The 138,183-nt window shown below is 40.4% G+C and overlaps 1 protein-coding gene across 1 annotated transcript; it reads right to left on the reverse strand.

Annotated features, from left to right (window-relative positions):
- Window positions 1-31,551: 31,551 nt before the first annotated feature.
- On the reverse strand, window positions 31,552-111,600 carry LOC130183018 (reticulon-4 receptor-like 1). Its single transcript, XM_056398323.1, has 3 exons — window positions 110,947-111,600; window positions 34,732-35,186; window positions 31,552-33,775 (listed from the first exon to the last, which is right to left on the reverse strand). Exons 1-3 carry the CDS (start codon window positions 110,957-110,959, stop codon window positions 32,876-32,878), a joined length of 1,368 nt encoding a protein of 455 aa, XP_056254298.1. The 5' UTR covers window positions 110,960-111,600; the 3' UTR covers window positions 31,552-32,875.
- Between the last annotated feature and the right edge of the window lie 26,583 nt (window positions 111,601-138,183).

Consider the following 138,183-nt stretch of genomic DNA (forward strand, 5'->3'; position numbering starts at 1 on the left):
ATAATTAGTAAGTAAACTACCAACTCTTATGAACTGGGCTACAGTTTCCCCTCAGTCAGAGACATGCTACTGGAAAGTTTCAGTCCCTAAGCCAACACGAAGAATCTAAAAATAACAAATATCTTATTTCATACTATTATCTAAAATCAGAATTTGATGGTTCCAATATTTAAGTATTAAAACCACGCTTTTCAAACACAAGTGAGATTTCAGCCCCATTTTTTTAATAGACTCTGCCCCTTGTCTGAGTCCTAGTGCCATGACTCCCTGTTATCTTATACAGTATTATGTACAGTGTATCTGAGGTCTCTGAAGCTGAACAACAGATGAATGTAAAAACAGCCTTCTACTGTCAAAGTCTGCACATACATCATTCTGCACAGAGAAGGTCAAACATTCAAGTGACAATAAGCGAAACATTTTTTTTTTAAGTGGTGGTGAGTTTGTACTGTTCTCCCAAATGCAAACCGGACGGCTCCTCGAAGCTTATTGAAAAGGGACATGAAAGTGGATGGCAGTGCTTTATGAGACTGTCCTCCCATGAAGAGAAACAGCATCAACACTGAGTATGTTTACAGTACGTTCAAATGACACAGCCTTCTAGGGCCTTCGGTATTTGTGAAGCTTTTTCATCAGTGGGCAACGAAGGAAACATCACATACTGTGACATTATAGAAAACTCACAGAGGGAGGAGGGGGTCAACAAAACGTTGGTCTTCAACACAGCTGTTCATTCCCTGTTTCTAACGGACAGTCGCCCTGTCTCTCAGTAATTACATCCAACATCTACAACTAAACTGCAACAGCAAATATGTTCTGTAAACATACAAACATATCAGTAAAATGTTCAGACATCCATCTCAACCAACATGCTTTTATTGCGTAAACCTAACCACACACCGTAGCTTCATTCATTTCAAATCATGCTCTCCCTCAACAGACTCCAGGCAGAGGTTACATTTCATACAAAAATGTATTTGCTGCTGCAGTTTAGTTGTGTATTAACCTCATTTCTAGGGGGCAGGATTGAACCTCGATGCCGCTCATTCCCTAACAGAGACCCAGTGTTTTATTGTTGTAATCATGATGATGAAAATCCCCCAACCTAAACGAAGACATCATTTTATCCCAAACCACAATGTTTCTCACACCTAACCAAATTGTTTTTGTGACTAAAACAAGCCAAACCTCAACCAAAGCTGAGATGGGGTCAGATCTGAAAACACTTGTGTCGTTCTAGAGAGCTTGGACCAACCACATATTTTGTTATTTGTTGTATTTTGTCATTGTACAACATGGCAAAATTATTTATTTTAGTGTCTTCATCTTATTAGTGCGTACAGTATTCTGCAGTATGTTTATAGAACTGAATCGGGACACAGGGCGCATAACTACTTCCTCTTCTTCCTCTTAATGATTTACCAGAATGTCTCTCAGCTCCTCTCAGTTATAGTAGTGAACTTGTTGCACTTATAATGTCAGTAAAGAGAGGAATGGCAATAACAAGCGAGCACAAGACACAAATTTAAGAGAAAAATGTGTGAATAGCAGGCATTACTCAAAACACTGTATTATATTTTCGTCTATTTTGCCGGCTGTCGACCGACAAATTGGTGTCTCTGGGCTCTGTTCTAAAGAATCAGTGGTGCAGAGTGCTGCACTCGCGCTGTGGTAGCAGACTTTTGGATATTTCATAGCTGTGGGGGCAAGTGGCACAATTGGAGTGCAGTTGGAAACGGGGTGTGATTAAGAGAAATATATTATGAGGATGTGGTAGGGGCCCGCACCAGTCATCATCAATCAAATTAGCCCTTTTTCTTTCTCTTCTAAAGGTTGTCTTCATGCAGCTCAGTCTGTGATACAGAGACCATGGGAGGGGATCTGGGAGAAGTTATGTGTTTTTTCTGAAATACTTTCTCTAAACTCTATGAATATGCAAATATGTTCTATTTTCAAAAGTTTGACTGCTACATGCAAGATGAGTCCAATCCACTCTCGGTGTACGTGAGCTGGAGGCTTCAAGTTTCCATGGGAGATGTTGGGCTGACGTGTTAGACAGTGGTCTCCACCTTCATCACAACACCAAATGAGGGAGTATATTGTGGAACAACGGTGCTCATCCCTCCGGTAGAGTTCAGAGACTTGTAGATTTATTCTAAGGAGAATTAAAGGTGGTTTGATGGTTGTATTCTGGTTTCTCCTTTAATTTTCCCTGTAATTTGTCATCCATTTGTATGTGCATGTAACATTACTTGGTACAATCACAGACTGGCACAGCAGAACAAACCTGCATGCAGTGCTTCAGTATACCTTTGGTGTGTGGTGGGTGGGAGGCATAAGCACAAATACCTGTAATGCATGGCATTCAAATTGCACTGCCTCTTATGATTGCTCCTGCCACAGCTATTCATCCACCTCCCCTCACTCAAGCTACAGTCAGGTTCACAGTAATTTGATAAAATATCAGTGGGTGGGAAAACAACCTGTGTATGGCCAAACTAAATGTCACTTTACTGCCTTGAAGTACACGCTGACTTTTCTTTGGATGTTTCCCTCAAATTCTAACAGATATTTACAGAATCGTGATTCTACATAGACAACGCCTGTGTTTTTGTTCGGAGGAGGTGATTTTATTGTTAATGGCATTAATTAAACTGTAAAAGAACAGCAGCTAAGCTAAATGACCATATTGTGTGTGTATGTATGTATGTACAGTAACACACTGTAGATGTTTTGCAAATTGCATAAAAAGAGGACAAAGCTTTACATTTTTCCAATGGAAATCAACTCTATACATCAAACAGATTCATAAGTATGAGGTTATAGCTGTGGTTTAGCTTTATTGAACAAAAGTACATAAACATTTTGACAACATCAATCATTTTGAAGAAACAGTGTCAGTATTACTCTAATCCATAGCGCACACTGCCAACAGTTTTCATAAAGACTATTTCTTCACAAGAAAGTATTTCTTTTGAAAACAGACTATTCAGACTGGTTGTATTTTTTTTCAAAGCTGTGAGGACCCCAAGTTATAATAATAACAACCTTTATTTAATCAGGTAAATCCTGAGACTGTGACTGAGATCAGATTTTCAAGGAAACCTCAGTTATTGTAGAAGAAGACTAAGTATACAGCCACGCTGGAGGATCTGTGAGGCCGTACTTTGGTGCTTTGAGCTAAACGATAATATCAGCATGCTCACAATGACAATGTGAAAATTCTCAAAACCTGGGCGAATAAACCTCAATTCTCTTGTTGTTGACTAGTGTAAATATAGGATTGTGGTTTTTTTTTGTTTGTGTTTTTTGAAATGCTTTGGGTGAACCATCAATGACTGACTGTCATTCCTCACCTGTCCACCAGGCTCCCTCAGTGTGTTCCCACCTCTGCACACCTGTCGCCTTGTCCCTCATCAGCTCTTGTGACCTGCTGTCTGCCTCAGCTCATTTCAACATTAGTGTCTCTGTATATATACAGCTGACATTTGCCTGCTGGCTTTTGTCAAACAGGCTATGCTTCCTTGTCTTTTCTTTTCTTTCTTTTTTTTCTTTTATTCTTTTTTATTTATTTATTTATTGTTTTTTTTTTTGTGGCCACCCATCAGTTTTCTGCATGTTTCAGTCTATTCTGCTAGATCTTGCTGAAGTCCTGGTTTTCTGGATTTGGGTCCTGCTAGCAAAAGACAGTCCATAAAATCCTAAGTTGTATTAAAACACCACTTCTCTCAAAGCGGTGGGAGCGTGACGACTGCAAGATGTTGATATGAAGGAATATTTCAAAATGTAATTTATATTTTTTTTGTGAGCACCATATTTTTCAGTCAGTCCATGTGATCTCCATGTGCACCTGTAGCGTCTCCAGCATGAGCCAGTAGATAACTGTCTTAAGCCTCTATCTTCATAACCTCTAATCTGATCACAGAGGGAGATGACTGTGATAACTCCCCCTTGTTTGTTTTTGCTTATCTGCAGGATTAGATACACCTACTTGGATGGCTCTACTTGTTCTACTTTTCCATTACCAGGTGGAGAGAGGGAGAGAGGTGTGGACTTGGCACAGATGGCAGTGATTTAGCTAATTATACATTCATGAGCAAAGTGGATTGTTTCTACCCTCACGTTGTCTTACTTAGGCCTCAGTTGATGGCAAAACTCACTTACATGCTGCCTCTACAAAACAAAATGAAATATGTAGTCTGTCTTTCTCAATAACTTTACATTAACAATGGATCAAATTACTATAGAATTTGAAATTTACTATGTAAAAAGAATCTCAACTAGTGACCATCAGCCATCTCTGCAGCTTTACAGAGCGCTTTAATGTCTTTCAGCTTGTTTTGATTTTATGGCCCACAACCCTAATGTTCAGTTTTTACTCTCATCGCTCTTCTCAGCGTCATCTCCAGATGCAGCAGGCAGCTGTTTTCAGCAAAAAACTTCAAGAATTCACTATAAACTAACATCCCATCACCAAACAGACATTATTATTCTTTCATAGTTATTAGCTGGTGAGCTAGTGAAGCATTTAGCAGCAAAAGATTCAGATATTTCCCCTCAAAGAGGCCAAAACTGAGGTAAATATATATTGTAGTATAAATAAATAGTATATATTGGACTTACATCTGCTGGGTGGCTAAAAATGCGACCCCCAAATGAATGCTTATATTGTCTGGGATCAGCTGGATGTGTAAATAGGCAACTTCTTGCTAAAAAAGTTTGCCATATCAACTTTATAAGGTGGCAGCCTGTTGCGTTGCTGCAAGTGGCCATGAAGTCAGTGAACAACAACAACTTTAATGCTGTGTTCAAGACAAGTCACAGCTCAAAGAATTACAACCTCCTACTTGAGAAAGATAGAACAACATCAATGTGACAGTGTCCACAGAAACTGGTTAAATGAATAAAACTCTCAAAATGAAAACTATTTGCTTAGGCTATATTAGTAAATAACATTTGAAATGACTTTTGTGTGTAATATTCTGACTATAAATTGCTGTAAAATATTATGTGTGACAGCCTGTCTCCTTATCCATCGTTTATCCTCCTCCATTTCATCTGTGTATACAATTAAGCTCCACTGGCAAATATGCATATGCTGCCTGCCATGAGTAGACTCAGAGTTTCTCTCAGTCAGCCACGGATGCTTGTTTCAGGTTGGAAATTACCATCCTCTGAAGTGAATTGAATGCAGCATAAATTAGGAACAAAGGAACATATAAAACAGAAAACACATAGTCGGTAAAATGAAGAACAGAGTAGACAACATACAAGTACAGCTACAACTACAGCTAGTGTAAAACTGTGTGTTTAAAATAGTCCACAGATAAATAGTAGTTGTTGATTGGAGTCAGTAAGCTCCCGCCCCATGCTAACTTAATGAGTTTGATGGATGTAGGTGTAAAGCTCGACATGGCCTGCTTGAACCTGAATAATATGAGTGACTTGTATCTGCGGGCTGAAGATAGATGTCCGTATTGGTTGTGTAGTGTAGCGTGTGTGTGTGTGTGTGTGTGTGTGTGTGTGTGTGTGTGTGGTATCTGAAGCTATTTGTAGTCCTTTCATCTTCGTCCATCTGCTGAATGCTGCTTAATGATTCTTGCTCTAGTCCGATGATTTTGTTGAGAGGATTAAGGATGATTCCCTAATGATCAAAAAAATAAAGTTGGAACAAGAGAAGACATGACACTGCGAGCAGCCGTCAGTCATGAGGTAAATAGGTTGAGTGGTAAAGTTCATTTTTGACCCTCATCAGCGAGGGAGTGTGTGACTGTGATGCAGTTGGAAAACTGACGTATGATAGTTGCCAATAATTCTGATGAACAAGATCAGATGAATCAGAAAGAAAATTGTCTAAAAAGAATAACATCAAATACCAGGAAACTGTCTATCATCACATTCATGTGGGTGTAGACACATAATCACTAAGCAGTGCAGTTGTTTTCTCATAAAGGGTACTTCAGGAGCGGAGGGCTAAACATAAAAGGGGGGAAATGGTGATTGTGTACGCAACATATGGATCATTCTCATTGTGCTAGCATGTGTTCTGTAATGATTTGTGTAGGAATTTCATTATCCTGCTATAGAATCACAGTCAGCAGATGTGGTGATGTTGCTGTCTGCCGCAGTGCTCGCTCCTCTCCATGACTCCAGCTGAGAGCTAAGTGGAGACATGGCTAATTACCCAGTTTACACCACAAACGTGATTACGCCCCTATGAGAAGTTACACAATGAGTGCGCTGTACACACTGAACGTGAGGAAGTGGAGCGGAGGGTGCGAAGGCTCTTTTTTTCTTTGTGTGTGCGGATTCATAACAGGTACATCAGTGAAGCGTTATTGGGAGGATCTTCTTGAAGCTTACATTAATTAAACATTCAAACATCCTTTTCAGGATTAATAGGGAAAATTTGAGAAGGCCAACATAATTGAACATGTGTGTTGAGCTTTCAATACCTAATATCTTGCTTGGAATAAAACAATGCGGTGTGAAGCTCATAAATCTGTCTCCCACAGGGACGTGGCTAATCACAGATGCACCACATGTCTGAAGCTCAGTCATTTAACCAGATTATCAGTGCAGGAGGCAGCAAGCAACAATGCTGCAGACCTCATTCCTAGACACACAACCTCGGGTGGTGGCGATGATTGTTACAAATTTTAAAACCTTGTATTAAATTAGATTTTAAAGAAAAAAAGAAAAAAAAGGGGGGAAGCTTATATTAAATGGGGGATTGGAGAGTAAAGGCTGTCAGAGTAAAGTTAATGTGTAAAAAATGATCTTTTCCTCCTTCTGTTATAGAATCAACCTGCTCAAAGACACTGTTTTTTTGTGAATGTTATCCACACTCACATGAAACATGTGAGCAGATACAAAATCCATCCACTAATCAGTCACACTCTTAACATGCTTCTTCTTTACAGTCACAGCTTTGAGCCTCTTTTTCGCACAAATACACAGGAAAACACGGAAATACGAAGTGGAATGACAATAATAGCCCTAATCAAAAACCTATCACCATTTCACAAAAGGTGTAAAGGGTGCTGACATGCAGCAGCACCTTTTTTTTTTTTTTCTTTTTTTTTTTTTTTAAATCATCAGGGAGCAGAGAGGCAGGAGAGAAGAGGAGAAAAATATTAAATGTCCCTGTAGGGAAATTTTCCTTGGACTCCATGTTGCTGTGTTTTTACAAAAACAAGTACAAAGCTCATGCAACAGAAATAACCAACATGTTGTTAAGAAACATATTTCACTACCCAGCACAGCAGAGAGGGAAAGAAAGAGACAGATGGGATGTGTCCTGTCACGGTACAAATGTCTTCTTCTTTCTGCATTTCCTGCTTCCTGTCTTTGTCCTCTATAAAAATTGATGTTGCCCCTCCATCCTGACTGTCCCAGTATTGTCAGAAAATGAAAGAAAGCCGCTTAGTTGGAGGACACACTGTGTATCCTTTTAGGAAGTGGCAAGTAAAGGCTGAATTACACTGGACGTGTTTCACCACCTTCGGCGCTGTTGACCAGTGTTTTTATGAACTGTTCCCCCACTTTGTTTGTATCATACACAAGGACACACATGCATGCTGCAGTGTGGCCAACGTTATGGGGGCGTGTTCTGCAGACTACACAAAGCGTATTTCGAGCTGGTGGCCTTAATGCAGTGTAGAGGGTATCAGTGCATCGGTAAAGGAGGCGAGGGAGTCTCAAAGTCATCAAAATGCATGAGGCATAAGATCAGGCAGTAAGGATACATGCATGCACGCGGTCTACATTTATTTACAATGAACTCCACAGAGCACCTTTTACTTTTTACTCCAAAAATCCCATATTTAGAGGCCTGTTTCTCTTCTGTATGTCTTAGTGGCAAGTTTTAAAAGTCCTGATCACACAGAAGGACTTCAGAGCTTAAAAACAGGCATGTTTTGGCTGATGCTCGATTGACTGACATCTCATGCTATCACACTCTGCCCTGGTGGTTGCTGTCTTTTTTCTTATTTTATTTTATTTTCTACCTCCGTGTCGACCAGGTTGTCTGTCCGTCTCAGGAAATCTCTTCGAATTTGGTGCAAACATTCACATGGACACAAGGATGAACTGATTAGATTTTGGTTATCGAAGGTAAAAGGTCAAGGTCAGACATGTTTTTGGCCATAACTCACCAATTCCTGAGTTAATTATGACACAATTTAACACAAATGTCTAATATTATGAAGTGATGACATTTTATATCCAAAAGGTCAATGGTCAACTTCACTGTGACATCATGATGTTCTGCAAAAACACTTCTGGACATTATTCACCTCTATGTCTCTTGTCTAAGCAACAATAGGCAACATTGGGGTTATTTGCTTTCACACTAAGTATTAACACAATATCTGATGACACATTTTAGGGATGTGGCTTTAAAACAATTGTCTAGTATTTTCTCGGCTTAATCCTAAATTCCATGAAATGACTGCAGTCTATAAAACAGATTACACCTACATAATCCTCATTTAGTGCATGTTTGGTGATAGCATGTTGACTAAATGTCATAGAACAATAAAATAATTCTCACTATTATATGTCTGTGACATTACTTAGTCCTTTTTAAAAAAAAAAATTAAAAAATTTTATGGCATTTTTGCCTTTATTTGATAGTTGACAGTCTTGAGATAGGAAACAAGGACAGAGAGAGAGTGAGGGCTATGACATACAACAAAGGTCCCTCGCCCAGGAATCAAAGTGTGGGCAGTTGTGTGGTATACACTTTAACCATTAGGCTCTGTCTTAGAACTACACCTGTGCCTTGGTTTTTATCAGTCTTTTACAATATGCTGTCAGTAATGATGATCTTTTGGGTTTGGGCTTCTTAGAACTAAATGAACCCCCCACACATGACTCCAGCAATCATAAATGGACATAAACAGATGAGAAAGGGTAAACTGAAATGCATTATTTGCTGAAAACACAGTTGGTTTGAGAACAATTTTATTTGTGCTCAGTGTTTATCTAAACATGCTGTGTGACTGTGCTATCTGCTTTAAAAAAAAAAATTTACACAGCATCAAAAATGGAGCCTCAGGCAGTCGTGGTGGTAATGTTATACTCACATGTTCTGTACATCCTCTGATTATGCATCCATGGCCTAGCTCGCTCAGTAGGTGTTCAGTATAAACATGTTGTCCTCATTCATTCACATGCAACGGTGTCAGCGCTGCAGCCTCGCTGTTAACTCCCCCCACCTCGACGTGAGCATCCCAGTTTCTCAGATATTTCACTGCTTTCTGACGAACTTCATTTAGAACACAAGCACCCACATTCATCAAATGTCAAAACGTGACAAAATAAAAACCTGCAAGCAAATTTAAATTTGTTGTTCCACAAATTGAGATATCAAAATTCATACTCAAAAAGCAAGTGCAGGTTTCAGCGTGCTTTAATAGAGGCATTTACCCTTTAACAGTACCACCCCTCTTAATCTCCTGCAAGTGAGCATCTTTTTTTTTCTTTTAAAACGTAGCTCTCTTTGTAATAACATAACCGAGATCCTCTCCGGTCGTTTTGTCTTCAGTCTAATTAGAGTCGCTCTCTCCTCAGTTCTTTGCCTTCCCATTTATCCTGCACCTTCTGCTAATGAGTTGGGCTTAATCAGGCATTCCATTTCACTTAGAAACTAATGAAATGTTGAGATCATTCACGAGGAGTTTTCATTAAAAAGAAAAAAAAGATTTCTTTCTCTGTCTGTCAAAAATTAAGCTGATCTCTTTTGCGCCCGTTCAAGAGTCACAGTAGATTACTTTAACACAAAGAGCCCCCTTCTCGCAGCGTGTTTCTGGAGTGCGGACATAATTGGAGGGAAAGTTATCATACTGTGGAAGGCAAACTGAAAGAGGTGTTTCACAGAGGAATAATAACATATTTCATTACAGATAGTCTTGTAGTGAGGGTGTTCAGGGGAATAGTGACGTATTGTGTTGATATTGTTCCTTCTTCCAATCCCTTACACCACAGATCTGAAATACTGTACATGCTGTATGTTGTGTGCTGCATTCAGGAGCAGGCTCACACAGTGAGAAGTAATGATTGCTCTGTATTGCTGTTAAATGATTATTTCTAATTTATGGTTGTTATTTTTCCAAATGCACTGACTCAGAAGGCAACATGTTGTGAGTGGGCTGATTCAATCAGTGACACACCTCCTTCTGCTAAGTGTGCATTTGTAAGAGAGAGAGAGAGAGAGAGAGAGAGCAGAGTAAGTTTTACACTACTGCAATGAAACTGCTTCACGATTCCATCATTCTGTATTTAAACATGAGACATCTGTCAACTGTTAAGTTTTACTGATGTGTAAAAGTTAAAGCCCCAGTCTGTAACTGCCTGCACAGGACTGGAATAATAATTTAAATCTAAAATGAACCGATTCATGATCTTAAAGCTTTAACTTATCAGTATCAATATATTCTGTCTGCCAGTGGTTACGAAATCTCCCAGGAACTAAGGAAGTGTGTGAACTGTGAAAGGTCAACCTAGCGAGAGAGAGAGAGAGAGAGAGCGCTGTTGTTGCATGAAACAAAGAAGGTGAAGATAGAGACTGATGACACCAAAGTTAAACGAGAGTTTTCGATGGAGAGCTCCGGGAATTGAGAAGGTTCAAAACTGACACTCAGTTGGCCTTATTCCTACTGGATCAATAAGCCAGAAAACATGCCTAGTCATTAATACAACCATGTGTTTTTACTCTGCCTTTATCTTAGCACCGAGATCAGGGTTTCTACTTCAAATTGGGATTCTCATGGTTGTTTCTTGCTTTGGACAGGAGCCTGATAGCGGTGGCCATGTTGGTAACAAATTTAAAATTATGACAATTTCACTTCCTCAGTGCACATGCCTCTTTCTTCTCTGTTATTTCCAAGGTGTTGTTGATTGGTGTGTGTCTTGTATTGATGGTTGCTGGGACTGTTTCCACTTTAATACCAGCCATCAGCTGAATCTGAATTCTCTGCGGAGTTGGAAGTTGTAAAAAGCATATGGATATTTTTGGATAGTCTATTGCTGATTCTCTTCACATCAAGTGATTATGAGGAGCGGACTGAGTTCCAGGTGATATTTAGAGCAGTAAAGCTGTTCAGTGTCTGGGTTACAATTGATCTTAGGGTGGAGTAGGCTGTTGCATTAACTAGGAGGTCTATGATAAACGGTGGTCAGGTGCAGTTTCACAGTCTGAAACAAAGTGAAAGCAGTAAATTTGCCAGCCTGTATTCAGTATTTGTTGCATGACATTACAACCCTTTTTTGTCTCTATAAATATGAAAATATGGACTGAAATTGAACAAATCTTTAGTCTAAAGTATTCGGACAAAAGCTTAGATTCTTTTTCTCGAAGTTTTGATAAATATAATTTCAAAACATGAACACTACCACTCAGCTGTTGTGGCCACATTCATATTCATTTCTTCACATTGATCAAAGCCATTTTTCATAAATTTTTTAAGTAAGTGTCAAATTTTAAATCTAGTTGAAGTTCTAACTGAGATCAATGTGCTGATGCTTATGAAATAATGTGAAACTTCTTTTCATACTAACTATACGCCTTATCTTTCTGTTTTCTGTAAAAAAACAAAAAACAACTTAAATGTAAAAGATATTTTATACCATCGTACTGATAATCATAGGAGTAGAGAAAGTAGCACCTATGAACTAGTCTTCCTCTTTTGCCAGTACCATAGTTTCTTCAGCCTCACAGTGCTCATAGAGATTTTTAAAAATTCAAACTACTTGTGCTCACTCGTATCCTTTGGGACGATGTTTGATGCATTTTTTCAGCTATATTTTTGCCCAGGTCTGGTAGGGGGTCAACAGTGGTTAAAGGGCCGCTGGTTGACGGCCGGCTGACAAGAGAAGAACGTGTGTTTTGTTGTCGATCACATGGCTGGTTCAAGAGAGAGTCCTCACAGGTTTTTATACATTTCACATGGGCGCGAGCTGTGCAACTTTACATTCAAACCAGGAGACTCTGTGGCATTTTTAACTTTGTATTATGTTTCAGATGTCAAAGAGGAACCTTGGTCTTGAGAGGGGGGTGTGATGTCCCTCTCGTTGTCTAGAGGGCTGCCCTTGTCAAGCCCGGCAGCAGACAACTGGCTGACAGTAGCGGGTTGTCAGTTCATCCAGTTCACCTGCTGCCACACTCTTCCTTCAGCCGACATCCTCTTTGCATCATCCTCTTTTCTTCGTGCACTTTTTAACACCTCCACAGCACATAACTCACACATCCATGTTTTCATTGCTGGTGTTGCTGGTCTCTGACTCTGTTGTTTATTCTGTGAAAACTTTACTCTGTGTAAATGAAATTTATTTCAGTAAAAAAAATGTGGACTGCCTGCTTGTTTGTGACCCTTTATTATCCAAGAAAGAAAATTCACTTGGTCAAGGATGTTGAAAAATGCACAAAGACAACACAAAACAGCTAAAAATAAAAGCTTTATTTTATTATTCCCCATTACCATTTCATTGAGACAAAATATAAAGGACATGCAAGGTGATTTAAAGAGACATAAAGATATGATTTAAAAAGAATAAAATAAAAGATCAAAATAATCTGCATCTGAATAAAACAGATTGAACTGGAAAATAGAAATTCGACTGCAGTTACAGTGCATGCATGAATAGTCCCATATTTATGTTAATAAAATGTAGTGACAAATGGAAAGTTTTTTAAGTCTTGATTTAAAAGGACTGTGAGTTGGAGCACTCAAGTTTTCTGGGAGTTTGTTCCAAATATGTGGGTCATAGACACTGAACACTGCTTCTCCATATTTAGTTTTGCCTCTAGGGACAGAAAACAAACCTGACGTCCTGAGAGGACTGAGAAGTCTGTGTTTACTACGTAGCAGCAGATCAAAAATGAATTTTAAAGTCAGTGCTTTGATTTTTGAGAATTGGTTTTGGTGACAACTCCAGCTGTGGCTGTCTGGATCCGCTGTCTTATTAACCTTTGTCTGTAATAGTCGTCAAGTCTTCAAAAGATAAAAGCATGGACAGGTTTTTGAAAATACTGCTGAGACATACAGACAAATTAAAGGCAAAACCTGAATAAATGACTCGAACGCAGATGTTTCCACACAGGTGGATGGTACCAATAAGCAACTAACATCAAATTATGCTCTGTAATCTGTCAGCTGATTCAGATTTTGTATCAAGATGGAAGGAACAAAAGATCTAAGTGACACTGAAAGACTGCTCAGCTGGATAGTGTTTCAGTTGGAACAGTGACTAAAGGGACATCTGCATTTATGTCTATGGAAAAGACGTCATTAAATCGTGCACATTTGATGTCCGTGATGCTCGTGCATGAGAGGAACTCTTCCTCAGGTGACTGACAATGTCAATGCAAGACGTGATCAGACTGAGCAGGAACAGTCCATTGACAGCTACAAAGAGAGGGATGTTGTAGCAGGGTTGCAGTACATGAACCCATCATTACAAAGATGAATGCACATTTGAGAGTTCAATTGTGCAAAAATCATACAGGCACTGGTCTACAGAGATGTGGAAAGAGGTTATATGGTCAGATGAGTCATCCATTACCGTGTTCTTCACAAGCTCGATTGCATATGTGGCGTACGCCGGGAGAACGGTACAGGCCTGAATGCTTGACCCCTACAGAGAGGGGATCCGGTGGCTCTGTTATGCTGTGGGGGGCCAGTTTCCTGACTTGGTTTGAGTCCACTTGTCCCTTTAGAGGGAAGGGTCACCGCAAAACAACACAAAGAGTTATCACCTTTATCCTGTGATGAAGCATTTCCATCCTGATGGGAGTGGTCTTTCTTAATGTGCACTCCAGCAGAGCCACAGTTCAGTTGCTTTTTGTCGAGTGTTGGTATTTTAGTATTTTTTTTTATATACAGTATTTCAACACACACAACGTACACACCTGTGTTTCCTTTTTATGAGAAATCCTTGATTTCTTTGGGACTAACAATAGTAATTTAAGGTAAAACAGTCGTAGAAGACTCATCAGGTTTTCCACTTTATAGCAAAAAGAGCAACATTTAGTAGATTCTTTGTGTGTTTGTGTGTGTGTGTGTGTGTGTGTGTGTGTGTGTGTGTGTGTGTGTGTGTGTGTGTGTGTGTTCATGAGATAGAAGGGTTATGTAGCCCTCTAGGCAAAACTAGGACAGACATACAATGTAGGTTAGAATTTATGAGGTAGCAGGACTATCCGTCTGGGACAATTCACCAGAGACAATGTGTGTACGTATATGTGTGTATAACCTAAAGAGTAATACCTGAGAGGCATGTTTGTATGTATATGTGTGTGTGTGTGTGTGTGTGTGTGTGTGTGTGTGTGTGTGTGTGTGTGTGTGTGTGTGTGTGGCTGTGTGCTACCCAGAAGTCCAAAGGGAAAACATGAGCTAAAGTTCCCCGGCCTGTGGAGTAAGTTAGCTGTCATCAGTAAATAGCTGCCTGTGTGGTGCTGGGCCACTGGGCAGGCAGAAATAATGAGGACTGTGGAGGGAGCCAGATGGAGCCTCACTTCACGCAGCATGCTTCATCTGGACTTTCTAATGGACAGTGTTTTGTTTTGTGAAAGAAAAACTGAGGGCTTTGGGTCAGTTTTCTGACAGTTGTCTCTTATGCCAAAAATAGAGGGAATCTTTATTACTGTCGAAAATGCTGATCTGGAAAATTACTGGAGGCCTGATAGATAGAAGATCATAGAAAACATGCATATGGTTCAGCAGTCACCATATGGGAACAGTCTGGACACTTATCAGATCAGCATTATTTGAATCTCAGCAGATGAAATGATTCTACAGTGGGCAATTAGATAATAATAATATTATAAAATCATTTAAAAAAAAGGCTAAATGGGCTGTAGATCATAATACATGTCAGTCCTCTGAACTGAAAGACATTATTTTAGAAAATTATTTTAATCCTACTGAATGTCGATGCATAACCGATCATGACTTGACAGGATTTTTTGACAGAACGTGGTGCCAAGAGAGTATCTTCACACGCATGTGAGCATTTGTGGATGTTTTTGTGTTTTGTGGAGCATTGACGTGTGTTTGCAGAATGGTTTAGTGGAGTGTACAAGCATGGCCAGCTGTATTTGTCTGCTGTAAGCCCCCCCCCCCCCAAAAAAATCTGGTATCACCAGCAGAGCACACTGTCTGAGTCACCCAAGTGTGTGTTTGCCTGTGTGTGTGTGCGTGCGTGTGTGTGTGTGTGTGTGTGTGTGTGTGACTTAAGCCTGAACTCACTGTGAATTGTAGGAAACTGTGTGAAAAGAAAATGTGCTGTGTTTCTGTGAGCTCTCTTTTAAAATTTGAAACAGCCACGCAGCAGTCACATAGCATGAAGTGATTGGAGAGAAGTTGGATGTGGTTATTGGATGCTGTAATATGTTGCCTGCAGTGAGGCCAGATATTTCATCAGGCTGAAGGGCTTAAACAACAATGACTGTTACTGAGAACAACTATTTTTACACAGAAAAGAAACATTTTTCAGACAATCCTCGGAAGAGAAAGGAGAGAAGTTATTTTAAAAGTCATTTATTTTGGCATAATGGTGTAAAATTCAGACCCGTTTTCTCCTCAGACGGTCTTCATGCAGCAATAACAAAAACAGACTGATTACACCGAGTACTCTATATAGACAAGTTAAGATTATTCCATCAAATACTGTCAAACAAAACACAAACCTAAAAATGTTTTGTGTGTGACTCCTGAAATCCAAGTACACACTTACAGCAAGTGCACACACATACAGCTCAGCAGCATACTCAACATCTGTTCAAACGCTCCTGCAGAGGTAATGAATCGAGGCAGTTTTCAAGCTATGCAAGAAAGTTAGAGCAAAAGAAGAGATCACAAATCATAGACGATGGCTTCATCCTGTTGTTGCCTGTTGAGTCTTCAGTCTGAGTTCACGATGAGTTATGGATTTTGTCCACAGAAACAGACAAAATGGAAGAAGCCACATTTGTGTCCCTGTACTTGTGTTAAAGTATGCTTAAACCTGCATTAACCGAGGGAGAAATCTTGTGTCTTTAGCTGCTTCATGCTCCATTAAGTTCACCAGCTATAGTCACTAACTGTGTCTGGTCCAGGGAGCAGATAGTGTACGGCGGGTTTTTAATGCTTTTTTAGCTGAAAACAGCCGCCTGCTGCAGACAAAAGCGACGCTGGTGAGAGCTGCAGGCTGGAAAACCAAAACAAAGAGTTGAAAAAAAGAAAAAAGCTGAAATTTTCTGAAGAACTGTGAAGATTCCCTGTGGGTTTGTCACTTCGAGTGACACCTTTCACATACACGTTGTCTTTTGATCCACAATATTAAAACATAGAGTATAGCACCTTTTAAAGACAAAGACAATAATAACCGCTGCTCCACCACTACAATAATTAATATGGGCCCATGTTTTTGACTTAGACTTGTCAAATATATGCACAACTATGAGCCCTCTGTTCTGCAAAGTATACACATATAATTAATAATCGGTTTTACTAATACTGACACGTAAGTTTAAACTATGGGGAGAAGTGTTGGTAACTCACCTCACTCACTATGCAACTTTCAGAATTCTGAAGTTTTTCACTAAAGTTCGTTTCCTGTTCTTTCTCTGCCTGGAAAGCTGCCTCGGATTAGGTAGAAATCTGTTTTTGCCAAAACTTGAACTTGTGTGTTGTATTTCATCAAGATAACCATAACTTTAACCACAGTTTTTAGCCATCGTTGCTTCCCATGGAAGGATGAAAGATGTGAAAAGGAGAAGATTAGAGCTGAGCACACAAATGCATCATTGCTGCAGAAATCTTTCATGATTATGCATTATATAGCTCTATGTTGTCAGACGACGCTAAGTCTTATTTGTTTTGGTCTACCACTGTGACACATACAATATATAACAACTATTGAGGGCACCACTGGAGCAACTTTGTCACAGCAGAACGGAGAGAAAGTCTCAAAGAGCGACAGAGAAGGGAGGAGGTGATTGACAAGGACGAAGGAAGTGATGGATCTCAGAAAGCTGCTGCAGAAGAAAAGATGGGAGGAATCCGCACAGAGGGATGAAGGAGGAGTGACAGGGTGACATGGATGGGTGTTGTGCCCTCCTCCGTCTCCATTGGTCTTACAGTGATGAAAGTGTCAGCAGCGAAGACAGTTATCTAAAGAGGCACAGGAGGAGGGAGGAAACGGTGGGAGAAGAACAACAACAAGAAGAGGAAGAAATGAGGAGAGGAAAGGAATGGGGAGTCAGGGAGGGAGGAGGCTGAAAGAGAAAAACTAAGGATGAGGTAAGAGTATGAGGATGGGAGGAAAGAGAGGAACAGCAGGAGTTATAAACACTTAGAATGTGAATCATAGGCATCTGGCAGGACGGTGGGGGGGTGGGGGGGGTGCTGAGATGTGAGACATAAGGAGAGGTGACAGAGTAAGAGAGTGGGTGAGTGAGACAAAACTAGACAGAATGATGGAGAAAATGAGAAGCAGAGAGGGTTTGATGAAGGCAAAGAAAAGCAGCAAGTAAGGCAGGGATAATGAGCAGAGAAGAAGAAGCAAATCGAGTGTAATACGTGTAAATCAGCATGTTTATCCTTACTATCCTTACCTCCTCCTTAGCGCCTTTCTTATTTATTTGGTTAGAGCTTGTAAGGGTGATGGGCTTTCCCTGCTTGCATGTGTCTGAGTGTATGTGTGTGTGTGTGTGTGTGTGTGTGTGTGTGTGTGTGTGCTTATGTGTGAGAGCAGGAGGGAGGGAGGAGGAGATTGAAAACTGACAAATCTTGTCAACTCTCTGTCCTCCCACATAATCTGCTGACAGCTTTTCTGTCCAGTAAAAAGAGAAAAAAAAAAAAAAAAAAAGATTTCAATTCCATCGCTTTTCTTCAGATATTCATGGGCTCTCGGACGGGGAGCTCAGAAAAGCTTTAGCGAGAAACAGTGAGTGACAATGAGTGTTGAAACATTTTTTTTTTCAGGGAGCTTTTTTTTTTTTCAGTAAAGTATAAGCAATTCATAGCTTTCTTGTGTATATCATGAACCAACAACATATGGGTAGTTTCTTTCCATTTCTAGAGAATTCATTCTTTAGAATTCAGTCAGTCTTTTGCAAACAATAAAGAAAGTTGAATCGTGTTATGACAGCAGCCGTGCATGAGGCACATTCAGACTCATATGAACACTACTGTCTGTATTTTAGGAGCAAGAACACAGGGAGCTTAAACTACAAGGGGCCTCCTGCAGCTTCTGCCTCTGCCTGTTTGAACTCAGGTTGAATTCAAGTTCAGCTTCGTTATAAGAACTTGAATGACTTGACAAAAAAAGTCAGATTTTCCATGAATTAATACCCTAGAGTTATTTTTTTTTCTGAACCAACACGACATGTTTTCACGCAAAAAAATCACTCAGTCGAAAACTGATCTAATCTGTGACAATGGTTAACTTTACCCAGTGGTTAGAAACCACTCCCGACAACCGCTGAACCGCTTGTATGAAGTGACGGATAATATTACTTGTTCGAAAGTCACAGAGCTCAATTAAAAGACGCAAAATGATCACAAACAAACAGAGAACGACCACAGGGAGATAAAACACGACCTTAAAGAGACTTTCAATCTTGGAGTCCTGTACAAGAGGAGTCGGGGGCCTTTTACGTGTCCATGCCACCTGTCCACCAAATGCCCTTGGACTTTCTCCCCAGTCCTGATCACCTGTTCCCCATTCCCTATGAGTTTCCCACAGCTTATACTGGCCCAGTTTCACTCCCTCCTTGGCAGATTGTCAGTGTTGCTTCATGCCTTTGTCTGCCAGCTTCTTTACCCTGCATGTGATCCTGTTAGCTGCTTCTGATTATTCCACATGATCTGACAATTTCATCTATATTCTTGTGCCATCTGGTAACTGAAGCTGTATATGTTTGCACTTATTATATATTCAAACTCAAAACTTTTTTATTGCAGTACTATTTCAACTTGTCACTTTATATTTTGGGGAAAATTTGGGGTCTCCACTAGAATTTAAAATCAAATTCTCTGGGTTTATACTGATGGACCCACTGGCAGGTCGGAGATGTTTAATGGGTTAAAGATGCTTCTCCTTGATCTGGAACGGAGCACAGAAGGACCTGAAATCATCCAAGCTGATTACTCAAGTCAGTCTTTTAAGGAATAACTTCACCTAAAACTCTCAGTCCAAGCTTGTACTTGGAGCGGATACATTATTCTCTGTGCTCTCTGGTGTGTTGTAACACTGTTTTATTCTGCCCCCCTTGGCCAGATCTCTCTCACGATTTTCATTTCAGTGGAACTTTTAAAGGGATAGAAAAAGAATAATAAAACAAATGCAGACGTTGCGTAATCAGGAAACATTGTGTTTCTCCTGCAAAGACACACATGCATACAGCATATGTGTATTGTAGCCAGCGCTGATTGGTTTTAATGACGTCTCTGATGAGTTTTGTTATGCTCGCTTACATCCACCAGCTCCGAAACTACTTTCTGCTGGTCTACAAATAAGCTGCCCACCAACAAAAATCTTATCTGTAATGATGATAAATACCGTGGCAACCATCCCTGCACAGGATTTGTCAATAAATACCATGGCAACATGTTGTCTGTAATATTCCTACCTTGAGGATTTCCATGAATGCCACATCAGCCCCAGTCTCTAAGGACCAACTGCAAGTCGTAACCTGCCCCCTGCCACACACACACACACACACACACACACACACACACACACACACACACACACACACACACACACACACACACACACACACACACACACACACACACACACACACAGGCTTTAAAGTGTCTGGGACACACAAGGCTTAGACAGGCTCATAAAAACAGATTAAACCATGATGGATCAGGGAATCTGCAAAAGAAGTCAGATAAACAGGGTGAGGTTATGAAGAGGAGAAGATAAGGACAAGAATGACAAGAAGCTCCTTTGTTTTTCCTTTATTTCCCAGAGTCCTGCTCCCACCCTGCTCTCTCCCTTCTTCCCTCCTCCTGACTGTTTTTCCTGCCACCAGAACACACACACACACACAAAGCTCAAGCCAGCCAGGTGCAAGACAGGTACACGTAGGCCATTGTTCTCTCCCTCTCCCTTTATGTGGTTTTAATTTTCCAAATGCTCAGGATTTAATTAATAAGGGAACAGACTGAAAGCATTCCTGAGAATATCAACTACTACTCCAGAGGACTGCTCCATTTTCTCCCTCTGAACAACGCAATGCCCAGCCACTCCTCATCCTACAACATTGCACACATTTTACACCAGTTATATTGCTATGCACAATGTTGAAAATCGTAAAATACGATGCTTCCAATTCTTCAAATATAATTCACGATATTCTAAAATAATATGTCCGTCTTTCTTTGTGGAGTGAATTTGTTCAAAATGACTACATGCTCAGATATCTGCAGGCACACAGGTATTAGAAATGTCACTCATGTAATGATCTCAGCCTGCTCCGACACTCTTTACAGTAGATTATGTAAAACCATGTCAATCTGTAGTTAGTCATAGAGTACAAACTACAAAGTGTGTGACATGATGAAATTCCTGTACACCAAAAGCTGGTAGAGGATGGCAGAGACACTGCAGAAAATAATGACGTAACGTATTCTTAAAAAACATTATTTTGGCCCAGAATTTACTCTCAATCAGCACATGTGATTTGTGTAAGGCACAATAAGTTATTAATCAATTAGAAAGATGCTGTGTGAGTGACCAAAATGGTGCAACACAGAGTTGAAACCTGCACTACTGTCTTAGAGGATTACAGCTGAACATGATCCAGCGTCTGTGGCCAGACGAAAGACTTTCTTGTCTTTAAGGACAGCCTCAGCATTGTGTGCTCTGAGGCATGATTGACCCTGTTACTGCACTTTGAGATACTCACAACTCTCAACTGTTAGCAGCTGTGCTGAAGCTGCTACACGCGAATATAAACTTATAGTCATTCTGTTTACTCCGCTCTCCTGCAGTCCTTTTTCCCCATATTATCAATGAATTTATGTCACTATGTACCGTATGAGACGGTATGAGACTAGTAACATCTGCCAAGTTCATGACAGAGTTGATCACGGTGGTGTGGTACAGTACTGAACCTTGCACTGTGAGGACTAAAACTGAACATCACCCTGTGTCTGCTGACAGCAGATTCATAATCATTCATAACCTTCAGAGGAGTGGACTCAGAGCTTTGTATTGTTGCTGGCCATATGGTGCATTTGCCTTCTGCAACCAAACGATCATTACCCCTCTGTCTGCTGTTCACAATGTGCTGAAGATGTTGTAAATACAATCAAGTCTTCTCTCTAGTTCAGGTAGGACTGAAGTGTTTGAGGGAAAAAAATCTGATCACAATTTACCTGACCAGCCCTGCATTTAATTGCAATTATTTTCTATGAACTAAAGACCTGGTGATCTACAAGGTAAAACATACTACTAGAACTATACTACTGGTATTGTAGCATATTATTACTAATAGTTTATTCAGTGTAGGGTGTCACTTAGTTGGATAAAAGTCAGCCTCTGACTAACTTTAGCTAGTGTTCTGTTGGAGAAAAAACACTGTAGATATAATTTCTTTATATTTATATTCTTTTTACTCTATCGGTGGTAACTTGGGTAAGATTTTGCTTAGAAAATATGCAAAAAATATAATGTGAAATATGTCAATTTATTTACAAAATGTATTTACAAGTTTATTTCACATTTTTGCCTTTGCTTTTTGGCATATTCCTAATAATATAATTGATTAATCAATCATCAAACATGAGAATGTTTAACTAATGGCTTAACTTAAAGTCAGAGGCTGGAACAACTGTAGTGGGGATTTTACAGCCAGGTCAGCCACAAATTTCTTTTATAACTAACGTTACTGCCTCCGGTAGACTAGAAAGAAAATGTAAATATTTATATTTCATACATTCATTCGTATAAGATAAAAAAAATACTATGTGTTTAAGATTTTAATTCCCATAATACAGACTCCACCTAGATCGTTTATTGAGTTTGCGACTCACCACTCTGTCCCTGTTTTTGAATCTCAAAACTATGTTCACCCATTTATCAAAGTGATAAAGAGTGGTGTGTCTCTTTCATGGAACAATCTTTGACCGAATATATCCGCCATGTTTTTTTCTCATAGTTTTCTTGGGACATTAATTAGCTACAGCTGGTTTTATTTGACAGTGAGAGTTATCGTTTTAGCCCGTGAAGTCGACGTCCGTCAATCAAAGCTTTCACCTCTTACAGTTCCTCAAGATATTAATAGTGTAAGTGAGTGTACAATTGCTTTTCCTCCGATATAAACACAATTAACCATTTATATCGTTTACAGCAACAACTGCTGTGTGCTGTTACGAGTCACACTGTAGCCCACTTGGTGGACTCTGACTTAGCAGTAAGGTGGTGTATATGAACCACCTGTGCTCTGCCCTGTCCTGCTGTGTTGTTGCCGCCATCTGCAAACTCTGCTCCAAACACTAGCTGCTAGCTATGGATGGATTATGAGGAGATGGGGCCCATGGGCACAGACAGGTAAAAGCCTCTACACCAGCCACCATTTAGACACAAGACCCCCCCCCCAGACTGAAAGAGACACAAAAATGTGTCCCATCTAGTTGTGCTGTGTATCTTTGTGCTCGTTTTGCCTTTCTTTAGGATGGTTTTTCATCCCTTTGTTGTTCTGTGGTCTTTCACTGAACTCTGTGACTTCCAAACAAGAAATTTTAACAGTCCCCTCACACAGAGGCTCAGGCCCAGGAGCCCCCTGACCTCTCTGGGCCTGTGCCCGCTGTAGGCCCTTTCAGTAATCCATCCATGGATCCTATTGCTCATGTAACATTTTTATAAAGAGGATCACCTGCCAACAGCCTCATCGTGTTGTTGCAGGATGTTTTTGTGGACGGAAAAATCCTGTGTGGGACCACTCCCTGCTGCTGTGACTCACCTTGTTGGACATTGGTCATATCCGCTATCAGCATCAAGATGAAGGCTCAGTTTCCTGTCCTGTCTCCAGCTTGAATGCTTGCACGCCGCTGAGATACCGGGGGTCGCTTCTTCACTTCACAATGGTAGGTGTCCTCTGTTTGTGCTAATATGCATATCATGAGTGGATGTCAGGGGATCTGTTCAGTCTGTGTTTGTGAGCTTGGAAATATGGCTGCCAATACTGCTGGCTGTTTTGTTTTTTGTCCCATGATGTTTGTGTCATACATGTTGACGTTACATCTCGACAATTTTAGCTAATTAAAGATATAATGGGGCAGCTGTGTGATCCACTAATGGACAGGATGGCAGTTTGATCCTGGCCTTCACATGTGAAAGTGTCTCTGAGCAAGACAATGAATCTTAATTGCTCCCATTGCTTAGGTTAGTGCTTTGAATGGTGGCTTTCCTCCATGGGTGAGTTTGTTTGTGTGGATGAGAGGCAAATTGCAAGATGTTTTGGATGAAAGCTCGCTATATAAATGCAGTGTATGTAGCAGTTTATTTGGCATCAGTATATGTTAGCAAGTAACATGAAATTACAGTATAGAAATGTGAAAGATGGTTCAGAGGTAAATGGTGTTACCATTACACAGTTTGTCCAACAGAGAGAACTGACAAATTTAATCCTGTAAAATATGTGTCTTTCCTTCTCACAAATGTTTGCTTATAGTTACATTTGATTGTTTTTGTCTTTAAATTTTCAAATATGTATTATATCTATCTGAAATCCATTATTGTTTGTGCTTTTGTGTTTATCTGTTGTGTGGGTGTTATGGGTGATATCTTGGTGTTTGCTATCAGTGTGCGTTATTTGCATTTGTATTCATTTTGAATTACTTTGTTGTTGTGGCTGATCTTATTTGTCTTTTCATTTGGTTGTTGTTTTATGATTCTATCATACTGTATATTTACAAGTGGTGAAATATGATGCTTGAGTACCGTGAACTTAACACTACAGGTTGTTACTGTTGTTTAAGGGATTTCCTATTGCCTTACAACAACCTTGAGTCTCCGTTACAGCTTCTGAGATGTAAACATGACTGTTGTCTTGTACGCAGCACATTCACATTATTTCCCTAATGTCTTTTGTCACACAAAGGATAAGTAGTCACATTAACATTTTCTCCACAGACTTCATATTCAGCCAAATATTTGAAAATTTGATCTCATCTTAATGGGGTTATGTGACATGTTGGTTTACTATTCTTCATTTCATAATTGCATTTTAACTGCTTCTCTTCTATGGTTTATGCTGCTGCTGCGGCCGCACTTAGTGTCACCGTTAAGCTTGTTTTCCTCTGTTGATGATCATACTGCTTATCATCATTTGATTCAAGCCATGAATGTTTGATTTTTCTAATAAGCTTATGGTAGGTGAATAATTACTGTATGACCAGGGAGTGTGTTTCAGCCTGCTGCTGCATATCAGGTGAATTTCTGGATTTAGATTTATCCATATCGGTGCACTAAGTATTATCTTCCCTGCACTGGTTGGAGGTGTTCTTTTGGGGATTAGCCACATGGTATCCGCATAATATCTGTTGTTGGGCTCTGTATCTACTGTAATGTGGTTTTCGATGAAGTTTATCATCACTGTGGCTTCTCTGCTGAGCTGAGCTTTGTGTGAGATTGCAGAATGTGATGAGGTCAGTGTGAAGACATCAAATATCTAAACTAAACTCTGCACATATTCTATATTCACAGGACTCAGTGTGAGTTGACTGTGTATAGTGTGTTGAATGTGTGACACCCATATGTGTTCATGTTTGTCTTGTAATGTTTTCTTCACCAGTTTAAAAAGACAAATCCTGTTGTAATTGATAATTACCCACCATTCAGAGTCATACAGCCTCATGGATGCCTTTTTAATATCATGTCATACAACTTGAAGTTACAATGACATTTTCGGAAATCTGTGTGATCAATCAGATCTTTTCAAAAGTTAAGAAGTTCTCAATCTAGAAACAGAAAAATATGAGAGTTAAAACTCAACATTTCTGAAAAACACCATCTGGCAGTCCTAAAACAAGTCCAGTTGGACTGTGAATGTGGTCGTTAGTAAGATTGATACAGATTCATAAATGATTAGATTACATTAATACTTCCTACTTTTAAGGAGCTCCTTTCGGATCCTGGTGACTTCAAGTAGTGGAGCCAGTCTATCTCGTACTGTAAGAAAGGCATCTTGCCTTCTCAGTCTGAGTGAGTAGTGAAGATGGCAGAACTGACCTTACCAAAGCAAAAGTCCTTTAGCATTCATCGCAGGTGGCAAGTGCAATAATTTGATAGGAATGTGAGTTCTCAATTTGGGACATTGTGACAAGATCAAAGTTTTTTTATCAATGCAGCAGGTGAACCTTAGCATCATAAAAACTAAAAAGAGAATGACTCGCTGCCAAAAAGCAGCAAATAATTAATAATATAGAAAGACTTATGGTGTACGAAATAAGTTGGGACAGCATCTAGATGACAGGTGGAGGACTAAAAGTGAGATGCTGTCTCCTGTAGGAATGGTTTCAAACCACCCAGCACAGCAGAGCACTCAGAAATAATAGATAGGACCCCATTAGTGTGTGAGCTCTGGATGATGTTCCTATCTTCTTTTTTTTCTTCTTCAGGGAAAAGTAGGAAAAAATGCAGAAAGTCTTTTTATACTGCTTAGTGATGTTTTTTAGTGGGAGGGGCTTAGAGTGTACGGCATCACATTGAATTGATCGATTGTGAGTCGGGCAACCGCTTTGGTCCAGATTCAAATATCGCAACAACTATTGGCTGACTTTTCCTGTAGTTTAAACATGAGGTTGACATTCAGGGGTTTGAATGAAATGTCTTGACAGTTTTTTGATGGATTGCCTCGAAATTTTGTTTAGACATTCATGAATTGTAACAACTTTTGCTGATCCCTTAACTTTTCCTCTTGCATAACCAGCAGGTCAAACTTTTAATCTGTCTAATATTTGCTCACATAACAAGTCCTATCAGCCTCAGATGCACTTTATGCATAGTGCTAATTAACAAATGTCAACACACTAAAGAAGAAGGTAGTAAACATGGTAAACATTACTGGTAGTAGTATTGTCATTGTGAGCATAGGTTGCTGCCAGGTTTTTGTAAGTCTTGCTGTTGTTACACAGCTAACGTTAGCATTAATAGATGTTTACTTACCAGTCTAGAAGAAACGTTGTGAGCATCAAACATCATTCCTTTACTCGCTAAGAGCTGTCTCCAGCAGTGGAAAGAAATGCCACTCTTATTTCCTTCTGTTTCTATCACTTTTCTATCACTTTTCTTTGCTAGTCAACATGGTTTCTTACCCTCTGGACAGCGCTACTTCTTCATCTGCTCATGTTCGACTGAGGGCAGACTGGACGCTACAGCTAGTACAAAGTCCAGCTGCTTGTCTTTGAACTTAGACTAGAACACCCGATTATAGCACCCACGTTTTAGCCTCTCTTTACTGGTTACTAGTCAGTTTTAGCAGTGATTTTAAGATTTTACTGATCACCTTTAAAGCACTTCATGGTTCAGCTCCCAGCTACATTGCTGAATTGTTGTTCCCCTATGAGCCAGAGCGAAGCTTCAGGTCCTCAGGCAGAGCTCTGCAACAGACTCAAGACTAAAGGTGACTGGGCTTTTACAGTTGGGGGTCCTCAGCTCTGCAACTCCCTGCATGCCTGAGGATCTGAAGCTGCAGATTCAGTGACATCTTTTAAATCACCTCTTAAATCGTATCTTAAAATTAATTCTTGCACCATTTATTGCCACAAAACTGTTCTTTCTTCACATTCGGTTGATAATTTCAGATAAATTTCAGATAATTTTTTAATGTTTTAAACTTATATACTTTATATATAGCTCCTTTTTAAGTACAGTCTCACAGAGCCACTAGTGTAGCTGTAGACGCTTAAGTTATGTTTGGTCCAAAATACATTTGGGCCAACGCTTTCTTTGTTTTACTTACCACATTATTTATTATTTACACCCACAAATACACCCACAGATAAACAAGCACCCCTCTGTCTCAGTCATGGTTTGTCAGTGTTATTCAGCTCTCAGAAGGGAATCAACATGGTGACAGTAATGCCTGACAGCTGTCACTGTTAGATGTGTTTGAATTAATCTAGACATCTGTTTCAAGATTGTTTGGTTTAGGGAACAGTGCATTAAAATTGTAGTTAGAAACACAAATATTGTTATTGTTGAGACAACATAGGCCTGTGTGTTACAGTGCAGATACAGAGAGTTCACTTATTTAATCCCAGATGATGAAACGTTTAATAAAGCTGCAGCAAGACTCGAACGCTGATGGAAACACACTGGCATGCATTTGATTCGCCCAGCACGCACAACAGATGATGAAGACATCAGCTACATATTCAAATGTCATTGCTCAGTTTTCTTTGTTGTAAGACTCTGCTGCTTTAAGATTGAAAAGGTCTCCAGCTGTGGCTCACTGTTCCCCTTTTTGTTCATGTGCACATTAACTTTTGTTCCCCTTTAAAAGTGTGATACTGTGGACTTGTCAAGTGACAATAATATTGAACATTGAAACCACTCAGTATGGTGGGTTCGGGCTAAAATGAAGTAAAAACAGGAAACGTGAAAGTATGAGTGAATGTTATGAAAGTTTTAAGTTGAAACAGAGGAGCATTACGTTTTTCTGACAGATCAAGTCGGATCTAGCAAAGTATGGGCTGGTGGTTTCATGGCTGCACATCCTCATTGGCTCCATTATGGCTCCACACTTTGACCTTTTTCCTAATTAGAATCAGATATCTGCCTATAATGAGTGTAATGTAGCCTGATGGAGTTATGGCAGCAGAAAGACGGCTGGTGTTAAATGGTGCTCTCAGGAAGGTACTGTAAGGCATGTGAGCTGGTGCGTGATAGATGCCCCGCGCTTGGATGGTGATGGGAAAGAAAATCAAATCACGCAGAGGGAATTCTGCTTGCATTCTGCAAGACAAATGGTGTATGCATCAATTTGGTGGAAACATCACGCATTTGCATTTCGCTGAAGGTTTGTCCCATTTCTTAGTTTTCCGCTCGTTTCACAAAATCTCTGACTGTTCATTCTAGTGGTGCTTTATTTCTTTCTTTTTCACCTTCCCCTGCTCTTTTCTGCTTGTCTTTTGCTGAGTCTCAACTCTACAGGGATTCACACAGAGAAATCAATTTTGCCTGGCCTCTTTGCCTTTGGAAGGAACATAGGCATATATAAATATTCACATGCGGCCATTTCAGATCCTCAGCTTAGGGACTGAACTAGTGGATGAGCAGTGCTTCTGTTTGATCATAAAGCCTGCATACATGCGTCTCTATGGATGATTTCTCTCTTTCCCTGTGTGTCCCTCTCTCCACAACTCTTCCTCGTCCTCACTACTTTACTTTCTCCCTCAATTCTTTCTTTTCTTTAACTTATTGCTTTGCTGTGATTGACCTTAACTGCATTTTTATATAGTCTCTCTTTGCCTTCTATCACATTTCCTTCTTGACTTTTTCCTTTCTTTTCTCTCTGCTCTCTCCCTTTTCCTGAATTTCATCCATCCCCCTTTCCTTCTGTCATTTATCGTTAATTGTTCCCTTCCTTGCTTCTCTCCTCAATTTTCTTTCCCCTTTTTTTCTGAGCTGTCCCTCCTCATATACTTTATTTTCTTTGTCCATAATTTTTTCTTCAGATCCATCACATTTCTGACATTTCCTTTCTTTGTTCTGACCTTTCTCCCTTTGATATTTACCACCCCTCTGCGTCTTTCTTCCTTCAGCAATATGTTCATTCATTTTTCTGTTTTTACTGAATGAATCCTCTCCGGCTTCATCTTTCGCTTTATTGTTGCATCTTTAATCTTGCTTCCTTTTTATTACTTTTCATTCTCCCTTTCTTCTTTTCTCATTACCTTGCTCCTTTGTTTGTTCCTTCCCTCCTCCTCCCTTGGCCTCACCAGTCATTCTTTATGGTTATATACCTTTTATTTTAAATCCCTTCATAATTAATGTGCCTTTACTCATGTGACTTCTGTTCTGGAAGCAGATTCATGTTTCATAAATCTCACTAAACTTGTTGAAATAGAAGCTCTGTGCTCTAATTTAAATTCTGATCGTCAGTGCACAGTTCCTATAGATGGATGAACACATTCAAACTGCAGGCCAGGCTTCGTTCAGGACACACGTGATTGACTGAACCCGTAGCAGATGCTGCAGCCACCCATGGTATACTGGCTGCTGGTCTGCTTGGTACTGATAACTACTTCATGGATTTCTTTCGTAGATATCTCCACCCCTCTGCCTTTAAATCCTTGTGCTTTACTCATTCCCTTTTCTCTCCCTCTCTCCCAATTGTCAGCTTTGTTTTACAAACAGAGCAGTGATACTGTCTCTCAGAGGCACACCTTTCCTCTTGCCCTAGCCGGCTGTCAGGCAGGATCTGCCGTGACACTGGGCGTACTTTGTACACCGGTGGACACGCACATATAGTACACAAACACTCATAGGCCTAGAACGATTCGGTGCCACGCACAAACACACATGTGCATGAATATGAACTCCGTGCAAACAATCAAGGTAGACGTGGCACATGCTAGCTCTCTGTTTGACCTCACCTTGACCTGACATAAGACGCCTCCCTCACACCATCACAGCTAATACAGCTCGACAGGTGTGTGTATGTGTGTGTGTGTGTGTGTGTGTGTGTGTGTGTGTGTGTGTGTGTGTGTGTGTGTGTGTGTGTGTGTGTGTGTGTGTGTGTGTGTGTGTGTGTGTGTGTGTGTGTGTGTGTGTGTGTGTGTGTGTGTGTGTGTGTGTGTGTGTGCGCGTGTGCTTACAGTCATTCTGATGCATATTTTATATGAGGCTGCTGAGTATATGAGTGAAACTAGGACATGAAAGAGGCCAGAATATATCCTGGTTAAATGTGGGTATGTTTCCCTCCCAACAGTAGATGAATGTACATACTAATTCCATTACCTGTTTTACTTTTTGACCATTTCTCTTTCTTTTCATGGCCTTATCAGTCAGCCTCAGGGCTCATTTTGGAGGTCTGTCTATTAGCCACATACACATACAACGCATACCTAGATGTGCATATGCACTAACCAAAGGGAGGCAAACAAACACAGACCACCTCAGCCATTTGAGGACACTTTCCATTTAATGTTATTTATAAACAGCTTTTGAGTCTGGCATTGCTTGATAACCACATACAAAACATTTTGTCTTGCACAAAGGAAGAGAGGAGAGGAAAAGAATAAGGAGATAGGAGGGAGGAGGGGGGGGGGCAGGAGCGAAGAACGTACAGAGTGAGGAAGAGAATAAGCAGACAGACAGGGAGGGTGGAAGGAGGGGAGGTGAGGAGAAGGGGGAGGGAAATACAGAGGACTGAATAGGAGGATGGAAGAGAAAGGAGGAGCAGGAGACAGGCAGTGCAGTGTACCATTTATCTTGAATGAGTCAGCAAAACAAAACAAAAAAGATAGAATGGAAAAAAAATAATGATAATAATCATTTTAAATAAAAAATAAACTTCCAGTCTTTAGCTCCCTGTTTATTTACTTAGGGAACTACTGAGACACAACAGAGAGTCAGTTTCTCTTTTTTTTTTTTTCTTTTTCTTTTTACAAAAAAAGTCATTCTCACAAGAATAAACGGACACAATTTACATCACCTCTGGGTTCACAGCAGCACAAACAAATTCACCAGTAGGGGTCTCTAATCCTACATGTCAGGAGAATCACACCAGTGGCAGGCTTCTGTAACATTTCCATAGTCAGACGGGGCTCAGCGGGAAACGCACACAGGCAGGGGACCGCTGTGGCCCCTGCTCCAGGATTCCCATCCAAATCAGATATTACAAACCATACTAATACATTTTTGTGCTTTTTGTCAGCATGTCATAATTTTAGCTTTTTAGCTCGGTCATCTTTTGCATTCATGGGTAGCTTGTTTTAAAATAGAATGTATACCTTTGTAATGTGATAAGAAATAAAGAGACTTTTAGCATTACTGGCTAGTTAAGGTACCCGGATGGCCCGTATGTATCTGTACATGTAATCGAGCACTTGAAACTTTGGGTTAGGGACTCTGAAATAGTTCAGGTCTGAAGTCAAAGCCTGGACAGGATCTGCGGTGCTCTGCTCTGGGGTCTGAAAGCCCTGGACTGACGGGGGTTTGTTGGTTTCAGTGGGACAGGAAGGCTGTCAAGGTGATCAGACTTTGTTAGGGGCGTGTGTGCTTCAACATCTCCAGTTCATGGTTCCAGGTGCAATTTCCCACGGTCCACTTTGTCCTTCTCTTCTATTTTCTAAAGAAGAATCCAGAGACACACAAAGCACTCTAGGATTCGCTGTCCTCAGACGTAGCAGCATTAAAATTCAACTCTCCAATCAGGGCTTGCAGTTTGTCAAGTCCATCTGTTTTCGAGCGCTCTAATAAACACACAAGGGAGGACAAAGACAGAAGTTCTGTAGCAGTTTTTCAGTCCCTTTGCCCTGTGACGATCATCATCACAGATTCTGAACTGCGTCTGTTTTCCAGTCTTAGCAATTGATGAGACTGTTGCAGGAGAAATATTGCAGTCTTGTGGTGGTCGTCAGTACTTTCCCTGATTGTAGGGCCTTTTTTTTTTTTTCCAACACGTGAAACCCTCCTGCCACTATTTGGATTGAATCATCTCTGCTTGAAGGGTAATATTTGTTCCATTAACCCCCACAGCATTAGAGAGGAAAGTGCATAAAAATTTCTGGGAATCAGAAGTTTTGTGAGCCAGGCTCAGGCCTCAGCTTTTCCATGGCCTGCATAAGTTGACCTTTCAGGCTCGTTGGGGCCTCTTGTTTGTAGCCAATGAGGTCGAAGAGTGAATGAGACTGTCTCTTACCTCCACAGTTTGTCCTCATTGGCCACTGGCTCTCATTAGGCACTCTAGCTATCGAGCTTCATTCTACCCGCATGGCTTTAGTGGTTTCTTTAGTGGACACACATTCATACTAACAGTAACACATAAGTTTTCACTTGCTCACTCCACTCACTCATTTGCACTGGCTGTGACAGGTTGGCTCATATAATGATTGGTTAGTTCTGAATGGCTTTTAAGTTGATGGGATGCAAGGGCAAGGACAGAGGACACCTTTTATCATGAATAGTTTGAAGAATTGTTATATAGATGTCTCACAACTCCAGAGAATACAGATTTGCAGTAAAGTGGGTTAACCCTGCCGTGAAACATGGAAGTAAAACCACTTCATTAGTGGACGTACAGTATAGTAATTATTGTTTTCACTGCTGAAGCTCTTCACGATGACGCATTGTACTGCCACTTGTGACTGCAGTAGTTTGTCTCTGAATCTTAAGGTGCTGCTGAGTGTGAAGTGTGACAGATATGAATGTCTGTGTCATTGTCTCAGCGTGAGCGACAGATGGAGGGTGCACAGAGAAAGTACTATTGTGTCACGAGGGCTAAACACAGACTGAGCCTTGAACTGTTTTGATCCTTATTGTGTGTTGTCTCACTATTATTCGAAAGAATCATTGGCTGGTTATTTTGTGGGACTGTACAGTTTTTATAAGTACATCAATTCGGTGAAGTAATCGATGCCACGGAGACGAACGCAAAGTTTTCCTGTTGTTTCCCTTGGTGACATCATCAAAGCAATGGGCTAAATAGTTTTCCCTGACTTCCATGGTTTGATTATGACTCGTAAAGATCCCTGCCTTAATACCTCAGGGATACTTCGACAATAGATATTTGATAATGTTCTTTATACACAGTCATGTACACACAGTTATGCACACATGCCTTATTTAAAGAGCCAGGGCAGGGTGTTTCAGGAGAATGAATCATAGAGTTGCATCACCAGCACAGAAGTGTCCATTTCCACTCTCAGCGTAGGATCACAGAGATGAGTGACAGCAGCAGAGATGATGAGAAACAGAGACTATAATCTGCAAGGTGTGACCCTGCTTTATTATTGGCTCTCTGGACCCCACTTGGTGGGCCGACAGAAGTTCTGGGGGTGCACTTGTTCTTCCTCCTTCCAGTTGCAGACAGGTCATATTTACCTTCATCTGGAGTATAGTCTTTGTCACCCCCCTCCCGTAGTATCTGCACCTCATTGAGCCCCCCTTTTGCCTTGCGGCCCCGGCGGGTACAGTTTCTTCGGCCTCCCTTAGGCGGCCGTGGCAGGGGCGAGGGTGAAGGCAAGCTGTATTGGTCCCCGTGGGGCAAGTACGGCCGCTGATGCTGGTTATGATGGTTTCTGTGACGATTAAGGTGGTTCAACGACTCTCCATGATCCATCTCCCCACCTGGGGCACCGTGTGCATGACCCTCGCCTGACAAGCAACTGGGCAGTTCCTCCTTCTTCAGTGTTTTCAGATCCTTTCCCGCCAGCTCTGGTGGTGAAACACACATCAGAGTGGAGGTGGAGCCTCTGAACCTCCGCAGCCAATCCCAGAGCGACAGGGCCTTGCAGTCACACTCCCAGGGGTTGTCATTAAGTCGTAGGTACTCAAGGGCCGGCAGTAGAGTCAGACTGGAACCAGATAGCTCAGTCAGGGAGTTATTAAACAGGTACAGGGTGGTGAGGCGGCGCAGGTCATGGAAAGCCTGACGGTCAACCCACTGGATTCGGTTTTGGTGGAGGAGCAGGCGGTCTAAGACCCCCAGACCACGGAAAGTGTTCTGGCGAAGGTTCCATAGTCGATTGCCGTGCAGGAAGAGATGACTGAGGTTCAGCAGGTCGATGAACAGGTCATCCTCCAGGAACTCTAACTGGTTGTCCTGCCAGGATGTAAAACAGCAGCTTAAGGTGGATTGAAGTACATTGAGTTGAGCATCATTTCTTATTATTTTATGAATAATTTTACATTAAATTACTGTATTGTGATATATTGTTTTTTGGAAAAACATTGTTAAGAATCTTGTAACATAGTTTGTCAGCAATGGTTTGCCTTTGTATGGCTTTTAGCTCACTTCTGGCATCACATGAGGAAGCAGTGAATTTACAATATTATACATTGTGCAACAAAAAGATTAGGTTTGTCTCATTACACAGAATACATTCAAAGATCATTAAGTGCAAGAAATAGCTGGACTAAGGAATTCAAAGTTAGTATTATTTTTTGATGCAGAATGATCTGTACAGCGTCCAGAGGGCAGTGCAAAAGCTAGAGAAAGTGGTGAGCAGTGTAAAACAGGTCAGAAATGATTTTCTTTTCCTTTTTGAATAGTGTGTTTGAGGTCGACGACTTGGTTATAAGAAAGGCACCAATAATTGTCAGTCTTGTACTCACAACAAGCTACATTTGACAACCTATTGTAACCAACTGTGATCGACAACATAACAATGTTGTAGCTGTAACCTTCACCCCACTCACTCAGTATTAGTACCAATCTATTTTCCCATCAACAATAATGAGGTCCTTTCCATATAGTAAAACCATTTCTTTTCATAAACCCACCATGTGATTAATGAAATCATATAGGCTAGCCTGGATTTCAATTCCTGTATGTTTTCCTCCAGTGATTGACCACACAAGCTACACTGTGGGCTACTTACTGTGTGGGAGGCTTTGTGGTATTTTCCCTGCACTCAGGATAACAGCTAGCATTTGATCAGTGTCCAGTTCATAGATAGTAAGTGCTGAGCCAAGCTGATGGACAGATTACACCATAATGCGATTGTGGCTGCAGATGCACTATACAGTAGAGATAAAAGGCGGCTGTTATCCATGTACCTGTAGGTAGAGATACTGGAGATTATGGAGGCCTGCAAAGATCCCTGGAGACAGGCTGATCAGGCCACAGTGGTATAGGTGCAGGGCATGTAGCCGACCCAGGCCCACGAAGGTGTCCGAAGCGATGGCCTTCAGGTGCCGGTTGTCCCCTAGGTCGAGCTCCTCCAGGCGGTCGAAGCCGTGGAACGTGGATGGTTGTATGTAGGAAATGTTGTTGGAGTAAAGCCACAACATGGTGGTGGTGGGTGAGAAGTGGCCACGAAGCAACCTCTGGATCTTGTTGTTCTGCAAGAAGACGCGCTCGCTCTGGGCGGGGATGCCCTCGGGCACGGCATGGAAGTTGTGGGCCTGGCAGGAGACGGTGCTAGGTGAAGTGTAGCAGATGCAGTGACGAGGGCAGGGCAGAGAGAGATCTAGGCCACACAGCACCAACAGTAACTCCACCCCACCGTAACCTGAGAGAGGAGACGTGACAAAGAGATGGAAGGAAAAGGAGCGAGAGAGAGAGAGAGGGACGAGCAGAATTAATTGAATTCATACAGCACGACTTCTGTTATCAGACGCATCTTGAATGAAACACTCATTGCTCTCAGTTTACAAGGACAACAATAGGCATGGTTCAGTGCAGACAAATTACAATGCTGACACAAATCTGTTACAAACACACACGTACGCACACAGACATTCACATATTGTTTCATGAGCCCATCCTTCTTACATATTTTTCAATCATCCTCAAACTGTTTACCCTTAACCTTGCCTTCCCGTGACTGTTATCTTCATCTTAAATGGTTTCCAAACCTGAAATCTAAACTCAGGGGGTCGTTTTTTCACGTTTTGCAAAAACCTTGAAAATCCTTAATACCAAGAGGCCCCCCTCACCACCACAAACACACATAAAAAAACACTACTCAGGTACACAAACACGTTTTGGAGCAGAGCGTGTGCGGTCTTGTGTTTTTTATTGTGCGATAGTATGATTGTCACAAAGATATGCACATTTTTATTCATGCGTTCCTTGGACCAATCCCAATGATACAGCACACACACACACACACACACACACACACACACACATTGTATCATGCACCGCGCAGTGTTATATCCTTTGCTTATCCTCTAAAGGCGACAGAAAATCGATGTTTCTCCTGCTTACAAGTGAACACGCATCACACCTGTATTACATTCCCACAATAAGGGAAACGGAGAAAGAGGGATATAGGGAGAAAGAGAAGGTGGAGGATGAAGCGGGAATCATCTGCAGCATGTCTGTGAAGTGGATATTACTTTTTGTTTTCAGATCCCCCTCATCTCACTCCTTAGTTATTAGATTTTTTTTTTTCTTGCCTTGGATCATTCTGGTGTTTGATGTATTGTGGGGTCGGGGGAAAAGAAGGGGTAAAGGAAAAACTGACGAGAGTGGAGAGACATGCTGATCCAAGGAGTAATTTCAGAACAGAGGGGGGGCGGTGGGGTTAATACAATATGAACATTGTGTGCTAAAAGTGTCCAACCTTGTGTGTGTGTGTGTGTGTGTGTGTGTGTGTGTGTGTGTGTGTGTGTGTGTGTGTGTGTGTGTGTGTGTGTGTGGGGCACACACGCGCACAGTGGACAGATGTGATGGACAGATGTCGTGTTGACCATGACACCGCTGCTCTGTAAAGAACAACATGTTCTGAAATGTCGGCAGAGGACAGAGCAGTATTATCCTGTGTGGTACACATGTGTCCCTATAGCTCTGCTATAACACTTGTGTAACCAACACACAGGTAACATGCCGCATGTGTTGTGTGTACGTGTCAGCATGTGTCTCTATATATGTGACATTTTATCTCAGACATATTGTAAGAAAGGGGCCTGTTGTAGTTGACGAGGCTGACCTTTAAAAACAATAAAAAAAAACATACAGCTACTGTCATCATGGCAACCCATCTGCTGTCCTGTGGTACCAACAACAAATCAATACTCTTCAATCTTATCATTTCCTATGAATATATAACATTTTCAAATTTGGATGTTTGAGCGATAACTGCTTAATTATTTTTCGAATTTTCACTATTTAATTGTGAATAATATGCACAATGTATCATAGGTTTATGAAATATTATTTTTATGCTGTATGATTTCTGTTAGCAGCCTAGATTTAACTTTTTAGCTATTTGTAAGTTTTGTTATTGCTTCACAGCCAACATTAGCATATGCAGCTGTTTACTAGAAAAAAATGTTGCAAGTTTAGCATCAGAGTTAATTATTTTACTCACCAAGAGCTAGGCGTGAAAGCAACGCCAATGTTAACTCTTGTTTCTGTCAGGTGTTCTCTTCTACTGAAGTTAGCACACTAACCAGCTATCCTCGGCCCGTATCAGCCCATCTTGTTCTGATAGCGACTCACTATAACCTCTAATCTGTGCTGAAGACGTAGCGGTGCTCAGAGGGTGTTATTATAAGGTCTTGTATTATACAGACAACGGTGGCTGAAGCACTTGTCCAGCGACAATCACCCCCACCCACCACTGGCAAGAAACCATGTTCAGGGGCAGAGAACACTAACAAATAACCCCTTGAAGGAATGAATATGTGTTAGCCAAGCTAGCAGAATGGCTCTGTGACCGGCCATACGGGCCAGGCAGTCAGTCCACCACTTTGGTCCAGACTGAAACAGCTCAACAACTGCCTCATAGATTGCCATGAGATTTTTGTACAGACATTCATGTGGTTTGAAGCAGATATTCATGTAGCCCACAGGATGAATTACTATGCTGATGCCCTCTCTTTTCATGTAGCGCCAGCATCAGGTCAATATTTGAATTTGTACAGTACTTTGATTTATCACCAAGTACCGGCAAAATGACTGACGTTTCCATCAGCTTCAACTGTATATTTTTCTTTAGCATGATAACATTTGCGAATTAGCACTAAAATGCTAAACTAAGATGGTGAACGTGGTAAACATACCTGCTAAACATCAGCTGCTAGCATGACTTTTAGTTTTACTTAATTTGTTATCGACAACTGGATGTGCGAATACCCTCATCAAGAAAATAAGAAAACTTTAGACAACTAAAATTTAATTTCAAATGTACAAACTCAAATCCTCAACCAGATTCTGTTGGAGTAATATTCTTTAGACTGATAAATACAAGAACACTGTGATGAATAGATTCTTTATCTGCCACTGCTGTCAGGTCTTTGCAGCTGTATCATACTGTGAACAATTTTAACTGTCACATCAAATGGAAATGAAATGGAGCATCATTTTCTACACATTTCCCCTTCAGCTTGACAAGATATTAGGGTTTAAACGATTTGTCCATGCAACACGTGTTCATACACGATAGGCTTACTGTTGGGTTGGAGGCGGGTTGAATAATTAATATAAAACAGTGATCAAGTCACATTTATTACTGATGCATATGCTGAAGATGCAGTCACCTTAGTAACCCTTTTCTCTTTCATCACCCTTCCTCTTCATTGAACTTTTATCTGCTTCTCAGTATTTTTTTTCTCAGTCTGCCTATAGGCTTGATCGGACGTTGTTGGTATGAGCTGTAACATGCAGCGTGTATTCAGTCCCTTGGGGTATCAAAGGATTTTATCTTTGTATCTCTGTTCTTCCCTCCTCTTCTCTACTCCTCTGCTTTATCTGTCCATCTGTGTTGCCCTTTTGCTTCATGCTTCTCTGCCTTCTTTCTCCACAACGTTTACATTTTCCTCCCTCCACAGCTTTATCATGCACTGCTCTGCCCCGCCTGCTGTGTCTGTTAATTAGGTATAAAGCTGCTATTTGCTACGTTGCGTAACTGAATGTGTAAAACTGTGTGCTCTATGTGCATGTCTATATGTATCTGTGACTGTGTCTTAGTGAGAATCAATTTATCACTCAAATTTGACTTTATGCTTTAAGCTTATATATTTTATTGTAAAAATAGACTAGACAGTGACATTTAGCTTTAAAGTCTGTGTATCTCTCTCAAGTCTGCTCTACACCTGAGCAGAAAAGGTTCATCACAGTTTCATTTGTTCAAGCCTCAAATGAAACACAAATCACAAGTGTGTGTGTGTGTGTTCTCAGTTAACAATGTTAAACTCAACCGTGGAATGTTCCCACTGGTCCCATTAATTTATTTTACCTTCAAACAGTCTTCAGCACAAGTCTGCTTGACACGTACTTGTGATATTGCTTCTAGTGTTAGTTTGCATTTCCAATTGCTTCTGCTTCCTCGTTGCCTTCTGTTTACCCCTGCAGTCTTTCATTTTTTATTTCTTTTTGTATTTTCCTCATCATCACTTTATGACTTCCTTCTTCATCCCCTTTGCACCTTTCATTATTTCCAATTATATCCTCTATTCTTTTTACAATATAATATGTACATATGCGTTTGGGAAAAAAAAAAAAAAATGTCTGTGGGTGTGTATGTTTGAGCCCATCTGAGAAAATCCTGTGCAGATTTTTGTACATCTCTGCTTTCAGACGAACTGTGGGTGTTAAAAGTTTACAGATTGAGAGATGGAAGTGATGATACTAGATGGAAAAGCTGCTGACTGCCATATGGCTCTGACACTGGGGGCAGTAAATCTCCTACCAGCATTCAGTTGTTCAGACATTTTATTTGTTTATCATTTGCCTCATAGAATATGGAATTATCTCCGTTCATTGATAGTGTTAGTCTGCTTTTGATAGTAAGGCTGCAAAGGAGAAAAAAAGGTTTGTGATTCAATTTTTCAATAGGATTAGTATTCAGATTATGCATGAGCTGTTTGTGCATGCACTGTTTTCAGCCCCAGTGAGGGAGAATCACCAATCCTACATCAACAAAAAAAAAATCTTGATACCTTGTTTCCAAAACATGTTTTCAAACATCTTAACTCCGAGTCAGCACATCCTTGGATTTACTCCTGCAGATTTTTGACTGCCTTCAGGGCTGCAGCTCTAGCGCAGCTTCGAATACATAAATAGATACTAATTGCAAATCAGCAATTAGCCGAAGCATCAAGCTGGCATTAAGCCAAGCCTCAAACTTGTAACAACTCCCAGTTAGAAGCGTCAAGGTACATAAAAATCTGTTTCGCCGATGATTCTTCATGACGCGTTTCCCAATGTTCTGCAGCTAAACAGGAAAATGAATCAGGGTTAGTTTTCTTTAGAGCGATGTGTGCCTGGTGTGCATCTCTGGTGTAATGTTTTGAAGCTCATTTGATAACTAACTCATTAGAATTGTTATAGAGACATATTTTATTTTTTTAAATTTTGCCGTCCAGGTGCTGTTGAACAAAGATGGAGAGCTGTGCGTGGACTGCTGCTTAATCATTTGTAAATTTGATTACTTGATCATGGGAAAAGCAATGTATGTATATATATATATATATATATATATATATATATATATATTCCAGTTCATTTGGCTCAGGCACTGCACCTTGAAAACCCTTTGTGACTACATGCTGTGTATAAATACAATTTAGTTTTTCAAATTCATTGAGTTTCAGTCTTTTATGTGTTAATTCACATGTTCATACTGCGATGATGATGAATATATATGATAATATATATGTATAGCAATAAAAACACATGCCTATAAATATATAATTACTGTATATAAGTATCTGGACAAGTGGACATTACAGCATGTAACTTTAATATGCTGGTACGTCACTGTAGCTCAGTGTCATTGTTGCCCACTCTCCCTCATTTTTTGTTGTTTCTCCACTGTCTGTAATAGAGGCTTAGTTCAAATTCATTCCATAGGTGTTGTGAGGGTCAGAGGTCAGAGGTCAGGTGTCCATGCAGGCATTCAAGTTCCTTTTCAAGTTGGCATTGTAATGTTGAAATCAGAAATGGCCTTCCTCAAACTGTTTTATTACTTTTTCTTTTTCAAGAAATCATTATATACCTTATATCGTTGGTTTTCATTTTGACTTTTTTTTAATTTTTTTGGGTCAAAAAAAGAGGGAAATTCAAGTTGTATTTATGTTTCTGTTATGATACCACCCCTACATTAGTGTTCTCAACTTCTGACGATGGTAACATAGTTTGACTTGTTATATATCTGTGAAGGCAGAGCTACAAATACTTCATAATGTCACTAGACTTCCAGCAACCAGAAGCAGTTAACCAGCTGTGGGGCTGTTGTTGTTAGCTGTTCTGTTTTGCTCTCAGTCTCGCCTGCATGTAGCTGCATGGCTGTGCCTGGACTCTGCATGTTGGTGACTCAGTCGTCACATGAATCAAAGAGTAACATATGGATTGCTGAGGTTACAGAGAAAAGCTGTCGCTGTGAGTTTTCAGTCTGGCTGTGTGCCATCATCACAACTGGACCTATGAAAGAGAGACAGCTAATGCTAGCTAGGCACTCTCCTCACTCTAATGCACGTCAGACGCAACACTGAGTTGTGTGAGAGCTGCCGATGACTCAGCATGTGTTGCAATAACATGAACCAAAAGTTAAGTCTAGTGGGAGTTAATGCTAATGTTAGAAAGCTCAGCTAACTAGCTTTCAGTTTCTGAGTGAAATACAGGCTTGATAGCACAATGGTTCCTTCCAGATTAATTAATTCCTAATTAATTAATTACTAATGATACCTAATCAGTGATATATAGGACATGGTTGTCTCATATACCACAAAGGTTTCAAAAAACAGTTTTATCCTTTTGATTTTAAAAATGGAAATGTCATTTTACTTTATACAAGTAAAATACAATATTATATGGAGAGGAGTGTCTACATACTTTTGACAATATCATGTTCATTCTCGCGTTTGAAAAAAGTGATGGAGCACTGATCACAGTAAAAGATGTTTTGCTATTCAAATTTCAGCTTGATTGGATCATAATTACACGGGTGATGATGTCCTTTTGTCCTCTGGGTTAGTATACATGTGCGGCTTTCACTTTTTCCAGTAATTGTCCTTTTCAGCAAGTGATGCCTTTTTAATCAAACGTCTCTCCCTCTCTCTCTCTCTCTTGCTCTTGCTCTCACTGTGTCTGTGTCCGTTTCCCTGCTGGTTGTTTGTCTAAATTCTCATCTTAGCTTCCTGGGTTAGATGTTTGCTGAAAGCTTCATCACGCACAGCCAGGGTTCAATTACAAGAGCCGTCTCCCTCCTCTGTCTCTCCGCCATCCCTACACACCAGTCTAAATGAGCTCACAACAACACACGCAGGAAAGAAACCAAAAAAAAAACCACACATACACAGGCACATACACATGCTGCTTGTCAGGCCTTCGTCATAACTGCCTCTCAACTACAACCTGGCATTTGTTGGAGACACCCGCCACTCACCCTGGCAACACACAAGGAGAAGGTAACAGAGCAGGGAATGTAAGTGAAGGAGGGAAAAGGAGAAGAGAGGAGGGGAGCCAGTGAGGGGAGGAATGGGCAATATCATACTCAAAAGGAATGAGGAGCTCTTAAAACATGAAAGCAGAGGCAAGGGGAGAGAGCCACAGCACGGCGGGGGTGGGAGGGAAAGGGAGCAGGGCGAGTGAGACTGGCTAAAAAAAGGATGATGGAGATGACAGGGATCTACTGTGAAGCGTAGACCATTATATAGGTAGAGGTTTAAGTGTCTGTCTGCTCTGCACAGAAAACAACTGTGACTTCCGATGAATCGGCAACTAATTCTGTGACCTGCGAGGTGAGTCACATAAACACTTGCAAATTCATTACACATAACACACTGGCATACTCACTTTGCAAAGAGAAAACATTTAGTCACACTGAAATGCTTGTATTCTGTTGGGCATGCAGGTGCACACACACACACAGAGACAGAGACAATTAACCCAAATTAAGCAGCAGTTTCAGAATTTAACCATAAAAAATTCAAAAAGCAAGAGCAAACCAGAGAGTCAAGAAGAGAGAAATACGATTTGAATGTGTAAAAGTGGCGAGGAGGCTCAGAGAGTGAGACACGGGTGCAGGAGGGACGACCGGGTAGCTCAGACACTCAATATAGATGCTGCTCCCCTCTTGTTGGTGGTTGATTTAGCTTAGCATAATCCCAAAGATCATTTAGCTGTTGCTCATTCAAATGGTGATAAATCTCTGGCAGAGTTAATGAGAGATTTAAATGGCGTCATTGCCTCAAAGACACAGCTGAAATATCTCTGCACTATATAATCCTCCCCTCTCATGTAATATAGTACATAACCATTACATCCATCTTCATATTGGAGACAAATCAGGTCAATACAGCCGGCTCTGCACCGCTGATTCACTGTGGCCTAGGAATGACTATTTTGTACTCCTTGAAAGTTTCTGTTATTTAAAGTCTCACTTCTGTGACCCCAAACAAAAGAAACCAAACAAAGCTTACAAGTAAATGGCAGGCTGACTGGGCAGAGTAGGAGTTACCGTCTTGACAGACAAGATAGTAGCTTTATCCCTGTCTTGATCCTTGGTCCTGACTGTTTGCAGAGCAGTTGGGGTAGTAATGCTTCGGATTTGGCTTGAAGAACAAAAGACCCAGCAGACCCAACAAGAGTTTACGCGTCCAAATCTATGAGAATACTCCTGTTTCTATGATTTCTGTGTCTTCATTGTGCAATCTGGGACAAGCCCTACAATAGTTTTTGCTTTCCTCAAGTAAATGAATGGAGACTTTGTGGAGGAGAAGTGTTTTCTCTTGTAATTGTTGAAACAGTTAATCAATAAGTCGACAGAAATTGATCAGCAACAAGTTTGACAACTGATTAATTGTAGTAAATGACATGGCATCGGGCCGTAGGAAACTGTAATGGTCGTTTTTTGTTTTATTAAACAATGAATAGAAAAGACACACCATAAGTTTTAATTGAATTGGATGCTCCACACAGCTGATGTTTCTCTCCACTATGAAAATGAAAAACTTCTCTATATTATTAGAACATCCTTGATTTTAGAGTAGAGTTACTCAACAAACTGATGTCATCCTTTCTCGACTACCTCCATGTTTGGTTGCCATCTATCTTCTAGGCTGCAGTTCTGTGAAAACATAATTACAGAATGCAAGTGTTTTCAACAGCTGGCTCTCAAACTTTTGATATCGATGTGTCCTTGAACACACCCCCAACTTCAGTTTTCAGAACCGTGCTTGCTTTCAAATATGCAGTGTCAAATAAATGGTAAAAAGTGTTCACTGTGAAGGACTGTCGATGTTCGGCAAACTAATGTTCATACAGATGCATGTACATCACTGACTGCCATCAGAGTGGAGTCTAAAAACTTACAACGTGGCACAGTGTGGAAAATGGCCATTATTAATCCACCAGTTTTAGTCCTTTTAATTTTGTGTTATAATAAGAAACTGCAGACTCTTTAACCTCAGGATCTCCAGCACAGCGGTGTTGACTACCTTTGCCCAGCAGGGAAGCAAAGTGCTTAAAGTTGAAAGAAAAATCAATGTTCATTATCATGAGGCACTTTAAGTGGTACCTCGGCTGTTTAACAAATCCGAGACGGTCTGCCTGAAAGCTATTTTTCAGGGTATCTAGGTATCTTATAATTAGCGCCGGTCCTGTGTGGTCTATTTTCCACTGCCTGACACTCTCAGTGGTCTGATTCTCTGCTGTGGCCCCCCTCGGTCCCTGGGTCGGCGTTGTGACATCTGTTCAGCACACAACATACTGGCCCATTAAAAAATACACACACTCTACTCTGATAAGGGTGACCGCATACATGTCTGACTGTGTGTGTGTGTGTGTGTGTGTGTGTGTGTGTGTGTGCGTGCATGAGACAGAGACAGAGAGGCAGAGACACAGAGAAAACGCAAAAATAACCTCTACCCTCTTTGCATGCCGTAATTGGGTCATTTGAAAGGCTAAGCTTATCTCAACACTAATCAAGCTCTAATTATACTCAGAAAAACTTTGCCCACCCCTCCCTCTCATAATGCACACACACTCTCCACATGCATAATCAGATGATGCAGGTCACAGCTTTCCCTATTTAACTCGTGCCTATTAGCGGAGGAGAGATGTGAGCGGGCGTACAGTGCCGCTGATCCTGCTCTCAGTCTCGCCCTGCCTCACCGAGACCACAGAGATAACACATGCTGACAGGGTGACATGTGTCAATGAGAAATAAGGGCCATGTTCAGACTTCGATGAGGAGGTGTGGCACCTCCTCCTCAGGCATCAAAGACTAATGAATTCAGGCACGTGAGGACACAGGAGGCTGAGACCCACGCACTTTTTAATTGACACAGAAGCACAATGTGAGCTGTACTTGGGAAGCATTATTTTGACAATAAAAGAAGTTATAACTTGAAAACAAAAAAAGTACACAAAAGTCCAGGTGAAAATGTTTGGTTTAAGAATACCACCTGCAGTGCAAAGAAAGCTAATCCCTGAATTATTAGAGGTACCCTGGTGGACAGTCACTTTCTTATTTGCATTACCTTGCCATTTGCTATCACTTTGTATTACCAGAAATATTATCTGGGTATCTGAGCTGGTAGTAAGCAAAGCATAAAACATAACGTTTGGTTGCACAGGAACATAAAATCTGGGTGAAAATTCTGCCTTTTACTGAAAATCTGCAAAAAAAAAAGTGATTAAAAAAAGAGTGTACTGAAAACGATGGGAATTACACTATTCCAAACAATAACACACAAGCTTGCAGGCATAAGTGTAGATGCAAAGTGACATGCATACACACACTAACCCCCAATGGAGCAAAAACACACCAATCACAGGAATTTCACAGCTGACTGACCCTGATCTGGCAGAAGACATCTGTGTCTGCTGAGATGGTGTGTATGAGCGTGTGTGTGCAGTTTTAACATTTCTGTGCGTGTGTGTGCGTGCACATGGACACACTCCACAGCAGATGTGGCTGAGGTGTTGGTTGCCCTCCTGTGTTTTGCCATCACTGGATCTGGAACGCTCTTTGGCAGATATCCTCAGTGGAGAGCGGAAAGGAATGAGCCTGTCCGACAAGCCAATGAGAAGAGGAAAAGAAAGTGCAGTATAGGGGCGAGCTGGTTCTTCTCTTAATAGCTGTTTGTCCAATTCCCCCAGCATGAGGAAAATCTCTCTTCCTCTTCTTGTGACTAAATCATTCCCTGCTCTCTACACTGCAGGTATGAATCACCCTTTGTCACCCTCCTCCGCTCTCATCCCTGTTGTTGCTTTAGTTTCCCATCTGTCTCTATTACAAAGACTGTTAAAAGTACATCAGGACTTATTATTTCATAAATCTTTCATAGCAATGACTGTCTGTGCTCTTGCACATTGTTTCCACGGTATTTGTTTTTAGGGCTCTCAGAGCGAGAAATTTCCGTCATGCTCAGGGATTACACTTGTAAATCAGACACGCAGAGATTCAAGAGAAGAGAGGAGAAAAGAGGATGGAGGCAGAAGGCGAACGAGATGAAGGGTTGCAAATCCAAATATCCAGAATGACAAGTGAAGTGAACGTTTTCTGTGCAGTGAAATGTCCGAGGGATCATCTGTCACCGGGCTGTTTTATCCGATAACACGCTGTTACTGCACGCTCGCCTCTGACTGAGCCAATCACAGGCAGTCGTTGGGCATTTTTCAGCCTGATTGGCCAAAACAAGAAGGGGAGATCGGCATCAGTTCTCTCATTAAACAGGCTCCCCATGGAGAATGATTTTAAGCACTATAGAACTGTCAGCGCTTGATGTGATCAGTTTCATTCCCGAATGAGTTATCCAGCAGCTGACAAATGTGAGACCTACAGCAACAAAGTGATTAATGACTTGAGAGCACAACCACATACAGTAAACTGCGCTGGAACGAAATTGCAGGATCAGCCCCCTCCATCTACATCCAGACTGTCAAACTGAACTGTCTCTAATAGCTTTCCACTGACAGCAGTTCAACCGCTCACAAAACACCATTAACATGATATTAGTGTAAGAAAGTGCTACACTTTCCCCCCTCGGCCTGCTTTTTCTCATTGACATTTTTCACACCATGCCACAGGAGGAAAATACATTCAGGTGGAATGACAGAGAAATAGTGAGGAGGAGACATCAATCAGGAAACACGAGAAGGGCAGTGGAAGGGAGAGGAAGGATGTATGAGGGGAGAACAGGAGGAAGTGTCACAGCTTTCCTCCATCAACTAAAGAGAGATGGATGAAGCGCAGAGCGGATGTCGCTTAAACTCCCTCAATCAGTCATCGAATCTAACTAATCTGAAGGTTGCTGGTTAAACTCCGCCATCAGTCATGATGTTTGTCTTCTGTGAAGGTTAGACTCATCTGAAAATGTCTCATCCTGCTCTTCTTCTGTTTTCTAGTTTGTTATACTCATCCTCCTGTTCTGTTTATTTCATTGTCAGTCTGTTCCCCCTACCATTTTGAAAATCCCGTTAAATATTTAATGATACTACACTCAAAATGTATATTGAGTATAAAATACTACATACATTTTCTCTGCGCCTTCAGGATTGGAAAAAAAAGTGGCTCTGTAAAGTTAGTGTGCTCCTCAGCAGAGGACGGCAGCTGTACAGCTTGGATTAACAGCAGTTACAATGGATTCCAGTGATGACTCAGTCGCAGGCTAAACTCTAAACATACCAAAACATTCACAGAACCCTTTCAAACCGCTGCTGCAGTACAATCGGCTTCTCTGCTGTTGAGCAAGATGCTCGGTATGTTCCAGACAGTCCTCGCTTTGGCACTGAATCACTAACTATGCTACTTAACTTCACAGCTATGAGGCGGCAGTACAGAAGCAGAACCTTGAGCTTTATGTTGTTGCTCCTTCTGACAATTTTTTGAACTTTCACAAAACAACAAAATCTCACAAGCAAACCCATTTCATGCAGCAATCATCCTCGAGTGTAGTTTTTTTCTTCTCAACAGGATCTCGTTTTTTTTTTTTTTTCATTTTCTACGTCATAAACTACTTCATATAATTTGTACATGTCACTCCGCTCAGTCGCTAAAGGTTTTTCAGCTGTGAGTGTGCAAAACTGGGAAAGTATTTGCAATTTTTAGTATTTTCTGTTTTACTCCTGATCTCAATAGTGAATTTTGCACCCAGTCAAGGACAGATAAAAATAGCTAGAGACACAGTGGCACCGATGTGTTTGGAAATCTGATATATCTAAAAATAACTCAAGATTCTCTCTGTAAATAACTCCTCTGTAGTCAGAGGGATTAAAAAAACACAACATTAGTCTTTCTGTGGTATAAGAATAGATTCACAGAAACAGCAGTGAGAGTTTTAAAGTGGACATTGTTCTTGGAGCTGCAGGAAGCAGTTTTAATTATCCGTTAAATGATTATTCTCTCTGTTTGTTTGTTTAGTCTCGAAAATGTCAAACAAAATGTCAACACAGATTCTCATTTGAGGATAAGAGTCCTCTTGGCATGTTTTTGATTTGTTTAAGTGATTTGAAATGATCAAGACACAGTGAAGCTGAAAGCTTATAGTCGCACTGATGGAGCGTCTGAATGGGTGCACACCAGAAATGATCTGGCACGCCATCAGTTCGCATAATTCAGGCTATGCTTAAGATTTCTTGACAGTTTCTATTCTCACACCCAGCCACCATCATTTAGTCCCTCCATTTTTCTATTTTCAACTTTTCACTCTTTAGTTATTACCAGTTGCTGTTTTCATTGATGTTAAAGGACCAGCGTGTATGATTTACACATTGGCAGAAATGGAAAATAATATTCATAGTTATGTTTTCATAAAAGTACAATCATCTGAAAATAAGAAATGTTCTCTTAGAATCGCTCATATCTACAGGTCCTCTTCCATGAAGCCTGCCATTTTGCACCGGCATGTTTCTACAGTGGCCCAGAACGGACAAATCAAACACTCTCGAGAGGGCCTTTAGCATTTTCACGTTGCGTCAAGGCCACCGCAGGTTATCCTACTGCAACCTCACCATTTAATTTAATGTTGTGTCATAAATGCAGTGGTTTGTTTGATGCTGCGAGTTTGCACGGCTGTCAATGGGGAAAAAAACAGAAAAAGTAGTTATTTATCTTTTTTTTTTTTCCCTTCAGTCTTTTCACTCTCAGGGTCTTACCTTTTCTGTCCTTGTGTCCACATGCTCCCTTGCTGTCCCTCTCTACTTTTTATTTCTATTCTTTTGTTGTTCAGTTCATGGCCACTATTTGTTTTGGTAGAAAACAGTTTGAATGAAATGAGTTTACAGGGAAGTCTGTGGATTATTCAGGGTCACTTGGAACGCTGTTTCTGGAAAGACGTGTCACCGTTGTCATTTTTCAGTGCTTTAAACATCACAAAAAGAAATTTGATTTGACTTCCATTGTGCTGGTGTGGCAGCAGAGATTTCAGAGATGGATATATCAAAGCCTTGGCAAATACAACTAAAACTATCTGCCTGGCCCACAAGGGGCAGAATGAGAAAATATTTTGTCTGATCTGGGTCTTTAAAGTGAAGGTTAGTGTTGGGTCATGGCTGGGTGGTTCTACCAAGTCTAATTTGTCCACATATTGACAGGAAGTGCTGCCTAAACTCAGGGTAACTTTATTTTTTTGCTTTTCTTTAATCCACAAATAATTACATCTCTTTTTAGACACGCGCGCACACACACACACACACACAAACATTCATGCACACACACACACACACACACACACACACACACACACACACACACACACACAGGGCCATGGCTTCTTCAACAAAAGACATCTTCGTGATGTGGGATTTCGAATGAAACTGAAACATTTTGTTGGAGACAGTGTGACTCTACTCTCTCCCTCACCTGAGTCCAGTTAACTAAGAGAGAAGCGCACCCACAGTGCTGTTGCGTCCCTGATCTTTTTTTTGAGCAGAGGGCAACAGCACTCATTACAAACTCCAGAAACGTTTTGATTTTCTTCTTCAAGGCCACACACGTTCACAAACACACTTCTAAACACACGCAAAAAAAACAAAAAACAAAACCCCACAGAAAAGCAAACACTTGCATTCACGGACACACACGAATGAACACACCCACACTCAAGTACACACATCACTACATTGGAGTCTAATTGCTGCAAACACAAGAACCATGCATGAAGACGCACTTTTTTTTGCTTTATACATCACACCAGAAACTCACGCACAAATACACAACCCAGCTGGAAATGAAATTTTGAGTGCACATCTCCAACTCCATCCTTCCCAGCTCAATACGTCCGTCCACTCAAGCCACCTTCACCTTGACTACATAATCCTCTCAATTTTTCACCCATTTTGTACCTCCTTCCTCTGACCCCCTCTTTTTCACTCTGTTTCCACTTTTCACTTTTCCTTCTCCCTCTCGTCTTCCTCCTCGTCTTCCCCCACTCGGCTCCACCTACATGAGTTCAGGTTGACCCGTGTGTGAAGGTGTGACTCTGAATACTGATGTTTCATTTGTGAAATGCTGCATTTAGGGATTTTTTTTTTGTTTTTTTTTTTTGCTAAAACTGGATTGTGTGTGTGTGTGTGTGTCTGTGTGTGTGTGTCTGTGTGTGTGTGCGTGCGTGCGTGCGTGCGTGCGTGCGTGCGTGCGTGCGTGCATGTACTGCTGTATCTCTTCTTGTTTGGCACCTGTTTTCAAAACGCTGCATCACGGCTTCAGTTGGTTAAACCCCTCCTGCCCCCGCCTGCTCTCCATGATCACCTGTACTGTTTTAATCAGAGTCAGGTTTATTGCCAAGTAGGTTTTCACATACGAGGAATTTGCTTTGGTCTTTTGGTACAAAACAGTAACCATGGGGAGGAGAAAAAAAATAAAGCAAAGCAAAAGCAATACATCTCAACTCACGATGTGTAGTTGTTCTCATAAATACCACCTACTTAGCACTAAATGTCAATCAAATCTGTATATTATGATTGCAAATGAATGACAACAGCTGCGCCGTGTAATCAGCTATATTGACATTTAAAAGGGGCGATGACAGAGAAGGTTAGAGGCAACAGAAAATTGGCTTTTTTAACTTTCCTGCCACACAGGTCCCAACCAGACACCATCATCAAAATGAAGGCTTCTGTTTCCTCGTCCAAACAGAAACAAGAGGCTCATCCAGCCACTTTGGAGGCGCTCAGTGTGAACGATTAGTTGACTAATCAATTAATTGGTTGACGGAAATTTAATTGCCGACTGTTTTGTCAATCGATCAAGTATTTCAGTCGTTTTCGAAGCAAACGGAACATTTTTGGTTTTTCAGATGTGAGGATTTGTCCCTTTTTGTCATGTGTGTTTGCAAACAGAAGAATTATGGGTTTTATACAGCTGGTTGGACAAAACAAGCTATTACTCTGTCTCGCCTAAGACTCTGGGAAATTAAAATTAATATAAAAAATACATTTTTTCACAATTTTCTGACATTTTATAGAAAAAAAAAATCAATAATAAAACTTATTGTTAGTCTCTATTGTTGTGTGGACAACAGCTGCTTTGTGATAATACAAAAAGAAAACATTTATTTGAACATCTTGGCTTATTGATAAATGAAAAAACATTCTTTTATTTCTCAAAGTAGGGTGTCTGAAGAAAAGAGTTCAGTTTTGATACTGAAACTTTGGTACCGTACTGAAAAATTTCATAACAATATCAATATAAAAACAATATCCTGAGAATAAAAATCTAATGTAGATGTTTGCTTGTATGTATATGTGAGTGTATGAGCGAGATGGAGATGGAAAGAGAGAGAAAGCTGCTTGACATTTTCCCTCCAACCAGCAGCGAGCTGGTGGGCAATGCCAGTAGCACGAGTCTGTGTGTGTTTATGTGTGTGCTTTTGCATTTTACAAATGCCACTTTCTACTGCCAGCTTATGACAGCCCTGAAGACAGACACACACACACACACACACACACACACACACACACACACACACACACACACACACACACACACACACACACAGAGGGCTGTTACAGTTATTCTCTGCTGCAGGGTTTTGCATAATGGTAAAGTGTCTCACTGCACTGAGGTAAACTGTACACCAGCATCTCCCCCACCCCTTATATACACACACAAACACACACACTCCACATTTCTCTCTCTCCCTTTATCTGTTTATCTGTCTTTCTTCAATTAGAGCCCATATGGAAGAAGGCCCCCAGCTCTCCATGTGCTCCTTTGAAGTGAAGTAGATTAAAAAAACAAACGTTTGGAAAACCATAAATGAGCACTTGCAGAGCTGAGAATAGGGGAGCGCACACATGCATGCACACACACGCACACACACACTCCCAGGAATACATTTGCTAACATGCACAGACTTAGACATGGTCACATATGTGAAACACACAGATCCCAGAGCAGATGTGGATAAATTCTTCATTATGCATCTAAATACACACACACAAATTTACAGTCAGCGTATTAATATTTGATTCTCTTTTCCATCTGACCTCCTGTTCCATAAATGTACAGTATGACGCGTGTGTTGAGAGGCAGGTAGAAATATAAAAAAATACTAAAAGTGAGGGTCAGTCCAAAGTTATGCTGCATTCAGGAAAAAGCATTCCCCGCTGAATGTTGAGCAGGTTTGGGAAATTGGATTTTGAAGCCATTTTGTCCACTTCTTTAGCTCCATAGATTTCTCTGTTCAATGTATTCACTGCACAGGGATTTCTTACCTGTAGTGCACTGCATTATCTGTCTCTCTCTGGTTGGCCTTTACAAAACATACACAGCGATTACATTCTGACTTTGCAAAATGTGCATAACACTACAGACACACTCATGTACGCACACACACTGCCACACGAGTGCACAAACACAAACTTCCTGCTGTGTTCAGCTGGTATTTACATCCCATCCCATAAGGCCTCGGGATCGCCCTCACAACATTGGACAACTAAGTAATTAACAACAATGCTGCTCAGCTGGGAGCAGGAAACAAACCATATGCACACATAAACAAGTATGCACACACACAGACCGACACAAATGTGCCCTGGCAGATAGGGCCAGACAAAAAAAATGTGGAGAAAATGATGCATAAACTGAAAACAGGCAGTCAATGTCATCTCATCGTATAGGATAAATCCAGTTTGTTAAAATGTTTTGTTGTTTTTGATATAATTCCTATTGGCCTCGCTTAATTGTTGTTGCCATGCCTGTCAAGCCCTCTGTTCTTGCACTTCACATATGCAGTTTATAATAATGGTGGAGATTTACCACCCAAAATCTGTAATAACTTATTAAACAAATAGTCTTAGATTTGACACAAAAGTAAATACAAAAAGTTTTCCATTTGTTGCTCGATTTGAAACTCTTTGTTGGCTAAAGTGAACTGATTTTATCGGCTGTAGCTATCGAGCATAAGCTAATGCTAACGCTGACACTCCGGTGGTTTGTTCTTTCCAAACCAGGATTTAGTAAAAGGGGTCTTAAGTATGCACATAATGACTTCATACACGATGTAATGCTAAAAGACTGAAATTTAACAGACAGTTGGTGATCCATGTAGAAGGCCAGGGTAGAACTTTTTCTAGAACAGTATTATCAGTGAAAATAATCGAAATGTAATTTGTTCTAAGACAATATTGCATGTTTTGAAAACTTACTATCATGTTTAGATTCTTGCTTTAACGTTCATATTTTCAAATGGTATGCTTTACTTTTACATGAGAAAGGATTAGATGATGGGGAATAACATATACATGTAACACAGTGTAAACTTCCCAACACCAAATAAAAAGCAGGACAGAGCCTGCATGTTATTCTAAGTGCCGGGTTATGGTCTGTCAGAGCTAGTTCGTGTTACAAATCAGGAGAGTTGAACGGCCACACTGGAAAGCGGAGTGAAAAGTCGGCCATCACAGAGAGGGTGGTGTATGTGATATCGTGTAAGAACAGAAATAACAACGCACATTTTCATAAAGTCTCTCCAGGAAGACACAGTGTTGAATTCGGCTGTGCACATGAAGAGTGACACAAATAGTTGTGCCACAAATGAAAAGAAAGCTGGAAGGAGATGTTCAGAGCCTGTGTACATTCTCACTTCTCCCCTCACCTCAGTTGACCAATCACAACATGGATGGTCAACTGTGCTATATGATGTATAATATAGTAGCCCCTTGGCTCCACACTAGAACAAGTTTTTTTTATGTATATATGTAACCTCACATTATACTATACTGCATATACCTAATGACATTCCCCTTGCCTGTAGAAATAACACCTGTAACTGCTGGAGGTGTAAACTAACGATCAGTTGCTGAGACTTTAAAAAGTGGCCCCAGCTCTAGAAAGTTTGTTTGACAGAGCCTCAGGTTTGTTAAACTCAACAGCCAACAGTGAAAGGATTACCCAAACATCCACAGTTTATTTCTGGATCAACTTTGACCTACTGTACTTACGGTAGTTGTGTGCACTCTGTTTTGCTATATTATCAGGGATTATTTCAGAGACTTTTTGGTGAATACAGCATTATCAAAATAACCAGAAGAAATGACAAGAACTAAAAAGAAAGATAAGAGAAACCTTAGTAATAAACAGGATACAGGAATCCTTTAAACTCCTGCAGGAAACAAAAAAGATGACATAGAACAGACCTGAAAATGTTGGACTGAACTGCCAGAAAGCAGAAACCTTTTGCTTTTGTAAAAAGCGACCAGAAGACACCCCCACAGCCTCAAATTCAAGAGCAGCTTTTCTGTAACAACTCCTGTGATGAGACCGAGTCTGACATGAGTTCAGGAGCAGAGAGGAGAGTGTTTCCTCTTGTTTCTCCCTCGGTCTCCTGAGGTTAAACTATTTGTTTGTTGGGTTTTAGTGGCATCTGGTCAGACGGCCATCATGGAACAACCTGAACACTGACAAGAAGACGGGAAGGGACCTTTGGGGAATGCTCAGTGCATGTGTGGGCAAAGTGCATGTGTGTGTGTGTGTGAGTACGCGTGTGCGTACGCGTGTGTGTGTTAGCAATCCTTGAGTCCAGTTCTGTTTTCTGACTTTCCACGTAATTAACTGCAGTCACCTGTCGGCTCAGGTGTAAATCAGACCCTCATTAGACTGCTTGAATGAAAACTACTTGACAGAATAGAAATCCAGAATGAGGGGATTTGGGGAACTCTGGTGCATATATTCCAACTGACACTGTAGAGCACTGAATCACACCCGCCTGCTGACAAGTCAGACTTCTGCTCGCTGACTACATTTACATGCACAAAAGAAATTGGGTTACTGTGAGAAATCAGTTTTGAGCGAAGACATCAGATGATGTGTTTACATGAACTCAGTAAGTCTCATTAATGCAAAAAACTAAATGTAGTAATCTGGTCAGTAATCAGATTACCTCCCTACCAACCAACGGCACTGCTGCCAAATCAGTCCTTTCCCTGTCTGGGGTCTTTGTCCTGCAAACGGACAAACTTTCTGAATCATCAAAAGATCGTTTACATGAATCTGGCTTCTCATAATTATAATAATAATAATAATAATAATAATAATAATAATAATAATAATAATTATTAATTTGCTCAATAATCAGGTTTATGCCATGATCTTTTTCTTGTTCTGAGCTCTGCTGATATACTGAGAATGATATTTATGTGCCACATTTGATTATTAGATATATTTTATATATAAAACAGGATGGAAGCAAATTCTCAACAGAATGTTGTAGATGTTTGATTTTGTTGTATCGGAAAATGTTTCCCTGCTCATTTTGAGATGTGATGCCTTGACCAGTTGAGCTCAAAGGCTTTTTTTTAAAAAATACTACTGGCTATACATGCAAGTGTTTACTTATTGTGTTATGTAAAAGAAGCTTTCAATGTTACATCGTCTTGTAATGTTTTTACATAGAAAGCCTAAAAATCAAATATAGAGTAGCGTAGGTGCGATGCAGACATCCTTTACATCCTTGGCCGCTGCAGTGTTATTTGACACCTTAGCATAATGTCTTCCATTAAACCCACACTGCATATGTCTAACGTCTATTCCCCAGTGTAAGGTCGGTACATAATGGGAGAGATGTAATCAGATCTTATAGGTCCTTGTGTGACATTACAGTAGGGAGGGAACTCTCTGTCACCAACAAAACCACAGCCACTTTTTGTCAGATAAATTCAAGTATGAAGTATTGCTATATCGATTGTGGTAATTCTACAACTTGTAGAACTACAACTTGTAGAATTACCATATAAAATAACGTTAAACATATCTAGACTATTATTAATATTAATATAATAATCATATTAATATAATAATAACAACAACATTAATACAAATAATATCACACACAATATTTTAAACTTAAGATCTTAGCACATGTCATCATCATGATGTGCGTGTTGTAGGAAGTGCACAGCGCCACACTAAGCGGAGCTGCTCCTCTGGATCCTAAAATACTGCACAATGAGTTTTCTGCCCACAAGGCGGGATGGGCCTGAATGAATAGGAAATCTATAATGGATGACAAGTTGACCAAGTTCTTTCTCTGTCTGTCTTTCTCTTTCTCCATCTCTTTCTATTTTTCTTGTTCTCCCTCCCTTTGCTTTTTTCACATTCTGGTCTTATGTTCTGTGCTCCTCTCTCACTGTGACACCATGTCACTGCTTTGAGGCACATGTTCTGGAAGAAGACGGCGACTGCCATCCTCCCCTGAGCCTCTTAGCTGCCTTTGGAAGAGAGCCGCTTTACTTCACGGGCTCCTCAAATCTCCTGGAGACGTTCTCTCCTCTCTCTCTACTTCACAAAAAAGTCCGATTAGAGGACAAGGGATGTGAAACAGGGAGAGAGGAAAAAGGAAGGGGGAGGAGGGAGGAGGAAAAAAAGACTGAAATAATGAAGTAAACACTCATAGGTTTTCACCCGAATGTAAGATGGCAAACTGTGTAAATGGGAAGAGACACTCTGGGGTGCAACATTTGGCACCTGTTTATGCTGTCTTGCACTTTGTTCTGCAAACAGCAGAGCACAGTGTCATTATACCGCAAACAATGGGTGAATCAATGCATTTGAAACACAGTGAATCATTCAGTGAGTGAGAGCTGTAACACAAAAAACAAAAAATCATTTATTATTGCCTCCACTCTTTGCAGCGGTGAAACAACTCCAATATAACTGCAAGAACAGATAAGTCAGAATCTGTCAGGTTTAAACTCGGTCATGTTTTTAGAATTTTTTTTGTTTATTACTTCATTCTTTCATTGTCGGTCATGAGCATTTGCACCTGTTATGAGACAGCAGCGCTGCATGATTTGCTGTGCTTGGCAGTGAGCAGGATGTAGACTGGTGCAGGTCCATGTTGTTTTGTCTACAGCAGCTGTGTTGGCTATCCATAAGCTCCTAAGCTGCCTTCCCTACTGCGCCACTCCCAGTGTTGCACAGACCTCCTGCTGTGTTCCTCTGGTAAGTTCATTGTACACATCAAAACGGAGTGCTGAGCATATTTCGACATGGAGAGAGCAGGAAATAATAGCCGGGCAAACATCTATAGCCTCTATCTGCTTTGTGTGTTGGTATTTGAGACTGAATCCACCTTGTTGTAGAGACAGAGACTGGAAAGAGGCAGGCAGAGGTGGAAAAGGCTTCATTCTTCACTGATCAGATTTGTGCTTCTTACTGGATTTAAATCCCAGTGTTGAACAAGCATGCGTACATATTCTGGGAGGAGCCAGTTCAGTGATGGAGGGAGTGAGAGTAAAACACAAGTGAAGAATGAAAAAGATTAGAAGAAGAACATGATGAGACAATAGCATGTGAAAGGAGTTTCAAAGAAACAACGGCTGCAATGATTTCTTTTTCCACATCAAGCTCTTCCCTGTTAGTGTAACGGGTGTGAAGGAGTCAGCTGGGATCCAAATTGCACGGTACTCTGGGACACACTCAGTTTTTCCATCACTCCTTCTCGGTTCAAAACATTGCTCACACTTTCACTTTCAGTGAAAACAATAGTCAGTAATTTTACAGTGAGGGTCTAAGATTAGAAACTGTCATTGCCTTACTGTTATGGCCACTTTGGTTTAGATTGCTCTGTCCTCATCAGCCTTTCAGCTCTTAACCACATCACTAGTGTCTCTCTCTCTTTCTCTTGCTATCTCTCTCAGTACCCTCTCAGGTACAGCAAACGCCTGCGAGGACATCAGCTGAAATATTTAACACTGCTCTCCCTGAATCCACACTCAGCGCGAGCGGCACTATGTTAGCAGCATTAACCTCACTCCAAAGAGTGTTGATGTAATCTCCGCCGCACTGCGCTCACTACCCATAACTAATTGGCATCCTTCGGTTTACGAGGTCAAAACTTGATTTTAAACGAATTTGACTTTGTTTTCCAATTACTGTGTCGTGACTGGATAAGCTGAGACCAGGACGATGCAACAATGTATAATAACCCCCATTTGACACACAAGGAACATTCAAGCCAAATATATTATGTTGAAAGCACATGCATTCTTTAGTGAAATGTAAACAAAAAAATGGAGGCACTTGTCACAGCTGGAGAGTGCTGCTGGATGAAAAAATAATGGGTTATTGGTTTGTTTTGCAGTCGTATACGGTGACATCTGAAATTGTTTTTTTTTTCATGCCAAACAACATGGAAATGGCATTTCAACAATTGAATACTTTGCATGATAAATGTTTCTGATGACTGACAGGGTATTTTTGCAATCTGTTTAGAAATGGGACTGTAGGGTTTCTGTTATCATTGTGTATTTCTCCATTTACTGTTGCCATACCCCAAAGATGTCTCTCTGTGTAAAATCCTGAACACCATTAAGTTAATACCAAATCCCTGGCCTACAGATATTTTGTTTCATACTGTAGTACGCCCACTGCTGTCCCCGCGCAGCCTTATAGGAAAATTCTTCACAAATAGCAGCTAGACCACTTATTAGCTCAGTATTTTTCTGATGTCTGAAGTTTTCCTCAAGCGAAGCGATCACGTGCAGAACGGGAATCTAAAAAGATGACCTTTGGTAACTCGAAGAAAAATACACATGACTCAGCCCAGGCGAAACTGCCCCACAGAGTCGTTACCACCGCTATTAAAATAAATCGGATACATGCACAAACTCAAGCAGAAGCACAAATATCAACACAAACTTACACATTACACACCACCAGATAATTCTCTTTTTGGTTCCACTCATACATCTGCATTTGTTGACACCAGAACGTCGACACACAGCAGATGCTGCAGTGTCACTTTATTCCTACATAAAGTATAAGATCCAGATATACAATTTAAGTCCCACTGACTTCACAAGAGTGTGTGCGTGCTTGCGCGTGTGTGTGCGTGCGTGTGTGCACGTACTGCTGTTTGACTGACAGCTGAGGTAATTATAGTTCCACAGTGGCAGTAACCCTCGCGCAACCTCTCAGGGTGAGTCCTCGCACCCCAGCACTGACGAACCCCAGCACAGAGGCTAATGTCAAAACGTCCGTTTCCTCTGCTGAAAATATAACTCCTAAATGACCGGGGGAGTCGAGAGAGAGAGAGAGAGAGAGAGAGAGAGAGAGAGGGAGCGAGGAGGAGGAGGGAGAGGGAAGATTGAACTGACCAACCAGGAGGGGGAAAAAAAGTGATCAAAAGAGGAAGGAGTAGATGAAGATTACCAGGAAGAAAATTATTTAGGCCAGTGTAAAGAAGAAGGAGGGAGAGAGTGAGCGGTGGATAAGGGTGACAACTACTGTGTGCTGCTGTGCTAGCAGGCACAGGACCAAAAATAAACCTGCAACACTGAGCAGGGGTGAGAAGAGGCAACCATTTTTAATAGAGAGCGAAGAGGAAAAGAGAGAGCGAGGCTGAGGGGAAGGAGAAAATAGTAAGTGATTGAATGAGCAGGAGCAAAGTCAGTGTGGTAGAAAACAAGCAATGAAGAAGATCTAACAGAGAAAGGAGGAAGAGCATGACTGGGTTGCGCCAGCTATTTGTAAATGCATTTCTAAGTTTGTGTGTAAAGCTCTTCCTAAGTTCTCAGAAGGTACTAGCTAGTGTTATTTTAGTGGTTTACAAAATCAAGTTACACCATTAAAACTTAGAGCTACTCTAAAATCAGTATTTGTATATTAATAATGGATGAAATGTGTAATGTGAGAGGGGTTGTTTGTAGTGACCGACTCCCCTCAGATGAACTGCTGAGCTTGTTTCCAGCTGCAGTATGCAGCTGTTTTCAGAGAAAAAGCTCTGAGAAACCGACTGTACGCTACCTGCCCGGCGCCAAACAACCGACAAAGTTAGTGACTAGCTGGTAAAGATAGTGGAACCTCAGCAGCTAATGAGTCAGACATTTCCCTCAGGAGTCGATGGAGACTGAAAACAGAGCTTAAAAAAAGTAAATGAAAACTCTTTAATTTCAGATAAATTAAATTGTTGTTCCATTATGCGGTGATGCCAGTGTTTACAGTTTGCTCCGCTGCCAATTGGCCAAATAACTGATTAATGCTGCTTTAAGACCTTTAGTAATGTGTAAATTAGTTGGTAAAAGACTTTGTCGCACTTCCCAGTCAAAAGCTATCACCTGTGTAAACAGGAAGTCTCTTGCGCTGTAACAACTATAAAAATAAAAGTTTTAGGAGGCTACAGTAGCCAATATATTAAAGTTACATAACATAAACATTGATTCTTAACAGTTGACCTGTGGCATATCCCCTGCTGTTTGTATGGCTGTTTAATGCTCCAATGGTTCACATGTGGGAGCAGGGACATGACAGGTATGGCTGTTTAGGTTGGAGGACATGTTGTGACAAATGGTGTTGTCCTGATGACAGGAGCACCACATCAGAAAATACTCATATGTTTGGGAAGACAATGACAAACGAGTTGCTTTGTTAAGCTCAGAGGACTTGATTTGTGTGGGTTGAAACCTGTTTAATTTAGTCATGCTGTTAGTTTCCGATTGGTAGATACACTGTGCTTAAGTTTGAACTTATGAACAGCTGGTATAACCGTCTCTTTTTCTCTATTTTTGTTCCCTCGCCCTCCCCATCTCACCTCTCTCGCTCTGTTCCAGGTCTTCAAGAGTTTGATGAAATATTCATCTTTTCCTGACGTAGCCTTGCTCTCTTTCCCTCCCTTCTCTCTGCCTCGTCTGCTATAAAAATCCAAATCAAGACTTTTTTCCTTCCTCATCATGAGCCCATATGTGCATCCCCTCCTCTTCCATCACTCTTTCAATCGCTCCCTTCATCTCTTATGACTCTTGTCGTTCTCCTGTCATCTTTTTATCCAACTATGCTAAAATAATCTGGAATCTGTGGGTTTAGTCTGTGCAGCCGTCTGTACTGGAAGTGTTTAATGTGAAGGATCACAGAGCAGGGGATTATATAAGTTAATGTGATGTACAGAAACAGAGCAGCTCACAGGAGCACTGTTAGTTGGCTATCTGATATACAGCAGAGTGAAACATGCTCTGCTAAGCCTCACAGGACTCCGGTGATAGATGATAAGTAGAAAAAATTCAATAGAGCAACTTATCTGGGGGCATAAATAATTCATCATTTCACATTTCATATATTTCTCTTTCCAAGTTGCTGGTCTACTATATACACTTTATACCTAAAGTGAGTAAGTCACGATTTCCCTGAAATGTGGCACATGCATCTCATCATTGCATTTGACATATCAAGGTCAAATTTTGATTATGTTTTGGGATGTGAGCTTATGGTCGTACACAGCTGAATTCTGTTTGCGTCTTGTTCGCTTTCCAGTTATTTCCTGCTGTGTCTGTAACTTTTACTCAGCATCCATAAACCCGTGCCAAATGTTTTTCAAACTCGAAAGCACTCAGAGACTGTGTGCCACTGCCAAGGCTGAACAGTCCTCCAAAAGTGTTTTAAAAATAGTAGTTTAGTAGTTTATGAGAAAACAATGAAAATGCCTGATTGCATAATGTTAAGACGTGGTATTTGGTTCAGATGTCGAACCACCTGCTCTTCTATTAATATAGAAGAATATATATCATATTGGTTTGAGCATATTGTGTTACTGTTTTACAAAATGTTAATTTCAAACAAAATCAAACATTATTGAAGATTTGTGTGTGTGTGTATGTATATGTGTATACATAAAACTCGTAGAAACACATAATTTTAGTTAAAGGACGAGCTTGACATTTTGGGAAATATGATTATTTAGTTCCTTGCAGAGAGTTAGATGATCAGCCTTTCTCATGTATGTACAGTAAATACGCAGCATCCAGTTATCTTAGCGTAGCATAAAGACTGGAAACAAGGGGAACAGTTAGCCTGGCTCTGTCCAAAGCATCTCTAAAGCCAACTAATTAACACATTATATCTTGTTTTAACATATGAAAAAAACCCAAGTTTAAAATGCCAACTTGTAATTTTATGTGGGGGTGGGGGTCATGTGACTTGGATAAGTTGAACTATTACTTTTTAAACTTGGATTGGAAACATGACCTTCTTTTCAGGGGTAATAATATTCCATACTTATCCCATCACCAGATAATAGCGATGACCAATTAATTCTTTCAGAGCAAGAAATCATAACCAAAAATGTTCCCTGTTAAGGTGTCACCATACAAAGCTGTGCAGTAGTGATATCTTCCAGTCTATGCCGAACACGACTGCAGACACTGTTTAATAATGAACAATAATACTGGAGGAGAATTAGAGATTGACTGTGCTCCAGCAGGGATTTTTTGAGGGAGGAAATATAGATCATCAGATCATTTCTTCAAAAAGAAATTTCATGCCTCCATATGCTTTTGGTGTCCTTTGCTATTTTTCTAGCAATTGCAATTCCACCAAAAGCATCACAACATTATTGTGAAATGATCTGAGCAACTAAACAGTGTCTTGACTTGGATATTTGCTTAGGGATGGCACTGAATGTAAAATTTTATTGCTTGAAAGAAATGAAATGAGATGAACAAGATGACAAACTTGACGACATGATGGACACGATGCACACGCTCTCCGTCTCTGCTTCATATAATTAGCTCGGGGAATAGAGTGCAGGTATGACTCCATTTCAGTCATTTAGATTCAATATCATAACATTGGAGTGTTTGGGTGAAAAGCAGGACGAAATTAGCCTGTGTGTGTGTGTGTGTGTGTGTGTGTGTGTGTGTGTGTGTGTGTGTGTGTGTGTGTGTGTGTGTGTGTGTGTGTGTGTGTGTGTGTGTGTGTGTGTGTCCGCAGGCATGCATACCAGTTTGTATTTCACGAATCTGTGTGTGCACCTTTTGTGCATCTAGTCTGAAATAGACACCACAGCCTTGTCTCCGTATATGACACAGAAACTGCATGACAATGCACTCTGAGCCTCTGAGCCAATGAAAATCTCCGGTAAAGGAGCTCATCCAATCAAGGAAGAGGTGAAATATGAGGTGGAGGGAAAAAAAGAACTTGGGAGATGCAACGAGAGGAAACAAGAAACGGAGAGAGAAAGGGAGATGTTCTAAAGACACGAGGCTTAAAGCTAACACTTCCTCTTTTAAAGTTCTCTTTTCTCATTGAAGCACTAAAAGAATTTTAATGCAAAAGACTGCACCCACATTTTATTCCTGATAACTGGGGATTGTAATTATAATTTTCAATCGCTATTAGTCCTTCCATGTGTTGTAATTGCCTGTTCCTGTGTAGATTGCATTGTTTTGTACTGAACTGTCAGCGCTGTTATATTCCTGCCTATCCATGTTGCATGAGTTTATGTGTGAATGTGCAATATAATGTGTAAATAAACCATCAGGACCACAGAGAATTGCAAAATTTTTAATTCACATTCACAGCTGAGAACATAAGACTTTCCATGTTGTCCCTGATAAATAAATGTATTGGTTTATTGATAGGAAGTCAGCTTTTTCAGCTCCTCAGCAGAGCACAGTGTTCAGACGTCACATGTACGCTGATGGTTTTTCTCCATAGCTGACAATCGCACAGCAGAAATACCTTACAGGTATGACTTTAAATAATACCACATGCTGGTCTGCCTCTCTGTCACACATGCTCACACGCACACACACACAAGCACACACCGAGGCAGAATTGCTGACAACAGTCTCTAGATTATCTCTGAGCTTCTCCATCCTTCTTCACCATTCACACAACCATCCTTGTTTCTCTCCGTCTGTTTCTCCATTCTCTTTGTCTCCCCTGCTTACTTCACATTTGGCTTCCTGCATTCATGCCTTTAGTTCATTTTTTTTTTTTACATTGTATGTATGTGTGTGTGTGTGTGTGTGTGTGTGTGTGTGTGTGTGTGTGTGTGTGTGTGTGTGTGTGTGTATAGGTAGAGTATGTATGATATAAGATGGCCTTACTGGCTTTCACCCAGCTAGTATCTACCTTTGAATATCATAACACGTTCTGATTAACTTCAGCTCCCTCTACATACAACAACACGCCATATATGTGCTTATATTGATGTATGTTTTAGAATAAAAGTCAAATAAAGATACAGAATAAGCAAAGAAAAGACAGTCATCTGTGTTTCAGGACTTGAGTTGAGTCAGTCTGAGAGTGATGAGAATATCTTCACCCTTGCAGTGGCAGCAGGGCTGAAATATGTGTGTCATTGCCATGACTGTCAGGTGCATTAGTCATACTGTTGACTAGGGGCTGGGGCTGCACTGGAAAAGCCAAGCCACTGCAACCAGTGGTTAATGAGGTGTGTTGAGCACACTGGCAACTCTAACCATTATCTAGCATGCAGGGGAACAAAGCCACGAGAGGCTATTGATTATCTATTTGACGTGCCGCTGAAGCCAGGAGAGCAAGAAAAAAAGGGAACAAGGACGACAAAAAAAAAAACATAGTGGTTTTGACAAATGGATGGAGACAGATGGACAGACAGACAGACAGGCATAAGCTTTGATAAAATCATCAGTGTTTGTGTACGCTCAGGAAAATCAGACACAACGGAGACATAAAAAATGGACACTCTTGCAAGTTTACTGTAATTTCTGTGTCTTGTAATGATTAGTCTAAAGCGGAGTTTACTTTTATTGTGACATGATTTTCAGTTCCTTGATGGTTATAACATCAAGATAATATTTAAAGGGATTGTACTCGGTGACGAGCAGTTTAGAAGGAAGAGGCAGCCAAGTTGCTGTCATGTTCAGCACTGTTCACTAACACTAACATATACTGTAGGAATCAGCAGGTGTATTCTAAAGGCGTTCATATGTTTTTATTTTGAAAATGTTGGCTTTTACACTTTTACTTTTACACTCGTCCTCTGTGCTCTGTTTTTCTTTGGCCATTTACTGGCGAGGTGTTACTACACAGAGTGGTAGTACGGGCAGGAACTGAAGCCATATGTTCCCGATCCCAACCAGTCATATACGTCAGTTACAGTGACCACACCCCCAAACTACATTTAACGACATTTTAAATTCATAGTCATAGTAGGAAAAGTACAGGTGTTAATAACATCACAGGTACAGGCACAAATAACATGGGTGACGCCTTGGCCCTGTTTAAACATCCTAGTGAGCCATGACACAGTGACATTGAGCCAGTGTGCACAATCAAAGCAGCTGAATGAAATTCAGCTATCATTCATTTTGTTATTTACACCTGTGCTTTTCATACTTTACTATGAAATGTCAATATATCCTCTGTGAAGAAGGCCTGTTCAGTTATCCCAATATCACTCTGTTACTTAGACATTTTGGCGATCAGGCTGCTGTATTACCAGCAGTTGGATGGGAGGGTTGGTATCAGTCTGTTCTTTGTGTGTTCAGTGGACGGACTGGATCACATAAAACTCTGTATATGAAAATATTCTTATGCATTCTTTTTGGACTTGCACAAGCCCCATTTCCACTTCCACAGTTAGAGCTGCTCTGGGGCAGAATGAGTGGATTTGTGTCTGATTGGTCATTGGTGTGAATCTTTGTAGCCTTCGCCTCATCTGCAACTTTCCCTGCCGACTGATGTTAAATAAAAAAATCCTAGACGAATGTTTGAGGCCACAGTCAAAAATGTTACTCTGAAGCATTTTTGCCCTCAAACTCTTGCCAATATTGTTACCTTGAGGGGAGACTGACAGACTCGGTCCTCGCTCAGACATGATTATTAATACAGTAGTGTTCACTTTGCTGGCTATTGGTAGAAATCAAGGCAGTTCATAAAATGCTGATGATCAAAGCCGACTTCAGTGTGGATGTAAGAACAAGTAAAAAGGGCACCACTCCAAAGTCTACATAACAACTACAGTGATCACACAGATGTGTCATTTCAAGGCAAACAGTCCTCATAGTGTGATTTCTTTTTTAAGTAGGACATCACTATTAGCTGTGTGTGTGTGTGTGTGTGTGTGTGTGTGTGTGTGTGTGTGTGTGTGTGTGTGTGTGTGTGTGTGTGTGTGCGTGCGCGTGCGCGTGCGTGCGCGCGCGTGCGTGCGTGCGTGTGTGTGAGTATCTCTCTCCCACAGCTGGAAACCAGAAAATCAAGACTTTAGTCTGTGATGTTATGCTGATTTACATCCTGGTGCTGCACAGTTCACAGTTAATCAGGGACTAAACTTGAGCATTCATGATTGTTTGAATGTCATATTCAAATAATTTCAAATGCATCACAATAAAAGCTTTCTGAACCAGGGCCATCATCAACACTGAGACACTGAATTATGTAAATTGAAATAATAGCTGGAAAAATGGGGGTGTTCTAAAACTTTTGACTGGCATAACACTGAGTATATGAAGGAGAGACATTTGTAGAAACAGGCAGTTATCTGACTTTTAAATGGCACAATGGATGATAATTCGTTGCTCGACAACAGTATGAAACAACTTTCCAGAACTGTCTTGATGTTGGCAACAATCAAGCTCCTACTTAATCATTATTAAACATGTTGAACATTTTTCAGTGGTGCAGCAGTTGCAACACTAGTTGATTTGTCTCTCTGGCCAATGTCAAGATGAAAATTACTGTCGGATAACAAGAGATGTTCTCTGATGAAATATTGTCCAGCACAGGTCTGACCTTGATCAAACGTTTTGCCAAAACTTGCTCTTTACCTCTAGTGTAGCACTGAACACAGACTGAGTTGCTGATTTTTGATCACATCTAGTGCTAGTGTTGAAATTACACCCTCACATTCAACACTTTCATAAAAAAACATTCGAACCACAGTCAGTTTCAGGAGGAGAGGGAGAGACTATACCGCTGCCATAACAAGAAGATATGAAAAATATAATTCACCACACGATAGCAGCCCGCACTTATGATGCATATAAACACCCGGCGCATGTCCAGACCAATCCCGTTATGACTTATGCTGAGAAATGCTGTGAGATAATGTTTGATAATTCATCAGTTTTTCCAGACGCACGCCATTGTTGTTTCAACGGGAGCTCAGGCGAACTTTAGAGGACGTAAGCCCCCACTTGTAGTGAAGACGCATTCACACAGTTTCTGTCTGCAGTTCAGAATTAGCATTTCAGAGTTTCACTTCTGCATTTCATTAAAATTTTCCAGACTGTGCTGTTTTGGAGGTGTTGGATGTTGTGATTCTGTGGGGAGGAGAGAGGGTGGGGTTTGAGGCATTAGTGGAAAGGTCAGTGGGTTGCCATTACTAAAACTGTTGTGTTTCTGCCCAACACAGCACAATGTGACACACCATCCATTCCCTCTCAGAATAACTGCTCCCTCAGGGATGAAGCCCCCCCCCCCCAAGTCTTCTTGAGTCAGGCCTTCCATTATCAAAGTCATCAGCTAAAGACTGACATCAATACATACGATTGACCGGTGATGTCAAAGAGTCGACGTGTTACTTGAGGGTCACAGGATCATCTTCCTGGTAAACGGTCAGTCTTATAGTCATTCAGGTGTAGAGGTTAGTGCTTAGTGCTTAGTACACTGTGTGTGTGTGTGTGTGTGTGTGTGTGTGTGTGTGTGTGTGTGTGTGTGTGTGTGTGTGTGTGTCTGTCTGTCTCTAGGCCCTTATGAATGTTAGTGTGCAGGGATCTGTAAAAAGGCATCAAATAACTGGCTTCATGTTTCATTTCCCAGAAGGCTTTTCTCTGGCTTAGCCAAGGTCAGAGGTTATCGAGGATAGAGAAAAATAGGATTTAGTATGGGATGTTTTCTACCTTGAGTGAGGTAGAGACAGAAATTAGAGCCGGATTAAAACGTAGAAGGTGGTGAGAGGAGTCCTCAGGAGTGCAGGATGTAACACACACACACACACACACACACACACACACACACACACACACACACACACACACACACACACAGGAACAAATATGAAACTAAAAGAAGCGGTCATGAAAGTAGAAGAATTATTTGGAAACTTTAAAATGCCAAATTAAATGATGTGCAGTTGCTGCTGTGCTACGTATACACACATTCACAAAATATTTCTCACTTTTGTTCTTAGACACACATCAGTGCATGTGTTTCATTTTCTCACTGTGATCTGTAACAGCTCTTTCTCTTAACTGTGAGGAAGAACATTCAATCACAGCGGCATCAAACACTGACCAGATCACATGAAGTAAATGCGTTCCTCAAGCTTTGACCTGCACAAGCTGCAGGCCCAGTACACAGGGACATGTAAATTCCTGCAAGCTCAGCGATACGTTTACTGTTCTGTATGCAGTTGTTTGCAATGTGGTTTTTGTTCAGCTGAGAAAAGAAAAAAAAAAAAAAAAGCTTTGATAAAGCCATAAGCCTGAAATACACTTGGATATAATAGATTGACGCATGCGGGTATTAGTGAAGTAAGATTAACTGGCATGATGAAATATTATATAGTGCTTAATAAACACGCCTGCCTTCCTGCCAACATGGAAAGTCCCCATTATGATGAAGCAGAATCGTGTAGCTAAGGCACATCATGTCCTTTTTATATGTGCTGCTTCCTCTGCCTGCAGAGATTACTGATTAAGAGTAAATGTCACAGACTTGTTCCTTGAAAGCACGCCGGACAATTCTCCAAGAGTATTTTCATTATTCCATATGTGTGACTGTATTTTAAGTCAACAGTTTAGCCCTGCAGGGACTATGAGAGCATTTGAAAGTGATTTAAAACATTATATATAAAAAGCTTTTGTTATAAAATCAGCCTCTCATTCTGAGTTCATGAGATGAAAATGGAGGTGCATGTTCAAGATAGCAGAGGTCAAAACTAATGATGCTTGGAAATACAGGAGATGTTTCTCCACACACTCTCATGAACACTTAATGAAGCATGTCATTGGTTATTGGATGGCCATGCAGCAAGGAGGTGAGAGGTGAAGACAAACAGGACAAAGCTGATAACGTAAAGCAGACGAGTCATAAGCAAAGGAGAGAGGAGATGAAGACTGAACGCTGACCCAGTGAAGAGAAAATGAAAAGGACAGAAAAAATGAGAAACTGCGAGACGGAGAGAGGGACATATATTAAACATGATGTCAAGTAGGTCAGCCTCAGAGTGTCAAAGCCAGTGTGCTGGAGTCACAGTCTTAGATTATGACTCTTTATGTATGTAGACGTTGGTGGCATGTTGCCTTGAGAAAACATGCTCCAATGAGCATTCAAGTCATTACACATGATAATGCTCTGAGCTGTAAAATGCACATACAATACCAGCATAATCAAAAGTAACGACCTACATCCAGTGATATGGAAAGAGAACATGATGATTGTGCATCGCTTTGGGGATTTGAAGAACATGTGTTCTATAATGGCACTGCTCAACTCGCAGCCCATCACAGTTAAGAGCCTAATGTTCAGGTTACGCTAGAAAACATTTGTGTAACAAACACAGCAGGTATTAACAATTTTACAATATTAACACCAAGGCTAAAGTCATGACATCACATGCAAGCTAGCCTCTATTTCACTGGCTGTAACTCCATGCAGTCTCTCTAGTGTGTTCCTGACACACTACAAAGTGGGATACATTACAACCCTTGCTCTTGGAAATTGAAATGTTCATGAAAGGTTCAATGATTAATTATCTAGCATACATAAAAATATATAGCTCCCATGAAAATTTACCAGCACAATCATAGTTACTTGCTCTCTTCTATTACACTGTTTTCAACTTTCTAGTTATTAGTGTAGTTACAAATTGTCAATGGGATTTTGAATTAGGTTTTCTTTCCTCTGGAACAGAACCTGAAACTTCTGGTTTATACTTTGACTCTCTGTATGCTGATGTTTAGCAGGCTGTTTTCACCATTTCACCATTGTGCTAATTAGCACATTTTGGTAACACAGCTAACGTGCTAATTAGCACACAAACTACAGCTGAGTCTGATGGGATTGTTGTATGTTTTTCAAGTATTTGGTCATGGTCCAAATTGGTGGACAAAAAATTAAGACATGAAAAATGTCTTAATAGAGGCACAAGATAAACCTGAGGGTTTGTGATATGAAAGGGTTGATGTACTTAAAGCAGCACAAGTTAACAACATAAGTGTACATCAGCTGAGCTGAAGAAGCAAACAGTGACAGACAGGAACCAGCAGTGATGTGACTCATCTATACTGAGCATCAAAGTCCATTGCTGAACTATGACTGGTCCTGACTGTACTTCATAAAAATGAACAGGAACAAACAGAGAGATAAATGCAGACTGACACTTGTGGGTCAAACATGATGCAGGATGCATTTGGACTAGAGCAGTGAAGCATGTGCATAATTACAGCACACACATAAAAGTCATGCATACAAACACAAATATATGCATATCATTACAGCATGTGATCAATTCAACACAACTTTCCTCTTACTAGACCAACAGTGCTTACTATAGGACTGCAGTGCTGCAGGCAGATGCCAGTGGCATAAATATTTACAAGGGGAAGCCATACTCTACAAGTTATAATTATAGAAACATGAGAATTAGAGTGGGGATATGAATATTGAAATAATAGGAAACGATGCAAATGTGTCATTGTATAAGAGTAAGTTGAAGAAATTGCTGCACTCAGGCTGGAGACAGATTTAGGGGAATGAGTTGAAGTATAAATGCGACATGACAGCATGTTTGAAACAGAATAAGCATGTTTTATGCTTGAAAAAAGCATTTAATTCCCTGAAGAACATTTGCATACTAGTTTAAGCTGAAAGACCATGTCTGTGCCACTGGAAGTTAAGGCATACAGGCAGTTGGAAGAATCAAAGTGTCGACTCGTGCATTATGCAGCACTGCATGTTCTGAACAATAATAATTATACAATATCCCGTCCATAACAATTCCCTGCTCTGTCTAACTTAGAGCTGTCATTTTAAATGCGTATATACTCCGGCTCGTGTCACTTCACTGTCACACAGTCAAATCATGGACATTCTTTATTCTTTATGAAATATTTTGAGGTTATCTGGGAGTGTACTGGATGATCACTACAAAAAAATACTCCAGACACAGATTTTATCTGTTTTGTGACATGCCCTTTTGGTTTGAATCCTCTCGGTGAGAATAGCTGGGCTGGGGAAAGTGAATAGGTAATTTGAATGAATGGGTAATGCTCTGCCATTCCTTTTTCGTGCATTCAACTTACAGAAAGCTGTTTTTGCTTCACCATGAGCATGCAATATTAACCTATAGCTACTAGACCATTCTCTTCCAGTGTGACTTTTTCATTATAACCTCTGGGAATTAAACAAAAGTGAAGCAGCAGCGCAGCAGGCAACCATTTTGAGAAAAATAAAGGTAAAATAAAATTGGCAAATTTTCCAATTTAAAAATAAGCAGCATGAATCATAATTTTGACTTGAATTGTTTGGGTGCACAGTGTGTGTGTGTGTGTGTGTGTGTGTGTGTGTGTGTGTGTGTGTGTGTGTGTGTGTGTGAGTGTGTGTGTGTGTGTGTCTGTAAAAGAATCTGAAATGAGGTCCCTGGATCTTTTGAGGGTTTTTCCCCCCTCCACACTGAAGAGCATAGTGTATGTAGTACCACTATTCCCAAACTGGGGTAAGTGTACCTCCAGGAGTTTTGGAGCTCTCCAGAGGGGTACGCGAGGAGATTCTAAATTCGGCATCAAATTATTAACGATGAACCTCATTAACTTTGAGAGCCTTCTGCTTATCATTGCCTCCCTTAAATGTGAGCACTTGTTACTAGAATCCTTAAAATGTGTTCCGTTAATAAATAAGTTGAATATTCCCAATACAAATTTGTGTTTTCTCTCCTTAATGCGTTAATGGTCTCAAATCTTTAGGACTCTTTAGACTAAAAAGTCAGTGTTTCAAACATGTTTCCTGTTTACTTTTGTGTGGCATGCCTGCTCTATTTTTGTCCTGCACCAACTGCTGTCAGTCAATTTTTGTAACCATCTTTCCATAGACGTCTTGAGCGGACATTGTACTTTGAGGATGAATGCATCCATGGCTCTCACTCTGGCTCTGTCACAAGATGATGGTCTTTTATTAAAGGAGTCCAAATGAGAAGTCGTGAACAATCCTGTTTAAAACCTTGTTGCAACATTGCACATTAGCTCACTCTTTGATCTGCACTGTTTCTGTGTGTGCCCCAGGCAACAGAGGGATGCAAGGCAGCAGGCAAACAGTAGATCAGTCAGGCACAGCGAAGAGATTTGATATTCCTGAATTTCAGCTGCTAGTGGTCCAGCCACTGATGTGGCATGGAGTTATTTTCGTATCGTCACACAACTTCCGTCCCGTCTCCTCTCACATGAATGTAGTGTATGTTTTCTGGTTCCAGGTGAGACTTAACAACTAGAGGTTCACAGCAACAATTCCTGCATCTGCCAGACTGTTGACACACCAGTGAGTCCTGTTAAAATGCTCTTGAAGAAAAAATTGGACCCTTACCAGCCCACTCATTGAAAGCTCCTGTAGATGGAGGTGTGGTTACATAAAAGCACCAGCTAATGCTTAAACATTGTCAATCCATTTGACTCAAAATAAATCCCTTAATCTGGAACCAAAGCTGCAAAGATATAGATCAACCATTGCATTACTGAAAATGATTCAATATCAATCAATCAGTAAGCTAAAATGCACTCAGTGCACGCCTTCACCAAAGCTGATCAATCCTCAAATGGATGTCACACCTAAGATCATGTTCCTGTCAATTACATTGCAGGGTCTTTTCATTTTGCCATTAGGGATTTAAAATCAAGTCTGATGGTGCCATTATAGCAAAAAGTTGAAAGATTCGTACAGCTACCAAATGTGTTGAGCAGTAATTTCACCCTCTAGTTTATCCTGTAATTGCTGTTATGTTTTGAATGTCAAAAATGGTTTAATAGTCCAAACATTTACATAAAATATTTAAAAAGAAACATTTCACGTTCAAAGGTCCAAATTAACAGGATGTATCCAAGGGAAAAAGAAAATCACCCAAAAAATATGTAGGAAACTATGCGGAAAATTCAGTTGAATTAACCGTTCATATAAACTGTTTGGATTGAAATGAGCTCTTTTCAGCAGTACATTATTTCTGGATCACAAAATTTAATCAACTGTTCTTTCCTGTGAAGATTTATCAGTCTAATGAAAATCCAGAAAACCGTACAGAAGAAAATTCACTTTTCTTCCACTCCCATAATAATAATAATAATAATTAAAAAAAAAAAAAAACATCAGGAAATTCTAAAATTGAGAGCTCCAAAGAGATTTGTTCATGACAGAAACTTTTTTAAAAAGGATTAGGATTAAACTTTTTTTCTAGCTTCCTTAAATTCTTTAGACATGTTTCCCAAAGCTCCTGGCTCTGACTGATCACCTGAAACCTGGTCACCTTTTGTCTTTGACTTTAGAAAGCCTAGGACCATCGTTCCTGCGGATTTGTGGCTGCAAACTGGCTCCTGAGGGATTAAGAGGTCTGATATGAAGCAGAAGGTTAACCCATGCAGCTAAATGATATCAGTACAGTCAGAAAAACAGTTTTTAAACTTACTGGCAACCAGTGTGTGGAGGCTCATGCTGCCTCCATTGTTACTGTGGTAATAAAGTTTGGCTAAAAGCATTGTTACAGAGATTATGTTTGTCTTTATGCAGAATTACACAGAGAATTCATAGTGCACAGAAAGGTGACAAAGAAAAGTCTGAATAACTGAGTGGAGAAACATAGTGAATATAGATGCTCCTGTACAGGGCATGAGGTCTTTCTGAACGATTTAATGAGTATGAAAATGAAGTGAATCATATGCTGTAGTCTTCAGCCACCAAATCTAAGGATCTCAAATGCCAATGTGTTCGACAGAATTTACACAAAGGCACATTGAAGCTGGTCCGACGGCTCACGCTGACCCCAAAATCTTAACAAGTCAAATTAACCAACAAAATACGTTTGTCCATGTCCTCAAGAAGTGACACACGGGGTGTTTTCTGTCTTATCCGTCTGTGCCTCCCAACACTGATACAAATGCCTATTGCATGAATGACAATGACAGTGCTGTGGTTAACGTTTAGCTAGGCTTAGACGCAACAACAGCTTGGTTATGTTTAGGGAATGTTATGGTTTGGATTGAAATAAGAACAAGAAGTTGATTGTCAGTTTGAAGCGGAAAACGAAGAATGTCCTCCCGTTGTTGGACAGCTTTGTCACTTAAGTGTTAAAATGTGTTATTTTGGGGCATCAGCTGTTTTTCTTCTGCGGAGGATAGTCTCCAAAATCAAAAAAAAGACTATACTCCTTCAGCTGATGTATTATCATTACTATTATTATTTCATCATTTAGATTTAATAAATAGTCTCTTAAGTTTGTGAGTAGGAGCAAACATGAAGGACTTTTACTTTTATCTTTCACTTTCAGCAGTTTGATAAAATACAAGCCTTTTTTTCTATCCTATAATTGTCGTCCTTAATCAAAGGTTTGCAAATCGATGTTTTTGGCTTTTTGGTCCATTGAGGGAACCGTGGAGAAGTAGTGTAGTTGTACTGATTGTGTTGCATCAGCAAGGTTCTACAACAATGCCAGAGCAACTGTCATTACACATGGCTGTGGCTATTTATAGGGACTGTATTATTAATTCATCACATGAAGGCTACCTGTAAACTGTTGTTGGCAGCAATATCTCAGCCATTATTAAATGGCAGAAAGATAATCATTGTTTCGTTTAAAGTGATCACAACAGAGAATAAGGAGAAGGAAAATTAGTAAACAAATGTATACAAATGTCCCTTGATTTTCACTTTACAGATCCCTGTGTAGTAGTAAAATAAAAAAGGGAGATTTTCCAATGTCACAATCAGTGACACTGGTAAACAACTTAAACGCTACAAGATTACATCTTGCACCTTCATAGCTTATCTTATCTCCACCTTATCACACTGTATGTGAACACCGGGTCTGAAGTATTGTGAGGTGTGCACATTCTCACCACACATTCTGCTTTTATAAATACAAGTTATCTGTAGGGAAATAACATTTTCATGTTCCTTGTTTGAACATGTTGTTCATACATTTGGCCGCAGATTTCTGGCGTTGGAGGCAAACACAACACTAAGTCCCTGACCCCTGCCTCCATACTGTCTCTGTCACACTCGCTCGGGCACCTGGAACTGAACAGACTGGCTTTATTGTGCTGTTTTTTAAAATTTATTTTGTGTTTCTTTCCCTGTAAAGCGGCCTTGGGTACCTTGAAAGACGTTATAAAAATCCAAGTTATAATTATTATTATTATTATTCTTATTATTTAGCATAATTCACAGGAATTATTTTCTTCGTTGAAAAATAGGGAAAAAAACACATCATATAGTCGGTCCATATCCAGAGAGCTCAAAGAAAGCCAGGGCGGAGTATTAAACAGCTATATCATATAAAGAATCTATCACTAAGACCTCAGTACCAAATTGATGTGTTTGATTTTCCATTCAGCTTTACTTTTAAAGGCATCCAGGCTATTTTATTTGCCTAAGGTACGGAATGTGCTGCTTTTGTGAGCTGCTTAGTATCATGCACTATTATTAAATAAAACGGAGTCTGGGGTTAGAATATCAAAGGTTCAGTTTTCTTTTGATTTTCTTTGTGAGAAATCTGTCTCTGCATGATGGAAATCGATCAAATACACCCTCCATTAATCTTACCCTCACTTGTGTGAGAAAAAAGCATTTTTTAAACACACAAAAAAAACTGTGTTTCTCCCCACTTGCTGCCTCTCTAGGTTCCCAGGAGTGGTGCTCAGTGGGCAGCCTGTGCTAACACACGCATACACACTGACTGTATACGCCTGAAAACACACATACACAACCCGATGCACACTCACATAAACACAGAGACGCACACACAGAGCGGGTAATCTGTCTGATTGAAAGAGCTTTCAGACGGGTAATTAAATTTCCCAATGATCCGCTGCGGTGGCTACACACGAATCCAACTTTCAGAGGTGAGCAGATGACCGAGACCCACAGCAATAACACACAACTACTACCACAGAGAGAGAGAGAGAAAGGGAGGGAGAGAGAGGTTATATTTCATGTTGACAAGGACAAGATAAACACTGGGGCCTTTAACGACCATTAGCTCAACTCTAACCTTCATCTTCAGCACTTCTACCACCCCAAAAACACACACACACACACTCACACACCAGTAATGACAGTAATGCCAGAGACAGCCAAAACCATAAATAAAACATTTTTTTAATACCATTGCTGAAGATAAAACACACACATGATGACACGCCTCCTCCTCTTAACACATGTGGGTAATCCAGGTGCAGCATCAGGCAAACAACCAGAAAAATAACCAGATTTTTAAACATTTGTGTATCAGTTTATCGTAACAGTCAGAAAAATGGCGTCCTGAAACTGACAATGTAGAAGGTGGTAGTGAATGGTCTTAAAGATACAGCGAAACATTTTGGGACATTTTCTAATAGTGAGATGTGAAGATCGATAATAATCTCATTCATCAAATAAGGAGCTGGATATAGGAGATGGTTATTTTATCCTAGCGTAATGACTGGAGGAGGGGAAAGCTAGCTTAACAGGAAATTTGGGCCGGGTGCAGTGACTGTGCTGCAACGCAGTGTCCTGTCAGCAGGTGGTTTTTATACCATTGTGCCTGTACAGAAACCAAAGGCAGTACCCTTTCTCACCAGCTGTATCTGGCAACCAGCACCACAGCTGGATCGATAAACCGCCATCACATTTCATTCTCTAAAAGAAAGACAAAAAATATTTTCCAAAGTGTTGAAATATTCCTTTAAACTGGTTTGACCCATGAATCAAAAGTTTTGTTGTGTTTTATGCTGCGAGAACGTTTCATACAATCAAAAAAAAACAAAATTCAAACAATAATTAAAAAGTTCAATAATCTACAGATTCTGTTCCAGGCCGCTTCAAAATAACTTAAAAATTAATGAGCTAAACTGAATAGTTAAACTCCTGTGCATCTTCCCATAACGAGCCCACAATTGGCTCATCAATGTTCACAGCTATGGTGTAAGTGGAAAAAAAAAAAAAATAGTTTTCATCTCGTCTGTTCCCTCCAAGCAGGTGGCTGGTTTCGCTTACAGTATTCATCCTCCCAGGTAAAAACAAATGAGCGGCGTTGTTATGAGTTGTCTGTTCACAGAAAATAGAGGCCAGGAAACACAATAACAGCTGCCCGTTGGGCTAAATGTAGCGTAACGGCAGCAATGAGAAGAACAGAGGTTATAAAAGCACCGGTGTGATTTGATCACCAAATGGCATGGCAACCAGCCCCTGGCCAAGCAGCCTAAATTAATTGAGGTCTCCCAAGTGAGACAAAGGCCAAGCTAATCGAGCTGCGCGGGCTCAGTTTGTTAAGCTCAAAAGGCAATAACAGCAGGTTGGACGCACATCTGGATCTGTCATCAAACATGAATTAGCTGCGCGCCCGAACCTTAGTAACACATGATATTGTGTAGTTTTTAAGAGTGAGAGTTTGTTTACTCCTATCGGGAAGTTCTCTTCACTTTTCAGTGTCTTCTCTGCACAGGAAGGTCAGAGGAGAGTCAGAACAAGCAGGATCCCCAGAGCTGTTGGAGACTCAGTGTGTTGCTCAAGAACACTTCAGACATGTGCGTGTGTGTGTGTGTGTGTGTGTGTGTGTGTGTGTGTGCGTGTGTGTGTGTGAGAGAGTGTGGGAGAAGAAGGAGACTGAATTTGTTTTTGTTTTTTTGAGAGTTTTACTGTATTTTGTAAGTTGTCAGCTTGCCTGAAGTTTGCAAAGGGTAGGTGAATTTTGAGAGAACGACACACAAACACACACACACATACACAAACACACACAAAACAAGCTGCTTTTTCTTTCCTTTTTTTTTTTTTTAACACGCATTTCATCAAATCTGCTGATGACAACAGCTCACGTCTTCAGCTTCAGCGCCCATCTGGACAATATGTGCACAACTCGGAGTGTGTTTGCATTTGACTGTGTGTGGGAAGATGAGAGGTAGAGAGGGGAAAAAACAGAATAAAATGAAAGAAAGCACAGAGAACAAGAGAAAGGAGGCTTAGAGGGTTGGAGAGAGGGATGTGTCTTGTTCTTTCTCGTTCTGCTCTTCTTCTTTTTTTTTTTTCTTTTTTTTCCACTGTAATTAGACAGGTCTGTGTGAGCAGCATAGCAAGCGGAATGATGGAGGAGCCAGAGGGAGGTGGGGGGGAAGGAATTAGTCAGGGGAGACATGATGAAGCCAAATACTAGAACAGTGCAGGGTGATTAGATTAGATCAGACAGAAAAAGAAAGGTGCAGGACACCAAACAAACAGTGTTGAGTGGCTCAGACGAGACAAAGGAAAATGTGATATGATATAATACGGCGGATGTGATGAAAATTCCCTCCTCTGTTTTTAATTGCGGATGCACAAAAGGTAGCATGATAATGGAACAATCACAAGAGGGTGCAGAGTACTGAGGCTCAGCCACTACAGCTTCTCCATCTGCGGTGTTTATCTGATATCTGATTTCAGCGCTAGTGTGAAATTGGGACACGAGAAAGAGGCTGGGACACGACAAAGTCGGTACCTGAAGGGGGGGGGGGGGTGTCTGTGGTGGTGAGAGGAAGAGAGACGTGAGAAGGGGGGGTGGGATTGGGAGCAATTCACTAGCTTGTTAAAATACCACTAATTACCAGCTGCCCTTGCAATATAATGAGCCTACCTGAGTGCTAAGAGCTGAGGGGCAGCAGTGAGACAGATATAATAGCAGGACAGGAGGGGAGCAGGGAGAGGGAAGGAATGATAGCAGAGTGCGGTAAAAAGGCAGAACGTGACAAACAGGGGTCAACGAGGTACAGTGTTCATGTAAACAGAGACACTGCCACATAAACGACTGCGGGAGAGGCTGTGATCGTAAACATATGATAGACAGACGCACATTTGTGAGGCAGAGAGGAGAACGGACTATAATTACAGCAAATGATCAAAGGGTGCAGCTAATAAGTTTCATGATGAGCCTCTTATTATTGTTTCATAAATGAACCATTTAGCCCATACGGTGGTTGTGTGAGCCTGTCCCTAGCTACAGTGGTGCTTTGAGCTGAATGCTAGCATCGATGCTATCATGCTGATGTTTAGCAGGTAACGTTCGCTATGTCTATCATCCATGTTAGCGTGCTAATATTAGCTAAAAGGCAAAGTACTGTACAGCTGTGGACAGGGATGTCAGTTCTGCAGGAATTTGGTGACGAAACCAAAAAACTACTGGACAAAATAAAATGCTGACCTTATGATAGCACCAGAGGAAAAGTCACTGGATCTGCATAATGATTACAGTTCATCGTAAGGAGGACATAAATGCGCATATCAAATTTCATGGCAATGCATCCAATTGTTGTTGAGACATTTCACTTTGAACCACAAATGTTATCCCCATGACGGCGCATAGGAAGAGTTAGGGGATCACCAGAGTCTTCAGAATTCATCGTGTGGGGACGATCAGTGTTTTTGCCAGCTGTCGTGTCAATCCATCAAATATTTGTTGAGATATTTCAGTGTGGACCAACTTCCCAGAGCAGCACATCTTCAAACCAACAGATAGAAATTCAGATATTTAATTTACAGTTGTATAAATCAGAGCAAATCTTCAAATGAAGAAGCTTAAATCAGCTATTAAATGAAATAAACTATAAATCAGTTATAACAGTTGTTATAGAAAGTCATTTTCAGCACTAGCTCAAAGATTTGTCAAGTACTTTTTTGATAAATCCAGAGCACACAAAAGTGAACATAAATCATCCGAAATGTCCAACTATTTGTGACCAAAGATCATAAAGGGCACAGTAAACACAAGCATGAGATGACTGTTGTGTCATTTTTCTGCTTTATTGGGAAATAACAGTTTCTGCTCCACGAGGCGTGCACACTAACCACCGAAAATACAGATCCACTGGATGGAAATAGACTTAAAAAGGTCAGTGCTTACAGCAGCATTGACAGTAGTAAAGGCAGTGTCCTTGTGGAGCATGACAGCGATAGAGAGGAGAAGAGAAAAGACTGCAGCACCTTTTGGAGGCGCAAGGTTTCAAACTGCTAGTTAAGCAAGTCCTGCGTGTTAACTGCAGGGTTGGAAGACTGTTTTGGTGCATATGAAAATGTATTTTCATTGAGCACATGAGCCATTTTTACAGACTATCTAGGGTCAGGTTTCTTTTTTTCTTTTTTGACAGTGTGAATTAGAGTGAGAGAAACAAACTGCTGCGTATCAACATGAGACAAATGTCGCAGACCAGACTTGAAACCAGGACATCACTGGTACATGGTAACTGCTGAGCCAGCTGAGCCACCAGCATTCCCTGAGGGCTTCATGTGTGACAGATTTTACAATGAGGAAAACTTGAAATGAAAAAAAGGATTACGCATACATTTACTCTATAATTTATGTGAAATATCCTAAATGCACACACAGGACAGTCGTTTTATTAAAATACTTGGAGCTTAGGTGTCTAACTCAAGGACATGTTTCTTTTTATACGGTGAACTAAGTCAGAGCTACAGTGGTTGAAAGAGGCATTGCGCCAAAAGCTGTAACTGTTAAATAAAACTGTGAATTTTTAGTCCAGCATCACATTGACAGAGACTTAGAGCCAATCTGAGCTATTTCTTGTAATTCCCATTTTGCAGCATCATTCAATTTTAACATAGTCAGAGATCCCTGCAGACATATTTTAAGACGTATAAAAATATGCTGCTTTAAATAATAATTTGTGTCTGGTATGCTATTTCCAAACAAAAAAGCAAAAAGTTCAATTACCTTGGTAATTCTTAAATCTTCTCCTACTTCCTCATTAATTTCAAGTGTTTAGCTGCTGGACAGAAGATTTCCTCGACAGACTGTGTGTGTACCGAAAGCTTCACATTTCCACATTTCACATGTGTAAGCTGCATATTGGACCACGATTTAGCTACCGAGCTACTTGTGATGTCACAAAATCCAGCTCGTAAGCACACGTCAGAGCCAGACTTTCCCCCTTGAGCAGATGAACGTGAAAACAGCCTTCTAGTATCAAACTCTGCTCAACATCCAAGTGATGTATCAAAAAGCAAAACACATTTTGGAGTGGAGGAGGACTTTAGAAATAGATTAAACAATAAATTACAGTGTGTACCATTTTACAAATACAGTACATGTTGGCTAAGTACGTGGGTGTTTTGAAAGGAAGGACAGGCTCTGGAAATCCTCCCTCAGCGAGTAACATCAAGGGGAGCAGAAGGCTGTGGTTTGCACAGCACACAGCGCAGACCTGAATGTACATGAACCAGGGCCGTGTGGAGAAGGAGCAAGCTGGAGACAAAAAACTGTCACGATGTATGTTAATGAATGGCTTGACAAAAAGAGCTAGTTACAAAACACGCATGATTCATAAGGAACGTTCTGCTGTGCCATGTTGATGAGTAATTATGGCTCTGCTTTCATAAGTAGAAGACGCATAATGAATTCTGGATTATTTTGGTCCATGTTAGTGTCAGAAGACAGTGTTGAGTAAGCATATACACCTGTACTGAAATGCTGTTGACTATGAACGGAGGTTTGAGCCGTCAGATTTAAGGGAGCATGGAATGGGAATTTCCAGCTCTCGCACATAAATCAGTATCGCACCAGAAAAGACTGAACTAATCATTGATACATCACCTGTTATTGGAGGAGATGAGAATCCAGGAGCACTGTAGATGTGAAATACTAAATACTTTTTTTGTTTTGTTTATTATATCACAAGACATGGCTGCGTGACAAATGTTGTGCATGTAGGTGGCTGGAAACCTTCACTTTGAACATTATGCAGCATGCATGATTTCAAAAGCCCGTCAACATGTACAGATGTCTGCTTTTCCACTGTTCAATCATTCAACTCTACAGGAGATGGTGTAAACAAAATGGAACTGCGCTTTGTACTCTCTGTCACAAAGGGGTTTTGAATTTAACGAGGATTTTTGCCGCGCTGGGAAGCAGATCAACATTTTAGGGTTAAGTAGAATCCATACGACATTCTCCAGCTGTTTGGCATGCTGCATCATGAACACGGGATCAAGGCGGCTCATGCATCCGACTGGAGCAGACATCAGAGCAGCTTTCTCAATCAACTTTCAACTGATGCGGCAGCGGGAGAGAGGCACTGTCTTCATCTACTTACTTCCAGTTCTGTTAGTTTGCATGGAGATTTTATAATATTGCATCTATATCTTGCTAAGATTGTTTTTCTTTATGGCTTCATTACGCTGTCAAGTCAAACTGGTCCAACTTCAGTATTTTGAGTAGTGTTTTGTTTTTGGTCTACTCAAGTTGGTGAAATCTCTCCCTAAGTATTCTCTAAGTGTTCTAGTTCCTAGGCTACCACTATCTGAGATTTTTAGAAATGTTTTAGCTGAACTGCAACAAAGGAGAAAACTGTGGCTCTGCCTCAAAGGGACGTGCACTTGGGGGGGCCTGCTGTCATGCCACTTATGTGCATAAGCAGCAGTGGCCTTTTCCAGAGAACTGTAGGATGCTGATGAGGTGCCTGGATGAGGGCACTTTGACATCTACTGCTTTGCAAATTTTATTTTTCTCTGGCTGTGAATGTATTCCTGCATGCTTCTCAACTGCTAAATCTTTCAACCATCCGTTGACACAAAACTTTGAAGGAAATTTGAAAGGAAAGAGTTATGTGCAAAAACATCTCGTGGCGTATCAGGGAGAACTTGCCAAGTGGCTCTCAGGACTCTGTGTCTCTGCTTGTTTGAACGGTCTTATCTTCCTCACATACATCTGAACTCACTTGCATTTTTTAGTCTAACGCAACCCCACTATGCAGTGGCGAAACACAACAAAATTCCAATATGGCTGTAACACCACAAGGTAATGAGCTATAATGCTTTTTGTTGAAGTTGTATTCCTTAAGATTTCAGTCCTGGTTGAGTTGGAGACTGAACCAGAAAAAAAATAATCGCAGCTGCAATCTGATTTGGTGCGGCACATGGTGTGAATATTTTTCCACACAGTAAAGTCGGTTACCTAGCTGAGTTTTGCAGCTTGTCACCTGCAGCTCACTGTGGCTGCTCCATCTTGTTCCATTACTCTGCAACATTTAAAACTGACCCTTAAAACTGACATTTAAAGTGACATTCAAAACTTATTATTATTATCATTATTATTATTATTTTTATTTTATACGCTCAACTTTCATTAGAACATCACACACGCGCACACACACAGACATACCCCTAAAATGTAATTTTATATACACTTTGTCACACGTCTACTTTGCATCATGGTTACAGTGTCTTCTGTGTCACCTTCTATTAGTCACTTTTTTTTTTTACCAATAAGAAAAAACGAAACAAAAAAAACTGACCCACTGACCAAAAAAAAAAATCAGAAAATGACTGTTGTAGAGTCATTTTTGATAAATGATTGCGGTTAGTGCTAATGGTAGCAGCAGCAGGAAATGTTCCATTAAATGTCACATTAGCAGTAACTTATTGTACAGCTCTGGCGTGGTGTCAAGAGAGCAAGCAGGAAACAGTGAGGCTGATATCGATGAGATGAAATACGTGCATCGTTCGTTTCCTGCGAATTCCTGTAAATCACTTCCTGAAACAAATAAAACTACCATAGTTCATGGTAGTTTCTATATGGTAATTATAACTTTAACATATTAGGAATCATGTTTGGAAATTTGGTCCGTGCAGGCTGCTGTATGATCACTTATGGATTTCTACATGAGCTTTTTGAAATTCATGATGCATTCTCCTCCAGTGTTTTGAATGTGTTGTGTTTGAACTTTAGATTCAAGTAAATGCAGATAAATGGCAGCAACGGCTTGAGGACATTTGTGCATTGTGTCCTCCGGCTTCGATTCCTGGTCTCTTCCCTCTGTTGATAAAAAGTGCCACACACTGTGTACCACACACTGTGTACCACAGCTGCCAAGACTGATGAGCTCTGACATGTCTTGGTCTTCAGGACTTCTGTGCTTTGAAAGTATTTTTTATAAACTTCCTGGTTCAGACTGGAGCATTTGTTAAAGGGCTGTACAAAAAATCATAGCTACATTTTCTAGGGTTAGGGTTAGTCTAGAAGCTCTGAATCCAGGTAAAGCACAACAACCTTTCTTTCTTTATCACTTACTACTGTAAAACCATATTTTCAGACAGTGTCACTTTGTTTAAACCCTCTTCAAAAGATATGACATTGTTTTTTGACATCTTTGTGTACCTGAGTGGCCATCCTCTGAAGTAAGATGACAGACCAAAACATGAAAGGGAAGCTGTTTTTGTTGCACAACATGAATATAACTTCAGTGTCTGGAAACATTTGCTCACGGATGTGAGAGAAGTCTGAGCATGAGTTGAATAAAAAGTCTGATATAACTGTGTTGATGACCCAGAGAAGCTCTGCTTCACGCACTGCTTGGTCTGAGAATAAAATTCCTAAACTTGAACTATACTGTACAGCAGAAACACTGGGATGTCGAGTGCATCCTTTTTCCCTTTTTGTTGCGAACTTATCTTGATAGTCTTCTTTTATTCGTCTACACTGGCTGCATTAAATGTTGAGCTGCCTTGATCACACATGCCTTCTTTGCATTTTCTACTTGCTTCACTGGCTTTTAGTCTTTAGCAGATGTAATTCTCTTTGTTTGATGTAAAGGTCATTTTGAAATTGTCTGACACCTTAAGATGGGTTTGGCCATCGAGTGCTGAAAGATTCATCATCATCATCATCAGCATCAGAGATTTTTATTTGCATCATGTCATTTTGCTTCTAGAAACCTCATCCATCCTTGTTCTACCCTGCAACTCTTGTTCCATTGTTTGAATGCAGAGTATTGTTACTGCAGAGCGTTATAATGGACAGCTGACTTTTATTAGCACTGCACAATGAGCTTGTAATGCATCTCTAACATTTAACATTATCAAAATGTCCTGTCACCTTAGTTTAAGGCTTTAAAGAACCAGTGCAGAAAATTAAGATATTTATGAGCTCTAAATGTTTTAGTGTTTTTCAGCAGAACAGCCTTAACCGTGAAAAAGTTTAGCCAGAGACTTAACACCTCCCACGCTTCAACCAGCCACTGCCAAACACAGCTGCAGGCATATTGTTTGTGCCTGAAAGTTGTTTTTCTTCCTTAGCAGACAAATGATTTTTTCTTTTGCCCAAATGAAGTGTTTACCATGGCAATCCTTAAATTTCAAGTGGCTTACATGTGGCTCATTGCCCAAGTGATTTCCATCACAGGAAATACTATCACCAAACATGTTGAACACAGCAAGCAGTTTTTATTTACTATACAAGATCAATTTCTGTGCTATATTTAACTCTGAAAGTGGATTAGTCCAATCTGTAAAAGTGTGTCGAGGTGGATGAAGTCAAGGTGTGTTTTATAGCTGTGAATGAACAACGTGTTCAACAGCTTTTGGTAAAGGATCTGTATTTACTCAGGATGCAGAGTGCTCCAGGCAATGCGTGAATGCAAAAGTTTTCAATGTCATATCAAGGCTGAATTTACCGTTTCTCTGAACTTCAGTTTCTGCGGTTTCTTCTGAGCAGTGCCGGGAGAAGGGCAGTGACTCAGGTGGTTGAGGTCACGACTGTATTGGGCATGCTCTCACGTCCACTGCAACCAGTCTGGCGTGGTCAGTGGCTGAGATGTCACAGATTTGAGAACAGGAAAGCTTTTTGTCACAGGGGTGAAATCTGACAGGGGGGGGGGGGAGATGAATGAGGAAAGCTCTTGACTGTGTCTGTCTTGGTGTGGTGGAAATCTCGACATGGGTTACATTTGTCAGTAGTAATGGAGAGGATTTCCACAGTGTGATTCGGTGAGGTACGAAAATGAAGAGTGCGGCCACAGCTGACGGGATCCTGGTATCTCTCAAGTCGCAGTGGGTAAGAAGCTGTGCACCGAATGTGCAGCGCATTAAGGATGGTGGCTGTTTTCATCAAGTACGCTGATGAGGTGAATCCAGGCAAACACCATTATCTCTTACGGAGTTCCCTTATTAAATATCAATCACAGCGTTAAACAGAACATGCAAACATGCTGATAAACAGCAGCAGATGTGTAACCGTAAAAAGCTTATGATAATTAAAATGTGACTGCGGCTCAAAATCAGGAAGATGTCCCTGATGCTTTGTTCTCACAGTGAAGTCGTTCCTCCGTGGGAAAAAGAAACTGTAATTGTATGAAGCATTTAAAATTGAAATTTCTGACACTAAAATTAATTCTTATTATACTTGGCTGCGCATTGTCACCTCTCATTTTAGCTGCTTAGGTGTCGTGTCGCTGCAGACCCGCTCAGCCTATTGTAATAAATTTTAATCTATGAATATTTGTCTCCTTTCAAGTCACACAACACACCTGTGTACATACATATTCTATGTCCACACAGACTTCACACATTTTCCCCGTGTCTCTGCAGGCTACTTACAAATGAACGTGCTGCAGTGCTGTGATGTGTTGCCACAGCTGTCTTATCATTTCCAGTGTGGACAGATTTTTATGGCCGCTACCTCTTGGAGTATGTCACAGATGACGTGCTGGCGTGCTTGAGTGTGTCTGATTGTGGCGTGCGTGTGCATGTATATGACAACAATAGGGAGAGGGGAAAAAAAAGGAAAATAATTTTTTGATGGGAAGGCATTTATTTCAGACAAGTTTGAAATTTGCATACAGCGATGGCGCTGGAATCTGCTGTACAACTGCTGTAATAATTGGCACCCTTTCATCTGGGACACAATTGGAGAGAAAGGGCTTGTGCACGTGCGTGTGTGCACGTGTGTGTAGATACGGACATACTGTATTCGTATAAACGTGCTTGTCTGTGTATCTCCTGCTTTGCATAAATGGCTTCCTCCTGTGGCCCTGTGAAAGGAGATGTGGATTGGGACAATAAAGGAGGATTAGATTGTGTCTGAGGGCGTGTGTGTGTTGTGTGTTTGTGTGTTGGCTGTTGTCTGAGGCATATGGGAAAACGATTTAATGTGAACCTCCAGGCGACTAAAAGATGATGAGAAAGCATCTCATATAAAGGCATTAAATAGCCACTGTTACTGTGTTGGAGAAGTGCTGTTGTTCATTAGGGCAGGGACACTAACATGTGAAATAAAATGTCCATTCTGTTCTATGACAAAAAATACATTTGATTGAAACACCGGGATACTTGTGTTTTATAAACAGAGAGAGATTATTGTGAGATTATGTTCCTGGGGTGTTGATCCTCGCAAATGGGATCAGCCTCTGATGAATATGACAGCAGAACAATATTCGCTGAGGGTTTGAATGTTACGCCTCTTCCTGCTAGTGTCTTTATAGGATTACAGGCATGATGTCACATCACACAGACAGCTTTTTCACTTAAAACGCCTAAAGACGTGGCACAAATCACTTTTTGCATGTAAATATTAGTATTCGGTTTAACCTCACCAGATGTGCAGGGTTTAAACTGTCAGTTCAAATCAGGTAAGTAGTCAGTCATGGAAAAGTATGCCGAAATGGCTTTAAAATGCTTTTCCGCTGAGTGGCAAAATCTCTAAATTTGGCATCTCAGAAAGTCATGGCAAAGTATGAAAAGTTTCTGTAAATGCTGTTTGACCCGGGTCTGTGTGTACGCCTGAGTATTTCATTTACTCACTTCAGCCCACTCCCCTCTCTGCTGTCTGCCTCTGCTTCTGTCACCCTCTCTCTCCCTTTCCTCTCTGTATTTTTCTCTCAACATGTCTGTCACATCTCAGACATTTCTTCGTCTTCTATCTACGGAGCCTCTCATGTCAGGCAGAGGGGCTGAAATAGAAGGGTATGAAATATGAAACAGATGCATGAGGAGGATTCGCTCGGTTGCAGAAAGTTGCGTTGAGTTAAACATCTGTGTACAAGAAAACACGCTCTCTCTCTCTTTCTTACACACACACACACACACACACACACACACACACAAATACACGTATGTGCATCCTACACAACAGCATACACCAACCATGCTGGCAGCTATTCAAGTCCTGCAACTATCTTCCACTGGCACAGCAACGAGCAGCAGTTCTCTCAGAAATGTTGTAAAATAAACCTAAATGTATTAAAAAGAAATAAAATTCTGACTCCCCATGATGGCATCACCCACTTTTCCCAAATTGTCTTCTCAGAATAGGAGAACTAGGCAGCCGAGCACAAATATGTTGAGGCAAATTTATAGTTCTCCCAATCTTCTAAACTGAGACTGAGAATTTAGTTAAGGAATATATATACTTAAAGTTTTCAGACTTCTTCACTTTTTGCACACTTTATTGTGTTGTAGATTTAATTATAAGTGGAATGAAATATTCATATTTATACCACTTTTACCCATCAATCTACTGTCAAGAACCCAACATGACAAAGTGAATACATGTTTTTTCCAAATACATACAAATCTGTTAAAAACCAAAAACTGAAATCTCTCATTTACAAAAAAATTCAGACCTTTAATTCAATTCTTTGTAGAAAAATCCCCTCGGCAGCAATTACAGCTTCTCCTGTGTGAAGCGTCTGTGAACTGCCGCAGAAATCATGGAAATCCAACATTGACATGTTACCTTGAAATGAATAACTACCTTGGATAACCTTGAGTTGCACTGTGGGAAGCGTTTTGAATTGAATTGACTAAAGCAGTCAAGCTCATTGATTTTCAACATTGTCTGCAATGCAGCAGTACAGAAAAATGAGTGACAGGTCACACATTTCCGTCATGTCATAATATATCCAGCCGTAATTGAAGAGTAACCTCTGCCGAGATTCATAGAACACTAGGAAATCCCAATCTTTTACACTTCAACATTCACAACATGCTGCCACATCTGTGTCAAACACTTGTTTTCTATACACAGAAAGAAACTGGGGAATTCTTTTTTCTTTTTTCTCTTTGCTCCTCAGTCTTTATTATAGAACATAAGCCCCACACACTGCGTCTAATTCTGTGAACTCTGGTACTGGACAGTGTTATGAAACCTCTTCCCTGTCATCAGCAGCATGTCCTCTTTGACCTCTATAGCTTGCTCACTGTGCATGTCTTTGTGTGCGTGTGTGTGTGTTTGTGGAGTGAAACGGGTCTACCTGATGAGAGATTCGTGTGTGTGTGTGTGTGTGTGTGTTTGAGAGCATGTGTATATTTATGTCTTTAAAAGGAGCTTTGCTGACAGATTGTGCCTCTTTCTCTAAGACTGGACCAATGACCTCACACTGAACTTTCTCCTTCTGTTTCCTCAGTCTAAACACAACCATAAGATTGGTGGAGCACAGCTGGACTGAAACACTGGAGACGGCCATATTCCGTAGAAAGTAACAAAAGACACTTACCAGATTTACATTTGCTGTATTTTGAACTACCCAGCTGCTAAGGCGTATGAAGTAGTTAGACAAAGCTCCCCTGTGACCACCACTAGTTTAACTCTATATATAGAGCTGTGAATCCTGTTAGTTTTGCTGCTAGAACATTTTTCCCTTTGACTTAATTTTCAATGCAGCACTTTCTGTCGCTTATTTTTATGAACATTTTCATACTGCACTCTCACTCCTTAACACTCATGTTAAGAATGTGAATATTTTTTCACAACTCGCTTTTATCATTTCTTTTTCACATGAGAAAAGAATCAGCAGTAGGTAAAAAGAGGAGGGGTGCAGGGTGACTGCGAAAAATAAAATCGTAAAAAGAAGAAAATCCACAAAGGAAAAGTCTGATGCTGAATTCCAGTATGTGTGAGGAACCGACTGTCTGTTAAACTGATGTAAACAAAGAATATGTACACTACTCGAACACGTCTGTAGATATGACTACAGAGATGACGACACGTGTGAGCCTCCTCTGCAGCCATGCAGACCCAATCACAGTCTCTCAACAGAAACCTCCAGACAAACCGAAGCTCGACACTCGAGTCTTTTTACATGCTTATTTCCTGTTTTCCTCCGTGTTAACTACATAAGGTTCTCCATATTCATACACATTCATAGCTTGAATAATGGGAAAATTTCTTAGTCCCACTGCAGCATGGCTGTCAGGGATGCTGTGCGAAAACATCAAAGCCACCGCAGCCCCATTTTCTTTTTACACCTCATCAATTCTGCTCCAAATTCCTCTTTTCTCTCTTCTCTTGCTGTGGTTTTTAATTCGCCGTCTACTTAGCCTCTGTGACAAAGATTAGTAGGCCTGAATTTTTATTCTTACTGCACTCACAGTACAAGTATTATGATGTGCACAATGGACAATAGCTAAGTTATAGCAAACACGATACAACCAGCATATATAATCATTAGTTTGAAATGTTAGTTTAATTTTAGCTGTACTTTTTAAAAGACAATTTAACAATTTGGCTTATTCATTTGGTTCAAATAGCAAAACCAAGCCAGAGCTCAGTTACCTTTGATTCCAGAAATAGAGATAAAAGTAGTAATGGACATATGATTATTATTGAGGTCTCATTTCCATTTGAACTACTGTACATTTGCTAAAGCGACATCAGAGGGTTGGCTATCCTTTAGCGGACATGCTGCAACATTTTCCCATTGACCCTCAGAAAACATGCTAATTTCATTCAGCCAATCACACCACCTAACAGTGAGTGGGTGTTATGATGGACCTCCCTGACCAAACAGGGTTTCTACTGTTTGATACGAGTCTCTTCATTAATGTGCAGTGGCGTGAAATAAATGTAGCGGGATCACAATCTGTCGACCCAGATCACACATCAGAATCAACTGCTGTAGAAACTATCACTTTCCGTCTGTATTTCCCAGACTGACGACCTGTTCTCTGCAGTGCATGCCGAGATGTGTGTGCGTATGAAAATGTGAAGGTGTGAGAGTCACAACACGACAGGCGAACTGCACACGGCGCAAATGAAACTCTCACATTGACATTAACATGTTTTTGTTTTTTTTATTTTGCATCTAATTTACTTCGAAGCAGCAAAAGGCAATAAAAATAAATTTGTAACAATTCCTCAGCACTTTCAGTTCCATAAAAATCTCTTGTGTGTGTGATGCGACTGTATTACACACGTGGTCAACTCGTGTTATGTCACTGATGAATCGTCAGCACTTGTTATTTTGCCTTCCTTTGCCACAGGATGAAGGTGTCTGTCAGTTAGTTCATCTGTCCTCCAGTTTTGCCCTCGGGTGTAATTCACTGTTTTTCACGTCTCTAAACGACATTCAGTTTGCTGCTGCAGGTACAAGATACCAGAACCAAACCTCCAGAGTTGCATGAAATTTTCTGAGTCCATTCATGGTCCCCAGAGGATGAATTATTCCCTCTAGTGCAATCTTCAGGCCAACAACAATCAGTCAGCTGAGCACATTCATGGTATCGAGGGGATAAACCTTTTTATATTTTTAATGACACCTATATATACACTACACTATATAAAATAATGCTGCATCTGTTTTGTCAGACTTTAAGACTTGCTGTTTTATTGGTGACATTCAAAATAGTCATTATATGGTATTAAAGTGATGTATTATGGGAAGCATTAACATGATTAGAACATGAAATAATTTCCTCTGGAACCCCATTGCTTTTTTTACTTACTCGAAAAGGTTTTGTTCAGCCAAGGCTACATGAATGGCCCTGCACATATGAGTGAGCCCATTAACTTTGTGTTTCTTGCATTTCTTTGATGTCCTTCTCTTGCAGTCTTTGCAGAAACTAGCCTTCAATCTGACTTCAATCCCAGCTGCACTTCAAGCTTCCTCTCTGCTCCCTCTTGATCCTCCTTCTCACGGTAGCGTTGCCTTGTCCTACCCAAACAAGCTCCTAATGAGGCCAAATCTCCCTTTTCACACACAGACACACGTACACACATCCACGTGCAGACATACTCATGCATGCGTGCTCACGCCCGATCAGTTCTCAGGGTGGTGTTACAGACCCTCGTGGCTTTGGTGTAAAATCTCCTTCCCATCTGTCAGTGTTTTACACATCTCATTCTCTCCCTCTCTGTCTTTCTCTGTCTCCCAGCTCCCTTCATTCCACCTCTCTCTCTGGGGAGACGAGCTGAAAGTGCCTGTGGGTTTAAAGCCTCTGGAAAGCGGGGCACCGACACAGATCACAAGAAAAAGTGACACAGATAGGATGGGCACCGCGACATAGCGTCGAGGACCCCTGCCCTGCACCTACCCTTGTTTTTAATTCCTCTCTCTACGGTATTTTCCAGCGGCCTGCTCTCCTTGGCCCAGGAGCAGCAGATGTTACGGAGTTAAGCTGTAATCGCTCTACTTTAGCTGTAGGCGACAGCTGTGCTTATATATTCTAAAACAGCAGCATCCCCTTCACTGTACCCCTGGAAGAGTGATAGTTATTGGACCAAACTTATATCACTGTAAAAATCCCCATCCTGCTCCAGTGCACTCTTGACTTTAACATTATTCATTTACATCAGTCTCTTTTTATTCAGTCGCTTTGTTTTTGATTTATTCAAATCATTTTTTTTTGCCATCTCTCCTTTGTTCAACACCATCAGTCTGACTTTATGTACAGTCTCTCTGGATAGTTGTCTGCCCATATTTCAGCCTTCCGCCTCAGTGTCTTGTCCTCATCTGGAAATCTGTCTCTGTTTCTTAATTGGTCTGTCTATAATGCATAATGTCACTTCATAGACAGGATTAGTGCCTCTCTAGCTTCCTCGCAGATGAAGGAGAATCGATCGGTTTATCCCAGACACCACGGTGGCACAGTCAATGAACATACTCAGTAGAATGAACTTCATTCAATATGGCCAATACTCATGTCGTGTGTCTGTGTGTGAGTGTGAGAGAGACACTGAGGCAGGCAGCGAATCTGCAGTAGAGTTTGAAAGACTAAAAATAAAACTTTTTTGTTTTTTTTTGAGTCCAGCCTGTTCTATAATAGAAACCAGCACAGTGAACTGCTTTTTCCTGAAAATACTTTTCACATTTAATATTCATTATGTTGATGCTCTTACACTGAGTGCTTAGCAATTAGCACTATGGTAGACTAAGCTTCTTTTTTATGCATCACTGCTTGTATAAGAAACCAAAGTTGCAACTATTTTAGTAACGAGCTTAGGTGAATCATCAAAAACATCAACATCATGGTTTCTATAGAATGATATGAATCGTGACCTGTTACTGTTACTGAGTGTGAACTGTTTTCCCTGTCATCTCCCTGGTGATCAGAGTCCATTAATTGATTAGTCGATAAAAAATGAGCAAATTAACTCTGTAACTATTTCAATAATCGATCAGTCGAGTCATTTTTCAAGCAGAAATGCCAGAAATGTCATCAACTTGGACTGTGGGAAACAATAATGAGCATTTTTTCCCCCAATTTTCTTTTCACTTTATAGACCAAATAACTTACAGATGAAGCAGTAATGAAAATAATCATTAGTTGCAGCCGTAATATACATCATCATTACCTACCACAACCAGAAATCTTTACAGCTGCGGTGCTGTGCGCTGTCTCTGCAGTCTGTATGAACATTTCTGCAAAATTGTTGGCACTGACAATGAACCTTCTGCACGTGTTCAGAATGAAGCCTTTGTTGATATGTTAATGTAATAAAAGTGCTCTGTGTCCCCCAGAATGTATGAAAGACCCTGAAAACCTTGGATAGTTCTGAGTTCATCACTAAATGAGCAGCAGTCAAAGTTAAAGTTCAGAACTAAATGTACTTGGTTATTATCTATTAACAGAATCTCCATCAGGGCTGCGAGGTTGTGGTTTGTTGAGGTTTGATTGTCAGTGGCTGGCATCATGAATAGATCATTCGGATTCAAATGCTGCTTAACTTTTGGTATATGGAAATATGTGGAATACTGAAATATTTTAACTAGGCCCCGCCCACTTTAAACCAGTGAGAAATACAGAAATCTGTCATGTGAGAGAACCAGAGCTTTGGCAGAAAATCGTGTGTTTATGTGGGACTCAGTCATAGTAAGGAGCTCAGTGAGAACCGGTTTTCAAGGCCTTTAAGCTAATGTTGGGTATTAGCATATAATCATAATTCCTAACATAAATGTTGCATTAAGAGCTGTATATGTGCGGCATGAGTCAGTGTGCTCCTGTGAGCACGCACACATCTCCGTGGGCACGGACATGTGCGTTTGTGGTTTGGATATCAGTGGCTCATTTAGAAACAAACTGATACTCGCAGTCAGATAAGAAGCTTATCGTGTAGTGAGACCATCTCATAATTAAAACAGAATATCAATAATCTCTAGAGAACATGTTTCGTTAATGAAATGTAACTGGTGTGTTTACTCCAATATGTATGAATGACAAGTAATGATGCTTGCGTCATCCTGTAATAATATCTCTGTCAGGCTATAAAAACATCTGCCTCAGTACGCAGTCTGATAATCGTTCCACACAACATCATGAGTTCATCAAAAGTAATAGTGCTGATATGTTTGCCACCGACGCTAATGACATAGCTGATACCCAAGAAAAGAAAAACAGTCTGTAACACAAACTTTCTTCCCCAGAATAAACTGATTAATTGTTTTTTTTTTTCTTTTTCTGCCCCAGTGGAGAAGTGTTCAATTAAAAATGCAGCTCTGAGAGGAAGGCAACAGCAGCGCATGCATCAGCTTGTACAAAGCAGGATTGATAAACAATAAGCTGTCAGGATGATAAAATATGCCTTTAAAGTAAAGAAAGGTAAGGTTGGCACAAATGGGCCTAAACTCACAAACACAACCACACCTACACACACATTCTGCACATACTCTACACACACACACACATACACCTTGGGAAGTGATGAGACAGCTCGACTTTTGAATTGAAGCTGCCCATCTTTGGTCAGCCCATAAAATTCCCCTCAGAATCACAGGACTGAACCGTAAAATTCCCAGTGATAAAGGGAATATATGACAGCCTCCCTCCTCTCTGCCCCCCCCCCCCCCCCCCCCCCCCCATCCTCTCTCCCTCGCTCTCTCTCTGGGAGATTGCTGTGGATGGCCTGTCCCCTTTGATGTGAGTAGAGCAAGGGCTTAACTCTGCTCTGGCCTGGCTGACTGACTCCGATTCCAGAAGGTATTACCATGCTAACTCTTTAAGGTAAGCCTGTGCTCCGTTGCCTCTGGACCACAGGGGGCTCCCAGGTTAATGTGGAGGGATTGTAGTTGGAAGGAGAAATTGGGATGTAGGGGTTGTGGTGGGGTATAAACAAGGCCCAGCTAAAGGGGGAAGAAATAAATGAAGTGACAGAGTTCCTCTATGCAGTCTGTTTTTACAATTTTACTATCTATACTTCACATTTAATCCAGTTTATTTAACTTTGCTGAAATGTTCTTGTCATCACTAAAACTCTGAACAAGCGTCCAAACTGTCTGCAGTGGGAGGGGACTGGCGAAGTGTATTACATGTTATTACCCACTTCTCTGCTGACATCCCAGGATGATTAAGGAGGAATTGAGTGCAACAATCTCTGACTCCACAACGCACTACATTATCTATCCCATATCCTGCTTCTCTGCTCACCGTGGAAAACATATGTAATGTGTTTAGCACACTGATGACATACACATAAGACATAATTGGTTATTACTCCGGCTGATCCAGACAAAAAAATATGGCATCTTTGGAAGCATACTCGAACTCCCACACATTGTGCAACCAGCGGCGCACATTCACGTGTGACTACATGAAAAGCCTCTTCCATGAACGTGTCTGGGGAAATGCTTGTGAAATGACATTTGGAGAAGATGTAGCTGTCTTGATCTGTTGCCGAACGGAGTGTGCAAGGTCCCTCAGACTAGCAGAGGAGACAGATGGGAAGAGACGGGGCAGGTAGGAGCAGGCGGAGGGAAATGCAGACCAAAACACTTCCTGAGAGGAACGCAGGAACCCAGTTCTGTATTAGTGTCACATTTTTTACATTTATGATTGGATATAGAAATCTATTTTTCACTCACTGTGTTTGGCAATAGTGAATAAAAACTGATTAATCTTCTATTTTCTGATACAAAATATAGCTTTGTGTTCATTTAATGCCCATTTTTAGCCACAGACACAGCACTTCCTGCGAGTCCTTATCAATTAGTTCTGAGGCAATGAATGTCAATGATTCTGCTCAATGAAAACCTGAAGCTTTCCATTCGATCAATGGCCCCTGACTGATTAGCTTAGACTCGCTTTAACTTACAGGACATTTATTTTGGCAATAAAATATGTTTTTATGAGTGATTATATTTCTTAAATAAGTTTAATATTCTTGTATCAGTGATCGTCCCTTCAGTCTAGGTTCATCGGCAGTCAGTGTGATGATGAAGCTTGACCTGTCCTGACAATATAGACAAATGTACTCATCCCGGTCGCCCTAAATCTTGAGCAGCTCAGCACAAATCTGCCCTGGGGACAGATGATTTGCTCTGAGAGTCGTCGCCTGACGTGGTGTTAGTCACATACATTCACAGAGACGGGGAGAGAGAGAAAGACATTAGAGGAATATGATAAATAGTGAGGTAGGTCAATAGGTAACAGGCAGAAAGGCAGATAATGAGGTTTGTTTTATTTAAAAGGTCAACTGATTCATGCTCAGTTTATTGTGGCATTCGGTCCAGTTCATTAATAGATGTTGAAGTTGAACCTCAAGGCTTTGTGTTTGTACCAGAGCAGGTACTGAAAGCCTGTCAGAGGTTCCCGTCTGCTAAATGTAGTGTATTTCGTTTTCTGTGGTTGCATACGGCCCTTGCTATTACAAGACTGATTGCAGTGGTATTGATCTCGCCGGCTGAGGAATCGACCTAAAACATGTTTGACATCATCTCCTCCTTCTTCCTGCTCCATCTCTTTCACACTGTGCCCTCACTCCTTTTCATCATTCTACAGTGTAGGCCATTTTCCTTCACCTCAGCTCTCTACCTCCTCTTACAAATCACTCTCTCACCTTTCTTCTCCTCATGTTATCACTCTGGCTGCCATCACTCTTCAACAAATCTCCTCTTCAACACCCCCCACCACCACCACCACCACCACCACCACCACCAATCTGTCTTTTCCTTGGTTCACTTTTCGCTCCACTTTTTCTTGCGTCTCACACCTCTGTTTTTCTCATACACCCATTCCTCCTGCTTTGCATTCCTTGCTTCTCAAATCCATCATCTTGTCCTTCCAGCTTTAACATCTGCACCCCCCCACCTCCTTCACCACTTCGTCACTTGTCCTCTCATAATTTTTTTCTGCCCCTTCCAGTGTTCCTCTCTGCTTTCTGCAGTTTTCCTTCAATTCTCCTCTTCTCACACCATCATCAACCTCACCACTTGCTCTTCCTTTTTTTTTTAACCTCGCATCTTATCGTCCCTCCTTCCCTCCTTCCCTCCCAGGGTGATTAAGTGATGGTTGGGCTGGCACAGCTGGTGTAGTTGGGCAGGCAGCCCATCTTCATGACAGCTGTGCTGCAGTGTAGCTGCCAGATCCTTATTGGGGCAGTAGCACTGTAGTAATCATAACAACAACACAGGTCATACAGGCTTTTTGGGACTTACTGTATTATTCTGTAGGCATCTGTTGTGTTGTGATTATCTGTTAGGTCATTATAGCGCTAAATAACAGGTGCAGGCAAAGGTGTAAAAATTCTGTCCTGTGAAGCTCATGAGCATGAATATGACCACCGCTCGCATCATGTGTCTCACTTTCCCGTTTCACACATTCTTGCAGTACAGCATTTACTTCACACAGCTTCTGCATGCACACCTTTCATTAGCTGACACCTGCACAACAACATGGATGTTTCCTGTTGTGTGGGCAAGCTGGCATTAACACATGAGTCATTGGTGTCATCTGTTAAATTGCACCTCTGGGGAAAAGAAAAAAAATAAAAATGTTCTCAGAAGTTTGTGTCCCCCCCCACCCCCCTTGGTTCACATGGAGGTCACAAACCAGGCGGAGGGTAGGACTGACTCATGATTGAGCAGAAACTTCTGAGGTATAAGCACCTTTCTCAGAGCAGTAATTGAATTGTGCCAAGGCTATGGCGCTACAACACAGTTCTGAGCATGGTGAGCTGTACTAAAGTCACTATTAGTCACAAGCTGTTGTCTACTCGGTGGGAGTTTTTCCTCTTCTCTGCACACTTGTGCATCGTCAGTTTTAGGTCATGTTGACAGCTTAAGAAGATTAATGCAGTATTGGTTAAAGAGGGAGAGGGAGTTCGGAGGTTGCACTGTGGATGTCTTCACCCTTCCTCCCTCTCACCGCCGTAATGCTCCGTTCAACTGTGAGCCAAGCACGCACTGGCCTCTGTGTTGCAGTAATCATCCTCTAACAGACCCTAACCCTCAGCATTAACTGTGCTGACACCCTCCGACACAGATGCTGCAGGGACACGTCCCCCATAAACATCACTTACATGGGACAGCAGCACACCCATGAACCAGCTCTATCAACAATGCCTGCACCATCTTGACACTTTTATTCAAAGCTCACTATATTTAATGTCCTCTCTTTCAGCATATCCTGTAGCTCTAGGTGAACATTTTGCTCCATTCTTATGATATCAACCCATAATAATCTCTCCATAATTCAAAAGCAAATATACTAGACAACTAATAACATGCCATAAATGAGATGTTTCATTCCTAGTCACGATCCAACATTTGAATGATTGCTGACATAAAATCAAAGCTTGCTAGATAAAAGGAAAACGCACTATGGATTATTACAGGCACTACCATGGGCCCATCCTGTACAAATCATTTCTAATTTGCTGAACATGAAGCAGAGAGCATCAGGGTCGGTTTAGTGTTTTTGAATGCATCCCCTTCATATGTTAGTTCCTGACATGTTTCTCCAGTTTTAATCGCGCTGTTGACAATAAACTAGAGATGTTCGTAATGACTTATTCTCCTGTCGATTAAATGGAACTTTTCGACTAGTGGGGTGTGTGTTTGTGAGAGAGGGGCAAGGAGGGGCTTAATGAATTAATTCACTTCACACAGCTCTGCAATGAAGCTACAGCGCAACACAGACACACACATTAGAGTTCTTTCACGTTATATGATAAGTGTAAATATATTTTCGGTTCATTATGAAACTGGTGGGAGGAATACGACTGGCAGGCCGCCACACTGTCTAGGTAATTAATTGAAAGTCCACATACCTGTGTTGAATGTGGTTACTCATTTCTCCAGCTGAGTGGTTATTTGCCAGTTTATTCTGACACAACCTACATACAACCTTATTTTCATTTTCTAGATCAAAATACCACCAAACCATGCTGGTTTTACCAGAGTCTTCTGTCCCACTTTACACCTCGCTGGTTTACAACATCCAGGCACTAGTGTCAGCACTGCGTAGCATCTTAGATGTAATAGTTATACTGTACGGTGTAAATAAAATAAAATATTAATAATTGGTGTAATGGACTAGTATTTCTCATGCCGACTAGCGAGGGTCACAATGTTTAATCGTTTAGTCGACTAATCACACAGATCCCTACAATATACAATATGCAGTATACTGTATAGTACTTCATTCACTTCATTTGATGGTCCAGGTACAAAAATAGCTGTTCCAGCCAGCGATTCAACACGGCAGGTATAAAAAACGACTAAAAGCAAAATATATAAAAGCCCATTTGATGTATTCTGACTTACTCATTCTGGAAAAGAGCATCAGTGATGCATAAAATATAAATGTAATGTCATGAAAATGACTGTGGGTTTGTGCAGTGATGTATGATATGATGTTGATTTACTTGAATATTACAGTGAGTACACATTCATAACTTTTCCAGCTCTGCGAAAGTTTGTCTTTGATTACTTTTTTAGTTGTGTTCCAGAAAACCTCCACGCTAAATCAAATAAAAGTGCATCCTGGGATTTATCTGTACAGTGTCCCCAGCTGAGCATCTACTTGTTATGTAAGACTAAATATGACACACACACACACACACACACACGTGAACACACATGCATGCACACCGTGCTCATACCCACACACAAGTGCCTCTGTGTTATGAGACTCAGGCTGAAGACACAAACAAGCTGTGGCAGCAGACAAACAACACCTTCTCACACTTCCCTCGTCTCCTGTTCTCTCACATCGCTCCATCTTTGCTTCCTCTCGTCACTCTGAAGCACGCATCAAACACACACTCAAACAAAGTAGAAGCTTCTTCTAATTTCAGCCATTTCGTGCGTCAGTGTCTTTGTGTGGTGAGATGTGTCACAGAGAATTGCTCTATTAGAACACACAAACAAACCGAACACTGATAGGTTACGGATTACAAAAATATATTGTACAATAGCAGATAAATACCTTACAGGAGCTAAAAGGACGTGTCTCAGGGAGGAAAAACAAAATCTCATCTTGGATACGTTTTCTACAGACAATAGACTAGAACATGATTGGCCATTTGCCTAAAACCAACCTAATATTAACCAATTGGAATGAAGCCACAAACTGTCCACAAGCTGGACACTCACTTATCAACAGGATCAGGATGAACGTGGTCCGGTTACAGAAGGGTTGACATGATGTTCTCACTTTCTTCATTCACAAACATTCCCTAATACAGAGTTTGCTCAGAAAGCACACAATTATAACAGTGAATACACGATCCATACTCATTTTACTTTCACATTCCTCCCTTTTTTTTTAATATTGTTATTCAATATCCAACACAGAAAACTGACCTACCTTCATACACCCCAGAGCCCAGTCTCACACAGCTGAACAAATCCAATCAAAGAGGAGAAGAGTCTTACAAAAAAGTAAGAACTCTAACAGAGGTTATGGGTGCTATGAAGGAAGGTAAGTTCTCAGAGCCCAACATGATGTCTTTTAATTGCTTAAATTTCTAAGTTACAAAAGAAACAATAAATTAATCAGCAACTATTTCGATCATCAGTTGATCGTTTTGGTCATTTTTTAAGCAGGAACGCCAAACGTTTGATTTCAGCTTCTCAAAATGAGAGCATTAGATCCTTGTGACAGTAAACTCCACCATGGACTTTGGGAAATTATAACATATAATTTTTACATTTTATAGACAAAATTATGAATCGAGAACATAATCCTCAAATTAAACTGAAATCATTGTTAATTGAAGCCCTAAAACGTACACATTTGAGCTACTAGTGCACAGACGACATGGAAAGCATCTACAGTCTATGCCATTGATATTTTACCTTGAGTCTAACTTTAAAGTTAAACTCTAAAACAACATTTTCTTTTTATTTATATGAAGGCCACAGAAACATGAAATCTTATCTCAGTGTGTTCAATAGAGAAAAACAATAAGGAAGCCACTGTCTGCTTATGAGGACAGTTGAGGTGATCTTATATTTTGTGCACTTGTGTTAAGAGTGTATCATTTTAACAGAGCTGTAACTGTAAGTGTAAGCACCAGTCAGAGGCAGATGGGCTCGTTAATGCAGTGATGTAGTTATGTAAGACTTGCTACTGCTGCCGCTCCTGTCTGTCTATACTGCAGTACAGAGAGAGAGGGAGAGTAAGTCCGTGAGTCTGTCTGCATGTGTCTGTTTGAGTGAATATATATGTGCAGACACACAATGTTTTGGTGTGTGTGTGTGTGTGTGTGTGTGTCTGTGTGTGTTTGTGTAGAAACACTGTGGGACAGATGGGGATTGATGTGGTAAATCAGGAGGAATTGACTTGTTGTCCTGGGTTTGATGAACTCTTCTCCCTCTTTAACCCATCTCCTTCAATTCCCCACATGCTGGGTAACAGCCAATACAGGCTCTAAACACTTTACTACACGGACGTAGCAGGACGAGGGGGAGAGAGACAGAAAAGCAGAAAGCCTCAGAAGCCAAGGGAACAAATGGGAAAAAAAAAAAAAAGGTTGTAAGGCAGTTTCTGGACATGCATATTAAAACAACAATACATTTTGGGATAGTCAAGTGCTCCATTTGAGATTTGTTACAGGGGGTAGACAACACAACATGAATAATGAATGAAAAATGACTTTTAACTATGAAGTAACTAAAGTACAAACACTGCTTCAATATGAATGGATCACATGAGGCTGGATGTCAGTGTGAAGCATGTGTTAACTATGAGAGATGTCTGGGCATCCAAATTTTGATAGAAGACATTTACAATGCAAAACGAGAAAAGGCAAAATGATCTGTAGTCCAAAGTGTAGGTCCATCAGTCAAAAATAGCACTGCTGCACATCAATGAGTCCTTCAAAGTCGATGACAAAACACATCATCATTGCCTCCCGCTAAGACTCATAAAAGCTTTTTCTGATCTGAAACCCGATTGGACAGGACATCATCAAACTCGCTGATCACTGTAACAAAACATTATCTGTTGTTAGGAGACTGGAAATGATCAGCAGTCTCCCAGTGGTGACGCAGCCATCCACCCCGACCTTCTCCTTGCAAGGTCACATTCATGATAAGGAATGTCATGCTCTGGTTGGGGTGGATGGCAGGTGTACAGTGCTGTCACACCAGGGACCTGGGTTTGGTCAGGTTAAGGCAGCAGAAGCACTTTGGTTAAGGTTAGGAAAAGAAGAAGTTTTTTCTTAAATGTAAATAAACACATTGTGTCTGAAGTCACCGTGAACTTCCTCTGTTTCAAACCAGACGACAGTCTTTTTCAAACCTTAACCTATGAGTTGCTGTGAGCATCTAAACATACCCATAAAAGAGTTAAATAATGCTGAAGTCACTACAAGTAGATATTGTACTGCAAGTGCAGATATTTTGGATGGAAAACAAATATGTTGTCAATGAAGATTTTACTAATATGTTCACTATCGATGTATTTGCGGCTCGCCAAATGCGTAAAAATTAAAAAAAAAATCCTCATTACGTATGTAGAAAACGTTTAGTAATCCTGTTGCAATTACGTTTCCTTCAAAACGCATTTTGTGATCCTTACCCCAACCCTTATTTTCCCACGAGGACAGTTTCAAGATATTGTCTCATCTCTGAGGAATGACAAACAGGGATATAAAGGACAGAAATGCAATATGTTGGGAAATGCTGCTAACTGCCTCGCAACCTATTTGACCATCCGTTATGGACGTGTTTGCGATGATGACTCAGCCACTTCAAACAAGAGAGTCTCCCTCATGGAGTGTTTCTGGTATTTTGTCTACCTCCCTATCTACACCGGGGGAGAATCACAGATCCTGACTCAGATCCCGTGTATCAACCTGCATGTGATATCATGGCTGCTGCAGTACGAGACAGTGTATGTAGAAATGTTAAATACCTTATCCCACTTACTTATTACTTATTTTTCTGTCTCTGCAAGTTCTGTTTCCATGGTAATATCCAGCATATTCCATTTATTTATGTTTGCAGGGCTGTTTGTAATCAGGACAAGAAGATGGATATCAAGAGCTTATCTAGAAGAAAACCTGGAATGGGAGCTGTTGGCTACAATAGACTGCATGCATGCAAACATGTTGCAGGGAATGTGAGTGGCACATATAAGAATAACTGGCGTGTGGATTAGAAGAAGACAAGATTTAAATAAAAGAGGGAGGCGGAGTGAAGAAAGGCAAGAGAGAGGGAGTGAAAGGATGGACTGAGCCGTGTGATCTGCCGTTGGGAAAGCAGCAAGCCTTTACTGCTGAGAGCTGTGGACCCCAAAATGCCTTATCGGAAACCAAAACAGCTATCAATTATTCAACAGGTACAGAGCGAACCAGCTACAGAGGAGAAGACATGGGAGGAGAGAAGATTTGAGGGGAGAGGGGGGATAGAGGAGATATATCCTTCATGGGAGTTAGACACAAAGGATTTGAATTTTCTTTCTTTTTCTTTTTTTTTCTTGTCAATGTGTTAAGAAATGTGCTGTCTGGTGTGTGTTCATCGGTAACACAGCCACCAGTTTTTGACTAATACCTCAGCAACTATGACTAAATATGGGACTTTAAGGTTAGTGGCAGTTAGTTGACAATTACGCTCAGGTTGATATGAATGGCTTCAGATTAGAGGAATATTTCAACATTTTAGAAAACGGGCTTTCTCTCTGAGGATGAGGTGAATATATCAACATGGTTAAGTGCACAGCTGGTCGTTTTCGGTGCTTACATCAACTCTAAAGCTCACTAACTTGGCATGCTGCATCTCGTTTGTTTAACATTCATGATGAGAAATGTCGCAATTACAATGTGTGCCTTTAGGGGGTGTTACATGTTGGATCTATTTCTTGGCAAACAAAAGCTGGGTGCAGTGACTCGTCATCACGGAGAGGTTTGGTATCATTGTGCCTGAGCAGAGAGTGTGCTCATCAGTCTGGCAACAGGCATTATGGCTGAATGGAGAGACTGCCATTTATTGAAAAACAGCTCAAAAATGTACTCATGTAGTCACACATTGTTATTTTTACATTTCTATATATGTACATGTCAAAAAAACAAGACACCACCTGTTATTTACTAAACTTTAGAGGTGTTGGTAGGGGTATTTTTGAACTTTTTAGACAGAGCAGGATAGATGCTTCCCCCTGTCTCCAGTTTTAATGCTAAGCTAAGCTACTCTACCTCTGTACTTAATACAAAGAGAATGATATCCATCTTCTCATCTCTATCTCAGAAATCTGCTGGAAACATTTTAAGGTTATGGTTTCTAAGATAAGACATGCCAACATTAACAAATGATGGTGGCCCAGTCACTTGGATGCTGCTGCAAGTGACTAGTTCGTCAAACAAAAAACTAAGTTCTTGGGCCAACACACACACACACACACACACACACACACACACACACACACACACCCACACCCAAAACAAAATATCTTTTCACTCGCCACTGGCTCTATCTCTCTTATCCTCCAGGTGAAGTCTGTTTCCAAAGAATCACTTATCTTCTTCCTGTGTCATCTTTCTGTCTGTCTCACACTAGCTTTCCTGTCTGTCTGCATGTCTGCATCAGCATCTGTTTGGGACAGCTCTTCTAGTCCTCCAGCTCTGGCATTTACCATGATTCCTGACACACACACACACACACACACACACACACAAAGTCCTTCTGATCACTGTGTTTTCCTGCTACGTGATCACACACTTGTATCACTTTCATCCAAAAACTTTCTCACACTCATGCATGCAGACACACCCATGCATCTCTCCTCTCCTCCTCCACATATACAGTACATGCACAACTAGCCCAAGCTTTTGCTAAGTGAACCTACAATCAGAGGTCTCCACGGGGCTCCTGATGAGGAGTAATGTCTGATTTGATTGGGCACTCTATTCACACAGGACCTTCCTGCTGTGTGTGCAGCAGGCTCTCAAGGTGAACCACAGAGATTCATAAGCAAATTAGTGCACCATATTTACGAACACTTCAGCAACAACTTTACTGCAGCTGCAATTAAACAAGCAGTATGAGTCTAATTAGAGGGAACTGAGGCATAAACCATTTCCACTTTGTTCAGACCAAAAAAGTGTTAAAAACCATAAGGCCAGCACAGCAAAATGAACAATGTAAAAGTAGTGCCAAGTAATGTTTCCTTTGCTATGGCTGGCTCCATTAACATGCTCTGTAACCTGGAGAAAAATATTGAAAGTGCAAAACAGTATGTTTGTACGTAAAGATAAATGTGTGATAGAGCTTTGTTTGGCAAGAAAGTTGGAATAAAACACTGCAGGGCCATTTCATGCTCTGTACAGCATAATTTGTTGCACTCTGTGTTTGTTTATTTAGCATCAAAACAATCCTTGCTCATTAAGTGTTTCTTTTTCTTTTTTTGTTTTTTTTTGCATTGTGTTTGTGAGAGTTCACCAGTTTATAGGCTGGGAGCTTGTAAACTATGAGTCCCTGTAATTATTTTAACTTATTTATACACAGTGCATTGATTGCAGATGCTATGCACATTCCAGAAAATTGTTGTGCAACTTAAGGATAAAGCAGAATTCAGCAGGCAGACCTCGCCGAGCTCAGAAGCAGCAGAAGAAAGGAGTCTGAGTGACCTTGAGATCAGGCAGGAGGAGCGGTTGCAAAGGTCATTGATATTCACAGCCATCGCACGGACGCTCACCGTGTGTGGCTGTGTGTTCATGTGTGTGTGTGCGTGTGTGTGTGTGTGTGGTGATGCGTTTCATCCTGTTCTCTGCTGTGACTTGCTTTAGAGATGTAATTGATTATCATATGAATTTGACTCCAGTCATCACATCCCAAGATGATTTAGTTCTCTAATATGATATATCCACAGAATCTGCAAGAAGAATCACGCTCCCTATATTGTGTCCCTCTGCCTAATCTGTAAAATCTGGCCACTGCCTCAGGATGTCAGTGCTGCAAGAGCAAATTTGGATCAATCTCAGCACTCAATTACGCCACCATTTGGTGCTTCACGACCCGAATAAACATTTTGTCACTAATCCATATGTTATTATCATCCACCAAGGCTATCATAGATGCTTGTAAACACGCGCACACACATGCACATTCGCACGCACGCACGCACGCACGCACGCACGCACGCACGCACACACACACACACACACATAGACAGACATGGCAACAGAAAAGAGTAACAGCAACCGCTAATTGTTTGACTGTAGACTTGACAATGACCTGCAGGCAAAATGCATGTGTGCCAATGCAACTGTCTGATCAGAGGGAGAAAGGATGTGACATTAGTCTTTGTCGCCATGCCATCATTTACAGTCTATGCTAATACACTGTATCTGATGACTGTACACATTTTAAAAAATAGATGAAATGAAATTCATGCTATGAGAACCTATGCAGGTTTGGAGATGATAAATTATTTCAACCTAATTAGCATGAATGACTTATTGCTTTGAATTACATACAGGTCCATGTTTCTGCATGAACACACAGCATGTACTAAAAATGTTTTGGGTTGAATGAGGACAGACTTCTCATTTGTTTAGGTCCAAGTTGAGCAGGAACTCCATACTACTGCTGGAAAGTTTGATAATAAGGCCAGACTTGATTCACATTTAGGCCCAGAGAAGGCCATTGGCCCTCGAGCGAGGTTGAGGCTATAGTCTGAATGAACAGTGACTTGCAATTTTACCATCATATATTGATATTGATCAGAGGATTTCAGTACAAAGTTGAAGTTGGTTATAGATTATCATGAATGAAGGTAATATCACAGAACATTTTCACTAGTTCAGTTACTGCAAATTTTTGTGGATTACAGTACATTCTTTGGAGGAACCAAGACCGAAAGCGAGTGGATGAAATCACATTAAGTAGTAATGATAAGAGCAGAAGAGACCATGTTGTGCCTTTAGAAGTTCAAGTTCACCACTCAAGAAATAGGAGCAGTAATTTTTCAAAAGTGTGACATTATTATCCCAAAATGTCAAACGATCTCATCAAACCCGCACTCTGTACTCCTTTGTACCGCTTCTCTGAGACATAACTCCGTCAAATCTGAACACATAGACGCGACATATCGTATTTTTGGATTCAGTGTGGCTTACACTTCCCGAGGATATCATTATCTCTGATGCCCGTTGTGGATAAATCTGATTAGAAATCATATACAAGAAAATCCTTATTTTAGCTTGCCAGAACTTGCCTGAAAATTGTCACATTTTTAGGTTTTCTTTCGCATTAAACTAGGCCAGTGATAATTTTCTGTACATCCATGTGGTATGATGCAATCACCAACTCTTGACAGCTAATTCGGTATAATTTTAATGGTGCCAGTTTGCCAAAATATAAAACAATATAAGAGTTGAATAGGGGGCACATATGTCTGACTTTTGTCTGGGGGGGGGGGCTTTGCAGTGTCACACTTTGTAAGTGTTTAAATGTATCAGTCAGAATTTATTGTGAAGGGATATTATGGACAAGTTTAATTTTAGTTTTTTAATTTCTGTTCCATTTTATGAAATCCTTGACACAGCACAGCTCTTTGTGGACCAAACTACACATTTCAATGTCATGACTTTAGCTCAAAATGAATTCAACAAAATCCCTGTATTTATTTCTCACTCCAGTTTAAACACCAACAAAAATGTACATCTGCAGCCCAGTCGTCAAGTGTTTGCATGCTCTTATCTCAGGTTTTTAGTCACAGATATTTCTTAAACACACAAACATACCTAACACACCTAACACACCTGAGCTCCAGAGGATAGCAGTTTGCTCATTGACAAATAGTCTCAGGATTCCCCTCAGAATGCCTCAAAAGGCTGCCATCATCAGCATTTTACTATGTATTTTATTCTAACCTAGTACGCCACATTGACATCAGATTGTGTAGCCGTGACTGAAAGAAGAATGATGGGTGGAATGATGATAAGAGAGTTCTTTGTATTGATCAATTACGGTTGATTAGTTTGTCTGATCCACTGCTGTCAGGACTGTGAAACTTCATTCACATGTTTACTTTTAAAGTCATCCACACTAACACACAACACTTCATCCTGACTCCTGATCAGTTCCTTTGCACCTTGCACTGAATGACTGTGTTTTCTGAAGGAAATCATGGGGTTACTTGTAATTTATGAGTGTAATTGTGTATGAGATGTGGGAAAAAAGCTAAATTAAATTTGCAATTTTCCAAAAGGAAGAAAAAAAACTAGATGAATAGTGCTTAGCTTTGGCAAAAACAGTATCAGAATAAGCCTGGCTTTTATTGATTAAGAACTTCCTTGTTAAATTCACATGTAGCAATAGAATAGTGTAAATTAATAATCTATGAATATTGATAAGTAAATATGTTTGAACTGTAATATGATAGGATATGCAGAAAATAGATCTGAAATGATTAATCAATTAATCAAATTATTGTTTCCCTCAAATGCCAAATATTTGCTACGAGAGCATTTGATTCTTTTCTTGGTAACGTGATAGTGAAGTGAATATTTTTTGGTTTTGGACTGTTGGTCAGATGAGCAGCAAAATCAGATTTCTATTTTGGGGCTTTAGGAATTATGGTTATATGCCCATTAATGTGCATTTTAATGGACATTTTTGACAATTTTCTTACATTTTATACACAAAGTGATCAATTGAGAAAATAGTAGCCAAATTAATCAATAATAAAAATAGTTGTTATTTACGGGCCTGGTTGGAAACAAAAATCCAAATGGAACTCAATAATAGGAGGGCCTTCCATTTATGTTGTTCCTAATAAAAGAGCTTTCATTTTCTTAACTAGTCTTAAGGTTGTACATGTTTTTGTTCAAACAGGGTCTGTGTGTATGTGACCATAAAAAAAAAACCTAGATAAATAGAGAGACAACTGAAAAGTGGGAGACAGAGGCAAGTAAGGGAAACAAATCCAGCTTCAAACAAGCTGGGAAACAAAGCTTCGGCAGCCTCCCAAACCAGCCAGCTAGCAGCCAATCAGCCTGCCAGGCCTCTCTCCTCTCAGACTGAGGCTGGCAGCAGGAGCTGGCCAAGCAGAGAGATAGAGAAAGACCGAGCGACGGACAAGGAGAGAAAGAGAGAGGGAGTTTTCATTACACAAAAACACTTATCCTCCTTCTCCTCACTCTCTCTCTTTTGTTTTTATCCCACCACAGAAAGATACTGTGGGTAAAGGTGACAGACATAGATAACTGTATCTGAGGCAGACTGCACAATTACTCTGAATTTTATTATTGTTACTGACAGTCACATATTTGTAGGAGGAGATACAAAGCAGCGCATCAGCCATCACCACTGCGTGTGCGTGCGCGTGTGTGTGCGTGTGTGTGTGTTTCTTTGTGGGTGGGTGCTCTCCATCTGAAATTACAGGGAGATTAAAATTAAAGCTTGTCTCCCTCTAGCCAGCAAGCTCTCTCTGTCTCTCTTTTTCTCTGTCATACACGCACACACACAATGACAGCACTAATCAGCCCTCTGTCAAGCCCATTAGGTCCCACCCTTAATGAGGAGATCGCCCAGCTTGTGCCCTGACTTGGGCCAACCAAGTGAGCTAATAGATAATGATGTGCATGGATGTGTGCGAGTTGTTTCCCTCCTCTGCGTTGGGCTGCATTGAAATGACAAATGACAGACTTCCAGTGTCTCTATTAAAGAATGTTTTTCTATTATGAGGGGGAGGGGAGGGGGATTGGCAGATGAGTCACCACTCCACAAATACTTCTCTTTAAAATGTCTGTGTGTGCATATGTGTGTACTTTCATATTTTGCATCAATTTAAATTATAACTGAATGGGTGGTATTTTAAAAAATGGAGCACCAGTTTTTTAAGGATTTGTTGAAAGTGATGTTAACTGGACCTCCTCTTTGTCACACACGTGCACGTTCATGTGCGCATGCATACAGCGAAAGGAGGCAGTGTGAGGGACTGGAGCTTCCCTGTCAACACATACACAAGCAAGGTCACTGTGGTAAAACCTAATACCTTTTCTCACCACAGAATAGCCGCGTGTCAGTGTGAAGCGTAAACACCAAGGTGCTAGGCGCGTGCCTGCCAGTTGTTGTCCTCTCTGGGCTCGCGGTCCCGGCGGCAGAGCCACCCTCTCCCTGAGTGCAGAGTGAAGTCAGAACATCCTGCTGTCTGTAGGCTGGCCGCCTCATTCTGTCGTAGCCACTTTAACCACACACCAACACGAACGCGCACTCATTGGCTGTAGTGCGCGCTCGCACAGAGTGCCCAAACAGATGAAAGTTTTATAACAAAAGGCGCAATTTTTAACTTTTTTCCAACGGTCTCCATCTCATGCGCTCTCTTTCTGTTCCTCTCCCTCGCGCACACTCGCGCGCGCAGAAACAGCACCAACCATCCTCTCGCAGGCAAGTCCTACAAACTGCAGTGCGGCAGCGGTTCGCTATTTTAAGAATATTTTTTACATGAAGTGGATAAATATTTAATTCCCTTTCCAGTACCGGCCGACAGAGCGGGTAAAGGACGGTTGGTAAGTTGTTAAGGAAGCGCCGAGAGGCTCCTCTGAGACTCCATTTAGCCAAAATCTTTAAATAGGCTAAAAAAAAAAGCACTCCAAGAATTTGTACCAACTCACACACACACACACACACACACACACACACACACACACACACACACACACACACACACACCAATAAACAGCCCAGCCACACGCGCTCCCCATCACCAGCAACAAAAACAAGTGAATTTCTCTTCCTCTTACCTCGCTTAAACATATTGGCAGCGGCTGTTTGGACCGTCTAGTAGTGTCTGTGCTGGAGTAGCATCCTTGTGAACGTCCAGTCCTGTGCTGCTATTGACTAAATTGTTAATTTGATTCCCTTTGGCCGCTGGCAGGCAGGCTGTAGTCTTGTCTCCTCGGTGGCTGTATTGTCGAGTAAAGACGGTTGGAGGAAGAGGAGGAGGAGAGGTGGTGAAGGAGGAGGAGGAGGAGGAGTAGGGGGTCGGATGATGTTTGACAAAATTGAGGACGAAAATAAAAGGTCCGCCACCGGTGGGCAAAAACGAAGTTGTCTCGTCCGCAGTTTTTATGAAAGAGGTCGGGAAAACACCTTGTCCCGTACCAACAACACTCAGATGTGTTGCAGTGATATTTCAACTCACCGCCATCTGGTGTTTATGATTCAATGACATGCATACTGACTTTATTTGATGCCCGAATCTAAGAGAAATATGCTGTCAAGAGCGGATCGTAAACAGCCCCAAAAACCAGAGGAAAGTTCCTTTATATCTTCATCTTCTTCCTCCAGTCGGCTTGTCAGGTTGCGGGTCAGGTAGAGACTTAAATGTGCTGTGTGTGGATCGGCAGTGTGAGTCAGTGTCGTCCACTGTCTCTGTTACCGGAGAGCTCCGAGGCAGCCGCTTCAATCCCCCTCCCACAGCGAGATGTGACTGATGAAAGCCAGAACATCTCTCTCTCTCTCTCTCTCTCTCTCTCTCTCTCTCTCTCTCTCTCTCTCTCCATATTCAATAGGATGTGCTTTATTGGCCTGACAGGGAACAAGCCTACATGTTGATGAAGCAGTCATAGGTGCCCATATTTAAATCCTCAATTCTTTGCTCCCTGTTTTTCTCCTTCTTATGTCCAAGTCTCTACTGCTCTTTTATCTCCCTCAATTTAATTTCATTGCAACAATTCCACATGCTTTGGGCGCCAATGTTGCATAAACAGTATTTCCAAAGCTTCAAGTCGAATTAATTTACTCTCCTTCTCTTCTTCTGATCTCTCTTCCTCTTCGTCTTGCTTTCACTCATTGACCATCTCTCTCTGTCTCACTCTCAAATTCAAAATTGCTTTATTGGCATGCTCATAATTGAATGAAGTAGCCTACAGTATTTCAAGTATAATGATTCAGAATAAGGGGGGAAAAAATACAACAAATAGTCGGCACATTACAAGCTTACATTATTGAAAGAAAAACAAATCGTTGCAAGGAAATCTTTACAAAAAAGTCAATATAGATGATAATATGAAGAAAAAGTTTGTTGTTGAATAATGATTATGGTGAAAACTTTGAAGACATACAGTATAAGATATGAAAATCCAAAAGAGGAATTTATAAGGAGATCAGATAAGTACTGTGCTACGCAGATTTCCTCAAGTCCTGTACTTAAGTACAATTTTGAGGTATTTGTATAGGTATTTCTGGTCATACAGTATGTTATATAATAATTTAGTCTTAATTCAGTATTTGAGAGAGGTCATTCTTTAGTTTTACTGTATAGTATAGATTTTAATCAAAAATGAACAATAAACAGTATATACAGCTGTTCCTGGTCTGGCATTGAGATAATGTCTGTTATGATTTGGCGCTATGCAAATAAAATTGAATTGAATCAGTTGACACTCAACCCATAATAAAAACATGTTTGTCAAAATTTATTTTTTTCAAATTTATTGAAAATTCAAAAACTGAAATCTTTCATAGACAAAAGTCTTGGCGGCAGCAGGGACAGGGTGACTGGTCAGAATTCAGGAAAGGAATGCACATGAAACTGGGGCGACAGTTCACCTTTCAACACGACGACGACCCAAAGCAAATAGCCAAGACGAGGTTGGAATGGCTCTGACTGTCCTTGATGGCTCAGCCCAGACTTAAGCACCACATTTAAACACCATAGAGCATCTGTGGAGAGACCTGAAGATGTTTACAGACGTTTCCTATCCAGTGTGACAGAGTTTGGGAGGATCTGCCAGGAAGTGTTGCTAATAGTTTCTCTACTTTTTCTTTAAGAAAACTTTTTTTTGTAGTTGAGTATTTTCACACTTTGGTATAATTAACTTCTGCATAAGTAATGGCTCCAATCTTCAACCATAGGCGCTGACATGTTTTATTTATGGCAATTTTCTTCATGTAAATATTACATTTTGTTTTGCCTGAGAGTTTGTTGAATGTTCTTGGTTTTTGAGTTTTTTCTTGGCAAAGAAGTTGGTCATTATGTCTTCATACAGTCTAAAGTGTTACTCTTTCTCCCTAGAACTGACACTGTGTTTTCTCAGGGTTACCAGGTTTTTCTGTGACAACCAGTCTCAAGGGCCAAGTTGTGGTCAGCCAGTCTGAATTTACTTCACATCTTTCTCAATTTTTGGACACCCACTGTGCCCAGATGGTATTATCACTGCCACTTTGTCATTGGTTCAGCACCAGAGTTTATTGAAGTTTTTGCAGTCCAGTGGCTTATATACTTTTCTTTTATGTTTGGCTATAAATATGGCTATAATTTGATTGGTCCAGTGAGGCTTGTGTTATCTCAATCTATCATATTAAGTATCTTATCTTTTTCTCCAGTTGTCATCTTTAGTTTTAAATTGATCGAACTATGCTGTGAAATCAACAAAGTAATTACCCACACCTAACTCTAATTTGAATGATATTGGCACCTTGTATCACAAAATGTTCCTGGTTGTGTATTTGTGTGTATCTCAATGTTTAACTGAACAGTATAACAAAACCATTACAGTCAAATGGGGAGTCTTGAAAATGGAAACAAACAGGTAAATGTTGATGAGAAGACCAATAACAGCTTTCAAGTGTTTCTCAAATGGTTTTTCCTTTGGTTCTATCGTGTGCTGATATATTTAGCAGTCTCTGGGGAGGTTTTCTCTCCCAAGAGGCATTGTTTTGATTTTGTCAGAAGAGGTATCATTGCCTTTAATTTTCTATTTTGCTTTTGTTGAGAATTTTTCGGGGCAGCGAGGACACATCCTGTTCTCTCTCTGCCGCCAGGTTTGTCTTTGTGTTGTCCAGTCTTTATACCTTTCCCATATGCCTGCTCTCTCTCGCTTTGTGCTTATGCTTTTACTGTGGTTAAATTGTGACAGTGAAAGTTTTAAAGTCCAGTGTATTGTCTTTCCCTGTGTTTACTCTGTTTTCACCTCTCCCACTCAGTTTTTACCATTTCTTCTGAACCTGTGAATAAGATATATGGACGTGTGATGGGACTGTTGTCTGCAGGATTGTGTATTTGTACATGTACGTACAGTTGGAGATTAGATGTATTTTGAGGTGGATATATCTGTATCAGTATTTACAGAGGATGTGCTGGTGCAGTACTCCGTCCTGCAGTTTATGCCCATTTCATTGAAATTCAACACATTAATTAACTCATAAATGTGAATTGAACTTATAAATGAAAGACACAACATGAATGTTATGTCCCAGTTCCTTCCTTAGATGATCAGATCAGACAATCAGTCATGTTGCCCACTTTGTATTATGATGTTCATTGTCTTTTCTCAGACCGTATCCTGACAGGAAACCTGGAGGCAAAAAAAAGCTGAAATAATGTGAAAAACAAACTGAGACAATTCATATTGGTGCAGGACAGCACGCCTTTTATACACTTTTCCTCTCCGGTGAGGGGCTTGCGAGCAGAAAAGAGCTACAATTACCTCTGGTTCTTTTTGAATCATACTGTGTGTTCAGTATCTAATCTGAAGTGAACAGTCAGGCCTGAGAGAAAATCTCACTGGTGGTCACTAAATATGATGAAACTGTCCCTTTGACAGGGAGCTGCCATGGTTTCAATGCCAAAAAGCAATCTCCATATTTTTCATATTTGGTCAAACACACATACACACACAAACAAAAACAAGCTCATAGATTGTATGATTTAATTGAAATCAAATGCAAGATTCATCATAGCTTTCATGTTAGTTGTCAGTGTTAAGAAAAAGAGACGACTTCCTGTAAGTTATTGTATCTAAATAATTTAGATAATGAAACATTTTTTGGTGGCAGAAGAACAATCTTAAAACAAAGTCCTGACAAGTTTTCATCTTATGAAGTTATTTTATTGAACATGCTGCCTTTTTACATACATGGCAGAGATGGAGCAACATAAGAATTCCCTTTGAGTGGTGGTTCTAGCTACTTAAGTCCAATATTCAATCTTCTTTGTGCACTGGTGGTCTCCACTGAAGAACTCCAAAAAAAATATCTGGCTTTCTAGCTGCTACAGTCTCTGCTATGTTCACCAGCTAGTCGCTAACTCAGTCTAGTGTTTGGCACTGGGCAGATAAGTTATCTGCCAGCTACCACTTTTACATCACACACATGAATTTGATCCATTGCTAATATAAAAACATTGATCTCCTCACAGGTCTGAGCTAAGACCAACCCCTATTTACATTTACTCCAGTACCTGAAGTCTCCATGGTAACTTGTCTAACTAACATATAATAACACATGAAATAACAAACAAAACACTGACTTGTTGAAGATTAAAACATATGTTGTACAATATGGAGACAATATCTTACAGGAGGCAGAAGGATATGCCTCTCAGAAGTAGATTTCACTATTTATAGTATTCCAGCAAGAAAACGTTATCACACATGACTGGCCCTCTGTTGCTTATATAAGAGTCATCCAATGGAAAACCAGCAGACCCTAGACAGAGTCAAATGCAACATCAACATCACCCTTTATGGTCACCTCAGGTCAGACCAGACATCAGTCCCGGGGGCTCCTTCTCATGGATGCGCGGAGGAAGTCTGAACACCAAGCATGTGGTATTCTTAGAGCAATACAGTTACATAGAGAGTAGCAGAAATGCATGCAAAGTGAATAAATGATTAACTGCCATAACCAGGTTAAAATTTCAATTTGTCCAACACTTTGTTTTATGAGTAAATACTTGGAAAAACTCAGCCATAGATTGAGTTTAGTGATAATTATTTATCGTTAGCATGCGCACATGCTAAACTAAGCTGGTGAACATGGTAAATATGATTAATATGTACCTACTTAACTTCAGCATGCTCAAAGCACCGTTGTGCCTCAGTACAGCCTCACAGAGCCAGTAGCATGACTGTAGAGTCTTGTTCCTGAACATCTGCTGATATAAATACAATTTAAAAACAACATAAATTCTGGTGTAAATGGCAACAAAACACTGGATAAAAAATATAGTATAGCACAGTGACCATTCACCTATAGCACAAACTAAGGACAAAAGAGAACCTGAATACAAACCTTTACGCTGAGAAACTCTTTTCACTTAAATCAACTGTTGCTAATCATACTAGATGGTGTTCAGAATACAATATGTTATTGTCCCTGTATTGTAAATGTGTTTAGGTGATCTGCCTCAAACTTTTTCAGTCTTTCTTACAGGTTATGCACACCCACACCAGTGTTTTCAGTTACCCTGGCTGATTATACTGTACTTCTAGTCAGGTGAGGCTGGCTGGAGAGCAAATATTAAATAAGGATTATTATAGTTTATCTGGGAATTGAGTGAAGTTTGTCAATTCAGTGTACTAACAAGAGAATCTGTGTGGATGGACTCAGGGTGTGTAGGGACTTTGATGACACTACAAAATTAAATGCATTGTCCAGAACACGTTTCTTACCAAGCTGAAGATGTGTCAGAGCCCCACACTCTCTTTTCTTCCTCATCCCCATCCCCTCTGTCCATTTCCATGTTTATTTCTATTCATCTGCATCTCATCTGCTTACCTGCATCTTTCCAACCCATATCTCTTTTTCCTTAAGTTGACTCTGAAATCACTATGTGTGGAAGGAGTTTAGCTTTGTTGGCGCCAGTAGTCGGAGGTCTGTGTTGTGTTCCATATTCAATCATTAAAATAAACTTCCTGCAGAGTGGTTTGGCTATAATGAACATGAAGTTTCCGTATACTGCAATATGATATACTATTATTGCAGTCAGATTGTAAAAACACATCTTTATTAACTGGCTATGAACTGGCACAGGAATGATATCTGCACCCAAATGCAAATCATGAGTGTTAATTCCACTCTGAACACTTCAGAAATGCTGTATCACTCCATGCCATCAGATTAATTTAACTTTTACATAGTTTTTGAATAGCTGCCCTCGAGCCACATCAACTCTGAGTGGTAAAACAACCCTCCAATCAACAAAGAATAAATATTGCTGTTGCGGAGCATAACAGAGTTTAGTTTTTATATTGGGATGCAGAATGAATTGATTACACTTAATGAAACAACCATAAAATTTGGTGGAAAATTAATCTGGAGTCCAGGTCAAGAGACCCTTGGTGTTTTCATATTGTGAGCTTGAAATATCACATAAGCAAGTATTTATCAGTGTACAAGAAGAGGAATATGTACAATTTTTTGCCTAGAGTTGCAGTCAATTCTCCAGTGCTCCAGTCAATTCTCAAGTCTCATTAAGCCTAGGGCTTTGTTTGTTTTGTAGCGCTCATGATTTGTTGTTTCTTTGAACATTTCAAATTTAAAACTATTGTAAATGGCAGGTCAAAACATCTGATTAATGTGTGAAGAGTATTATAAGCTAAGCTTGTATAAAATACAGGCCTTATGTAAAGCAAAGATCCATATGATACATTTCCTCAGACCATTCTGCAGTGAGACAAATATGTTTGTCGATTACGCGAGTGGCCTCATAAAATATGCTCTGTGTTGCTCCATAATTATAATACATCTTGAGAATAATTTTCAGCATTATAAGGCCATAAAAAAGACTGACTGTGTAAATTCCAACTCTCGTGTGCCCAGGTTATAATGTTATACAAGTTCAGCAGCTCATCATGAGCAAATGGGGAAGGGAAAGTGATTTGTATGGGCGCTGGATACTTGGCTTAATACATCAATTTTATACTTGAAAGTAATGTGCTTTTGGGCCCTATTAGAATAAATCTGCATATTTGTATGAAATTAAGATGATGACAGATTTGAAGATTTACTTAAGTAATGGAATATCCAATGTCTCATATTCAGACTTCGGTAGTCAGACTTTATTTGGCTGGTCCAGTATTGATAGTATTAAATTACTGTAATATGTCATTAGGAAGTATGATCATCGTCTAGCAATACTCTGCTGTTCATAGATGTGCGAGATCTGCGGTAAGATTCTTCTGAGAATGGGAACATCAGAAATGTTGTCACAGTGAGAGTTACAAAATACATTTAATATGATTCAATTTGAAATTAATGTAGGTAAGTACGTGTTACATAATTTATCTATGAAGGGTAGTATTTTGAGATCTTGTCCTCCCATTGAAATAATGAGTTTTTTTGTGCAAGCAGCTTATTACGACCCATAGTTACGTTTAATTGTTAAGCGACTTCTACTGGTCATGTGAGACAACATCACTTGTTTCAGCAAATGCCCCAAAACAACATGTTTAAGTTCAAGTGACAAAGTCCTTTAGTGGCCGAATTATGACGGAAGCACAGGATGGTGATGCTGGAGGAGGTCTGGGTGTATGGATGGGTCAACAAAACATTGTATTTTAACACAGGACACCGCTGTTTGTTTCCTGTTTCCACCCGATAGTTAGCATTGTTTATTTTAAACATGACCATGATCGTTCTGGGACCTCAATCATGTGTTTGACATATATGTTCATTTCGGTTGGAGGACTTGTTGGATATTTTACACTTACAGGGGAACTCCACAGTTTTATCAGTGTGTTTACGGGTCTTGGGCAGTACGACTGCATATGTGAAAGAAGTTGTATGAAGCCTTTTGTGGCTCCAGAGGGAGCTGCATGAAATCTGATAAGTTGTCTGAAGTGATGTCACTTGATTCAGCGTAGGCAGGGTTTGACGACTCCAAGTCTGGAAATGAAAAAAAATCTGGGGGTGTGGAGTTGGAAAGAAGTGAGTTTACCAGACCTTTGTAGCCCACTCCTCATCCCTGCTTGAAGCTTGAGGATCGGGGCTACATTAGCTATTAGCATAAAACAATGGAATCTCTGAATGAACTGTTGGCGGTTGAGTTGCATTGTGGGTTAATGTTGGCACTAGGCTTTGAAAAGAAAAAAGAATGAGTGGAATAAAACATCTCTGCTTGTGCTGCATCGATTTTGATGTTTTTTTTCTTACGGTCCATTGAGAGTCCTGCAATGTTATAGGAGTGCAATACTAAATTGTTGGAGTACTTTTAATGTTTAACCTGGACAGTAAGTCAGTCTGAAAGAATAATATACAAAATTCTATATTTTTCATTTTACTGCACAGAGACTATGTGAGTGACTAGTCATATATAAACTATAAATTTGACAGATGAGGGAAAAAACATATAGATTCTTTATTTTGGTATTTGCTGCACAATTTATGTGAAATTCTATACATTAAATAAACACATTTTGAAATTGTGTAGATGTATATAAAGTTATGAATCATGTCTTTGTTTTGGTTTTGTACATGTGCCATGACACGGAAATAAAAACTAAACCAACTGACTGTCTATCTACATAGTCTGTGGAAATGCACCAAATAGTCAAGTGAGAGTTTTTATATGTTTACGTCCTCATCCACTGAAATATATGTTTTGTTTATTGTTAGATCACTTGGTTGTTTGAGCTTCACTGTGCAGAATGATGTTGACACTAGAAGACTGTTTTCACACTCATCAGCTGACGGGGGAAAGTTCCTCTGTGATAAACTTAAAATCTTTTGACACACAAGAACAACCTTGTCTCCAGAAAATTATGCTTCTATACAACGAAACTTTGCACTAGTTTTGAAGCCGGTCCTTCGCCAATATGCAGCTTACACAGGCGTGATGTAGAAACCTGAACCCTCTAGTGCATATACACTTAGAATAGGCTTTTCAGTGAAGCCAGTGGAGTGAGACATCTGTAGTCGAAATTTTGAAATGATCAATTTTTACATATTCATAGATACTGGATTTCAATGAGAGAGAAAGAGTTGATATGCACTGAAGAATTAAACCAAGTTAATTCTTTAACTTTTTTGTTTGAAAACCATATCAGACACTAATTATTATTCAAAGCAGAGTGTTTTAAATGTCTTAAAACATGCCTGGAGGGGATCTTTAAACATCCTCTTCTTGGTACCTGACAGCTGAGCATCAGCCAGTCAAACAAGTGCCTCTCATATAAAAACAAACAGATCATCTCATCCATTTATTCATAACATCCACACCTCCTGTCGACTCCTATTTTCTATCATGATAAAATCTGTAGTTATGCAACATGGAATGTGAATAAATTGTCTCCAAACCAGGTTTGAATACTGTGTGTGAAATCATCTGGCCAAGCGTGGTCTTTTTCCTGGTTCTGATGTCAACACCGGTCACCCACCATCTGTCGATCCAGTCAGTCATCTGCCAAATGTTGCTTATTATCTACTTACTGGTAACTCTGGCAGGTAACCAACCATTGTTTGGGGATTGTATTCCATGATTAAAACTGGTTGGTGGTTAAAATAATCATAATCTTCTGTAAATACCAGGAAATATCAGAGTCAGTGAGGCATCCTGATCATACGAGGGTTCTTGTATATTCTCTGTGAGAGAGATGTGACCTTTTGCTCCTGAACTATAGCAGTTCCTTGTATTGATAAAGTACTGTATTATAGAGGTGAAGCAGGTCAACAGAGATCCTCTTTCAATGTCAACAGTTCTCTCAATTTGTCTCACATTAAGCTCCTTTATCTTTCATGCAGTTACTAATAGGCAAGCCCTACTTCATCTTTCTGGACAAATATATTTAGTATACTACTATGTATAATATATATACATATACTTGATATGAGATTATGTGCCAAGCTCGGTTATTTTTTCCAGCATGTTATCTGAGTCCAGGCTTTCTTCTGGTTTCCTTTCATTTCTCCCTTTGCCCTCCCATCTGTCTTCCCAGCATCCCTGCATCTCTACTATAAATGACTTGCTTCCTTCCTTGTTATCTGCTATTTTGAGGCTAATTTCAGTCTTGACCAGATGACAGTCTTGCTGTGTCTATTTTGAGTAAATGCTGTGATAGTCTCACCTAAGCAAAATGCATGCAACACAGAGACATTAATAACTCCTCCTTGTCTCTCGCTCACTTTGCAAGGATAGGTCATTCACAGAGGTGATGGACAGGTGATCTGTGCCAGGCTGCGGTGACCTCTACAACCTTTTAGTGACCTTTCACGACCTTCTGACCAGCCGATTAGTGTCCACCCCATCCCTTTCTGATTAGCCTGAAAATTGGAGCTATTTGGACGACCTTTTCAGTTGAAAGGTCCACTCCCTGTTCTGCTTTCCCTTTTCATACACTGCCTTCATTTGCAGCAGTGCACCACACACACACACACACACACACACACACATGCATGCAGAAAGTCCTCACTCCACCTCAAGCATCCTATCTCCCATCTCCTCTTTTTGCTTCTGAAGGGTAACATGATGAGGCTTATCGACCACTATGTTGTTAACCACAGCAAATTTGTAGTTGCGTTTTCCTACATTTCACTGTGTCCTCACTATAGACTCCATGTTCTTCAATTACTCCTCAGTTCCAGTAGCTGCTCTCTCTTCACACAAACTCCTTCACTCTCTTTAATTCTTTGCTTATTTATATTACAGTAGCCTATGTGTTTCCTCGTTTCTTTTTATATTTGTGAGTGTGAAAAACACAATTCAACATTATGTAACAGGCAATTCCAGAAACCACAAAGATGCAGTGAGTTACTTTGTGGTGGAAAGAGGGGAAATAAAAACAGAGTATTTTTATCAAAGAGATGAAAAGAAAGGTTGGCCAGACAATGTTTAAAAAAACAACAACAAAAAAAGCCACCAACAGAGCTCACATTGTAGCTCCACTCCCCTTTGTCAGTCAACAGCTCAGTTGGACTTAATTTCAGGCGGGACAATGCCACAGCTACAAATGGAAATGTTCAATAGATTATATAAAGCAATGACTATAGGCTAGATTGTAAACCGTCAGCAGTGTCTGCCCACACACTGCATTTATTCCTCTGAGACTCAGCCCAAATGAAGGAGTTATTTTATCTCCCCAATCCATATCTTTCACTTGTCCTATCATTTATCTTTCTCTCCCTGTTGTATTTTATCGCTGTCTGTCTTGTTTTACAGGGTTTGGGGAAATGAGATACAGAGAGAGAGAGAGCAAGGGAGAGAGGAAGACAAAGTGGTGTGTTTACTGCCTCTGTGGGTCCCTGTGGGAGAGCCTGTTGGCCTTCACCTTGAGGTGTGCGCATACAGACAAACATGCTCCTGCTCACACGCTCAAACATGCAGAAGTGATTTAAATGTTTGTGGAAGACAAATGTGTGCATACTCATTGTAAACCTGAATCTCAAAAGGCTGTGAAAGTCGGTTATTATTTCTCTCTTCTGCAATTGTATTGTTTTGGTTCACGCTGATCATTCGCACAGTTTGTTTTTGACCAAAGCAGGCAGCTGTTTTGAGTGGAGAAGCTCACAGTACAAAGGAGAGGAAACACTCACCATGTGGGCAGAAACATGACTCCAAATAAACTCTAATGTTGCTCCATAACCGCTGCGTGTGTAAATGAGCAGCTGTTTGCTCACAAGTTTGTCTTATTAACATAAAAAGGTGAGGATACGTTAATGTTGTTCACAGCAAGTTTCCACTCACCTCACGTGGCTGAAAAGATCAGTTACTGCAGACGTAACTGTATGTGTTCAGTCGTACAAAGGCACCTGAGATTTATGAGACAGCCTTCGAGAGGAAAAAGGACAGGTGCAGAGAGCTGACAGCTGGGTGCAGAGAGGCAGGGTGGTCGGCTGTCACCTACCTCGTGGAAGTCGGCTGCAAGGGATTTGTAGGAACATCCACCCAGTGCTTCTTGAGGTGTGTGGGAGTAAGTGGTCTCGAACTGAAGTAGATACTCTGGGATCTGGCTGAGGAGGCAGAACAGGGGAACTTCTGGCTTTGGCTAAGAAGGAAGGAGGTGTGGGGAAAACAAGGGTCCTAGGGTCAGCTGCAGGGGGCAGCGGGGACGTCTCCCTGCTGTTGCTCCACTGCCGTGAGATGTTCCCAGATTAATGGAGCGAAACATCAATGAAGGGTGGCTCCCGGCTGATGACAGCTGCACCAATGGCACCTTCGGAGGTGCGACAGGCAGGTAGCCTTTTACCTGTGCTTCCATCTAGAAAGGATATAGATGACGTGTCTATGCTTTTATGAAAAACAAATCCAACAATGCCTTGTTTGTCTCGATACTTCAAGTCCAAGTCCTTTCATTCCTACAGAAGATGCTAGTCTTTCAAAATCGGTCACCAATACATTTTTTTTATTTTTTTTTATTAAGTGAAGTAATTTCCTGAAATAGCAGGGAATTGCAGCTTTTTCCAAATGTCACTCAAACAAAGTAAATGCTGAATTTGTTGGGGACTTTTTCCAGCTGTGAATTAATACATTCACTGCACTCAAACTTTTCCAGCAGCAGGTAGGCTACAGTATTTAGGCTTGACTCAAATTAAATTACAATGTGTGTGTTCATTTTAATGAAGGACTGTCATCCAGTTCTGAGGTGTAACTTCTTCTGTTTTCGATACTTTTTGGACACAAATGAAGGTCATGGCACAGAGGAATAATATCTGTTCATGTTAATGGGGTACCTCCATTGTTGTCTTTGGTCTTTTCATAGGATTTGTTGACAAAAAAAACAGTATTTTATAAGAACCTACTTGATTTAATTGATTATGGGGATCCATGTTTGCAAATCATCCTGTGTTATGTGGCAACTTCAGAGGCAAAGATGAAGCTCATGGAGACTCATTTGTTTATGTTTGTCATATCACAACCTTTCCCCTTCTAAGTGAACTTGTTGTCCACATTTGCTCTAGCATTTCTGGTAAAAAAAAAAAAAAACAGTTTGCAAGCCAACAGTGTCACAATTATCTTACTGGTATGAAAACTATTTGCAAGCATAGTGCGTCACCCACCACTGAGTGCGTCGCTTTCTTTGCCAAGAGACCATTCGTCCCCTCACTGCTCCACACGTTTATTCTGCTCATAAATAGCTAAATATCACAGACCAGAGCAAACAACCATAATTCACAAAACTCCCATCTCCCTCCAGTAATTAGCCTTCCCCACCATTTCCTCCTCTGCAAGTAGTTAATATTTCCAGAATGTAGTGCTGTCTCACAAATTATTTTAAACAGCACGTCTCATCCTTAACATTTAGCACTTTCAAATGTAAAACTTCCCATATAATACGATACACTCAAACATTTTTAGCAATAATAACTTTCATGAATAATTCAAGAATAGAGAAATATATAAAAAATGTTTAATTGAATACCACAGGGAAATTACAAACCAACAATAACAAACAAAATACACAATAACCTCCTTGATAACCTCTCTGTTTTGTTAGCACATTCTTTTGTTTGTCAAGATTTTGCAAAATTTAAGTTTCAGCAGAACTTATGAGCCGCTGCTTTTCATAAACAGTATACACAAATAGTCTTTTTTAAAGAGAATAGTAAATTAAAAATGTAGTCACAAAATGGCAAAAAAAAGTTTTGTTGTGCACCAAATTTATTTGGTACAAGAACTAAGAAATCAAATTGACATATTACCTTGTGAATTTTAAATTACTCCAAGCTGTTAAAATCTCCCCTGCTGTTTTCATGTATTAAGCAGAGCTTTGTTCCACATTTGATTCTTGTTGTTTGTTTAGGGGGCTGGCATTTGAGAGGATAGAAATTTCAAGGGAAGCATTAGCTGTTAACCTTTAGATATTAGAAGGCTGCCGTGAGCTGTTAACTTTCGGACATTTCAAGGTGAGCTTATACACTTGCATACTCTGTTATCTTGTGATTTGATTTGATTTGAAAAGTATGTGGACACAATGCACACTGTGTCTCCATATTGTACTTTTTTTATTTTAGAGGTTTTGTTTATCTATTGAATGTCTCTGTTTATGAATTTTAAAACCGAAAACCAAAGAGAGTTTTAAAAGAGATTGAGTATTTGGTTCTCATTATAAAATAAATGATTTCATGGGCAGGGGAACAAACAGAAACCCATTTACTGTAAGCACACCTTTGTCACAGCTGTAAGAACTTCGACAACCAGCAGCCTCTGGCTTCGCAGCAGCCTGAAGATGGTGCCTGTCAGGATGCAGCCGTGTGTGTTGACAGCTTTACTTCTAATTTTTTTTCTGTTCTTTTGTGTCTTCTTTTGTATTTTCACATCAGTGACACGAAGGGGAAAACATCTCAGAGAGTTTCAGAGAGGAAATCCCAGACGAGATGGTGCTTGTCGGTGAGTTTATCCTTTTTACAACATATAACAACAACCTCACCTAACAGAGTTATTTTTCGTTGGGTTTATGACTTCCTAATCATCCACATGAGATTTATGTCCAAATGTAATTCGCTAAATCTCTGAAAAGTTGCGTACAAACTGTAAAGTAGTTGTGGTTGACTGTAATATACTGTGTACGTGATGATAGCCAATCACATCAGCTGTTTTTGTGTTACTTCTGAATGTCACCTGATCAATAATCAGATACAATAATTAGCTAAACATCATGGTGAACATTGTGACAGATTGAATGCTGTTTTGGACTGAGAAAGCTGCCATTAAAACAGTCGTTAAACATTCATCTTAATTCTGCTTTAAACGATCCATTTACTGCCGTATTGTTCACTAAAATATTGCACATAGTACATAGTGAAGTGAGACAGTAAAACTTCCAGCTCTCATGGCCACAAGTCAGTGAATTCAAATGCTAAAACTATAATTATTTATTTTTGATAACTGATGTGAATATATAATTATCTACAAATATATTTTTAAAAAATTGCAGTGGTCGTTGATGTTTTATAGCTGTTGGATGACAGGAAATGACAAGCTCACTGCAAGAGGAAGAGGAGAAGTTTAATACAGTTTAATACACATTTGTATCTAACTATTATTAAGTATTCACAAAGGATCTTATCTTATGACTAGGAGTGCTCTCCCCGTTGAGATGCAACATCCCTTGCTGACCCGTCATGTGAAGCGATGTCAGTTTGTGGTGATGACAGCACAGCTGGATCAGCTGTCAGTCTGCAGGTGTTAAGAGCTTTTTAAAAAGATAAAAGACACGCTGTCACAAAAGTGACTGTGAAAAGATCATAAATAAATTGTTGGAGAGCAGCTGTACATTCAATAAAAAGCAGTATTTTGTATTTATTTTGTGAGTGAATCCCTCAAACCACAGTTTGTAAAATTACAGCTCAGACACTGAAAGCTAAAAAACCCACAAAGCTTTAATTATTTTTTAATTATTCGCAACTGCCTTTATTGATGCTCTGTTTGTGAATATATTACATAATTATCTAGGTTATGATGAGAATGTCTCCTAATTTGTAGAAATGTTTTAGTTGTGTATGTTTTAGTGAGAGTAGAAATAAATAGCTCAAGTCAAAATATTCTTTCTACCTGATGCAGAGGGATTTTAAATCTGATAGAAACCGGTGTTTAATTAAAATGTTTGTACAGCTGAAAGACAACAGACTCTTCCTCTTTTAAACTGTCACAGATAAAATGATATAAAGTAATATATTAACTTTTTAGTCTAAATATGTTGCAGTGCCATTTAGAAAGGTGGAAAAAACTGGTTTCAAAAGGCCGATGAAAGTGTTTGACTCTGAGAGTAAACTCTCAGTTTTCAAAAACATCACTGCCTCAGCTTCATGCAAAATACAGGCGAAAAGTGGAAAAGCAGCTTCACACACTTTGCTACCACTGCTGACATTAGCCTATAACGATAGAGTGCATTCAGAAAGTATTCAGACCCCTTGACTTTTTTCACAAAACCCCATAATGGCAAAGCAAAAAAAATTTGCGAATTTATTAAAAAGGAAAAACTGAAACTGGTATTGAGTGTGGATTGATGAGGGAAAAAAATGAATTGTAACTTTAACTTCAGCTTTCTGAATGCACTGTATGTATAACGGACATCTCTTAGTATTCTTTCCCTAACAGGTGCTTCAAACACTGTTGTTTTAGTTACGTTTGTTTTCCAAGTTTTCAGAATTTATCACTTCCAGCCGCTATCGGTGACAGTACTGGATGACATGACACCAGGTAAGCTTCGATATTTCTTATAGTAATATGTCATAATCTGATTTTAAAAAATAACAATGGAAAGACAGCTTGGATATTTGTTTAATTTGCACAAAAACAAACAAAGTGTAAAAACATGGACAGAGCCAGGCTACCAGTCTCATGGCTGTACCCTCATATTTAACAGACAGTTGTGACAGTGGTGTTGATCCAAGTCTCAGTGGGAAAGCAAATAAGTATATTTCAGCCATTCAATTGATGTATCACAACCTTGGTCACTGCAAGCGTGACCCTGTAAAGAGGAGAAAATAAAAAGCAGTTTGTGGTTTTATATTAAGTAAAACACACATTTCTGGCAAAGAATGGACAAGTGAAAGGATAATAAAAACAGGGCAGAAGGAAGAGAGAGTGGCCATGAGAAGCACAGTGGTGAGATAAATGTGTGGACTACATATCAGGTGTAAATTAGGTGTGTGGAGCCTCTGAGGAAGAGGAGTGCTGAGCGAGCTAAAATCACAATGTCGTTAGCCTTCTCCTTTGTCAGTTGTATTGACCCAGTGGCACCGACACCAGATCTGTATCACATCTAATATAATCAGGGCTGTGTTTTCTGTCCAGAGTGCACTGTGACTACGGATAGATAAGAGTATTCAGCCACCAAAGGCAGTGTGGAGTCCACAGGTGGTGGAGTGTAGTGGTTAAAACCTCGAGCAGTGAAACTACACAAGTCCCTCCTGGCAAAGGAACAAGTCCTTACTGTTCCTGTTCCTCGTTGTCATCCTGTCTTTTTTTTTTTTTTCTTATTTCTGTCTGAGAGTGAACTGATATTGTCTCTCATGAAAGGGCAAAATCGGGCAATTCTGCCTCAGTCAGACCATGGGAAGATCCTGTGGGGAGCATTGTTTGTCACAAATTCAAAGTTATGACTCATGACATTCTGCCCAAAACTTGCATTGGATTCTCTTTTCAAGTAGGTTCAAGAAGATATGCGAGTTAGTTTTAAATCTTTCAGGCAAGTATATTTTGAGTCTCAAGTATTTTGACACAAGTCCAAATCAAGTAGAATAAGCAGCTTTATTTTATTTTATTTTATTTTTTCAGTCACTTGGGGGAAAACGCAGCAAGCTGTAAACACAAGATTAACATAATTTTGTAGACTTTTAGCAGTGTTATGGCAAATATGTTCACATTCAGCAGACACAGAGCAACATCATCATTCATTTGGACACGTGTCTCTGACCAATATTCACTCTATATTAGCTCAGTTTTAGCCTCCACAAAGTCCTGAGGGAAATACGTGACATTCATCTGTCCAAATGTATGCGTAAACACACACAACACATGTCTCATGCTTGCTGTACGCCGCCACTTCTGATAAAATGTTACAGTGCTAATTAATGATAATCATTGACAACATGGGCCAGCTCCCTATCATGAATTCAGACAGCTCATCAATATCAACACCTACTTTGCAGTCATAACAAGACAGTTAAGTCAATCAATCCATGTGATTGGACGCCAAGGCAGGTGACAATGTGAAAAACAAATGTGTCGCCTAAACAACATCTACAAGAAAAGCACATATTTCCTTTAAAATGTACTTATTTCTCTTCTTACTTTTCTTCCTCTCTGCCTGCCTCTCCCTGTGTCACTCTGTTTTCTGCACTGTCGGATAATATGAAAATTATTCATGAAAACCAAGTCAGCAACATCTCTATTGTATGCAGTCATATAATGCACAGCCACTCCAAACTTTCCTTGCAACAGCAGCTATGGACTCAGAATACAATACAGGAAATACTAGTGAACAATGTTCTTGTTTTCTGGAGCCGAGACACATCCCAAAACACTTTAGACACATTCCTGTCACCTCAGGAGCCAGAAATGATATAAATAATGTCACTGACAATCTACGCCCTCAAATGAATAAAATATATCAGGGCTTCTTACTCATTTCCAAAGGGACTCGGCGCAACATCTGATGGAATAGTGGAAGCGTCAAGTTTCATCTTGCACATGCATGTTTCAGTATTTGGGAGTCAGTCAGTCAGCAGTGACATTCAGCCAGCATTGCCTGTCTTTTTGGCAGTCTGACAAAATGATTTTTAAAAAAAAAAAGTAAATAAAATGACTGATAGCAGTGACTTGTGAAAAGACAGTGTTTAGTACCTGTCAGTGACCCTGCCTGGTAACTGAGGTTGTCCTGCTAACAGCCAAGATACTGAACATGCTCTGAAAAATGGGCTGATCCATATTAATTATTTAATGTTAATTTAATTATAACATTTTTTCAGTAATGTATAATTAAATAACTCCATCAGTTATTAATAATTACACCATGCCGTGGGTGTATTGGTATGGTATTGGCACTCAACTACCCTCCTACTTGAAGCAAAATTACAGTTTATTTAAACTTGGATCTTATTTTTGTCGTTTGGTCCACTTCCAAGTTTTCGGGGCCTTACAGAAATTTCAGGTGTGCTCACTTCTGGTTTTACCTCCAAATAAAGTGGTTTAGATCATCTGACTCTTGCCCTCGTCAGACTTTGTTGGAGCAATGTCCCTGCATTTCCAGATCTCAGCAACCAACAGTGTCTTCACAGCTGATGGGAATGAACGGCAAAACTACGTATGTGACCAAGGTGTAATATTTTTGGAATTATCCTCGAATAACAGTTTTGAGATACCAATAGTCAATTTGAGTGTTACCCCATTACATTTTAGTGTATGTTCTTTTCCACTGTATTCATCGGGTGTATGTACTTTAAAGTTACCGAACAGAATATAAAGATATAAAGATACACAGTACCTTCATAAACATGGTGAATTTCTATATTGTAGATTTCAGTACTATGTTAGAAGTTGGATGTAGCATGAGTTGACAACAGTCTTGGGGAGAAGTGAACTACATGTAGCTAGTAGTTTAACTGTGTTTTGCAGTAGCTTGCTGGTCGTTAACTACATTCATATGTGCATCGTGATTCATGTGGTTAAATGACATTTTTTTGTGCAGTTAATGACTGAAACTACACAACAACTACAAACAATTCGGGGCCACTTTAGTTGAACCCCCTTTGACCAGCCCCCACCCCCTTTTCTTTCAGGCATCCACCACCACACACTTCACCTTTGCACTTACCCATGAAAATTTGAGGTTTTTTTAGTTTATCTATGACCTGTGACCAAGTAGGCACTTTTTTCAATAAACTGGTATGTGACTTTTTTTTGTATTATATTTTGTTGGAATTTCGTATCACAAGTAGTTTGAGCTACTTTTTCTAAGTAGCTTTAGTTTAACCAAACTAGATTTCTCCCTATAGTGCTTTGCTGTAGTTCAACTTCTTCCAGTGTGAAGTAATTGGTAGCTTGCAAAGCTATGCTTTCAAAGTAGCTTCCCCAACACTACTTGACCATCTACATCATCAAATATTTAACACTTGAAATGGTTTATTCTTCAGAATGAATACTTCTACTTTTGATGCTTAAAGCTGTAGCAATCAGTATTTTCATATTAACAATCATCACCTGACTCTGCAGTTCCCCTCAGCTGTATGAAACATTTCATTGTGTATTTACCATTATTTACTGTTGATCCACTCTCAACTCTCTTACCAGTGTTAAATAAGCAATGTGTAAACAAGCAACTGTTCTCCAACAAGTTTGCAAAGTCTGTATATCACTGGTATTAATAGAGAGAGAAAAAGTAGGTAGGAAATATGCTCTATGCGTTTCTCACACTGGCTCTCTCTCTCTCTCTTTCTCTCTCTCTTTTGTTTTATAACCATCTAACCCAATCTGATAGCAACTAATGAGTGTGATTACTTTAGAAGCTGCTAATAGCTGTAGCTAATCCCCCCTCTGCCCCCTTTCATTTCATCTCACTCTGCTCCTCCTGCATCACCCCACACATCTCTCAGCTTTTTGACTTTGCATTCCATTATTATTAAATGCATGGCCCCTGAATTTCCCCCCTTATTATCACCTATTATCCATCACTAATGACAGCTGGCAATGTCATAAATGTTCTACTTGAAGCAGAATTAGATGCGGTGCGTTTGTTGTGACGGTGTTAATTTTGTGCTGTTCTCTAAATGGAAATACCGCACATGAACCACACCTGAGTGGGAATCAGACTGACTGCCCTGTAAATCACATTTGAACATTTTCACTTTTCATCAAATTTGACGAGAAGTCTGTCTTTCCTTTCACGACCGGTGTACACTTCCTCTCTCTTTTGATGACCGCAAACAAGCAAAATTGGTTCAGGACACAGAGTTGAAATCACATTACCTATATATTTCTTTGGTACAGGTTTTAGATGAGGTTTTCAAATTGAAGGCTAAAAGGTGGTGCTGACTAGGACTCCCCAGAGCAGCCAGTGTAAATTAATTTTTATGTACACTGAAAATGTAAATATTCTGCCGCCGGAAGATTGACTGATCTCATGGTTCTGTGTATTCTCACTAATTGAGATCAGTGGGGGGTGGGGTCCCATCTGTGTAAACCGATACCAATATTTCTCTTTGAAATATAATCAATATTATTTTGCACTAATTAAAATCTTGGGAATGCCACAAGCTCTCATGTTGGAACATACTTGAAGCTCATAAGTGTATGAGCGGAACGTGTACGAGAGTAATGTATCAAACAAGCCTATAGCAAACTGGGCGGGGGGTTGTTAGGTGAGATATTTGTTGGTGCATGAATGAATGTGATAAGGGCGTGAGAGAGGGGATTCAGAGCAATACTTCAAAGAGCAAAAGCATGGAATCGCATCGAGAAACCCTCTCTCAAGGTTATCACTCTTTCCACTGCACTGTTTTGCCTTTCTCTCTGTGCATGTGGAGCAGTGATAAGGTTAATTAAATCCACATAACAAGCAATGGATACATGTGCACACATCTCAACTGATGAATGCAAAGCACAAACTGAACCTGAACCTATTGTGCTGGTAGAACTTGCTGAAAGAAGGAAATGCATGAGACTTCTGCTCTCACTCACAAATGAGTAGAAGGTCTCAAAGAGACATTCAAATACAGTTTCTGTTTTTTATTCTCTTCTTCGTCTGACCTTTAAAATGATTCATGCACAAAAGCACTGAGTTGGGTTGTCACTACTAAAATCCATTAGGAAGACTCCCACCCTTACAGTATGGAGAGCACAGAAAAGACATGACATGCATTTAAACGTCCTGGTATGTTAGGACTTTATTTGTGCAAGTGTATATACGTACCAGGACATACACAAATGGAAAATGCATGCAGAAGTGGTTTGTTTGTGCAGAATGTAGATCAGGAGCCACATGTGTTTTACTAAGTGCCATGCTCGCTTATTGTTTCGATATAGTTTCCTGTCTGGTTTGGTTTATAAATTAAATTTTCCACTCTGCCTGACTTGTTTGTCTTAGACCCACACACACTCACACACACACACACACACACACACACACACACACACACACACACTGTAAACCTTATTACTCCCCTAACCCTTTCACCCCCCTTCCTCCCTATGATTTTCAGCAGGAATATTATAATATTTCTGCTCCTCATAAATCACTGTGACAGAGAAGGGCCACATTACACCTGAGTATAGGAACTCCCCACTTTCTTTCTTCTTCCTTACCTTTTTATCACACCCTCTGTTATTTGTACTCTTTCTCTTTCCCTGTGCGTCCCTCAGGGATCGACACATGGCTTCTCATCAGTGCGACCGAACGTAAACAGCAGCCTTGTCCCCTGGGTGTGTTTTTTAGCTCTCCCTAATTGGCATGTGCATCATGACACAACAGTACGCCTGCGTGTGTGCTTTCACAGCAACAAAAGACCTTTAGTAAACCTAACTAGCACAGCCTATACGTGACACATATCTAAAACTAGTGGCATATCCTTTAAGATAAAAAAAAACTGAAAAAGAAAACAGACACGATGCTGAGAGGAGACAGAGCCACTGTAAACACACTCTCATTTGGGAGCTGCCTTGCCTTGAAGCAGGTCCAGAGACCACACCTATTAAACAGTTGGTGTTATCCCTGCCTAACTACCGGGTCCCAGCTGGGCTCTTTGATAACATGTAGATGCTCACAGGTCTGTATACCTGCTGGATACAGCTGTCTGGTCAGTGATGTCTCTCTATAAACATGCAAGTATTAAATATTTATTCTTCCCATCTGAAGCCTGTGGAAGCCTTAGTGTTTCCATGTTTCAGCCAGTAAACAAAGCATGCACTGCTGACATGTGCAAGTCATACCGGTTGCATTTCTGCTTTCAAGCTATTGGTTTCCATGTATTTCACTACAGCAAAAATATCAGCTAGCTGAGACTTGAAGCTTAGTTGATACAGCAGGTGGTCTGTCTATTTTTGCACAAGTTAAAGCTCCATTAATTATTTTTTGCCTCTTGGGTGCAGAATAACTCCCAGAACACGATGACTGACACCCAGCTTCAATATAGTGTTGCCTGTAAAGTGGTCATGGCTTATGCACATTCAGCAGACATGAAGCAACATTATCAGTCCATTTGGGTGTTGCTTCTGGATATACCCGACAAATGTTCACTCTTCTTTTAGCTCTAGTTTGGTTTCCACCACCTCAAATATTTTTAAACGTTTGAATGACTTTATTAACCGGATAGAGTTAAAGTTGCAGCCCACACTGAGCTTCAAAACCGCTCTTCAGAAACCCATGGGTGCCGTCACCGAGGCTACGTCCCTCTTTATTCACAGTCTGAGTAAAGCTGGTAAAATCTTTACTGCGATGGGCAACTTATCTCAATCATGATTCCAGTCTCGTTCCAGTCAAGTTGATTAGCATACAGTAGCAGAACGAACGGATGTCGGTGGCTGTTCAGTCGGTAGAAGTGGGTGTTGGTCATGACAAAACCAACTCTCCAACAATTCTTGGTCTTTTTTCTGGCAAGTGTCAGATACAGCCTTATACACTAACTGAGGACTTTATCATTATTATTCTGTATTCATGCATATATCCAAACAGCCAATTGTGTGGCAGCAGTGCAATGCATAATATCATGCAGACACAGGTCAGGAGCTTCAGTTAATCTTCACATCAAACATCAGAATGGAGAAAAAATGTGATGTCCATGACTTTGACTGAGGCATGATTGTTGGTGCAAAAAAAAAAAACATTCAGCAGTTCTGTGGACAGAAACACCTCGTTGATGAGAGAGGTCGGAGGAGAACGATCAGACTGGTTGGAGCTGATAGAAAGGCGGTGGTAACTCAGTTAAACACCGTGGTGAGCAGAAAAGCATCAAGCAGGATGAGCGACAACAGCAGAAGACCACGTCAGGTTCCACTCCTGTCAGCCAAGAACAGAAATCTGAGGCTGCAGTGGGCACACATTCACCAAAACTGGACAGTTGAAGACCGGAAAAACTTTGCCTGGTCTGATGAATCTGCATTTCTGCTGAGGCACACAGATGGTAAAGGATCAGAATTTGGTATCAACAGCATGAATCCATGGACCAAACCTGCCTTGTGTCATCAGTCCAGGCTGGTGGACTTATGATGTGGGGAATATTTTCTTGGCACACTTTAGGTCCTTTAATACCAATCAGTCATGGTTTGAATGCCGCAGCCTATCTGAGTATAATTGCTGACCATGTGCATCCCTTTATGGCCACAGTTTACCATCTTCTAATGGCTACCTCCAGCATGATAATGCACCTGTCACAACACAAAGGTTGTCTCAAACTGGTTTCATGAACATGAGAGCGAGTTCAGTGGCGTAATCAGGTCTGAATCCAGTAGAACACATTTGAGATGTGGTAGAACTGGAGATTGGCAGCATGAATGGGTTAGGGTTAGATACAGTCACAAATGTGCAGAAATGATGTGATCGTGCAATCATGTCAACATGGACCAGAATCGCAAAGGAATGTTTCCAACATCCTGAGGAGTCCATGCCATGAAGAACTGAGGCTGTTCTGAAAGTAAATAGAGGCCGTACCTTCAGCAAGTTACAAGATCGCAATCACTGAAAAATCAGCTGTGGAAAAGGGTCGACAGTTATGTTAAACACATGTGGCTTGTAGTTCGTAGGCTATAATACGCAAAATCACAGGCACGGTCTTTCATCATTACATTTTTAGAAATTCGGAAAAGTGGGATTTAAGATGACTTTTTTTGCCCTTTTCGTGTTTTTCACTGAGAGCAGTTGAAGGTAAAAGTCTAGGGGGAGTTAAGGAGGCTCTGATAAGGTTCTAAGAAAAAGTGAGAAAGTACAGTATGTAACTTTTTGTGTGTCTCTTCTGCGAGCCCCCATTAAGTTTCCCATTTGCTCAAGGCAATTGAAATACCAGAGGACCTTTCACCAGATATTAGACAGGGATGTCTTTCTCCATTTTCTCCCTGAGAGCACTGATACACTACCTCTCCCTCCATCTCTTCAATCTTCATCTTCAGCGTCCACTGTGCCTACCCTTCTCTCATCCTCTGGACAGTTATCACTGCTGCAGCCTCCTCTGTTACGAACTGCTGAAACTTCTCTACACAACCCAAATGCCCTAATACATTATTCTCCACAAGCCCAGCCATTTGTCTCTCTGAATGTTGGGCCACTGTCCAAAGAAAACACCGTCTTGGAGAAGATCAGCAACCCTATGTTCGAGCCATTGCTTTATGCTGACAGAGGAGTGAGACAGAGTTAATGTTTTATACCATATGCAGGGGTTGGACTTCAATTACTTGATCTAGAAATATCTGTAACATAAAATTAAATAATTGAGCAGCATACGAAGCGGATGATGGTGTGAGGGTAAAGAGCGGGATTTCCCATGTTTAATGTTTGATTCCCATGTGTCTGATCATAAAATTTAATTTCTGGTGGCGACATGGTTTATCCCCCCTTCTAGACTTTTATCAATTTGATCTCTTTGATCTATTTTTTAATGAAAGCCTGCAGCCAAAAGCATCAGGACCACTTGCAATCCATTGAAGTTCTGCTAGCTCTGCAGCAGCCAATGGACTGTGAATTTGAACAGTGATGCATCGGTGCATCATTTTGAAATATACACCAGGGAGTAGTGTTGGACAGCTTTCTACAATGAAAAAGACCTTGATTGCCGATGCAGAGATTTTCTCCTCCCCTCACATAAGAAAGAATAATGTAATGATAAAGCAGGTTTTCTCTTTTCCGATTACCTTTAAAGATAGGTTCACTTTTTTTTCTCCAAATCTGTCTTAATACAATATTCACATGCCTATGTGTACATTGAAACAGGTGTATTCTTTAGTTTTTTCTATAGTAGCTACATAGTATAATAAGTATTGCATTCAAAATATGACATAAGTAAAACTACATAAATAGCATCAGAAAGATGTACTAAACATATCAAAAGTAAGCAGAAAAATGCTCCCTGTGAGTATTACATAGTAATTGTGTACATTATTGAATTGTTCATACGATTGCATTATTGCATAAGCAGCATTTTGGCTATGTAGCAATAGCAAAACATACAAATAGCTGTTAGTAAAAGCACTTAGTTATACACCACTAAACTTCAGCCAAAAAGAAAGATAAAAAGGTCAAAAATCTCCACATATTTGTGCCCCTAGCTGCTGTGACTGGAATTTTCCTAACATTGTCACAGTCCAGGGATGTACAATGAGTATGTTTTAAAAAAGTGGTTAGACTGTAAATTAAGCCAAACTCAGGAGGGGCACATTAATCTACATACACCACGTAGTTAGGCAATTAATTTGCTTCCTGATAATCAATAAAGGGACCCCAAATCTTAACAAAGTTACAATATGGGTCAGATGTGGAGTGCACAAGTATTAACATACATATAAGACATACTTTAACTTGGTAGGCTTTTTCCCTGTTACTTCTATATATGGCTGAGTGAAGTGATATGTGCCTGTCATGCCTACAAGTCACGAGCCTACGAGTCATATCATACGGTTTGTTCCCAAACATTAACAACTGAGATCACAAGGAGTCCCTCCTGTGGGAGTCAAGCAGAGTCATGCTTGATGCTTAAATTAAATACTATTAACTGTTATATTTCAAGGCTTTCAAGAAAAAACAGTCAATGAGTCAACGGGTAAACTCAAGCATCACCTTGGATCAGCAAAGTATGAGCCTGTTCATTCTGGGCACTGAAAGCATCATCTAAAGGAAAGTATAAGAGGCTCTGTAACAGATTGCACTGTGACTACGTGGTTATAGAAAAACATTTCATTGGAAGGAACTACACATCAGCTCCAGTTTGTCCATCTGTGATAAACAATATCTCACTTTTATTTTAGTCAAACTTAAGGGAATAATGTACCTCCTCTTTTTCATTCTTGAATTTTGGGGGGGGGGGTCAAGTCAATCAGACTCCTCTCGTACTCACTCCAGTCATTTGTCACTGATACTTGCACACACTTGCTCGGATACATGGCCTTCTCTCTCATCTCATTCCCGGCTCTCCTTTTCTGTCCACCGATGCTGGCCTTGGCCGGCTGTGCCTCATACTTTTGTGCAGCATCCCCGCTGTGAGGTCAGACACTCTCTGCAAACTCAGGAACCTGGGGGCTCTCCTGTGTCAACGGCAATTCGCCCACATCTTTGTAGAGCGCATGGTCACCACTCATGATCACACTAACACAGGAGAGGAAGGTACGCACAATGAGCTGCTGCTCGTGTGTCAGGTCTGGTGGCAGGTGACTCAGGGTCTGTGTCCATTCAGGGCATCCCTTGCTCATGATAGCCATGAAGATTGACAGGCAAGCTCAAGGTGCGGCACACGATTTCTTTACACACATTCTCTGTGACTTCTCTCTGCCTAAGTGGGGCACCACAATCACTGTTAACTTGCATTTTGCCAAAACAATAGTCTCACGCTGATCAGCCTAACAGGAAAGGACAGCAGTCTGACACCCGCGTGTGTCATGCAAGATATAGCACACACCAGTGAAAATGTGTGGATTAAAACATGTTTAATTATGACATAACATGGGAAAATAAGGTTTCTGCAGCTAATACCTCACAGCTGGAACGTATGAATCCTCTTCAGGAGATGAATTGATGGACAGATTCAGTGATTATTTGCAATATTTAACAAAAGAATAATAATAGTGTGACACATTGAGAAACTCTGACATTTTCACTTACACATAATGACATGTCTCCAAC

This window comes from Seriola aureovittata, chromosome 15 (assembly GCF_021018895.1).
Source record: "Seriola aureovittata isolate HTS-2021-v1 ecotype China chromosome 15, ASM2101889v1, whole genome shotgun sequence".
NCBI classification, from domain to species: domain Eukaryota; kingdom Metazoa; phylum Chordata; class Actinopteri; order Carangiformes; family Carangidae; genus Seriola; species Seriola aureovittata.

What these genes read in the sequence shown, in the direction of transcription:
- LOC130183018 (XM_056398323.1), bottom strand. An exon ending in TCCAGTATCTCTACCTACAG is followed by an intron (nt 33,776 to 34,731) that starts GTACATGGATAA and finishes ACATCCTGGCAG; the next exon opens with GACAACCAGTTAGAGTTCCT.